This window comes from Lycium barbarum, chromosome 9, assembly GCF_019175385.1.
Source record: "Lycium barbarum isolate Lr01 chromosome 9, ASM1917538v2, whole genome shotgun sequence".
Taxonomy (NCBI): domain Eukaryota; kingdom Viridiplantae; phylum Streptophyta; class Magnoliopsida; order Solanales; family Solanaceae; genus Lycium; species Lycium barbarum.
The window spans coordinates 12164640-12308818 of NC_083345.1; the positions used below are offsets into that span (position 1 = coordinate 12164640).

At 34.3% G+C, this 144179-nt stretch overlaps 6 protein-coding genes and 1 long non-coding RNA gene across 7 annotated transcripts; 3 read left to right on the top strand and 4 right to left on the bottom strand.

Annotated features, from left to right (window-relative positions):
* Window positions 1–36815: 36815 nt before the first annotated feature.
* Window positions 36816–41479, bottom strand: LOC132610100 (uncharacterized). The gene is made up of 2 exons (XM_060324359.1): window positions 40113–41479; window positions 36816–37188 (listed from the first exon to the last, which is right to left on the bottom strand). The coding sequence occupies exons 1-2, from the start codon at window positions 41461–41463 to the stop codon at window positions 37154–37156; spliced, it is 1386 nt and encodes a 461-aa protein (XP_060180342.1). The 5' UTR covers window positions 41464–41479; the 3' UTR covers window positions 36816–37153.
* An 11277-nt stretch (window positions 41480–52756) lies between these two features.
* Window positions 52757–53932, top strand: LOC132611647 (F-box/kelch-repeat protein At3g23880-like). The gene has a single exon (XM_060326046.1). It carries the CDS (start codon window positions 52757–52759, stop codon window positions 53930–53932), a length of 1176 nt encoding a protein of 391 aa, XP_060182029.1.
* Window positions 53933–59119: 5187 nt separating this feature from the next.
* LOC132611649 (uncharacterized) lies at window positions 59120–60099 on the top strand. The gene is made up of 2 exons (XM_060326047.1): window positions 59120–59246; window positions 59348–60099. The coding sequence occupies exons 1-2, from the start codon at window positions 59120–59122 to the stop codon at window positions 60097–60099; spliced, it is 879 nt and encodes a 292-aa protein (XP_060182030.1).
* Window positions 60100–61343: 1244 nt separating this feature from the next.
* On the bottom strand, window positions 61344–65051 carry LOC132610438 (F-box protein PP2-B10-like). Its single transcript, XM_060324731.1, has 3 exons — window positions 64695–65051; window positions 63111–63229; window positions 61344–61897 (listed from the first exon to the last, which is right to left on the bottom strand). Exons 1-3 carry the CDS (start codon window positions 64953–64955, stop codon window positions 61480–61482), a joined length of 798 nt encoding a protein of 265 aa, XP_060180714.1. The 5' UTR covers window positions 64956–65051; the 3' UTR covers window positions 61344–61479.
* Window positions 65052–67190: 2139 nt separating this feature from the next.
* Window positions 67191–75877, bottom strand: LOC132611329 (pleiotropic drug resistance protein 1). Its single transcript, XM_060325758.1, has 20 exons — window positions 75370–75877; window positions 74260–74380; window positions 73205–73378; window positions 72944–73103; window positions 72748–72824; window positions 72563–72616; window positions 72066–72458; window positions 71695–71976; window positions 71286–71602; window positions 71033–71193; window positions 70842–70945; window positions 70601–70757; window positions 70324–70520; window positions 69902–70234; window positions 69496–69786; window positions 69332–69415; window positions 68888–69249; window positions 68617–68788; window positions 68268–68522; window positions 67191–67616 (listed from the first exon to the last, which is right to left on the bottom strand). Exons 1-20 carry the CDS (start codon window positions 75717–75719, stop codon window positions 67362–67364), a joined length of 4299 nt encoding a protein of 1432 aa, XP_060181741.1. The 5' UTR covers window positions 75720–75877; the 3' UTR covers window positions 67191–67361.
* An 8107-nt stretch (window positions 75878–83984) lies between these two features.
* Window positions 83985–90909, top strand: LOC132610650 (uncharacterized). The gene is made up of 2 exons (XR_009571207.1): window positions 83985–84192; window positions 85124–90909. It is a non-coding gene; the product is annotated as an uncharacterized LOC132610650 (long non-coding RNA).
* LOC132610649 (pleiotropic drug resistance protein 1) lies at window positions 90676–100309 on the bottom strand. The gene is made up of 20 exons (XM_060324973.1): window positions 99575–100309; window positions 98836–98956; window positions 98567–98740; window positions 97783–97942; window positions 97611–97687; window positions 95610–95663; window positions 95124–95516; window positions 94763–95044; window positions 94346–94662; window positions 94086–94246; window positions 93883–93986; window positions 93645–93801; window positions 93364–93560; window positions 92837–93169; window positions 92451–92741; window positions 92281–92364; window positions 91834–92195; window positions 91568–91739; window positions 91220–91474; window positions 90676–91127 (listed from the first exon to the last, which is right to left on the bottom strand). The coding sequence occupies exons 1-20, from the start codon at window positions 99940–99942 to the stop codon at window positions 90867–90869; spliced, it is 4323 nt and encodes a 1440-aa protein (XP_060180956.1). The 5' UTR covers window positions 99943–100309; the 3' UTR covers window positions 90676–90866.
* Window positions 100310–144179: the final 43870 nt, after the last annotated feature.

A 144179-nucleotide genomic window follows, 5' to 3' on the forward strand; every position in this document is an offset into this window, starting at 1 on the left:
AGTGACTTATGCACAGTGAGATATCATGTAATTCCTTTCTTCATCTCTGTTTATCCAGGCTTAACAAATTAGTCCTGAAATCCTTTGAATTGTCTCACACTTCGATGTTGGTCTGATTAGCAGTTAGCTTTGATTCGGCTCCCTTTCATTCAGTCATCATGTTTTCTTCAATAACCATCCCCTCTGCGTTCAGTTTTAATCACAGTTTCAAAATTGTGAAATTAGTTTTTTGAGAGTGAAGCAATGGGGTCTTATGAGTTGGTTTATTATTTGTTCTGATATAGCCTTTTAACGTATATCCAGATTTCAAGTTATAATACGAGTGGAACTTTGTTAAGTCTATCTCAACAGGGTATAGGCCTGTTTTGGCCTCAATGGTTCTGAAGCATCCTTTTAAAATACAAATGGATGTCCAACAGTCCTAATATGCATATGTTTGTTCTGAGGAAATACATGTTGATTGTGTTTGACATATTATTGTGGGATTGCTGGTTTTCAGTAGCTAATTTGGTTCTGCTGAATTAAAATTCTGCCTAAGCAATATTATAAAAGATCTATGTGTGTTGTTGGAATACGAAATAGTGTTTTTCATTCTACATATGTTTTGAGCTGTGTCGCGATAGTAGGAGCTGTCTGTGATTTTGTTGTTTTGATTGTTACAGTTTATCTTGGACCTTAAGATCATATTATACTCTCAAACTTTTTTGCCAATTTACATGTTATAATGGCTACTTGTGCCTTGCCTTGCTAACAGCCCAAATAGATCAATCTCCTGTACTCATTCTGCCACTACTGTTTGTTGCCTCTTTCTTCGCCTGCTTTCATATGAATTCTGCATATTTCCACATACTGTTATCACTTCATTAATTTTAACTGAAAGAACCATTTCTCGCGCCATCTTTATGCATCCAATAGTTTTGCATTGTCGTCTCCTCCTGCGTCTCTCTCTTGTACACTTAGGACTGCTCGCACTCTGCTATTAAACGTCTGAGTTTTATGTGCTAGTGAGCTCATTTGCAATATATAATGGTCTATAGTGCATTGGTACTGACCACAGTTATGCAGTTTATATATGTATTTGTCCCCAGCTTCCTTGCTGTTCTTAAATGCCTAAATGTATATGTTAGCAACTTATGATTTTTTCAGTAGCATCCATAGACCAGGTATGCTCTGAATATTATGTGCTGTTGCATCTGTCCAAGCTTTATGTACGTCTATGTATGACAAACATTACACTGTTGGTTCTGCCTACATTCGAATATCGCCCTGTTTTGCTATGTCTTAAGTGTTCGTGGCCAATTGGGTGAAGTTCAATATCGATGTTAGTAGCTGCTATCCTCTAAGCCTGTTTTGTAGTTAATATTGCTCACTGCCCCCGCTATGCAGATGACGTTTGCCTTAGATCTTATGTAATTTCTCTTGCAATGTCACTACCACTGCTGGGCAGATTTGTGTGCCTTAATGTTATAAATGCTTCAATATTGTTAAGATAGTGGGGCTGTATACCAATGCATATACGAGATATACTTCAAATATACATAAAATATATACGGTCGGTGGATTTTATTTGAATTTATATCTTATATGTTTGACGTCATTCATCGATCGTATACTAATCCTTCTTTTCATTTTATGCATGATCATCTCGCATATAAGTCCGAGGGACTCGCCACTTTCCATATTCGGTGTTGGGCTAAAGCCCAACGTATTTCTCGAGTCATCCAATCCGCAACTGTGCAAGAAATGATATTGGGTCGAGGCCCATATGCCATACAGTATCAGGCAGTCCGCAACAACACATATAAATTGTTACTGGGCCAAAGCCCAGTTGCAAACAGATTGCAACAGTCTAAATGGGACGAGCCCATTCTCATTATATCTACTCCTCTATTTTTATTTTGTATGTATTTAACATGTATTGTATGACTAACATTCGTGCTTGTTAATTAAACTTTAGTAACATTAAGGGTTTTAGTTTAGTTGTGGGTAGTTAATTTCATAAAAATCACATTCACTTCTAGTTATGTTTTAAATTACTTACATAGTATCTATAACATTTACTTGGAGTAATTTTTAAATAGCATGACTTGAGTTAAAAGAATCAATATTTATTCCTTTATCTTTAGAACATTTGAAATACATATTTGTTAAAAACATTAATATAAATCTTGCAATAACTTTACAAATACATTTTAATTTGCTAGTTGGCACAATTCGTATTCAGAATACGTATGAACATTCCATTTCTTTTGGGTTCATTTATAATTAAACTCTTTTCATTAAATCATTACTTTTCTATAAGTTTTTTTTTTTTTTACTTTTAAAATAACATTTTACTTCCATCTAAAACTTTAGCAATACGTTAAAGATATTTTCTTGAATGTTTTATAATACTATCATTTGCACTTAGCTTAATTAAATAACATAAGTCCGGTCGGTTAACCATTGTTAATGGGTCTTAAAGGATGCCTAATACCTTCCCTTTAGACTAATTGAACCCTTACCTAGAATCTTTTGGTTTCGTAGACTTTACAATAATATCAACTTTAGATAACTACTTTAATAAACTTTAGGTGCCCTAATTCACCGTAAATAATTAGGTGGCGACTCCTTAAACAAACAACAAAACAGGAATCTCCAATACGTCATACTTCTAAATTTTGACCTCCCGGGTTAAAATGGGGTGTGACAGCTTGGCGACTCCACTGGGGATGTAGACCTAGGTTCTAACCATAACGGACTTGTATTTAATTAGGATTGTGTGCTAACTTTATTTGCTTAAACTATTTTTACATGCTTAACTGTCTTTTCATGCTATTAATTGTTTGTTTGATATAAACTGTTTGTTCGATATAAACTGTTTATGTGTTACTGCTTTGATAAATTGTCATTCCGTTCATATTTCTTCCACTTCTGGAAAACTCACACTATCACACGTACACGCGAGGTGTGTTTTGCGCACCCGCAAATTTCTTTCGTAGAATCCAAATTTTAGGAGAGTTGGCGTTAAGCCCACCTCTGACACAAAGAGGTCACATGCATATTAGGACGCGTTATTTGTTTTGATATAATCGTTTACATTTGTTTGACAACTTGTTTGACTCTATTTGATGAATTATTTGCTACATGCCTTGCTCGACTTTACGCGACCATGAGTTTACCTATATAAAATTAACATCGTTTATATTGTATGTTTATTTTATATTATTCCCAAACAGAGAGTTGATTCGTGTTGACACTCAATGGCCGACCATCCTTACGTCACGAGATCAAAGACATCATCGTTACCTGAACGTAGTTGGGTTGTCCAAGGAAATGAAATTACTATGTCTGATCCGGCCACATCTATTCCAACTGGTGTAGAAAACATCGTGATCTCAAGCGATCCGCCCGAGACTTCCGAACACGGAACTACTATTCAACGGGATGAACATATCGCCCGCCTGACTCAAGAAATTGAGAATCTACGTGGAGAACTAAATCGGGTTAGGGACTTGACCAATTTATCCATCACACTCCAAAATTCACCTGTTGAACCTAGCAATACTGCACCAGAACCACCTCGTTTCCCATCACTCGAATCCCCAGTTCCTGAGCATTTTCCTCCCCAAAACAATGCACCTACCAACAACAACTTACCTCCAATCACCCCCGCAAATCCACCAAATCCATCATCCGCCTATACTCCCCCGCAAAGTCAACCGCCCACTTACACTAACTATACTCTCCCACAAAGTCAACCACCCACTTACACTAGCTATACTCCTCCACAAAATCAACCACCCACCTACACTACCTATGCTACTCATAATCCACCACCCGTCAACCCACCAAGTCAATCGCCAGTTCGCACTCCCTATGCTCCTTTACCCACCAACACCAATCCACTACCCACAACCATTCATCTAAACCCACCAAATCAACCACCTATAAACACTACTTATAACACACCACCTCCGGTCCAGAACACCCCCATCGCCCAAACTTATCCAACCCGGCATATACACGAGGCACACTTTGTCACCCCTAATGCACAATATGTTCCTCCAGTATACGCCGCAGAAACACAAGCCTTTACCAATCCAGTAACGGTCAGGTTCCAACCCGAAGTAGATCAGTACGAAGAAATGGAAAAGGATGCAAAGGCAGGGGCAAATAACATGTTGCTAAAAGAGATCCACAGTCTCAAAGAAGCAATGAGAAACCTTCAAGTTGCTAGGGGAACTAAGAGTGTAGAGTATGAAGATCTCTGTGTTCAACCTGACGTCGATTTACCCGTAGGCTACAAACCGCCAAAATTTGATACATTCAATGGAACAGGCGACCCTCATACACACTTAAGGGCTTATTGTGACAAACTGGTTGGAGTGGGCAGAGACCAGAGCATAAGGATGAAACTCTTCATAAGAAGCTTATCTGGCGAAGCACTTACTTGGTATACACAACAGGATGTCCGTAAATGGCGTGGTTGGAGTGACATGGCACAAGATTTTATGGACAGGTTCAGTTTTAACACTGATATCACGCCAGATAGAGTTTACATGACTAAGTTAACCAGGAAGTCAACTGAGACATTCCGCGAATATGCGTTACGTTGGAGGTCAGAGGCGGCCAGGGTTCAACCTCCGATGAATGATAGGGAAATGACTGCTACCTTCATTGAATGCCAGGCTGGCATATTTTACGAGAAAATGATAGGTATGATGGGACAAAAATTCACAGAAGTTGTTCGAATGGGAGAAGCCTTGGAAGAAGGAATCAAATCGGGGAAAATTCAGGATCTTATTGCTTTACAAGCAATGAACAGAGCTATACAATCTGGTTCTATCAATGGGATTAAAAAGAAGAAGGAAGATGTTGCTGCAGTCATGAACGCCCAAAGACATGAGCCGAGCCAAGCCATTCCATACTTTAACCACCCACAACAACCTTTCTACCCTTACCTCTACCCTGAACCCTACCAAGCTCCACTATCTCCTCACCCTGTCTACAATACCCAAGCTAACTACTACCAACCCCGAGCACCTCCACATCAAAACTCACGTCCATATCAACCCGTCCAAGCTCCAACTTACCAAAGTCGACCACATGCTGCACCTAGAGCTCGTCCAAACCTTGATACCAAAAACACCCGTAACTACACTCCGATCGCTGAACCCTTGGCTCAATTGTTTGAAAGAATGAAAGCAGCGGGCATAATACAACCGATTGAAGGAAAAATTCCCGATCCTATCCCAAAATGGTTTGATGGCTCCAAGCGCTGTGCATACCATTCTGGAGTTGCTGGGCACGCCATTGAAGATTGTTATGGGTTTAAAAACAAAATCGAAGCCCTGATTAAAGAAGGAGTAATCCAGCTCGCTGAAGCTAAGCCCAATGTGGTCAACAATCCTTTGCCTACTCACGAAGATACCAAGATTTAAATGAATCCAGTATGTCGATTGGAGGGTGGAAAAGAGACATGACATCAATTTTTGTCGTTCCCATAAACAATCCAAAGACAAACACACATGAAGATTCCTGCTACAGCTACTCACAACGCCGAGACACCTATCGCATGAAGTGCCAAACCAGGGAAATTCTGAAGAATTGGATTTGTACTCCGTCCTCGATTCGCCGGGAGTCTTGGTAGCATGAACATATAGTGAACTTGTTTTCTTTTATTGATGTTTGAACCGTACCAAAAGTTTGTTTGTTTTGCTTCATCTTGTGGAAGCTTGAATTGCAAAAACCATGAATGCATTTCTGATTTTCCTTAATCATCTATTTTCTACTTTATTTATCAAGACTGTCAACTCTACAATTGTGACATAAAATGTACGAATAAGACGACATACAAAGAAACTAGGGAACAAGACAAGATTTCACTCAAAAGAACTCGAATAGCCAATAGGTGATGACATAAGCCTGAGAGCTAGCAATCCAAGAAGAAATCAAAAGACGACATTAGGTAAGACAACCTAATTTGCAACCTTTCCTTTAACAACTGTACGAACTACGTTCTGACCTGATTCTCATGGTGAGATACGTAGGCAGCCCACATAGGGTTCGGTTGCATTTAGAACAAAAAAAATCCAAAATATCTTATGTACGAACTACGTTCTGACCTGACTCTCATGGTGAGATACGTAGGCAGCCCACATAGGGTTCGGTTGCATTTAGAACAAAAACAAAATCCAAAATATCTTATGTACGAACTACGTTCTGACCTGATTCTCATGGTGAGATACGTAGGCAGCCCACATAGGGTTCGGTTGCATTTAGAACAAAAACAAAATCCAAAATATCTTATGTACGAACTACGTTCTGACCTGATTCTCATGGTGAGATACGTAGGCAGCCCACATAGGGTTCGGTTGCATTTAGAACAAAAAAAAAATCCAAAATATCTTATGTACGAACTACGTTCTGACCTGATTCTCATGGTGAGATACGTAGGCAGCCCACATAGGGTTCGGTTGCGCTATAACAGAAAATCCAAAAAAATCCTTACACAAAAAAAACCACACAGGGCCTGATTTCCCCGGAGGAATTCGTAGACTGTTAACATACAGATCCGTCACACCTAGATAAAATCCAGCAAACCTTTTACCATTTATATAGCAGAACTACGCCAACCTGATTCCCTCGGTGGGATACGTAGGCAATCTACATCGGGTTCGGTCCCTTTACTAGAAAACTTCAGACCATTCACCCTTACGAACTACGTTCTGACCTGATTCTTTGGTGGGGTACGTAGGCAACCTATACAAGGTTCGGTCACACCACAACATAAATTTAACATACCCTTCTGAACCCAAAACTGGGGCATATTTTGAAAATATATAGACAAAAGAACAGTTGAACATCGACAAGATTAAGGCTACCAGACAGGAAGTATTATAGACCAATGACTTTGGAAGTGTCAAAATCTAAAGTTGGCAGAATATTTTACAACTTACATATATATATATATATATATATATATATATATATCTTTCCTTATACACATATACTTACGTATATATCTTTCCTTATACATATACTTACATACCTACCTTTCAAATGAAATACTTTCTTTCAATTATTTCACTACTGTTCATCTACTGAGGCTTGAACGGAGATCACAAGATCCAAACAAACAAGACAAATGGAACGCCAACAACGTCAAGCTTCGAGTCAACACGAATCAACTTCCCCCTCCCAAACTAAAATTTTTTCTTTGAGTGCAGGAACTTAAAATCGCGAGATCAACAGTCAAGTCTATCAATCATGGCAGAAAAGCATCATCTGGCTCAATATGGCCTCGCCTAAAAAGCCAAACGGCTTTATTTCTAACTCTATCTTTAAATTTATTTTATCATAACAACTTTATGACTACATTAACAAATATACCTGTTTTGTAGGTTAAAGACGAATCAAATCAGGATCGCACGTCATTAGTTCGGCCTGTCACGATACCATCAACATCATAAGACAAACGGCTATTCTACCGCCTCGCTCCATGCTTTACCAATTACTTTATCATACACTTTACCAGCTTTAACCATTTTTACTCTGAACTTTGTAGGAATCATTGTTAAGTTTCCAAAAGACAGCTGAAGGCATCTCCCAAGACCGCTGGAGGCATCAATATCACACCACGAGGATAACTATACATTTTAGGCTCGTCCGCCTTTAATAGGACACTTTAGGCTCGTCCGCCTTTAATAGGACACTTTAGGATTGTCCGCCTTTAATAGGACATTTTAGGCTCGTCCGCCTTTATTAGGACACTTTAGGCTCGTCCGCCTTTAATAGGACACTCTAGGATTGTCCGCCTTTAATAGGACACTTTAGGCTCGTCCGCCTTTAATAGGACACTTTAGGCTCGTCCGCCTTTAATAGGACACTTTAGGCTCGTCCGCCTTTAATAGGACACTTTAGGCTCGTCCGCCTTTAATAGGATATCATTTCTTTAAATGCCTCACACGGCATATGCATCATGTCCTCGAAAACAACCGGAGACATGCTTGGGTTCGTCCACCCTAAAATAAGACATTTTAGGCTCGTCCGCCTTTAATAGGATATCATTTCTTTAAATGCTTCACACGGCATAGCATCAAGTCCCCGAAGACAACCGGAGACACATCATCAAGTCCCCGAAAACAACCGGAGACCTAGCATTAAGTCCCCGAAAACAACCGGAGACATAACATCAAGTCTCCGAAGACAACCGGAGACATCATTCGGCTATACAGCCTCACATGCATGAGCCGGACGGCTACACTACGACTTTACCTCATACTTCATCATTTACTTTACTGATTTTAACAACTTTACCCTGAACTTTACAGGAATTATCATTGAGCCTCCGAAAACAACCGGAGACATCATCCACTTTACAACTTTATCCTGGACTTTACGGGAATCATCATCAAATCTCCGAAAACAACCGGAGACATAGCATCAAGTCCCCGAAAACAACCGGAGACATAGCATCAAGTCCCGAAAACAACCGGAGACATAGCATCAAGTCCTCGAAGACAACCGGAGACATCGCATGGCTACATGGCCTCACCTGCATAAAGCCAAACGGCTATACACTTATTTTTACTCCCTACTTCATTCCTTTATTTCATCATCTACCTTACCACTTTAATAAATTTACCTTAAAATTCGCAGATATCATTTATCATCGAGTCCCGGAAGACAGCCGGAGACCTTATCACTATCATCTTCCAATGCAACGGGAGATATTATTACATCCCTAGCATGCGCATCACACATTCATTCAAGTCCCTAAAGACAACCAGAGAGAACATTGGCCACACGGCTTCATTTTTCATTCCCCCAATCATATTTACGATCATTTACACTCTTTATAGTTTTACATTTTTAACTTTATTACTAATTTTGACATGAATTTCAGTTTTGGCAGAAAATACAACCTGCAGCGACACATCACAACGTGGAACTTTATCTTACGCAGTGAACTGGGGCAAATTTGCTAAAGAGGAATACCAAACTCACAAGCAAAGGTCACGAATCTACTCTCGAACTCAATTCCGCCTATGTCCACAAACACGTGATACGTAGGTTAATTTCTCTTTCACATCCTCCGCTAAAACTCTACTAAATCTACTCTTCTCACCATCTCATATTCCTTTCTACATCCCCAGTGTTTCCATAACTCAACACTGGGGCATCTTTGAAGAATTTACACCGTGTCTAGTAGAGTCCTACTTATGGGTGTGTTGTGCATCACATTTATAATTAGGAGGCTATAAACACGTGTTCCATTCTTGAACGTCTCGTCACTTGTCTACAACCCCCTGCAAGATTGTGAATCCACAAAAACTTTCGAACTACACATGGACTGATTCTCGTGCAACCCGAGATATGTAGGCAACTCGAAACTGAGATTCGGCCATAATTTTCCATAATTCCTTCGGCCCTCATAATATTTTCAATCAATTTTTCCTAAATCATACTTTCTTACAAACTCATACTCGTCGGTCCAAACAAAATTGGCTACTACGTCAACTTCCTCGCCCGAAGATTCTTACATCACCTCCGGTCGAAGAGGGGCATCTGTTGACACCCAATTTTGTCCCGCATCTCCTCCGAAATACCTATTTATACTTCTGGTATTTCGAGAAATTAAAAAATATGCATTTTTAGTTTTACTATAATTATTAATCTTTTATTAACACCCACATTTTATTTATTCTTCTGCAGTTTATTATTATCATTATTATTATTATTATTGTTATTATTATTGTTATTATTATTCTTAAATTATCATTTTTTTTATTATTAATTGTCCTTTATTATTATCATTCTTGTTATTTCCATTATTATTATTATTAATTACTAGTCATTATTATCAGCGTTATTTTATTCGCTACTATTATTTAGTATTATTGAAATTTGCAACTTCCGCACACACATCGCATTTATTTAGCACATTTAAATGATAACGTTTGTTATTAAATATTATTGCACGGTCATTTGCGACATCATATAATTTTTACCCGGATCTTTTTATAATTACATATTTCCGTATTAGGTGATATTCTGGCACTCTTAGTACATCGTTAATCAAAAACGTGTCTCTTATTCAAATTTAGAAGCCAAACTATTTCTTGCACTCAGTCCGTATTTTGACTTACCGGACCCCAAATCAAAGTCCGATTAATTCCTAATATTTTTGGACTAGACCATATTTTTTATCTCAATTTTTTAGATCAGTCCATGTCTAATTTACTAGTCCATTCTTTTAAATACCCAGTCTAAAATTTGACCCGGTCCACAAATAGACCGGGTCCAATTCATTTTTTCAGCGAATTAAGGGAAACCCTTTTAGGGTTTCCCCTTCATCTCTCTCTCTCTTTCCTTTTTCCTTTTCTTCCGCTCCTCCACTCACCCACTCCGCCGCTCACCGCCGCACACCACTTCCCCCTTTCCCTCCTTCTTCTCCGATCCCCACTCACCCCTGTCCCCCACTTGTCTCTCTCTCCCGCTCCTCTTTTTTTCAATACAAAAAGAAACGAAAACAAAACCTATAAAGGGAGAGGAACGACAACAGAAATGGAAAAAAAAGAACAGCAACAAAAGAGGAAAACAACAAAGGGGAAGAAAGAAGAAAGGAAAATCAACTCAAACAAACAAGAACAGATCGAAAAAAAGGGTCTCGTTGTTTTTTTTTTTTTTGGGGTTTTGATTTTAAAAAACGGAGAGATCGACAAAGATCTGGAGTCAAAATCTCTACACATATAAGTTTTAAAACCATCGAAAGGGGGATTTTTTTTGGTTTTTGAATGTTTTATTTTTAGGAACACGAAACCCGAATCAACAGAAAAGATTTAGAGCCAAAATTCCCTACAAAACATAAACTTTAATCAACAAAGACAGCAAACAATTGCTCCATTTTCCTTTCGTTTTCTGTTCAAAACGTTAGTTACTTTAATCGATTTCGAGCTCGTCGTGTTCGAGTGGATTCGTGACCGTCGACGCCCACTTCACTGCACCACAAACAGGTGAAATTCGACTCTATTTCGACTTATTGTTTCGTTAGAATTCCGTTAGTATAGAAAATCATGTTATGATGCCTTGTTGTTACCATTTTCTTCAAATCTGTGCTCATTGTTGCTGTTAGATTGGTTTAGATACATGTTATGATTTTTATTGTTGTGATCTTGTTCTAACATGTGTTTTCATATTTTTGATGTTTAGATTAAATTCTAAGTATGGAATCGCATGTTTGTCATTCTTGTTTCGTCTAATTAGTTTAGCATATATCTATAAATTTGTTTGGTTTCAGTTTTCCGTGAATCTGCATGTACTATGTGTTTATTAAAATGGGATTTGCAAGTGACTTATGCACAGTGAGATATCATGTAATTCCTTTCTTCATCTCTGTTTATCCAGGCTTAACAAATTAGTCCTGAAATCCTTTGAATTGTCTCACACTTCGATGTTGGTCTGATTAGCAGTTAGCTTTGATTCGGCTCCCTTTCATTCAGTCATCATGTTTTCTTCAATAACCATCCCCTCTGCATTCAGTTTTAATCACAGTTTCAAAATTGTGAAATTAGTTTTTTGAGAGTGAAGCAATGGGGTCTTATGAGTTGGTTTATTATTTGTTCTGATATAGCTGTTGACACCCAATTTTGTCCCGCCTCTCCCCGAAATACCTATTTATACTTCTGATATTTTGAGAAATTAAAAAAAAACATGCATTTAAATTTTACTATAATTATTAGTCTTTTATTAACACCCACGTTTTATTATTCCGCTGCAGTTATTATTATTATTATTATTATTATTATTATTATTGTTATAATTATTCTTAAATTATCATTTTATTACTAATTGTCATTAATTATTATTTCTTGTTATTTCCATTATTATTATAATTATTATTATTAATTACTAATCATTATTATCAGCGTTATTTTGTTATCAATTATTAATCATCATTATCATCGTTATTTTATTATTAATTATTATCATTGTTTTATCAACAACTGTTATTTATTACTATTATCATCATTATTATTTCTTATTATTATTATCATTATTATCTTATTATTACCACTATTATTGTTATTATTATTAATTTATTAACATTTTGTCACTATCAATAATTGTTATTTATTATTATTAATTATTATCATCTTTATTGTTATTATTAATTATTATCATTTTTAATTATCAATATTTGTTACTTACTATTATTATTATATCTATTATTATTTTTTATCACCATTATCATTTACCATTATCATTGTTATTAGCAGTATTACTACCGCTATCTATTTGCTACTATTATTTAGTATTATTGAAACTTGCATTTCTCGACGTTTCTACCAACTTCCGCACACACATCGCATTTATTTCGCACATTTAAATGGTAGCGTTTGTTTATTAAATATTATAGCACGGTCATTTGCGACATCATATAATTTTTACCCGGATCTTTTTATAATTACATATTTCCGTATTAGGTGATATTCTGGCACCCTTAGTACATCGTCAATCAAAATGTATCTCTTATTCAAATTTAGAAGCCAAACTATTTCTTGCACTCAGTCCGTATTTTGACTTACCGGACCCCAAATCAAAGTCCGATTAATTCCTAATATTTTTGGACTAGACCATATTTTTTATCTCAACTTTTAGATCAGTCCATGTTTAATTTAATAGCTCATTCTTTCAAATACCCAGTCTAAAATTTGACCCGATCCACAAATGGACCGGGTCCAATTCATTTCAGCAAAATAAGGGAAACCCTAGGGTTTCCCTTCATTTCTTTTCCCTCATTTTTCCGCCGCTCTCACCTTTCCTCTCCCCTTCTCCTTCGTCTCCTCTCTTCTCCCTTTCCCGCCTCTCGCCGCCGCTCCCACTCTCCCTTGTTCCCTCCTTCTTCTCCGTTTCCCACTCACCCTTGTCCCCCACTTTCCTCTCTCTCCCGCTCCTCCTTCCCCTTTTTTTCAGTACAAGACGACGAAAACAAAAACCTATAAAGGACGAAAACAACAACAAGGAGAAGGGGAAAAAAAGGAGATAGAAGAAGTTTCAAACATCGAACCTCCAAAACTAAGAAGTTTTCAGCCATAGAATTTCTATCGAGTCCATCTTTTTTTTTATCTTAATTTCTCTGTTTCCGTTTTCGTTCCGTTTAAGTGAGTCGAAACCTTAGAAACGAAGGTTCGACTTCATTATAGACGAAAATCGCACTTAAAAGGGATCCTGGTATCTTGAGAATTCGAGCGTAGATCGAAGATTCAAAATCCCAATTCGCTGCATCCGAAGCAGGTGATTCTTCTTCCCCTTTCTTGTCTTCATTTTATTTTTCGATTTAGTGGTTCGGTGCTAGTCCAAATATTGCTTTTTATTGGATTTGCGTACATAGTCTGAATATCCGCGCATGTGTTAGAATGTTTGGTTTCCTGTTTTGTTAAGTTTATTAGGCACCATTTGTGTTAATTAGTCCCCTGTTTGGTTCAGTTTATTTTCTGGCAGTTACTTTCTCGTTTGGGTTTAGTTTCATACGCTTTATGATTGGTTGCATTTGTTGTTCAGTGGACTTAAGAGATTTAGTCTGTTTAGCATAACCTGGTCCATTTTAAGTAGGTCTTTGGGCATTATATGAATATGATTCGTCTAGTTTAAATGCGTGTCCTGTGTCAACATGCTATTATGGTAAGAATAGTTGGTCGATTATTACGTAATAAGGCCTAGGCATGATCGAATTCAGTTGGTTAGGCATAACAGTGTAATCAACCTGTCTTTAGCTTGTTGCTTATTTGAGTAAAATGGACTAAAGGACATAAGACATAAACCTGTTATTGAGGAGTGCTGAAATTTGAAACTATAATGCTTTATAATCTTGAACCTGTTGAGATATAATTTGGGATGTTGGCCATAACACACTATCACATTTTTTCTTCCTTAATCTAAACAGGCATAGTGACCTAATTTGTCTAACTAACTATGTTTATGGGATTAGCTTTTAACTTGCTTACCTTGGGAGGGTATTTATATGCAGTTTGACTGAGTTGCTATATTATGGGATGGCAACTTGTATTAAGCACTGTAAATCTGTTTGAAATTGTCTTTGTTAGTTGAATTTATACTTTGCAAGTCTTTGCTCACCATTCAGTGTGTCTAACCAATGGAAAAAGGTCTTACAAACTTGGCTAAGTGTGAAATGACATCAAAATGGGCTTGAAGCTGCTAACACTAGTTGTCCAGATTGTCCTGATTCTCACTATTAATCTTGATAAGTCTAGAAGTAGGCTGAACTGCCCTGGATTTGTTCACTATCTTTAGAAAGAGCTTTGCCTTTTCTTTTCCCCTCTTCTATGTGGAGTCTGGCTTATATGTTGTCTAGATGTATTTGAACCTGGCATCCCATCCCTGTGTCTGTAAATCTGTCCATTCGCAAATATGAGTATTTTTGCCAAATACCACTGTTATGGGTGAATCAGTGTTGACGTCAGTTGGTATAATCAAGCATGTTTATATTTTTATTCAGTCTTTTGGGTTAATTTAAAATTGCTTTGCATAAGGTTTGGGCAGTTGAGTTGAAATAATGACATGGTCAAGATATTGTTTGTTGTTTTAAGCCCAGTTTCTCTACTTCCTTTTTCATCTGGGCATGTCATTTAAGTTGTATTGCGTTAGATATAGTTCCTAGTTAGTTTGAGCAAAACAGTGACCTTAAATGGTTTGAATGTAGTGTTGTAAAATCTGAACCTGTTGAAACCTCTTTTAGCTCAAGTTGGAGATTTGAAGACATAAAGATCATCTTTTTTTATTTTTATTTCTAAAACAGCTATTTTTCTCTATACGATTCCCCATATGCAAGCATTCCTCTAAAACATGATCAACCCTTCTTAAATGGTACCAGTCAGTCAGGTTTGTGGAATTAGAGGCTGTCTAGGCTTTAATGAATGCTGAAATAACTTTTTCTGGAATTACAAGCCACTGGCAATGATGATACGGGGCTATAAATACTAATATGTTGCCTTGTTAATGTGGAAATGGAACTGGACAGTGCGAATGGTCACTATAAATGCCCTTCCTAGATTCAGTAGGTATTTTGCAATATGCCACGCTTAGATTTGGTACGCGGTGTATGTTGCCAATATATTTAATCTATATATTGTGTATCTCCGTTTCAGTGAAAGCAGGTCTGATTTTTACTGCCTTTGCTGTAGCAAGCCTAATGTTTTTTTTTTAGCTTCCCTGTTTTCGTGAAATAATAGTTTTATCACGTTCAGTCCGTAGTTGTCAAGTCCTTATTTTTAGTTTAGTCTATTCCATCTTGTTCAGTTATAAGGAACCAGCTGCCCTTTTGTACTAAGCTTAAGTTCACCATGTTTAGTATATATGTATAAATACCTTCGGGAGTGTTGAATTACTGCCTTCTTCCTCAAACCGCCCCGTGAAAGATTTAGGAGTACATGATTAAATCTGTAAGGCCTGCTGTATTGCTATTTGCTCAATCTTTAGATTCTTATAGTGCAAGCATGTTGTATTTAATAGCATATGTGTATACAAGAGGTATACTCGATTATACACAGCATATACATGGTCTGCTTCGAGTGTGTATTTTACATATTGATCCTATTCATCTAATGGTATCCTAATCCGTTTTCTTTTCGTTTCTTTTTTTTTATGCATGACCATCGCATACGAGTCCCCTCGGACTCGTCTTCTTCCGCATTCGATGTTGGGCTAAAGCCCAACGAAACATTACTCTTTTCTCGAGTCCAATCCACACAGCAGCAACAGGCCGTGGCCTCCCCCCTACAATAAATTGGAACAGTAGCAGCAACTGCAACAGTAAAACTGGGGCAAAAGCCCAATAGCAGCAGATCAGCGGCCCAAATGGGCTGCCCATTTGATTTTTATACCTCTGCCTTATCTTATGCCTTAATTTGTATATTATTTGACAAACACTTGTTCTCATTTCGTTTTTTTCTCCCTTAGCTTTTCGGTGAATTATTGGAAATTAGTAGGGATAGTTTAGTAAGGGGTAGTTAGATAAAAGACTAATCAATCCCATAAATCTATTCTTCTCTTTTATGTCAAAATTATTTATAAGCATCTAATATTTATCTTATTTAAAATAACTGATTTGCAAACAGCCTAATTTCATATCTTGAGGCAAAGGATTCATATTTTATTGGAATTTTTGAAATATCACTAACATGTAAATAGGAATTAAAGAATATTTTGTACTTCTAAAACGCAAAGTCAATCAATATATCATCGTTTCAGTTTGTTTCAAATGTTTGTTAAAGCATTACGCAAACCCGCACTTTCTTTTGCCTATACATTTCATGCGAATTTTATTTTTAATAGCATCATCATTTAAAAATCTTTGCAACATTTATAAGTTTATTTTCAAATGGCATTTGCAGTTTCTTCTTTTTTTTATGCGAATTATTATATTTTTTTACAAATTTCATTCTAAATAGCACTTCTATTTAAAGCCTTAATAATATTTATAAATTTTATGGCACTTGAAGTCTCCTTTTATACAAATTATTATATTCTTTCCCATAGGTTTTATTAGCATTTTATTTCAAGAACCTTAGCAACATTCATAAACTTTTTTTCAAATAGCATTCTAAAATCTCCTCTTACGCGAATTACTAATCCCATTTTTAACAACATTATTATTTGAAGTCCTTTTCTTTATAAAATGACATTTAAAATCTTCTTTTGCACCAATTGTTATATTTTTACAAGTCTTGTTTGCACAAGCTATTCTCTTAAAATTTAAATATCATACCCAACATTGATTAATTAACCTAAGTTTGGTCGGATAACCGTAAGTTAACGGATTCTAAAGGATGCCTAACCCCTTCCCTTTAGGATAATATAGAACCCTTACCTAGAATCACACTGGTTAAGTAGACCATTAACAAAGGTTTAGTTTTAACTTTACCTTAGTTAATATCTAGGTGTCCTAATTCACCGTTAAAATTAATTAGGTGGCGACTCCTTAAAATAAACAAAACAGAATAGGAATCACCAAGACAAAAATAAGGGAAACCCTAGGGTTTCCCTTCATTTCTTTTCCCTCATTTTTCCGCCGCTCTCACCTTTCCTCTCCCCTTCTCCTTCGTCTCCTCTCTTCTCCCTTTCCCGCCTCTCGCCGCCGCTCCCACTCTCCCTTGTTCCCTCCGTCTTCTCCGTTTCCCACTCACCCTTGTCCCCCACTTTCCTCTCTCTCCCGCTCCTCCTTCCCCTTTTTTTCAGTACAAGACGACGAAAACAAAAACCTATAAAGGACGAAAACAACAACAAGGAGAAGGGGAAAAAAAGGAGATAGAAGAAGTTTCAAACATCGAACCTCCAAAACTAAGAAGTTTTCAGCCATAGAATTTCTATCGAGTCCATCTTTTTTTTATCTTAATTTCTCTGTTTCCGTTTTCGTTCCGTTTAAGTGAGTCGAAACCTTAGAAACGAAGGTTCGACTTCATTATAGACGAAAATCGCACTTAAAAGGGATCCTGGTATCTTGAGAATTCGAGCGTAGATCGAAGATTCAAAATCTCAATTCGCTGCATCCGAAGCAGGTGATTCTTCTTCCCCTTTCTTGTCTTCATTTTATTTTTCGATTTAGTGGTTCGGTGCTAGTCCAAATATTGCTTTTTATTGGATTTGCGTACATAGTCTGAATATCCGCGCATGTGTTAGAATGTTTGGTTTCCTGTTTTGTTAAGTTTATTAGGCACCATTTGTGTTAATTAGTCCCCTGTTTGGTTCAGTTTATTTTCTGGCAGTTACTTTCTCGTTTGGGTTTAGTTTCATACGCTTTATGATTGGTTGCATTTGTTGTTCAGTGGACTTAAGAGATTTAGTCTGTTTAGCATAACCTGGTCCATTTTAAGTAGGTCTTTGGGCATTATATGAATATGATTCGTCTAGTTTAAATGTGTGTCCTGTGCCAACATGCTATTATGGTAAGAATAGTTGGTCGATTATTACGTAATAAGGCCTAGGCATGATCGAATTCAGTTGGTTAGGCATAACAGTGTAATCAACCTGTCTTTAGCTTGTTGCTTATTTGAGTAAAATGGACTAAAGGACATAAGACATAAACCTGTTATTGAGGAGTGCTGAAATTTGAAACTATAATGCTTTATAATCTTGAACCTGTTGAGATATAATTTGGGATGTTGGCCATAACACACTATCACATTTTTTCTTCCTTAATCTAAACAGGCATAGTGACCTAATTTGTCTAACTAACTATGTTTATGGGATTAGCTTTTAACTTGCTTACCTTGGGAGGGTATTTATATGCAGTTTGACTGAGTTGCTATATTATGGGATGGCAACTTGTATTAAGCACTGTAAATCTGTTTGAAATTGTCTTTGTTAGTTGAATTTATACTTTGCAAGTCTTTGCTCACCATTCAGTGTGTCTAACCAATGGAAAAAGGTCTTACAAACTTGGCTAAGTGTGAAATGACATCAAAATGGGCTTGAAGCTGCTAACACTAGTTGTCCAGATTGTCCTGATTCTCACTATTAATCTTGATAAGTCTAGAAGTAGGCTGAACTGCCCTGGATTTGTTCACTATCTTTAGAAAGAGCTTTGCCTTTTCTTTTCCCCTCTTCTATGTGGAGTCTGGCTTATATGTTGTCTAGATGTATTTGAACCTGGCATCCCATCCCTGTGTCTGTAAATCTGTCCATTCGCAAATATGAGTATTTTTGCCAAATACCACTGTTATGGGTGAATCAGTGTTGACGTCAGTTGGTATAATCAAGCATGTTTATATTTTTATTCAGTCTTTTGGGTTAATTTAAAATTGCTTTGCATAAGGTTTGGGCAGTTGAGTTGAAATAATGACATGGTCAAGATATTGTTTGTTGTTTTAAGCCCAGTTTCTCTACTTCCTTTTTCATCTGGGCATGTCATTTAAGTTGTATTGCGTTAGATATAGTTCCTAGTTAGTTTGAGCAAAACAGTGACCTTAAATGGTTTGAATGTAGTGTTGTAAAATCTGAACCTGTTGAAACCTCTTTTAGCTCAAGTTGGAGATTTGAAGACATAAAGATCATCTTTTTTTATTTTTATTTCTAAAACAGCTATTTTTCTCTATACGATTCCCCATATGCAAGCATTCCTCTAAAACATGATCAACCCTTCTTAAATGGTACCAGTCAGTCAGGTTTGTGGAATTAGAGGCTGTCTAGGCTTTAATGAATGCTGAAATAACTTTTTCTGGAATTACAAGCCACTGGCAATGATGATACGGGGCTATAAATACTAATATGTTGCCTTGTTAATGTGGAAATGGAACTGGACAGTGCGAATGGTCACTATAAATGCCCTTCCTAGATTCAGTAGGTATTTTGCAATATGCCACGCTTAGATTTGGTACGCGGTGTATGTTGCCAATATATTTAATCTATATATTGTGTATCTCCGTTTCAGTGAAAGCAGGTCTGATTTTTACTGCCTTTGCTGTAGCAAGCCTAATGTTTTTTTTTTAGCTTCCCTGTTTTCGTGAAATAATAGTTTTATCACGTTCAGTCCGTAGTTGTCAAGTCCTTATTTTTAGTTTAGTCTATTCCATCTTGTTCAGTTATAAGGAACCAGCTGCCCTTTTGTACTAAGCTTAAGTTCACCATGTTTAGTATATATGTATAAATACCTTCGGGAGTGTTGAATTACTGCCTTCTTCCTCAAACCGCCCCGTGAAAGATTTAGGAGTACATGATTAAATCTGTAAGGCCTGCTGTATTGCTATTTGCTCAATCTTTAGATTCTTATAGTGCAAGCATGTTGTATTTAATAGCATATGTGTATACAAGAGGTATACTCGATTATACACAGCATATACATGGTCTGCTTCGAGTGTGTATTTTACATATTGATCCTATTCATCTAATGGTATCCTAATCCGTTTTCTTTTCGTTTCTTTTTTTTTATGCATGACCATCGCATACGAGTCCCCTCGGACTCGTCTTCTTCCGCATTCGATGTTGGGCTAAAGCCCAACGAAACATTACTCTTTTCTCGAGTCCAATCCACACAGCAGCAACAGGCCGTGGCCTCCCCCCTACAATAAATTGGAACAGTAGCAGCAACTGCAACAGTAAAACTGGGGCAAAAGCCCAATAGCAGCAGATCAGCGGCCCAAATGGGCTGCCCATTTGATTTTTATACCTCTGCCTTATCTTATGCCTTAATTTGTATATTATTTGACAAACACTTGTTCTCATTTCGTTTTTTTCTCCCTTAGCTTTTCGGTGAATTATTGGAAATTAGTAGGGATAGTTTAGTAAGGGGTAGTTAGATAAAAGACTAATCAATCCCATAAATCTATTCTTCTCTTTTATGTCAAAATTATTTATAAGCATCTAATATTTATCTTATTTAAAATAACTGATTTGCAAACAGCCTAATTTCATATCTTGAGGCAAAGGATTCATATTTTATTGGAATTTTTGAAATATCACTAACATGTAAATAGGAATTAAAGAATATTTTGTACTTCTAAAACGCAAAGTCAATCAATATATCATCGTTTCAGTTTGTTTCAAATGTTTGTTAAAGCATTACGCAAACCCGCACTTTCTTTTGCCTATACATTTCATGCGAATTTTATTTTTAATAGCATCATCATTTAAAAATCTTTGCAACATTTATAAGTTTATTTTCAAATGGCATTTGCAGTTTCTTCTTTTTTTTATGCGAATTATTATATTTTTTACAAATTTCATTCTAAATAGCACTTCTATTTAAAGCCTTAATAATATTTATAAATTTTATGGCACTTGAAGTCTCCTTTTATACAAATTATTATATTCTTTCCCATAGGTTTTATTAGCATTTTATTTCAAGAACCTTAGCAACATTCATAAACTTTTTTTCAAATAGCATTCTAAAATCTCCTCTTACGCGAATTACTAATCCCATTTTTAACAACATTATTATTTGAAGTCCTTTTCTTTATAAAATGACATTTAAAATCTTCTTTTGCACCAATTGTTATATTTTTACAAGTCTTGTTTGCACAAGCTATTCTCTTAAAATTTAAATATCATACCCAACATTGATTAATTAACCTAAGTTTGGTCGGATAACCGTAAGTTAACGGATTCTAAAGGATGCCTAACCCCTTCCCTTTAGGATAATATAGAACCCTTACCTAGAATCACACTGGTTAAGTAGACCATTAACAAAGGTTTAGTTTTAAGTTTACCTTAGTTAATATCTAGGTGTCCTAATTCACCGTTAAAATTAATTAGGTGGCGACTCCTTAAAATAAACAAAACAGAATAGGAATCACCAATATGTTGTACTCCGCTTCTAACCCGGTTAAAATGGGGTATAACAATAGCCTTTTAACGTATATCCAGATTTCAAGTTATAATACGAGTGGAACTTTGTTAAATCTATCTCAACAGGGTACAGGCCTGTTTTGGCCTCAATGGTTCTGAAGCATCCTTTTAAAATACAAATGGATGTCCAACAGTCCTAATATGCATATGTTTGTTCTGAGGAAATACATGTTGATTGTGTTTGACATATTATTGTGGGATTGCTGGTTTTCAGTAGCTAATTTGGTTCTGCTGAATTAAAATTCTGCCTAAGCAATATTATAAAAGATCTATGTGTGTTGTTGGAATACAAAATAGTGTTTTTCATTCTACATATGTTTTGAGCTGTGTCGCGATAGTAGGAGCTGTCTGTGATTTTGTTGTTTTGATTGTTACAGTTTATCTTGGACCTTAAGATCATATTATACTCTCAAACTTTTTTGCCAATTTACATGTTATAATGGCTACTTGTGCCTTGCCTTGCTAACAGCCCAAATAGATCAATCTCCTGTACTCATTCTGCCACTACTGTTTGTTGCCTCTTTCTTCGCCTGCTTTCATATGAATTCTGCATATTTCCACATACTGTTATCACTTCATTAATTTTAACTGAAAGAACCATTTCTCGCGCCATCTTTATGCATCCAATAGTTTTGCATTGTCGTCTCCTCCTGCATCTCTCTCTTGTACACTTAGGACTGCTCGCACTCTGCTATTAAACGTCTGAGTTTTATGTGCTAGTGAGCTCATTTGCAATATATAATGGTCTATAGTGCATTGGTACTGACCACAGTTATGCAGTTTATATATGTATTTGTCCCCAGCTTCCTTGCTGTTCTTAAATGCCTAAATGTATATGTTAGCAACTTATGATTTTTTCAGTAGCATCCATAGACCAGGTATGCTCTGAATATTATGTGTTGTTGCATCTGTCCAAGCTTTATGTACGTCTATGTATGACAAACATTACACTGTTGGTTCTGCCTACATTCGAATATCGCCCTGTTTTGCTATGTCTTAAGTGTTCGTGGCCAATTGGGTGAAGTTCAATATCGATGTTAGTAGCTGCTATCCTCTAAGCCTGTTTTGTAGTTAATATTGCTCACTGCCCCCGCTATGCAGATGCCGTTTGCCTTAGATCTTATGTAATTTCTCTTGCAATGTCACTACCACTGCTGGGCAGATTTGTGTGCCTTAATGTTATAAATGCTTCAATATTGTTAAGATAGTGGGGCTGTATACCAATGCATATACGAGATATACTTCAAATATACATAAAATATATACGGTCGGTGGATTTTATTTGAATTTATATCTTATATGTTTGACGTCATTCATCGATCGTATACTAATCCTTCTTTTCATTTTATGCATGATCATCTCGCATATAAGTCCGAGGGACTCGCCACTTTCCATATTCGGTGTTGGGCTAAAGCCCAACGTATTTCTCGAGTCATCCAATCCGCAACTGTGCAAGAAATGATATTGGGTCGAGGCCCATATGCCATACAGTATCAGGCAGTCCGCAACAACACATATAAATTGTTACTGGGCCAAAGCCCAGTTGCAAACAGATTGCAACAGTCTAAATGGGACGAGCCCATTCTCATTATATCTACTCCTCTATTTTTATTTTGTATGTATTTAACATGTATTGTATGACTAACATTCGTGCTTGTTAATTAAACTTTAGTAACATTAAGGGTTTTAGTTTAGTTGTGGGTAGTTAATTTCACAAAAATCACATTCACTTCTAGTTATGTTTTAAATTACTTACATAGTATCTATAACATTTACTTGGAGTAATTTTTAAATAGCATGACTTGAGTTAAAAGAATCAATATTTATTCCTTTATCTTTAGAACATTTGAAATACATATTTGTTAAAAAACATTAATATAAATCTTGCAATAACTTTACAAATACATTTTAATTTGCTAGTTGGCACAATTCGTATTCAGAATACGTATGAACATTCCATTTCTTTTGGGTTCATTTATAATTAAACTCTTTTCATTAAATCATTACTTTTCTATAATTTTTTTTTTTTTTTTACTTTTAAAATAACATTTTACTTCCATCTAAAACTTTAGCAATACGTTAAAGATATTTTCTTGAATGTTTTATAATACTATCATTTGCACTTAGCTTAATTAAATAGCATAAGTCCGGTCGGTTAACCATTGTTAATGGGTCTTAAAGGATGCCTAATACCTTCCCTTTAGACTAATTGAACCCTTACCTAGAATCTTTTGGTTTCGTAGACTTTACAATAATATCAACTTTAGATAACTACTTTAATAAACTTTAGGTGCCCTAATTCACCGTAAATAATTAGGTGGCGACTCCTTAAATAAACAACAAAACAGGAATCTCCAATACGTCATACTTCTAAATTTTGACCTCCCGGGTTAAAATGGGGTGTGACATATCCTTCCAAGCTCGTAAATATACATGCAAACCATTCATACTATTGTTAGGCTCATTGTCACATGCTTATCTTAAGCCTTCAACTTAAATCCATTTAGAATCTGCCGAAATTCAGGCAGCATCTCCCCTGTTTATATGCCTAGCCCGAAATCAAAATCCAATGACCAACAATAATACCAATATCAAAACAACATTATCAACACCAATAGGCTCCATAAAACATCCCACATGATGTTTTCCAAGTTTCTCAACTATCCAACTTATTATACGACTATTTAATAACTTTATCTCCGTAAATAAACTGAAATTAATATTAACAAGGAGAGATTCATACCTTATTCTTGCTAGAGCAACAATATATTTAATATTTACTTTGAATTCAAGTGAATTCCAACGCAAGACAAAACTATAATCGCGACTACACGTTACCTGGACCTCGATTAATACTCTGTCAGTTGAAATTACTCAAAATCCTCACTTTTATGTTGTGTGCATGCTCTCATATGGTGGATGATCTCTAGAACATTTGGGAGAATTATTATGGAGAAAAATTGGGGTTTTAACCCTTATATAGTATACCCCGTATTTTTATACGTCGAATTATTCGCAAGCTAATCGACATAAGTTAAGGACGAGATTATTTTTGGATATGAGATAGGAACTTCTAATTCTCAAATTTTAATTAGTACACGAATTGCTTATAAATTTCAATTAGTATAGAAATATTATTGGAGATTAGGGACTAATTAACTATGATTAGATTATTAAGTAGGTATTATTGATTAATTAAAATTAATTAGGTTAGCTAAATATTATTGAAGTGGGCCCCACCTGATTCTTTAATAAAAAAAAATCAAATGTATCAAAGTGATGATTCACCATGGGGGGGGGGGGGGGGGGCACGTGTAAGGCCACTAGAATTCATATTAATAGTCAAGTTGGTGACCAAAGTTAGCATTCACTTTCATTATTGCAAATTGAAGCTTAAGAGAAAACAAAAAAAAAAAAACATAGCCATGGCTGCTGCTCTCGGCCAGCCATGGTTGAAAAAAAAAAGATTTTGTTTTGTTATTTTGATTAAGTTCCAAGGTGAATTGCGAGTCCAAGAAGGTGAGAGCAACATTGGGTATTGAGTTGAGGAAGAAGAAATAGTGAAATTGGTGCAAGTGAGTGTAGAATTTGCTCCGATTAAATTAAGGTAAGACTTTCTCATTTTATCGTATAATTTGATTAATGGTGTTGTAATGGAAGGATTAAAATTGGATTAGATGAAATTGGAAGTAAGAAATTGCATGAATTCGTTGACATTAGGAGTTGTAGTTGTTATATGGAATTGTTGAGTTGAGAAGATTAAAAGTGTGGTTTATGTCATATGTTGTTGTTTGTGTTGTTGTCATTGATATGGCTTCTGAATTTGGAAGGAAGAAGTGTATAACGTATCGTATATAAAGTGTATGTTGGTCTGTTTGGCGTATGATCTTAAATGTTAATGATTTGGATTGGAAAAGGATTAAGAAAGGTTATTGAGTTGTTTATGGGCTGGATTGTAAGGATTTATATGAATATCTCTATTACTGTCGTTGTTGGTATTGCTGTGATAACAGGAGATTAATTGGAAGTTCGAGTTAGGCGAGTCATATAGGGGAAATGCTGCCCGATTTCCGTTAAGTTCTTAGCTAATAAAAATCCTAATCAAGAAAGTATGAATTAAAGAATGATTCTTATAAGGGATTGGTTACAGATTTATAAGCTAGAAAGTATAGTTTACTAACAATAGCGTTACTTTCATATTAAAATAGGCTAAAGGGGCGACGAAGCGAACTTGGTTACGATTAACCTTTAACAGGTATGTAAAGCTATCCCTTCTTTCTTTTGGTATGTCTTAGATATAAGTGACGTATGATATGAGCTTTGGGGTGATTCTATTCACAAGTTTCGAGTGTGATTCATGATTCTTATTCACTTCTTGATGTTAGAACTCTTAAGGTAATTGAGTTATTGCCTCTCAAGTCTTCTATACATTGGATAGTAGTCGGTATGTATAAGCTCCTATTCTTAGAGACTCTACGATGACTAATGTCCTTGACTTCCATAAGCTATTTCATATTATCTTGGTACATGTCTATGATTCCTGAGGCTCTATTTGATATAGTCCATAGTGACATTTAAAGGGTACTAAACATGACTATCGCCTTTGATACTCGAGTGTTAGTTATTCTACTTATTCTATTGAGTCTCAGATGATAATTTAGTTGCATATGGTTGCTCATGATATTCTACTCGTGCATGTTGTTAATATATCATTCACCAAGTCCTGGGCTGGGTATGTATTCGTGCACAGTTTCACTCATTGTTCACCGAGTCCCTCACTAGAGAGCCGGGTACGGTATATGTATATGATGATATGATGATATGATTATGGCACCGAGTCCCATGATGGGCCGGGTATGGTATACGTGTACACGACTTTATTCACCGAGTCCCATAATGGGCCGGGTATGGTAAATGATAATGATATGCACGATTTTGTTTCGTAAGGCACAGGTACAGTGATTTCTCGATTATCATACTTGTCTCCTGGAATCTCTACTTCAGTTATGATCTTCCTTAATGCATTTCATGCTTTATATACTCAGTACATATCTCGTACTGACCCCCTTTTTTCGGGGAGCTGCGTTTCATGCCCGCAGGTGCAGATACTCGCTTTGGTGATCCTCCAGCTTAGGACTTCTACTCAGCTGTCTTGGAGTGCTCCATTGTTCCGGAGCCTCGACTTTTGGTACAGATCCTTTTGATGTATATATATGTTTATCCAGGGGTACGGCGGGGCCCTGTCCCGTCATATGTCACTGTTGATGTTCTTAGAGGTCTGTAGACATATGTGTGGGTTGTGTACGAATGTTGTTCGGCTGTGTTAGCATGACTTATATTTGGGACGTTCCCATACGTAGTGACAGCCTTGTCGGCTTGCATATATATATATATATATATATATATATATATATATTGGGATGTTGTACGTAGTAGCAGCCTTGTCGGCTTGCCTATATATTTTGGGATGTTCCTGTATGTAGTGGCAGCCTTGCCGGCTTGCGTATTATGTCATGCTTGATTGATTGTGACTCCTCAGGAGACAGGTTACCTTGATGTATATACATGTGACAGTTCTGAGATGACGTTTTGTTTTACAAGTTTCCATATTATGTTTAGTTTCGGGTTGTTTATAGCTAACAGGTACGTATACGAGTGTCCAGCTCGGACACTAGTCACGGCCTACGGGGTTGGGTCGTGACAAAAACTTCATAGGACGTCTCCGATACTCCATTACTACGGTGAAGTACATGGCATGCTCATGCTCTGAAAGTGCGGGGTGTAACGGTGTAAATGATTTTCATGCTATATTATATTTTTTTCGAAATTATGTAATTAGTTTTGTTTATAATAATAATAATAATAATAATAATAATAATAATAATAATAATAATAATATTAGTTAATTGCACAATTCTATAATTTTGAAGTTATATTATTTCATAGACCCAATTTAGATCGGATCAAGCCCAACTACATTGGAGTTGTATTAGTGTCACCATTTAAGTTTTGATCTAACACGATAGTAATTTTGCAAAAATAGATTCTCGACAAGCAAATATCCTGACAAATAGCCATATTTTCAAATCTATCAATAAAACTTGCCTTGTTCACAAATTCTAACAGATTCACCATCCAAATCGTGATGAATTGTCAGAATGTGGCCACAAATCCTCACAGTTTTTTTTTTCGTTTTCATATTGAAAAAGTAAAAAGAATGAGAGATGTTAAGCTTTTTGCCATCCTGGCGTCGAGCTATTTTTTCGCAGGACCTCCCCTACAATATCGTCACTGCAATAGAGTTCAACGACCAAGTTTGGGATGGATTGGTGTGGTTCCTCTATGCCTAGGACACCAGAATTAATTTATGGGAAAAGCTTGGTCTTGTCACTAATCATGACGGATCACTAGGATTTTTGGCTTCTCACAGATCGCTAGAATTTGGCCAAAAATCAGAACAAATTCGCCACCAGAATCTGATGGAACACCAGAGTCTGCCACAAAATCGAACGGATTTCAAATTATAGGCAAAACTTGTCGCAAATCATGACGAACCACCAGAATTTGTAGCCAAATTATGACCAATTGCTAGAATTTAGCCACAAATCCCGACGCATTTCCATTTTCACCGACACGTTTTGCTTCAAAATTGATCCAAATCAAATTCAAATGACTTCAAATTTGATACGGAAAAGGCTTAAATATGTCATCGAACTATCGGAAATGGCTCATTTATGCCACTCATCAATAGTTTGGCTTGTTTATGCCATCGTCGTTATCAAAATGATTCGTTCATGCAATTTTTCATTAACACCAATTTTACAATACCAGATGTGACATGTGGCCTCCAATTACAGGTCCACGTTGTTTAATTCAACCAGCCCAATTTTAAATCCCAAGTTAATAAAAAAATCTGACCCATACACCTGACCTACCCAAATTTCTTTTAACCCGCAACCATAATCGTATTTTCCTCTCCCTCATTCATTATATGATTAAAAAAAAACTCTAAGAGGAGTCTATTTTTTTAATCGTATAATGAATTAGGGAGAGGGAAATAAGATTATTGTTGCGGGTCAAAAGAAATTTGGGTGGGTTGGGTGTACGGGTTTAACTTTTTATTCATTTCGAATTTATAATTGGGTTGGTTTAATTAAACAACGTGAACATCTAATTGGAGACCACATGTCATATCTGATATTGTAAGCCGACGTTGATGAAAAATGGCATGGATGAGCATTTTGGTAACGACGATGGCATAAATGAGCCAAACTATTGATAAGTGACATAAATGAGTCATTTTCGATAGTTTGATGACATGTTTTGAGCCTTTTCCGAATTTGATATCCAAGCTTCTAATACCTATCCCAACAATTTTCAAAAGTAAGATTCATCATTCAAGCCCAACATTCAAAAATTAATAAACCCACTTCTTCAACAAATTTTTTCAAGTTCAACAAAACCCAACAATGGTCGTTTTCAATTTTCTTCAACAAATTAATCTGAATCATTAATTAGGAATAGACAACTTAAATTCATTTGAACCCACTCATGTCCAACCACAAAATCACAAATAAGCAATAAGTCTTCAATTTTCTACATCACATATCTCATTCTTTTTCAATTTTAGTTCTGTGTTTTTTAAATTATTGGAAAAAGAAGAATGAGGAAAAGGTGGAGAAGTCCTGATGGAAATTTATATATGCACAATTTTTCTTAGCAAGAGTTAAAAGTTAAACAACAGTACTTAAGAAAGCTATCCGGAAAAAAACTTTGAAATAATCATATTGCACTGAAACGAAAAAAAAATGAAATGAACTGAATTTTTTTTATTGAGTTTCAATTTTCAACTTTAATAAATATGGAAATAGATCGAGCCAAAATTTGGTTAAATCTTTTTTTTTAATTATTGCATGGGGGTAGGGGAGAATGGGGGAGGGGATTGGAACCTGATTAGTTGTGTTACATTCTATGTTTTGATGATTTTGTCAAACAGTTGGATAACCCGAGAGGGACCTGGTCTACTATGTGTTCTCTCTGTACATTGTACGGTCAACAGTAATAGCTGTAAAGCTGCACTGGTCACAGCACACAAGTACAGCAAAGCTGCTGTGGTCGTGCTTTAAGTCAAATGTGGGATGAGTGGTCTCTATCTCATCCCACATGCTCCCAAATATATATATATATATATATATATATATATATATATATATATATACAGCCTGTTACAACGCATTAAGTATCACTTGGAAAACCTCGAATCATTTTAAAGTGCAGCCGTCACGAGATTCTCTAAGTGTTCAAAACAAAGCTGACCACAAATTGAAGGACCAGATCCCAACAACTAAAGATATCAACGTCTCTTAGTTTGTTTTAAGATTTGTTTATGTTCTTTAACTTGTAAACCAACTCTTCTCTAAAGAAGTTGTTGTAGGTAGCTTAATATCTCAGTAGTTTTTTGTAGACAGTTCCTATTCAATCTATTGAGTAGTACCCTTGGCTAGAGTTAGTCAAGGTGTTGGTTTGGCCAGAGGTAGTCAAACTTAGTTGAGTGCGTGGCAAAAGTTAGTCATAGTGTGTAGCTTACAATAGGGTTATTGTAAGGGTAAGAGATTAAGGGTTTAATTCCTAGGTTAGAATAAGTTGTAATATGAAGTTGCTCAATGTAGTGGAGTTGAAATCCTACGTGATAGGTCATGATTTTTAATCCCTTGAGCCAGGATTTTTCCACGTGAATATCTATGTTATTTACTTACTGCATTGTCTGAGGGAACCGATAGACAACCAGGTACCTTCATATATTGTTTGCAGACGCATAGGTTTTATCAATTGGAATCAGAGCAGGTGCCTTGTAAAAGGTTAACACCTAGAAAGAGGTGTTCAAATGATTGCTCCACCAAGCTTAGAGGAAGGACAATCGATTACAAGACCACCAGAGGCTAGTGGAAAGTATTGCAGATGGTGTGCATCAGGCGATGATGAACTAAACATAGAATATCTCACTCCCAGATTCCAAAGGATGGTTAAAAGAATTGGAAACACCAGCAAGAAGTCCGGTCGCTCTAGCAAAGAGGGTCCTAGATCACTTTGAATATGAGTCAATCCTTGCACTCATGGCCAAGTCAGATGCAGATAGTAACGATGAACAAAATAAGGCTGAGGTGAACGGAGGCGGTCAAAGATGATACATGGATCGTGGCTGCTTAAAGCACATGACCGGTAAAAAAGATGATTTTCTTTCACTCAAAGCCTTTCAAGGTGAGAGTGTGCCCTTTGGAAATGGCAAAAAGGGGTACATTCTTAGAGTGGGTAAAGTTGGAAAGACACTTTCTCATGCTATTGAAAATGTGTACTATGTAAATGTTCTAAAATATAGCTTGTTAAGTATGTCCCAAATCTGTGACAAAGGGAATGAAGTAAAGTTCCTATCATGCTCTTGCACAGTCATAAATTCATAACTGGTGAAGTGGTGCTGATGGATAAACGATTCAAGAATGTATATGTTATAGACTTTAGCTCTCAAAATGAAAATGACCTGTCCTGTCTAAGTGCAATGGAGGATGACTCTGAGCTTTGGCACAAACAATTGAGGCATGCAAGTTTTTCATTACTAAACAAACTTGTTGTGAATGACCTGGTACGTGGACTACCAAAAGCAAAATTTAAAGATCACAAGACTTGTGACTCTTGCATAAAAGGGAAACAAGTGAGATCTTCCTTCAAACCAAAGAAAGAAGTAAGTACCTTAAGGCCACTCGAACTTCTTCACAGGTATATGTGTGGACCGATGAGAATACCGAGCAGAGGAGGAAAGAAATACATTTTTCTGATTGTGGATGACCATTTCAAAATTTACATGGATTTTGTTCTTGAAAAGCAAGGATGAAACATTCCATGTGTTTTATGCCTTAGTAAAACAGATCCAAGTAAAACTTGGTATTCACATTGCGAGTATTAGATCTGATCAAGGTACTGAATTTGAAAATACTAACTTTGAAGAGCTTTGTACTGAAAATGGTATCATTCACAACTTTTCTGCCCCTAGAACACCTTAACAAAATAGCTTTGTGGAGCGGAAAAATAGAACTCTTGAAGATATGGCCTGAACAATGTTAATAGCGTGGTGTGTCGTCAACACAGCCTGTCATGTACTAAACAAATGCATGATCAGGTCTCTGCTTGAAAAGACTCCTTATGATCTGTTAAATGGAAGAAAGTCCAAGCTGACATACTTACGAGCATTTGGCTGCAAATATTTTGTCCTAAACAACGGCAGGGAAGACCTGGAAAAGTTTGATGCTAAAAGTTATGAAGATATCTTCCTTGGTTACTCATCCCAAAACAAAGCATACAAAGTCTACAACAAAAGGACCCAATGTGTAGAGGAAAATGTGCACGTGATCTTCGATGAGTCAAATTCCTAAGGAAATGACAGGGCTCCAAATGATGAAGATAAAGATAGAGTCTTTCCAAAAGTATCAAATGAAGCCATTGAGATCTCAAATGGAAAGAAGGAGTTGATGAATCAAATAAAACAAGTTGATGAAGAAGAAGATGCTGATAGTCCCCTAAAGGTGCAGAGAAACCAGATTCTCAGATTACTACACTTGAAGCAGAACATAGAGTGGCAGATATTGTCTCAGGTACTCCTGAAGCTGATCAAAGAGGTGGAAGCCATGGATCAGTCAATGCTAATGATGTATGCAACACTAAGGAAACTGGTGTTGACACCCAATTTTGTCCCTCTCCTATTTAATTTACCCGGGTTTCTAAATTTACTGACGAGCTAAATACTTTATTTTCACTACTATTATTTTCGCTACTTTTATTTTTTAACATTATAAGTATTACTTTATCACAGATTTTAAACGGTTAGTCATCGTTTCATTTTTCGGGTTTCGAATCGTTAAATTAATTACAAGACAACACTTTGCAAAATATTTATTTTTCTACATATTAATTATTTATTATATTTACATAATATATATTATACCAGTTATTAAACTAGATGCCCAAAAATAATTCAAATAGCGGAGGAAGGATCAACAATTTTCAGCCAAATTAATGGCCCAAAATACAAATTTAATATTATTTCCCTACCCAAATAAACAACCCACATTTCAATACCCAACCCACATTTTCAACCCATATTTTCAGCCCACATTACATCTACCCGGCCCAATACCCTTTTAACCCTAATCCCTAACCCTTTTCTTTTCTTTTTCATCTTCACCCGCCTCCTCTCCTTCCCTTTCTCTTTCTCCTTCCTTTCCTCTCGCCTCCATCCTCACGTTCCCCTCCACCTTTATACCAGCCCACGTTCCCTTGTCCCCTACACGCTGCTCCCCACTCCGTCTCTCTCTTACGCTCCTCCATTTTTTTTTACCAAACAAAGTCCTATAAAGCGGGGGATTTGATTCAATGTGGGGGGGGAGCATTTTTTTAGAAAGGGGTACAGAGAGGAGAGTAACCGAGCATTTATCTCGTTACAAAATCTTTCCTATTTAATCGGGTCGAACATCCAGATCTTACGATTTCGCAAGACTTTATTTACCACCACTACTTTAATCTTGGTTTGCCCAAATTCTACTCGGCTTCGGGTTTAGTGGATTATTCGAAAAAAAAAAATCAAAACCAAACTTTTTAGATCATTCAGTACTATAGGGATTTCGATTCGAAAGATTGTTCGAGTTTTTGAGTTCGTCTTGTTCGAAACGTAGATTCGACGCCGTCGACACCCCGTTCACTGCACACGACAAAGGTCAGTGCAATCCCTTCCCTCTATATTTGATTCGCTTTAATTTTTTGATGTGTGTTGGGATTCCCCGTTTGCGTGTTTAAGATGATGTTAGTTTCAAGTTTAGTGCTGTGATGGAGTTTGTATGTCCAATGTCGCAAAATAGGAAATTATGTCCGAGGTCGTAAAATAGGAAGCTACATTTGATAATGGTTGCTGCTTATTTAGCATATTCGGTGTTTCACTTGAAAATATGGTTTAAGATCTCTATTTGATGATCATATGGGATGTTCTCACGTGAACACCCTAATAAGCTAACTATGGTATAAGGGCATGATACAAAATCCTAGATTTATATGTTTTGAAATCCTATAAAACCAGTCTAAATGATATCATAAATGGTGATGGAGTCTCTGCAACTTGAATTATATTTGGGGAGTAGGTTTTTGTAGACTATGTCCAAATATCTGATAATAGTCAGACCTTATTTGGTTTCTTATTTTCATTCCTCAGCCCACCTATGCGTTCATATGGGTTTATATATGTTAATTTCTGATTTTAGTTCTCGTCTAATTCCGGTCTGTTGTTTAGTCAGTAATTTAGCCTTCATTACGTTATTAGATTAGCCTTTCATGTTTTAGCTTGCTCTAGTTCTTATTAAGAGGTTGCTTATTCTATTAGGTTTAGTTCATTCTCTTAATTGTTTCTTTGACTTCTTCTATGCTTCAACCGTAAAAAGAGTTTTGTTTGCAGTTGAGTTAATTTGGTTACCAATGTGAGCATATTTTCCACCATGTGTGTTAAGTTAAGCAATCAGTTCTTTCCTCTGTTTAAGTATGGATCAATACCAAAGTTTCTGGTTTTATTTCAGTTTTCACAGAATTAGAACTGAATTATCTCGTGTTGGGCTGTTCTGCTATTTTAATTTCCTGCCCTATATCTGTCCGAGATTATGAAATTCTGGTTTATTTAATCATACATTGATACTCTGTTGTTCACATGATTCAAGATTGCTCAGCATGTTAACATGGTCAGTTTCCCTTTGATCGACTGTTTGTTGCTGGTTTATGCCTATTTCTAGTTGACGTGCATCGTGATTGTTCAGCCGAATGTAGGCAGGCTATGTATAAGCTTACCCCTTTCTGTGGTTTCATCTTGCTGAATTTCTGGGTTTTAAATTCTTGATTATATATACGAAATATACAAGATATACATGGTTGGTATACGCTTGGTTATGCATGGGAAGGTACACTACATATATAACTAAAAGTTCACATTACGTGTCTTGTAACCCTTATCTCGGATTGTTATGCGTTGAAGGGATTTTGCTGCGTTATGTTGATTATACGAACGAGTATACTCAAATATATACATTACATATATTCAACTTGCTGATTTTTGGGTCTATATCTTATGTGTTAGCCTTGGTTATCGATCCCATACTAATCCTTTTTCTTTGTTACTTATGCATGAACATCGCGTATGAGTCCGGGGACTTGTCTCTTCCCGCATTCGATGTTGGGCCGAAGCCCAACGAAATATTTACCTCGAGTCAGCCTCTGTCACATCAGTCCGCAGCAACTAAAAGGATTTTCTGGGCCAAAGCCCAATAATAAAATAGACTGCAGCGGCAGTCCTAAAAATGGACTGATCCATTTGCTCTTCTTCCCTTTTATTTCGTTTTGTTGTATATTCTTATTTGTATGACATGACTAACATTTTTATCTCTTAGCCTTAGAGGAATCATAGGAATTTAGTAGGGAATTTAGTTTAGTAGCTAATTTAAGGAAGACCAATTAACTCTGTAAGCTCCATTTTTTCTTCTTTTTTTATGTCAAAACTATTTATAGCCTCTAATATCTATGTTACTTATTTGGAATAACTAATTTGCAAATAGCGTAACTATATGTTTCTGAGTTAAGAGAATCATATTATATCTTAAATATTTAAAACTTTATTAATACATAAATACGGATTCAAGGACTTTTATAAACCATCTCTTCCAAGGTTTATCAAATTAAGCATATTTGTAAACCAAACATAGTTAAATAAAGGTAAAGAAATTCACATCTTTATAAAAGCAAAATTAGATTTAGTTTGCGTTTATATTATTACTATTTTAGTCAAAGTTTAAATTTGTTAAAATTTATTACTTATATGCAAATCATTACATTTTAAAAAAAAAAATATTACTTTCAATGGTATTTAAAGTTCTCTTTTATGCAAATCGCTATACTTATTACCAATCTTATTCCGAATAACATTATTGTATTTTCATTTGAGCATTAAAAATATTTACAAGTATTTTCAAATAGCATCATTATATTTTTCTTCAAAACTTTAACAACCTTTATAAGTCATATTTTAAAATAGCCGGTAAGTTCTCCTTTTACACATACTATTATATTTTTCACATGTCTTATTTTAAATAACATTATTATGTTTATAACTTTAACAACATTTGTAAAGTTATTTTTTCTACAATATTATACTTATACTTAGCCTAATTAAATTTTAGTCCGGTCGGTTAACCATTATTAATGGAACTTAGAGGATGCCTAATACCTTCCCTGTAGGTTAGTTGAACCCTTACCTAGAATTTTGGTTTCGTAGACTTTAAAACAGAGTTTAACTTTAGATAATAACTTTAATAAACTTAGGTGTCCTAATTCACCGTAAACCAATTAGGTGGCGACTCCTTAACAAACCAACAAAAAACAGGAATCTCCAATACGTCATACTTCTAATTTAACCCGGGTAAAAAAGGGGTGTGACAACTGGACCGTCCACTTCTGCGATTCAAGCCTCTAACTGGAAGCACAGAGGATCTCATCCTCTTCACAATGTGATTACTTCCTTGGACTCAGGTATTCAAACCAGATCTAAGGCGAGAAATATGTTTACACTTTTTGCCTTCCTATCCCAAATTGAGCCAAAAAACATCAAAAAAGCCTTGAAGGATGCTGACTGGATAACTGATAAGCAAGAAGAGCTTCACTAATTTGAAAGAAACAAGGTGTGGCACCTGGTCCCCAGAGCTTCAGATAGAACAGTAATAGGGACTAGATGGGTTTTTCGTAACAAACTTGATGAGCTGGGCAACACCATCAGAAACAAGGCTAGGTTGGTAGTTTAAGGGTACAATCAAGAAGAATGGATATATTATGATGAAACGTTTTCTCTTGTGGCTAGAAAGGAGGCAATCAAGATTCTTATAGCCTTTGCATCTTATATGGAATTCAAATTGTTCCAAATGGACATCAAAAGTGCTTTTCATGAATGAGTATCTCAAGGAGGAAGTCTTTGTTAAGAAAACCCTAGCTTTGAGAATCATGAACATCCTGAGCATGTGTTCAAGCTTGACCAAGCCTTATATGATCTAAAATAAGCTCCTCGAGCATGATAAGAAAGATTGTCAAAAAGAATTCTTGAAAATGGCTTTACCAGAGGAAAGATCGACAACACCTTATTTCTGAAGAAAAGAGGAAGAAATTTGTTGATTTTCTAAGTCTATGTTGATGATATCTGTCACGACCCAACCCCGTGGGCCGTGACAAGTGCCCGAATTGGGCACCCAAACACAATCACAAATCCGGGCGGCAAACAGATGACTTATACTGACACAAATATCAAACGCTGCCTTAGATTATATCAAACACATCCAGGTATATAACAGAAGCCGACAAGGCGGTGTTTCAAATTTATAAGATTTTCAAAGAAAATTTCGGCAGAATTTCCTTTGTTTTTCGGACTATCCAAAATAACCCTGTACACAGCAAATTCCAACAAAGGCCACACAGGGCCAACAGAACAACATATACATGTGCGAGCCGACAAGGCTGCCATTACGAATGGGTACGCCCCAAACATAAGTCATAGACATAAAACGCATCAACAACTACAAACAGACCCACACCGATGTCCACAGACCTCTAAGAGTAATGACCGTATTATGTGGCAGGACAGGGCCCCGCCATACCCAAATAAACACCTACGAATACAACATAAGGGAGTTATACCACAAGCTAGCTCCGGAACAAAGGAGCAGTCCAAAATAGCTGAAATAGTGTCCTAAGCTGGCGGATCTCCGAAACGAGCGTCTGTACCTGCGGGCATGAACGCAGCCCCCCGAAGAAAGGGGGTCAGTACGGAATATGTACTGAGCATGTAAAGCATGAAATGTAGTAATAGACTCATAAGGAGACAAAGTATGTAGGACCCAATGCAGCAATCAGAAATTCATAAAACTTGCCTTTGGACATATTTCATCTGTATCATTCTCATATCAATATCGTTATAGAGTTTTGTAATCAAAGTTGCAAAATCATTCTGTATATAACATATATAACGTGTCCCGGCCCTTTAATGAGGGACTCGGTAATTAAAATCATAGCATCATAAACATAAACATAGACGTGTCCCGGCCCTTTAATAAGGGACTCGGTAATAGGGAATATGCCCTCCTGGCCACCATCTCCATATCATCATGTCATCATATCATCATATACATAGATATATAACGTGTCCCGGCCCTCTAGTGAGGGACTCGGTGATTAATATAGTAAATATGCGCACGAGAACGTGTCCTGGCCCGGGACTCAGTGAAGGATATAGCGGTAAGCACGAGCAGAATAAATAGCAACCACATATATGCAATTCATCTTTTTGAGACTCAGTGGATAAGCAACTAACCAGCTCTAAAGTGTAAAAATAATATTCATATTCAGTTCATCTTAAGTCTCATACAAACTATTACAAGAAACGTTTCAGATTTCATGTACGTATATCGCTTCAACATGGTATAGCTTTTGAAAGTCAAGTATGTCTCTAGTTGTGAAATTCTTTAAGTATAGGAACTTTCATGCATTATTCATTAGTCAATCATATTGTAGGCACATGACAATAACCTTAATGAAATATAGAATCATAAGTCATACATGAAACTAGAGAATAGAATCTACCCCAAGGTTCATATCGTTTCACACTTACGTCTAGGACATGCCAAAAGAAGAAGGAATAGGCTTTACATACCTTTTGCGTTTAGTTGTATTCTAACTTGTACTTGCTGCCCAAAAAAACTTATCCTATATCAAGATGTGAAGAACTACAATTAGTCTACAAGGGCATTCAATACGTATTGTGACACTCATAATTCCTTTCTAACAATTAAACGACGTTTCGTTCGCATTCAAACCAACTAGCGTTACAAGCTAACATTGCTAATCGTTCTTTCATATATTAATCAAGACTTGTTTAAACATGACTTAGGGAACTTGGGCAGTCCATACACCATTCAAAACTGTTTCATACACATGGCTAAACAACACACATAGCATTTCCATTCTCACTTAGCAATTTTCCAGTTTTTAACTTGCAACAACAACAACACGTTTAATGACATTACTTTCATGATTTTTGGAACTGTTTTAGCATCATTTCCATTCTTATAACAGCCCACCATCATTTCAGTTTCAGCTTGAATCAATGCACTTTACTTTCACTAAACGTTTGCAACAAGAATCAACATTCAACACACACAAATTCACTTCTAACATCAAAACTGTCCACAGTTTTGGACTGCCTATACACTTCATCATAATTCATTTCTTTAACACCTCAATTCACATATTCAACATGCATACAATGCACCACAATGTCCATAACAACAACAATCCAAATGTGACACAAAACAGTCCCTAAATCTCCCCTAAAACAGTCCCTTTTTACACGGCTACAACACCCTTCCCACAATTTCGTGATTTTCATCCGTTTATCCAACTACAATACATTCAATCCATTTCCAATACATGTTCAAGAAGATAAAGCATGACTTCATTAGAACCTTCAACTCACGGCTCATTTTCATTTCAAGAAAAAAAAACAGTCCCATATCCAACATACAACATCACAACCAAACTTCTACAAATCTTTGTTCATTTGCCTATGTTGATACATATTCAATTCATCAACAATACATGCAAAATGAAATCAATCATGACTTCACCTCACTCACGGCTAACTCTTTACTTCAACTACAACAACAATCCAACAACAACATGCATGAACTATACATTCAAATCGTCATACAACACATGAAAAAAATTATCAACTCTTACCTTGTAACTACACTTCAATCGGCTAGCCTTCACTTTCACTTCTTGGATTTTTTTTTTAACACTTGTTCTTGCTATATCAATGGATTCTACACGTTAATATACCTTCAATGGAGTTAAATTGCTTGAGAAACTGAAATTTTTGGATCAATTTTTCTTCACCATTTTCGGCTAGCTCTAGCCGTGAGTCTCTCTTTCTCTCTCTAAGTGTTCTACACTTTGGAATGTTGTAATGAGTTGTGAAAGTGTGGAGTGGACAGATTTTTTTGTCTCTTTGTCCCCTCCATGCCTTGGACATGTGGATCACACTAATTTTGGGTCAAGATTCCTTGACCAAGGCATTGAAATGCACGGCCAAGCATGGCCTAAAAGTGGGCTGTTTTTTTTTTGTTTTGTCTTCCCAATCCCACTTATTAATCCAAGTGTGATTAGTTTAATCCCAATTTTCCATTAACACTTCCATGCCAAACGAAAATTGTAGACAAATTGTGATTCGAAACGAAACCGGAAGTTAAAATTTCTACTTCGTATCTTAAGATAGTCTTGTCTTTAACTTGTCACTTTTAGTTTAAAACGTCCCAATGTATGAAAATATAGGATGTAACATTCTTCCCCCCTTTAGAACATTCGTCCTCGAATGTTACATTAGTGTTGCCTAAGCATACTTAACCTTTCACCCTTCCTAGTCAATCTTATCCTTCACAACCTCACAGCCTGTCTTACCAATACATTTGCATCCGTCACAATTCATTTTCCTCTGTATTCTCATCTTAATCATACTACTACTCCTTTTTACTATAAACTCGACATAATTTATCCCTATTTTTTTTTTTTAACAACAAAGGGAAAAATATATGACAGTGTGGAGCCTGGATCTATCAATGCATATACATCTTGGGAGGAAATCGATAATATACCTGTAACAACATTCGGCGACGCTTCCTGATCCTGTCTGCTAGCTAAAGCATATAAGCGGTTTGAAGGACCGCCAGAACTAGAAGCCCCTCCACGGCCTCTGCCACGGCCTGCTGGTGTCGGAATACCTTGTCCCATAGGACGCATGGCAACTGAAGAAGAAGAACCAGCAACTGACCCCGTAGGCTGAGCTGCACCATCTGCACCACCCCCAAATCGACACTCCCTCATGGTATGGCCTTGACGGCCGCAAGAGAAACAAGCACCAGTAATGCGGCGGCATTCCCCCAGATGGCGCCTGCCACATCGAGGGCACTGTGGTATAGATGGCCTCGTCTGGCCTGAATCCTTGTGCATCTGGAAACCTGAAGTCATGGAGCTTTGACCAGCTTCTGAATACCCTGTGCTATCAAACCTCCTACCAGTGAATCGTGGAGGTTCACTCCGTGCCGGCTGAGAAGGGTAGCTATTATGCTGTTGTTGGGGCTGCCCGCCCCGAAACTCACCAGAATACCCAGCTGACCTGGCCCGCTTGGGCGGTCTCCTATCACGATCTCTACCCGATTGATCCCTACCAGCATAATCGGCCCTGTATCGGTCCTCCATACCCTGGGCATGGGCTTGTAACCGGGCGATATCCATATCTGTCTGTGACGCCATCGCCATGCAACCGTCAATCAAGTAGCGGTCCAATCCTATCACATACCGGTGCATACGGTCAGCCATATCCGCTACTATAGCAGGGGCATATCGAGCCAAAGAATCAAACTCCAGGTTATACTCGCGAACACTCCGGCCGTTCTGCCGCAACTGTAAAAATTTATCAACCCGTGCCCGCCGTAACTCCGGGGGCAGAAAGTGGCGGAGAAAAGCAGTCACAAACTCATCCCAAGTAGCTGGGGAAGCCCCCTCACCTCTGGACAGCTCCCAAGACTCATACCAATTGGCAGCAACATCTCGTAATCTGTGTGAGGCTAACTCAACGGACTCGGTCTCTGAAGCCCTGACCAAATCCAATGAGCGCCGCACTCCCCGAATGAAGTCGTGGGGGTCCTCCTCGGGCTTAGATCCGTAAAACTCTGGGGGACGGCATGTCAAAAAGTCACGAACCCTCAGGCTATCACGCCTGTCATCATCATCATCATCTCTCTGTCCGCGTCTGCGAACCTGTCCCGCTACCAAAGTAGTCAACAACTGTACGGCCTCCCTCAATGTCCTATCCTCCGCCCCTGGCTGAGGAGCTGGAGGCGCGGGAGCTGGAGCCTCTGGAGCTAATGGTGATGCTGCTCCAGACTCCTCTGATGATGAAGACATAGCAGAGTCTGCTGGCCGGGACGCAATATCACGCATCATCTGAGCAAGGGTCCGAGTACCCTTCTGATCCCGACTGGTCTCTCCTACCACGCCCTTTTTCTTCTGGGCAGCCGTTGCCTTTTTTGGAGGCATCACTGAAAGAAAAACACAACAACTGATCAGAACAGAGTCATCCTAATAGCACAGCTCTATCGCACGATCTAAGATTTCAAGAAAGGAAACGCCCTAAATGTCCTGTAGCTTCCTGATTATAGATGTGGTGCACAACACACCGATAAACAAGACTCTACTAGACACAGTCTGTAGACACTCCGAGGAAGAACCTGGCTCTGATACCACTTCTGTCACGACCCAACCCCGTGGGCCGTGACAAGTGCCCGAATTGGGCACCCAAACACAATCACAAATCCGGGCGGCAAACAGATGACTTATACTGACACAAATATCAAACGCTGCCTTAGATTATATCAAACACATCCAGGTATATAACAGAAGCCGACAAGGCGGTGTTTCAAATTTATAAGATTTTCAAAGAAAATTTCGGCAGAATTTCCTTTGTTTTTCGGACTATCCAAAATAACCCTGTACACAGCAAATTCCAACAAAGGCCACACAGGGCCAACAGAACAACATATACATGTGCGAGCCGACAAGGCTGCCATTACGAATGGGTACGCCCCAAACATAAGTCATAGACATAAAACGCATCAACAACTACAAACAGACCCACACCGATGTCCACAGACCTCTAAGAGTAATGACCGTATTATGTGGCAGGACAGGGCCCCGCCATACCCAAATAAACACCTACGAATACAACATAAGGGAGTTATACCACAAGCTAGCTCCGGAACAAAGGAGCAGTCCAAAATAGCTGAAATAGTGTCCTAAGCTGGCGGATCTCCGAAACGAGCGTCTGTACCTGCGGGCATGAACGCAGCCCCCCGAAGAAAGGGGGTCAGTACGGAATATGTACTGAGCATGTAAAGCATGAAATGTAGTAATAGACTCATAAGGAGACAAAGTATGTAGGACCCAATGCAGCAATCAGAAATTCATAAAACTTGCCTTTGGACATATTTCATCTGTATCATTCTCATATCAATATCGTTATAGAGTTTTGTAATCAAAGTTGCAAAATCATTCTGTATATAACATATATAACGTGTCCCGGCCCTTTAATGAGGGACTCGGTAATTAAAATCATAGCATCATAAACATAAACATAGACGTGTCCCGGCCCTTTAATAAGGGACTCGGTAATAGGGAATATGCCCTCCTGGCCACCATCTCCATATCATCATGTCATCATATCATCATATACATAGATATATAACGTGTCCCGGCCCTCTAGTGAGGGACTCGGTGATTAATATAGTAAATATGCGCACGAGAACGTGTCCTGGCCCGGGACTCAGTGAAGGATATAGCGGTAAGCACGAGCAGAATAAATAGCAACCACATATATGCAATTCATCTTTTTGAGACTCAGTGGATAAGCAACTAACCAGCTCTAAAGTGTAAAAATAATATTCATATTCAGTTCATCTTAAGTCTCATACAAACTATTACAAGAAACGTTTCAGATTTCATGTACGTATATCGCTTCAACATGGTATAGCTTTTGAAAGTCAAGTATGTCTCTAGTTGTGCAATTCTTTAAGTATAGGAACTTTCATGCATTATTCATTAGTCAATCATATTGTAGGCACATGACAATAACCTTAATGAAATATAGAATCATAAGTCATACATGAAACTAGAGAATAGAATCTACCCCAAGGTTCATATCGTTTCACACTTACGTCTAGGACATGCCAAAAGAAGAAGGAATAGGCTTTACATACCTTTTGCGTTTAGTTGTATTCTAACTTGTACTTGCTGCCCAAAAACACTTATCCTATATCAAGATGTGAAGAACTACAATTAGTCTACAAGGGCATTCAATACGTATTGTGACACTCATAATTCCTTTCTAACAATTAAACGACGTTTCGTTCGCATTCAAACCAACTAGCGTTACAAGCTAACATTGCTAATCGTTCTTTCATATATTAATCAAGACTTGTTTAAACATGACTTAGGGAACTTGGGCAGTCCATACACCATTCAAAACTGTTTCATACACATGGCTAAACAACACACATAGCATTTCCATTCTCACTTAGCAATTTTCCAGTTTTTAACTTGCAACAACAACAACACGTTTAATGACATTACTTTCATGATTTTTGGAACTGTTTTAGCATCATTTCCATTCTTATAACAGCCCACCATCATTTCAGTTTCAGCTTGAATCAATGCACTTTACTTTCACTAAACGTTTGCAACAAGAATCAACATTCAACACACACAAATTCACTTCTAACATCAAAACTGTCCACAGTTTTGGACTGCCTATACACTTCATCATAATTCATTTCTTTAACACCTCAATTCACATATTCAACATGCATACAATGCACCACAATGTCCATAACAACAACAATCCAAATGTGACACAAAACAGTCCCTAAATCTCCCCTAAAACAGTCCCTTTTTACACGGCTACAACACCCTTCCCACAATTTCGTGATTTTCATCCGTTTATCCAACTACAATACATTCAATCCATTTCCAATACATGTTCAAGAAGATAAAGCATGACTTCATTAGAACCTTCAACTCACGGCTCATTTTCATTTCAAGAAAAAAAAACAGTCCCATATCCAACATACAACATCACAACCAAACTTCTACAAATATTTGTTCATTTGCCTATGTTGATACATATTCAATTCATCAACAATACATGCAAAATGAAATCAATCATGACTTCACCTCACTCACGGCTAACTCTTTACTTCAACTACAACAACAATCCAACAACAACATGCATGAACTATACATTCAAATCGTCATACAACACATGAAAAAAATTATCAACTCTTACCTTGTAACTACACTTCAATCGGCTAGCCTTCACTTTCACTTCTTGGATTTTTTTTTAACACTTGTTCTTGCTATATCAATGGATGCTACACGTTAATATACCTTCAATGGAGTTAAATTGCTTGAGAAACTGAAATTTTTGGATCAATTTTTCTTCACCATTTTCGGCTAGCTCTAGCCGTGAGTCTCTCTTTCTCTCTCTAAGTGTTCTACACTTTGGAATGTTGTAATGAGTTGTGAAAGTGTGGAGTGGACAGATTTTTTTTGTCTCTTTGTCCCCTCCATGCCTTGGACATGTGGATCACACTAATTTTGGGTCAAGATTCCTTGACCAAGGCATTGAAATGCACGGCCAAGCATGGCCTAAAAGTGGGCTGTTTTTTTTTGTTTTGTCTTCCCAATCCCACTTATTAATCCAAGTGTGATTAGTTTAATCCCAATTTTCCATTAACACTTCCATGCCAAACGAAAATTGTAGACAAATTGTGATTCGAAACGAAACCGGAAGTTAAAATTTCTACTTCGTATCTTAAGATAGTCTTGTCTTTAACTTGTCACTTTTAGTTTAAAACGTCCCAATGTATGAAAATATAGGATGTAACAATATCATCTTTAGTGCCATGAATGATTCACTGTGTGAAGAATTTGCAAAGCTCATAGGGACTGAATTCGAGATGAGCATGATGAGTGAGCTAAACTTCTTCCTTGGTTTGCAAGTAAAACGATCCTCAAAGGGCACTATGATCAGTCAACAGATGTACAGCAAGAAGCTACTCAAGAGATTCGAAATGGAAAATTCTAAGCCTATTGATATTCCTATAGCTACTGCCACTCGACTTGACATGGACGAACATGGTGCTCTAGTAAATGAAAGCATGTATAGGGGCATCATAGGACCTCTATTGTACTTAATGGCTGGAAATATTGATATATTTTTTAGTGTCGGGTTGTGTGCGAGATTTCAATCATGTCCCAAAGAATCTCACTTGAAGGCTGCAAAAAGAATCTTGAGATATCTCAAGGGGACTCCAGACTTAGTCCTTTATTATCTATCAGGAGACAATTTTGATTTGGTTAGATATGCAGATGCTGACTATGCTGGTTATTTGTTTGATAGAAAGAGCACATCTAGAGTGACACATTTTTTGGGATCATGCCTGATATCTTGGGGTACGAAGAAACAAAACTCAGTGGCTCTCTCCACTGCCGAAGCTGAATATGTTGCTACTGCTTCTTGTGGTGCTTAATTTCTATGGATCAAGCAACAACTTGAAGATTTTGGTGTTCTCACTGATTGTATACCCTTGCTATGTGACAATAAAAGTGCACTCAACATGGCAAAAGAATCCAATGCATCACAAAAGAACCAAGCACATTGATGCCAGACACCATTTCCTAAGGGATAACATTGAAAAAGATCTAGTATGCATGAATTTATGCAAGACAAAAGGCCAAGTTGCTGACATCTTCACAAAGGCTTTGATCAGGGAGATTTTGAAAGAAATCGTCTGGAGTTGGGCTTGATCAAGCCTAGCTGATTTTCCTTCATAAATTGGCTATGTTAAGAGAAAAGTTACAATGTAATAAAGTGATTTTCGATGGCATCTAACTCACTCTTATACTGTTACAGGTATACCCACAAGACAGTCTCAAAAAACAACACAAACATATGTGACAGTGCAGATCCCAGAGTCTCTGCCGAAACCTTCCATAAAAAAGTCAAGGGGCCTGCTCCCTGTGACTCAGCTTAGTATTCTTTTCAATGCATGTATAAATTTGAAATTGTTATAGTGCCATGTCATCTCTGAATCGACTCACTCAACTGCCTAAATCTTCCTATAAATTTATGTTCTTCATTTCTCTCTCCTCGCTCAAGTCTACAAACCAACTTTACTTCCCCTCTCTCTTTCTCCATCACTCTAGATTCGTCTTTAACAGCTCTCTCTCTCTCCATCACTCTAGATTCGTCTTCAACACGGAATTCTCCATAACTAATCCAGAATCAAGTATGTCCACCATGGCTAAAACTGTCTACACTTCAACACCATCATATCCACATCTTCTACCTCTGTGACCAAATATCCAAGCTCTACAGACAACTATCTACTTGTTTTCTTCCCAAGATCCTAAATCTCTGGACCTCTATAATTCACAAGAATCAAACTCCAAGAAAAATTGTAGCCTTCCTGCCTATTTCTGACCAAATTGAACAGCTAGACACTATTAGTAGTGAGCATACTATGTCAGTCTTAAAGTTTTTCAAAAACACAGATAAATTGGAGGAAAGAGATAGTGAACTCGAGGTTGCGAGTCACCCTGCCCAAAGAGACTGAAGTACAAGGTCAAGAAGTCGCAAATAGAGTTGCTATCAATATGAAAAAAGGTGAGTCTAACAGAGTTGAAATGGACAAACTTGTTTCCACAGCATCTCGAGGTAATTCACTTTTCTTTGGAAGTAACAAGGGAATAGATGACTCATCCATAAAGTTAGATGGGTGTATTTCTATGAAGAAAAAGGGTGGATCAAATATCCTACTCAGCGAAGCTGAGATTTTGGCTGATTTTGCACAAACCTTGCAAGCCATGAAAAACGTGAGAGTGTTATCGGTAATTTGAAGTTTGGGTCTGTGAAGTTAACAAAGGACTCGAAAGAGGGACCAGACCCCTCAGCCCAAGAGGAATCTGAGTCTCCTGTACTCAGTATGCTTTCCATCTGGGATGCAACACTTGGTTCCTCAAAGGTAGATTTCGAATTCGTGGTCAACCCTGAACCTATATCCATGATTGTTGTACCTTTGAGTGACATGTCTCCTGAGAAAGAACTTGGGTCCTTTAGTCACACTATTGAGTCTGAGGGAGATGACATACGTATAATCTTTCGGAGAAAAAGAACTCATACGCATGAGATGCCTAAGGACAGAGCTTGCCACCATTGTAAAGAGCATCCCTACCAAAGCATCGAGAACCAGGCAAAGCAGACTGGCAGTCGAACTTTCCTTGGACAATGCTCTAAAGGCCAATAAATCTAAGGGTACTAGGCATACTAAATGACAAATTGTGTCTCATAGGGTGGATGATGGAGACATCGTGCTGGATGAAGATGTTGAGATTTCTGACAGTGATGATATTGTTGAAGGTGTGCTTCTAAGAAGGAAGTCATAGAAAACAAAAAGTACGGGGAGACCTACTGAAAATGACAACCACTCACTCATCACCGAGCCACGAGTTACTAGACCTCATTCCTCACTGAAGAGAACAAGTAGCAGTTAAAGGGAATCAGGTCTCTCTAAGCGCTAACGGAGTGGCAAAAGTGCTACTCAACTTGAAAGGGAACGAAAAGAAAATTTAAGGGGTCAAAAGGTATTGTTAGGAAGTGTATTTGATCCTGCTATTGCTGATCAATATGGTATGAAGGAGTTGCTTGAGGTAGTTGACTTCCAGATACGGAGTCACCTGTTTGTTCCACTTGTACCTGCTGTATCCGAGGCTGATGTGGCTGAGTTTTATGCAAATCTGTGCTACACTGATGATCGCACACTAATTGCATCAGTAAATGATTCTGCTTTCGAGCTTGATGAGGAGACACTTGGCAAAATACTGGGGGTTCCTACCGAAGGGATTAAGTTCATAGCTGGAGAAGAGGCATTAGATAGCTTCAAAGGTATAATCACCAAACGAGCAGACGGTATGCCAATGGCGAGATTTCACAAGAAAGAGCTAAAACCTGAGTATCAGCTTGGGTTTGAATTAGTCAACAAAGTGCTTCTACCACGGTCTGAAGGTCGCACTATTGCATCAGTAATAGATCTGGTTCTTCTTGAAGCTCTGTTCACCTTTCAGCTCATCTATTTTCCAGCGATCATGATCGAGCATATTATCAAGCTGTTAAATGCACGGGAAGGGCGACATGGGCTCCCTTATAGTTTTCTCTTGACCAAAAACATAGCGCATTTCCACATTTAGCATGGCAAGGTCACCAAGGGGTCTAAAAAGCACATGTTCACAGCAACAACCTAGGAGGAATGCGAATATGTGCCGAAGAAAGAGGGTGTTGGCGACATCTCCACCATCTCTGCGCTTCTTGAAGCTCAAAAGGTTGCAAATGCAGGAATTCTTAGGGTTACTACTGAAAACGATCATCTCAAAGCCGAGCTATCTGAAATGCCATAGGAGTCTAGCTCTTCTAGTGTTTTGGAGGCTACTAACGCTGAAATTGTGCGACTGAAGGTCGTAAATTAACGGCTTAAGCAAAAGTTTGATGCCATTCGTGACCAAATGCTACAAGATCAGTGCACCAATAATAAGCGTATTGATAAACTCCTAAAGGCTTTATCCCTCCATTCTTATCACCCTCTCCTTCCTGATTTTAAAAAAACGATTCTCTTTCTTCCTTAAGCCAGCCTTTATGCTATTTGTCTCCTTTTCTCTTCTGTATGATTTGGCACTGTACAATTTAATTTTTATGCACTATATTGATCTGATTGCTATCTCTTGTTTACCATCTCTGTTTTTTTGGGAGTTACTCTATCTTATGAAGTGTTACTTGCTTGCTTGCTTGTTCATAAATTGTTCGTGTCGTGTTGCCCAAATGGCTTCGAGTTAATGCTATTGAACTTCTTTTTACTTGTCAACTTTATTTCTTTTCGATGATACGAAAAGAGGGAAAATGGGGATGGTAGGAGGAGGTAGATGATGTGTAAAGAAAAGGGAAGATGATAAGTGTAAGGGGGAAGATGATATGTGTCATATGTAAGGGGAAGATGAAATAAATGTGTTGTTTGATAACATGTTGCTTGCTTTAAAATGGTCTGTTTTGCAAGGGGAATTGGTTCTCAGGGGGGACATCAATTTTGCGTTTGTCATCATCAAAAAAGGGAAATTGATAAGTTGTATTACATTCTATGTTTTGATGATTTGTCAAACAGCTGGAGAACCAAGAGGGACCTGGTCTACTATGTGTTCTCTTTGTACATCGTACAGTCAATAACAACAGTTGTAAAACTGCACTGCTCACTGCACACAACTACAATAGAGCTTCTGCGGCCGTGCTTTAAGTCAAACGTGGGATGAGTGGTCTCTATCTCATCCCACATGCTCCCCGATATATATACAACATGTTACAACACATTAAGTATCAATTGGAAAACCGAGAATCACTTTATAGTGCAGCTGTCACGTGATTCTTCAAGTGTTCAAAGTAAAGCTGACCACAAACTGAAGGACCAGATCCTAACAACTGAAGATGTCAATGTCTCTTAGTTTGTTTTGAGCTTTGTTTATGTTCTTTAACTTGTAAACCTACTCTTCTTTAAAGAGCTATTGTAGCCAGCTTAAATTCTCAGTAGTTATTTGTAGGCAGTTTACCTATTCAATCTATTGAGTGGTACCCTTGGCTATAGTTAGTCTAGGTGTACTAGTTGGTTTGGCTAGAGGTGGTTAAACTTAATTGAGTGTGTGGCTAGAGTTAGTCGTAGCGTGTAGCTTACAATAGGGTTATTGTAAGGGTGTGGGATTAAGGGTTTAATTCCTAGAATGCAACAGGTTGTAATCTGAAGTTACTTAGTGTAGTGGAGTTGAAATCCTACGTGGTAGGTCGTGGTTTCTAATCCCTTGAGCAAGAAGTTTTCCACGTGAATATCCGTGTTATTTACTTACTGCACTGTCTGAGGGAACTGGTAGACAACCAGGTCCCTTCATATATTGTTTGGCGGACGCATAGGTTTTATCAGAACCCTCACCAACTAGGTGGAAGTCCACAACCAACCAACTGAGCTACTAAGATCCCTACTTTTGGTAAAATGTTATCATATTTTGCATTGTTGGAATTTTCCATCTCTTTTACTGAATATGTTTCTTATTTATAAATTAACAACAATAAGTTTTTAATTGTATAATTTAATTGAGTAGATGCTGATTCTGTTCACAGTTAGATAAAATTAACCAAAAGTACCGTAAAGGTCCATTAGTATTTCAAGAATTATTTGTGTTCCTTTCATTTAGTTTAGAGTTAATTGACATGAGAAACCTTAAAAACCTAAGTTGCATAGACCACCCTTGTTATTCAATGGAACTCTGCTGAAAAATCCCTAGTTTGCCTCAAGACATCCTTAACTCCATCCTGTTAGAGCTGCCTATAAGTCTCTTTTACGGTTCAAAAGTAGCTGCAAATCATGGTGTCATTCCATCGATGATCCTGAGTTTATAAAGGCGCATCTACATAAATCACATGCCAATATTAGTCTTCAAAAATTTCTCTCTCACTTATGAAGAAACACCAACAGTTGGACATGACTTGCTTCCGTCTAATATCCTATCAACAGAAGCATCAATTAACATCGATTCCAAAGTTACGTTGCTCGACCCGCCGATCCCAATCCCATGATTCCTCGAAGGCGCTGCGTCCTCCTTTTTTGAAAATGTGTTCTTGCATGGCTTGGTCTTTATGAAAAATCATATCTGCATGATCTTATGGAATCCTGCTATCGCAAAATACAAACAGATCCCTTGGTTTAATTTTAATAGGGAAAAAGCTCAAATACGCCATTGAACTTTTCAAAATGACTCATTTATGTCACTCGTTAATAGTTGAGCTCATTTATGTCATCGCCGTGTTCGAAATGACTCATCCATGCCACTTGCCGATAAAAACTCAAATGGCTGATTTTCATAAAATCATATTTGACATGTGGCCTCCAATTAGAGGTCCATGTCGCCAAATAAAACCAGCCCAAATAAAATTAAAACCCATTCCAAATAAAATTGAAACCCATTAAAATCATAATCACTGTATAGCCGCCCATTAAAATAAGGGATTTTTACACTCTATAACAATTAGGGTAAAACAATTACCCGTTTTAACCAAAACAATTTACCCGTTGTAGCCGGTAGAGAGGTCATTGGAGGGTCGTCACCTTCATCCTCTTCGTTGTACCACCGGATCTCCACCGGCGAGGTCGTCTCCTTCATCCTCTCTCATGTACCACCGGAGAGGTCGTCTCCTTCATCCTCTACCATGTACCACCAGATCTCCACATGATCTCCATTATTATACAATTTTATACAACATAAAAGTGTGAATAAACACCTCTTGTATTTGTTTGTATAATATTGTATACCAGTGTAAAAGTGCGTATAAACACCTCTTATACATTATTATACACTTTTATACAAGGTTGAGACATTGTCTACAGTAGGTCTATAAAGTTGTATATTTCTGTATATTATTGTATACCGTGAAAAAGTGGCTATGGGAATGTAAATTAAAAATAGGAAAAAAGGCTCAAATATGACATCGAACTATCAGAAAAGGCTCATTCATGTCCCTCGTTAATAGTTGGGCTCAGAAATGCCACCACCATTAATTACCATTTTGGGTCGTATATGTCATTACTCACTAACAGTGCCATGTGGCATTATCTAAACCCTTCATTTTACGAGTGGCATATATGAGTCATTTTGTAGTTCAATGACATATTTGAGCCTTTTTCCAATTCCTATATCTCCATCTTTTCTAATTTTTATGTAACAAATTTATCTCTTATACTACTAATATTATTATTTTACAATGAAAAACTATATACGCTCTTGTTTAGTTATATTATGAATATAATCTTATTCTATATCATTCACACTTTTCATGTACTTTATGATTCTTTAAAAAGATCTTAAAAAACATAAATTCATTTAAGAAAAAGCAAAGACGGGTTAAAAGAGAGTACACTAATGAGGTAAGATGGGTATGAAAAATACATATGAGTGTGACAAGTTTGAGTCTTCTCCCAACCACTATTGACACTCCAAATTTCGCTCATAATACAACTCTCCATACTCATCTTATTAGTGTACTCTCTTTTAAACCCGTCTCTGTTTTTTCCTCAACGAATTAATATTTTTTTTTAGATCTTTTTAAATAGTCATAAAGTACGTGAAAAGTGTGAATGATGTAGGATAAGATTAGATTCATAAATGACTCATATATGTCACTCGTAAAATGAAGGGTTTAGATAATGCCACGTTGCAAAATCTGGTAGTACAGTAGTAGAGTACCCAAAATGGTAATGCGTGACATTTTTTAGCCCAACTATTAACGAGTGGCATTAATGAGCTTTTTCGCATAGTTCGATTGCAAATTTTAGCATTTTCCCTTAAAAATATGGCTACGTGAATATATTTTCTTATGCTGGATTGTACATAATTGAAATTCCCCCTTAAAATAATAGGCAGAAAAATGTATATCTTCGATAATACGTATTTTATACATAATTAATGTATATTTTTATATATTGACCAGCGTTGTAATTATTTTTTTGGCCGAATGGTCAAATATGTAAAAAAAAAAAAAAAAAAAAAAAAAAAAAAAAAAAAAAAAAAAAAACACTAAAGTGGCAGACACTAATCTCCAATGGGTAGCCGCACAAAAAATCCCAATTTGCCTGAAGATATTGTTAACTCCGTCCTCTTAAAGCTTCCTGTGAAATACCTTTTACGGTTTAAAAGTTGCTGCAAATCATGGTGTTGTTCCATCGCTGACACCGAGTTTATGAGGTTGCATCTACATAAGTCATCTACTGATATTAGTCGTCAAAAATTTCTCTTTTTTATTGTTGTTGAAGGAAAGATACGTCACAATTTTTCGTTTAAAGTCCTATCAACGGAAGCATCAATTAGTGCTGATTCCAAAGTTGTATCGCTGGATCAGCCCAATATCCCAGGACTCTATAGTAAAGTTCATTATTTACAAGTGTGTTCGTGCAGTGGCTTGGTCTTTATTTACCATCTTGGCGACAGTATGATATTATGGAATCCTGCAATTCGAAAATACAAAATGATTCCAAAGCCTCATCTGTCACAACAGCAACCTGGTTTGGTTATGCATTCAACTTTTGGTCTTGCTTATGATTTTTTGGCCGAGGATTACAAGATCTTGTGTATACATGATCTCAGTAAGACGTATCCACGTTACTTTGTTGAAATATACTCGGTTAAAAATCAATCTTGGAGGACAATTGACAATATTTTTCCCGTTCCCACTGATTTTCCATTGAGCTTGCTCAACGATCCAATTTCATTAAACGGTGCCATTTACATAATGGCAATTTCAGGTAAAGGCAACGGAGCGGAATTTGAACACTCGGTTATATCCTTCGACCTATCAGATGAAAAATCTATTGTAACGCCAGTCCCAAGTGAATGTGGGAAACATTTGAAATTACATGCTTTTGGTGATCGCATCTGTTTAATGGGGACTGTTGGCAAGGAAATTTCGATTTGGTCACTCGAGAAAGACGGGAAAACCTGGAATAACATAACGAAGTTTCCTGTTTTAGGCACAGTGATCGCAAAGCGTCTGTACTCAGGTGACGCCATATTTGTTAAGGGGTACAGAAACATAGGTGACATCATGTGTATTAAGAAGAACGGAAATGTATTATGGAGAAAGCATGGTGATCGATTTATTGAGTACAATGCACTGAAAAATGAATACACTGAATTTAACCTGAAAGAAATTCCTCAAAATTCGGGCAACAATACTTTGTATGTGGAAAGTTTAGTCTCCTTGAAGATTCCGTGGGATTAAGAAATTCCAATATTATGGTATTCAGATTTGCAGGTTTACCTTTCTTAGTTTCCCTAATGTTTGTGTGACTGATCATAGACGAGCTTCTTCGGCCTTATACTTAAGGTAGCACTTTCGGGTATAAATTGAAGTATATTGCCTTCCAATTTTCATCTAGTATATGTAAATATGTAATACTAGTTATTTGCTTCCCATCTTATATGCTTCTCTGGATTTTGCAGAACACACCGTTCAAGCATTTAGTAATCTATGCAACGTAGAAGATAGCTGGGTGAATAAGACCTTGTTGATGCGTTACTGTTTACTAGAAGTAAGACAAAAACATAATATATTCTTCCAATGTATGGGGTAATGTGAAATATTTCGAGGAACGATGGTAAATAATACAAAAAAATAAATTCAGGGGGTCAGATGACCCAAATAGTTTAGGTGTGTAGTTGGCCGGCGATTTCACCATAGTTTAGGTGTGTTTCAATGCCTTATTCCTAAAAAAAAAGTTATTTTATATTATTAATACTGGCTGTTAAATTTAATGGTTTGCTTGTTTCTTTGATATTCTGACAGATGAAGAAAATAAATAAATATTACGGAGTATTTGGTTAATTGGGGTTTCCGTTATCAAAACTTTGTTAATGCAATTTACTTGATGGAGGAGATCCATAATTAACTTTGTTTGGTTTTAAGATTGCACGATCTCTTGATGGCTAAGGTATTTCCAATATATGTGAGGCTCGCTGACCCCTATTTCCTCTGGTCTTTACAAAAGATTTATTCAAGAGCTCTAGTGGTACCTAAGATTCTAAGTATTGTAGGGATTTAGTAGCTCATTTGGTTGATTATCTGTATTTTCACCTTGTTAGTGAGAGTTCGAATTCCCACATTGTAATCTCCTCCCCATTTCCCCTTCCCCTATCCCCCATGTAATAAAAAATAATTTTAAAAAAAAAAATCTCAGTCTCAGATCCACAGAAAAATCTTGAAAAGTGTCTCTCAATGAGCTTGAAAATCCCTTTTGGAGGACACATGACATCAAGGGTATAGGTGGGTATGGCCTGCAGTACATGCTTGATAAGAGTAATTTTGCCCGCGATTTAATAAGGTTGAGCTATTATTTTTGGATCTAATTTAAGAACGAAACCTTTGAGCACGGCCCAAGTAAGTCCGCCGACCTATGAGGCTTAATCGAGACTGGGCTTGGTTGACTCGTGGGCCAAATAAAAAGAGAAAAATTAAGCTGGGTGTCCAATTGGGCATCTAGTTTGTCAAAATTAGCCTAAATATCCACTTCTTACCCCAATTAACTATTCGGCAATCTAATTTACATAAAAGTCTCGCTCAATCCTTTCCCCAATCCCCACTACATCGGTTGGTGTTGGACTTTGTCGACGCCACTTGGGATTTCAACCAAAGGCTGTAAAGACCAAATGGTTGGGCTAACAATAAATTATCAAATTGGTATTCTGCTGTTGCTCCCTCGGGTGGTTTGGTCTCAACACTTGCTTTTCATTCAAAGATGGAAAAAGCTCAAATATGTCATCGAGTTTTTCTGAATGGCTCATTCATAACACTCGTTAATAGCTGGACTTATTTATGTCATCGCCGTGACCAAAATGGTTCATCCATGCCACTTGCCGTTAACAACTCAAATGGATGGTTTTCAAAAAAAACTTATTTAACATGTGGCCTTCAATTAGAGGTTCACGTCGCCAAATTAAACCACCCTAAATAAAATATAAAATCCATCCCAAAAAAATTGACCGACCCATGATCCCCGTCCTTTTAGTATAATTAACTAGACTAGCAGACCAAATAAGCCCAAAACTTAAAATAACCCTATTTTTTTAAAACTAACTCGCTTTAAACATTTAACACACGTACTTTACTAATTTTAGCCGTAAACCAAAATACACCATATTTGAGCCTGGAGAGCATATACATTCTTCTCTTTCCCTTATTTCTCTTATTCTCCTTATCCCAAATCAACGTGGTGTCAATTATTTTCCTCTCACTCTTCTTAGATTATTAGACCAGGTGTAGCGAAATCAAATTGATTGGTGTTGTCCTCACTGGAGTACTAGGTAGTTGCTTCGATTTAGTCGTTTCTTAGAAGTTTTAGTTGATTTTCTAGAAAATTCTTGCTTGATATTTCAGTGATTCTTCGTCTTACGGGCGGTGTCTATGGCGGTTCTTGAGATTTCCTCTATGCAGATTTTTTTCTGATTTTGAATAAAGCTGGGAACACTAATTTCAGATTGGTTTTCATTGATTTGCTCAAAATCTATCATCTATTTCTTTTTTAAATTCTTTCCATTTAACTGTTAATTTAAATTGGTTTCGGGAGAAGTATATGGATGTGAGTATCGATTCTTATATATTGAAATGGAGAAAATTATGGTGATTCATTAAGGAAAAGGATGGTGGACGACGGTGACCATGGGGTTGGATGGTGTATTCTCAAAGTGTATAATCGATGTATAATTAACGTTTAATCAGTGCATAATCGGTGTATAATATTTATATACGAATTATACGTCGGATGGTGTATTCTCAAAGTGTATAATTGATGTATAATTGAATTATATTCGATATATAATATTATACACGAATTATACATCCCTTATAGAAGAGTATACATTGAGTTGTACCTCTGGAAATTTAATGTATAATCAGTGTTATACACGAATAAACCTGAATAACACTGAATTCTTCATCTACTCGATTTTGTTTACTGCAACAATGACCCCACTTACACCTCAGGGCTTGGCAAAAGAATTTACCTGGTGCACTTTGCTCTTTCGGCTCTATTTGATTGATAAAAAGTCATCTATCTAATTTTACTTTTGAAGTAAGGATAATAATAGTATAATAAGAGTGTTGTAGGTACTACTATGGAATGTGTGAATTGGGGTGTGTTGCTAGAATCGATGAAAAATGGGCACCACACGAAGCTTTAAAGATGATATCTTAAAAGTATGGTATCTTGGATGACGTGGAGTGATAATACTAACTAATCTGATTGGCATAAAATTTATGGCTATTTAGAGTTTAAAGTTAGACTCGCCGTCATTTGTAAATTTATGGCTATTTATAGTTTAAAGTTATATTGAGGGGTTATTTGTGTTTTTTCCCATCCTTTTAATCCAAACCCCTATTCTCATTTCCCTCATCACATTATACGATCAAAACAGAAACTCATTAGTAAGAAATGCTTATCTTAGATTAAGAATTAGCTGCTGCTCTAAAAGGATATGAATACCATCCATTAGCTACTTGTCAGACCATCCATTAGCTAGAAAAACTTATACAATCTTGATACCATCCTTAGTAGTGTATATGAAATTAATTGTCAAACCATCCAATAGCTGCTGCTCTAAAATGATTCATCTAGTATGTGAAGTTTATAATTCTCACTTTGTACAGGATCATGCTTCTTTACTTCGCGTTAGGTTCAATCCAACATAGATAATGAGTTTTTGTTTTAATCGTATAATTTGATGAGGGAAATAAGAATAGGGATTTGGGTTACAAGGGTTCTGGGTGGGTCGGGTTTCAATTTTATTTGGGACGGATTTTAATTTTATTTGGGCTGATTTAATTTGGCGGCGTGGACCTCTAATTGGAGGCCATGTGTCAAATCTGATTTTTGGAAAACCAGCCATTTGAGTTGTTAATGGCAAGTGGCATGAATGAGCCATTTCGGTCACGACGATGGCATAAATGAACCCAACTATTAACAGGTGACATAAATGAACTCTTTCAAAAAGTTTGATGGCATATTTGCGCTTTTCTCATATAAAGATTTATAAATAAGAGTTATGACGTATGACGCCTGGCCAAAGAAATTACATCAAGTATTTGCCGTCAAGTTCACTACTAGTACATTTCTTCTTGTTTTCGGGGGAGGGAAAATAGATAGGCGAATCTAGAATTTTTAGTCATTGGTTTCGTGTGTTAATACATGATTATACAAAACATATATATTAGATATACAGAACATATGTAATGTTTATATATAGCTATATAGAAAAGATACATTATCTATACATTGATGATATTCAAGTGCAATTTGAGTTGGTTTCATGCGTCTATACATGATTATACAAAGCATATTCATTATATATACAACGTATATGTAATGTTTATATATAGCTAGACAGAACAGATACATTATTTATACACCGATGATACAGTAGGCTACTTGGGCTGCAAACTAGATGTGCGGGCCGTATATATGAGTTATTCCCCAATAAAAGAAGGAATAATTACGGCCCAATACCGATAAGTGATCTAGTTTGCCAAAACTAGCTCAATTATCACCTTCTTACCAAATGTGTCCGTTCGGCACTTTACTTTGCCCAGAACATACCAACCATGCCTTTCTTCGCCCACTTTGACATTATAAGCCCAATAGACTAGTAGTCTTCCTTATTAACAAATTAATGCTCTGTTTCGCCCACCTTCAAATTTCAAGCCTCTGACCAGGTTCCTATCCTACGAGGCTGATGTTTTCTTTTTCTTCTTAATTATCATTTCAGTAAATTTACAAAAACCGGGGACAAACAGTCATTATATGGATTGAGTGAATTCTACCAGATTAAACTTATTTTAGAATATCTGGAATGTTGTTAAGCATCTCTTTTAGAAGATGATATGAACATGTGCTGCATTTGACATTTGAATAGATCATATTATCTTGTAAGATATACAATGAAGCTTCAGATTTTAATCATTTTTTTATTCCCCAAGGAAATACTTTGTTTATACATAGTTATACAATGTTTATACATAGTTATACAAAGAATATACATTATATATAGTGCATAAGAATGTATATGTAATATATATGAAATGTATAATAGTGTATAAGGATGTATATGTAAAGTTGCAAAAAAAAAGTTGATCAATTTATACATTACATATGCATTATTTATACAGTGACGATACAATGTCTACATGACTGCAAACTAGATATGTGGGTTGTATATATGGGTTAGTTCCCCATTAAAAAAATCCTTAATTACAGAATATAAATACTAAAAGGAAATAGTAATTACAGTAGTAATTAATAAGTTACAGTTTTTGGTTAAAGACTTATTATTGAAAGTTTGAAACAAAGTATTTTTTTTTTCCTTCAAGTAAAGTCGACTTGAGGCATGTATAAATAGGAAGAAACCCTGAACCCCAAGTATGGTACTGCGTTATCCGATGGGTAGCCGCTCTAAGATCCTCAATTTGCCTGACGATATTGTCAACTCCATCCTCTTAGAGTACCAGTCAAATCTCTTTTACGGTTCAAAAGTAGTTGCAAATCATGGTATTGTTCCATTGATGACCCCGAGTTTATGAAGTCGCATCTACATAAATCATCTACCGATATTCATCGTCAAAAGTTTCTCCTTTTTAACGTTGTTGAAGGAAAAATACTCCATGATTATTCGATGAAAGTCCTATCAATGGAAGCATCAATTAGTGCTGATTCCAAAGTTGTGTCGTTGGACCAGCCCAATATTCCAGGATTCAGTGATAGTCAATATTATTTTCTCCAAGTGCATTCGTGTGATGGCTTGGTATTTATTTACCATCCTGGCAATATGATGTTATGGAATCCTGCTATTCGGAAATACAAACTGATCCCCGTCCCTGCTACGTTGCAAAGGTTTTGGTGGTATATTGACCGAATTGGTTTTGTATATGATTTTGTGGCTGAGGATTATAAGGTATTATGTGTATACGAGGTAAGCTATACAGCACATCCGCGTCACGTTGTTGAAATCTATTCTGTTAAAAATCAATCTTGGAGAACCATTAGCAATTTCCCCATTCCCCCTGATTTTGGCTTGATCTACCACTATCCAATTTCGTTAAATAGTGTTGTTCACATAATGGCCACTTCAGATGATGGAGGCACAATTTGGGAACGTGAACGCTTGGTTATATCTTTTTACCCGGCAGATGAAACATTTATTGTGACGCCAGTACCAAGTAACATTAGGAATATTTTGTCCAAATTTTGTGCTTTTGCTATTCGTGTTTGCGTTTTTGGGATTGACCTTTGTCAAGAAATGTGGATTTGGTCACAGGAGAAAGATGGGAAAACAGGCTTGTTGACTTGGAACCACATCATGAATATTACTTTAGGCTCAGTGACTCCGTACTACTTTGGGTAGGCAGGTCACCTCGTATGCGTTAAGGAGAACGGAAACATAGTATGGAGAAATGATGATGGTGCATTTATAGAGTACGATGGGCGGAAAAATAAATTCACTGAAGAATTTAAACCAAAAGAAAATTCACTATATATAGGGTCATCACATTTGTATGTGGAAAGTTTAGTTTACTTTAAGATCCTGTGGGATTAATAAGTACCTGTGATGAGCTTCTTCAACTTTAAAAGGTAACAATTTCTGGTACTAAGTGAAGTATATTGCTTTTTATTTATAATACAGCTTTATGATAATTAAACTTTCCAATTATAGACGGAAAGAGAATAACTTGGCATATATGGAACAAGTAGAGATGTCTTTCCAAGTTCATGATATTTTATCTGTACGGCACAAACAGCCACTTTCAGAAAATCGCTAATTTTCAATGGATCAGTTGAACTTGGTTCATCGTTCTGTCTGAAATCCCTTACCAAGAATCAAATTGTTGGAAATTAGCGATTTTCTGGTAATGGATCAGTTTGTCTGATTCTTGTGTGAAGTTTTAAGTTTTGAATTATGTAAACCATCAGATTAACCATTCTAATGTATATTTCTTCTCAGGTCAACATAATCAAGAAGACTAGAAATAATGGATTTGGCACAAAGAAAAAGAAGTGGGTAAGTTTAGGAAAATATACAATGCAATTTTTACTTTTGCACTTCATTATATACTTTTATAGTAATATTTTTGGTGTGGACTTTTTCTACACCGTGGCATTTCATATTTTGAAATAATTTAACTTACACTTCTTGGTTTAAATTAATGACAAGCGTTTATAATTGCACAAATGCTATGAGAAGTTTAAAATCATAAGTTTCAAAAATCTTCATTTGTTTCTTAAAATCCGTTCTCGTCAAACATATTGAAACTGAGAGTGTATTAATTTTGTAGGAAATTTGGTAGATAGACTAGTTTAAATGCAGGGTATTTTAATGTGATATTTCACGATACTAAAGTTCAATATTTAATCCAAATCTAAATTAAATATTGGTCTATAAGTAAATTGCGACATTTAAGTTGCATAATAGAACGATTATATAATGTCGTCGTATGTTGGTAAGTGATTCCATGTGCATAAGCATCACATAAAAGAGGGCAAGTAACACGATTAGAACTCAAACCAAAAAAGAAAAGAGAGTGAGAGAATAGCAAAGTCATGAATTTGCACTATCCTAACATGTACGTGAGTAGAGGCGGGTCTAGCATGTAATATATGAGTTTATCTGAACCATTATCTTTTGCCCAAACTCTGCATGTCTATTACAACTTTACTAAATGTATCAATAAATATTTGATTATGAACTCAATTATCAAACTTGTGAGGTCATTGTAGAACTGACAAATCATATTGGACGAAACTCAACACCTTCGATTATGAGACCACACTTAGCATGAAAAGGCCTAGAATCCAACAACCTTGCTTCTACATCACCATTATCATCTCTTAATGCACCATTGTAAAAGTTTCCAATTCCTACTTCCAGCCATCCATCAATTCTTTTTTCTGGTAAACTAGCTTTTAAATGCCTCGGCGCTCTTGCTGCTAGTATAACAGTAGTAGCTCGTTCTTCAGCCTGGTCTTCACTCTCTTGATTAACAAATCTAACCATTGCATTTGTTGATTCAAGGCCATGGTACCTCTCGGATATTTTGAACACTAAATAAGCTGCATAACTTGTTCTTGAGGATAATGCTCGAGTTCCAATCTTGCCTCGGATATCTAGTAAATCGACGCTATTGAGGAACGCCACCTCTGGGAATCTGTAGAAAAAGAAAATTTAACCCCAACGAAAACTCTGGAATTTTTGTATACAGCTCTCTTCATTTCAACCTATGTAGCTGTATTTTGATAACATAAATGCGTAACCTATCCAACGTATGAGGGAAAGGAGTTAGGCTATGTGTCACTAGTCAATCCACCTTAATCCAACTCTTTTTGACCCAAGCAAATTTCCAACAGACTTGATCATAATTCATGTGTTGAATCAACTCATTTTGATCCACCCAAACTTGATATCCCGTCCGTTTGACACTTATATAGCTACTTAGAAAAAAAAATGACATTTTTTATTACGGTTAAAAAACATTTCTTGTTACCTTCATCTGATAGAAAATTAGTCTATAGCATCTACTAGAGTATCAATGGTAAATTTCACAGATGGTCACTTAACTATCACTTTTTTCCACAGAAGTCATTTAATTATTCCGTTGTTTCTAACACAAAAGTGACTTGACTATGAGTATACTAACATAAAAGTTACTAAATCACTTTCCGGTAAATAACTTATCTTTTAATCTATTTTTTTTAAATATCTAATAAATAACAAATTAATTTAAAAGGTTCAACCGGACCCGACCCAAAATTAATTATTACTTCCTCTGTCCCAATTTATGTGACGTGGTTCAGATTTTGAGAGTCAAAACAGTTTAATTTTGACCATGAATTTGATCATGTAATCTTTAAATTTTTTGAAATAAAATTTACATATTTGAAAATTACGTAAAACATACTATAAGTCACGATAATAGAAAATCCAAAATATTTAAAAGATATATGAAAAAATTACGGTCAAAGAAACATTTGTTTGAATCTCGAAATCTTAAAGGTGCCACATAAATTAGGACGGAGGCAGTATATTTTTTTGAGTCGGTTGAACCCTTTTAATTAATTGTTAGATTTTTTTATAATTATTTAAAAAAAGAAGTGAAAAATGAGTTATTCACCGTGAAGTAGTTTAGTGACACCGGAAATGGTTTAGTAACTTTTGTGTTAGTATACTCAAAGTTAAGTGACTTTTTTGTTAGAAACAATAGTTAAATGACTTTTATGAAAAAGTTGATAGTTAAGTGACCATCCGTGAAGCTTACCTAGAGTATCAATGAACATGTAAAGGTGTAATTATGTAGAACATGTTTGGAAGGGAAAAAACACACATGCCGTAACCAATTTAATCTAACAAAACAGAGTAAGTACCTTGATTCTGCATCAGATGTATGTTCCCAGAATAATTGGGTGTCTGAAAAAGAAATTGTCAATTGCCTTGCAGATAGTAGATAACATTTCTTCCCATTTGTTTTGTAAAGCCAAAAACTCTGCTAGAAACAGTAGAAGTTAAATGCGAATATGTTATCATCATTATATATCTAGTAAATTTTCACACGTTATACTCTAGTTAATTTAACAAACTGTTAGAATAAATAAAATATAACGTGACCCTTCTGTTGACGATTGACTCGTAAATGTTTATATGAAACATTACCGAGTCATAAACTCATAAACATCCAAAATTACTAGCTCTAAATTATAAAATAGAAGAGAATAGAGTAGGCAACACAATGTATAAAATTTATATCAGGACTAATCTCAAAAGATTAAAGCAATATTATCAGTAAATGTGTTTGGTATGATGGAAAATACTTTTTCAAAATGTTTTCCGAAAAATAAGTATAAATTTTCTGGTCATTTAGTTATCAGTAAATATTTTACAGAATTTTTTCTTTTTCTACTGTTTTGAATTGTTTTTTCTTGAGCCGAAGGTCTATCGGAAAAAACCGCTCTACCTTACAATGTAGGGTAAGGTCTGCATACACTGCACTCCTCAGATTCCACTTTGTGAGATTACGCTGGGTATGTTGTTGTTTTAAATAGTAGTTTACAAAAAAATCCACCAAGAAGAACGATTTTCTCAAGCCATTTTTTGCACAACTACCTCATCCTTGACTTCATATCATTATTCCAACTTCCAAGCTCCAACCAAAACTTGGCTAAATATTGTCATCAAAATTGGTAAGAAAATGAAATTTGAGTCTAATTGTCCAAGACCATATATAGAGACAAGAAATTTCATCAACAGCCAAATGTGGGAGACTCAACAGACCCGCATGCCCAGAGCATATCTAGAGCCTGTTTGGATGGATTTATGTCTATAAGCTGCAAACAGCTTATAAGCTAAAAAAAAAATAAGTTAGGGGTAGTCTAACTTATTTTTTTTGGCTTATAAGCTGTTTTCAGATAAGCTGCTTTAAATAAGCTAAGTCAAATGGGCCCAATTATTTTTTTGAGCTTATTTTAAGCACAAAATGACTTTAAGCTGGTCAGCCAAACACTCAAAAAACTAAAAACAGCTTATAAGCAACTTATAAGCCAATCCAAACGGGCTCCTAGTGAGTGGACAATATAAGATGAGGCCAACATTGGATAAAAAAAATGTTAGAATGGATCTAGCTTTGATACCATGATAAGAAAATAGACCTTTAAGCCCAACTCAACTCCAAAAGTTAGCTCAAAGGTGAAAATTGTTCAAGATCGAGACAATTAATCCCATCACTAACCGATGTGAGAGAGAACCAACATACACCATTTGATTTGCTAACATTATTATCAATCTTCAATTAAAATAAAAAAGTTTCAAATATAATTCACTCTTCAGCTAAACATTGAAAAATATTTTCCAGATGAGTCATTTTCCTTCATACCACATGTTATAATGGATAACTAATTCAAATATAAAAATGAGAAAAACAAAGACAAAGAAAGAAAATGCAACTAGAAGATTACCAGTCTGCCTTCATCAAGAAGGATAGGAGACTCACAGAGTCTAAAGTAAAGGTCCTTTTTGCTGTCAAAAACAACCACAGAAACTGATCTTGAAACAATATCTTGATGATCAGATGGCAGAAATTTGTTCCATACAATATCAGACTCAGCCGCAGACTTGAATCCTGTTGAGATAACCGATGATCTAACGGCGTCTGCTGGAGTTGTGAACGATATGATCTCCGATATGCAGCCCTCGGGCAAGATTGTAAAAGGATTCATTCTCTAGTTTTTGAATTTTCTCTATATTGTGTTAAGGAAGAACAAGAAGAAGAATGTGAAACAGAGATGTAAATGACCAATAAGAGTCTGTTTGGATGGGCTTAAAAAAACAGCTGGAAATAACTTATAAGCCAAAAAAAAAAAATTGATATAATCTAATTTATTTTTTTTGACTTATAAGTTTGTTTTCAGCTTATAAGCTGCTTTAGATAAGTTAAACCAAATAAATCTAATTAATTTTTTGGACTTATTTTAAACATAAAATGACTTTAAGCTGATCAGTCAAACACTAAAAAAATTAAAAATAGCTTATAAACAACTTATAAGCCAATCCAAACGGGCTCTAAGACTTGTCGAAAAGAAGAAAATTTGAGGTTGATAAGTGATGAATTCTGGTCAGGAAAAGTGAGCTGATAAGTCCCACTATGCCAGTGGTCCACTTAGTCAACAACATTATTTGAGATATTTTTTTGGTTTCTCACCCGATTTTGTGGTCATTGTTTAAGTTGTATACTCAAGTTTATAAACTTTTTGTAAGTTTATTCACTTCCAAACAATTTCAGACATGATGAAGTTCAATCATTTTTATCGAAACTTAAGCCATACATAACTAAAGTTTAGGTATTTACGTCTGAACTTTAGGTAAATAAATTTTTGCCCAGAAACAATAACTTGTCATTCGAATTTCAATAATTTGAACACAGGCTTCAACGCCAAAGCTACACTAAATGAGCCAAATATCATAAAGAACAAACTTCAATCATCAATTGTCAAAATAACAGCAAATCTAGCAAACTCCAAATTAAACCATTTTTGTTCAACTCAAGTAGGGGTGGCAAAATGGGTAAAAGAGGAAAAAAATTACACATGCCCCCTCAAATGAAAATAATTACCCGCCCATACCCCCATTACATTCGTATCCCCAGAAAAAATCAAAAGTATTTACCCGAGATACGGCAGCTCGTGTAAATACTTTTGATTTTTTCTAGGGGTACGAATGTAATGGGGGTATGGGCGGGTAATTATTTTCATTTGAGGGGGCATGCGTGATCTTTCCCCTAAAATTTATGATTATCCACCCAACCCAACCCATTTAAAATGGGTTGGATACCCAACCATAAAATGAGTCCAATTTGAGTCAAACTCATATTATCCACTTAAAATATGGGTTATCCACCATCTACGCTCCCCTCAAGCTAATAATATATTAGTAGTACTTAGTACACCATAGAAAGTTCTGGGAGTCTTTTTTTGTTTAATTTTTAAATTTTTATTTTTAAAATATTTGAATTTTTATTTTTTTTATATTTTGTCGTAGAATCTGAGCTTATTTTGATTTTTAGCTTATCTTCTCATCTAACTATTCTTGAAGTCATGAATAATATGGTTATCCATATTATCCGTGGGTTAACTCATTTTTTATCCGTGTAAATTATGGGTGGGTCGAATAATTGATCCATTTTGATTTAATCCATTTTCAACCGACCCATATCTGACTCCACCCGCCCATTTGCCACCCCTAAACTCAAGTAATAAAGCCCTTTCAAAATATAGTGTGAGGAGGCAGAGCTTCCATTTCCAGGTACATTACTCTGCTCAGGGAATATTTTTTTTAACTATGTAGGTTGTGGTGTAAAGATATAATAACAAGTACAAATTTGTTTTTAGTACTTTAATAGAACTGATAACTAAATGACAAAGAAAAAGTGAAAAACAAAGAAAAAACCACCCTAAAATTTAGATGTTTCTTTAAAGGCTAAGAATAATGTAGTTCCAGAAGCAGCGTAAGATGCCTGTTTATAAGAAGTTTAATTATTATTTTTTTGAGCATTACTACATAAACTAATAGGCTAATCCAATCTATGTTGAAATATTATATCAGAAAATTTTGAGTCAATAAAAGTTTACATAAAAGAAAACAAGTGCCCCCAACAATCACCCTTCTGTCGAATGATCAGACATGAACAATAATTTTAACAGACATAATGCGGGGGTAACAGGGGCCGATGCACCAAGAGCCGAGGGTGTTCACCCGAACACCCTCAGCAAAAAATTACAATGTATATATAGGGTAAATTTTCTGTATTTATGTGCATATATTAGCTTTTGAACACCCTCAGCAAAAAATTACAGTGTATATTTAGCTTCTTCTTTCTTTCGAACACCCTGAATGAAAATCCTGGATCCGCCACTGGGGGTAAAGGATGGTAATCAATTAGAGAATGAAGACAACCATTAAATAAAATTGTATATATATTCCATAAAAAATTATGAATAACAATTACTACACGTTATACAACAAAACTAGGAATTCAGAAAGATTAATAAGACATAACATATTCAGCAATCTAAAAGTTCATAAGCTTATTCAAGTAAAAACAACTGGAATACAAATAAACACTCTTTTTATCTTCTCTGGAAATTGAATGCCTTGATACCCAAAGCAAATGTGAAGGCGAAAACAACTGCAAACGCAACGATCACAGCTGCAACAACTCCGAGAAAATCATGCTTAAATCCATAGGTACTTCTCAAGTATTCTTCCACAGTTTGATTATTAATTTCACCTTGGAGGTCTCCAAATTGAGATGCAACCAAACCATACAAGGTCCATGCAACAGGGCAAGCCCAGTAGTACCATTTCCACCATATCGGAATACGCTGTTTTTAGTCGAAAAGAAGAAGAAAAAAAAAGGTCAATTTTTTCAATCTTCATAACTGTTGTGGGATTAATTTCACAGATGATCATTCTACTTTCAGTTTATTATAACCCAGAGTGACAAAACTAATTTTTGCACCAGAATAATAACTCAGTTATGCCTTTATTATATCATAGAAAATGCTAGATCCGGTTCCAGAATCACAAGTAGGCTGTCACTTTAGCAACTCGCCTAGCTTGCATAACATCTAAGTGACACCAATTTAAAAAAATCCATTTTCCGACTCACTTAAAAAGAATCCCATCATGTGCCACATGTTGAAAACATTTGGTATTAGGCTGGGTCTGAAAATGTGTGTGTGTGTGTGTCTTTTTAAGCGGTCTCGCATGGTTATTATGTAAGTTGGGCTGTAGATGTCTAGTATTTACATGAATATTTTTACATGTGGCAGTCTACATGTGTTTTCTGGTATCATATTACACTTTTCGGCATTTCTTATTTTGTTGTTATATATAAAGATGGTTGAGTTATTTTATGCTACAAAAAATTAGTTTTAATACAATAAACAGAAAGTTGGATGATCATCCGTGAAATTAGTCTCAGTGTGCGTTTATGTACTAGAAGAAAAGTGACAATAGATTTAGGAACTTACAGGTCGTGGAACGATGAATCCCGAGAAGAGATTCCATACTGTATAGAAGAATCCAGCAATAATTGAAGCAACATTTTGATTCGGGGTGACAGCCACAGTCATCATGCCAAAGAAGGTGAAGTAGAGGAAGGTGAAGAACATGAAGAAGAAGTACCAAAAGAATTTTGCAGCAGTCCATTCGAATCCAATCATAGAATAGACAATGAGACCATAGACAACAGCTTGTACAAATACATAAGGAATTTCAATGAAAACCTGCAAGGAAAAAATTTAGTGTTCATTATTTGAACTATTTTAACTTTAAGCTGAAAATTTATTAGTTTTTTAGGAAATTCAACTGTCTACCCACTTGTGCAAAGGCATACGGTATGGCAGAGTACATCCCGGCAGCTTTTTCTCTGTAAAATACAGTACGTTCAACGGATACGACGGGCTGAACTGATGATGAATTTTGGACACCAAGGAAGAGAACGGCAGCATACATAGATCCCATAGCGTTAGTTAGATCTCGGGGCTTACTCCTGTAATTGAAACAAAAAACAAAGATAGACATTTTAGCATTAAGAATTATAAGTTGCCAGTTTTTCTTCTTATTTCTATTTTTGTGTTATATTACTTACACTTTGGTACCAAGATCCCAAAACATTGACCCGAATATGAGTGCTATGAAGGTCGTGAAGAGAAATCTGACTGCAGTGTAAGTCGGATTACGCCAATATGACCAGTGTTGCTTCCATAAACAAGCCATACATTGGACCCAGAATGGCTGTGAGAATTCAGTTTCAAAATGAAGGTCACTTGTACCAGCGCGTGGCACGCTTAGTTCTTCGATCAAGGCTTTGTTCCTCCTGCAGAGGTCTGAGTTCTTGTACAATTCGGTAAAATCAACCCCTAATGTCATTTCTTGAGAGGAAGATGTGACTTCTAACATCCAAGTTGCTGGATTGTAACCCTCCTCTATTTTGCTTACACCGGGTATTGACTGAATCCATGGTGAAAATAAGCTCAGTACTCGATTATATATACATAATAAAAGGGACTTACTTTTCCAAAGACAAACTTACCTCGAAGTATTTTATCAAATGACTTGACTCGCGACCTAATGGACCAACGTATATCTCTTGTCCTCCTCGTTTCATAAGAAATAACTGTAAACACGTGGTCATATTAATATCCGATATCTAAAAGGCAAAAGGCGAATTAGAAATAGATGATGTGTTCACTTTACCTCATCAAAAGCCTCAAAAATGTCAATGCTGGGCTGATGAATGGTACAAACAACGGTTCTTCCTGTATCAACAGTGTTCCTTACAGCTCTCATCACAATTGCAGCAGCTCTTGCATCCAACCCTGAAGTTGGTTCATCCATAAAAATGATAGAGGGGTTTGCTACTAGTTCAACTGCTATGGTCAACCTTTTACGTTGCTCAGTTGACAGACCGTTGACTCCTGGCAACCCGACTAAGGCTGATCTTAGTGATGTAAGCTCCACAAGATCCATAACTTGCTCAACAAACATCTGAAATGAGATAATTTATTGAAAATTCTATTAGCTGCCTCTTTATTTGGGTATAAGATGATCACTAGGACAAACTCTTATTATGGGAAGAAAGGGAATAATTTAAAGGACTTACCATTCTTTTTGGCTCATCGACGTCTTGAGGTAAACGCAGCCAAGCCGAGTAAACCAGGGACTCATGAACTGTAACAAAAGGTGAATGGATGTCATTTTGTTCACAGTATCCAGAAATACGTGCAAACGTTTCTTGTTTCTTGGGATATCCAGAAATTTTGATGCTCCCGTCAATGTAACCTCCGGTTTTCCTTCCGGCCAAGACATCCATCAATGTTGTTTTACCAGCCCCACTGACTCCCATCAAAGCTGTGAGAACACCTGGCCTGAAAGCTCCACTCACACTCTTCAAAAGTACCAATCTATTGTCACCCGTACCCTGCTCTCTCATTTCCTGCAAGTCGTCAAAATAATGAGTCACATTTTGATTTAAGGAAAGTTGAAGCACTGGTTCTTGATGACTAGCAATTTTTCGTTACTTACCGGAGGCATGTCAACAGAGTATACAACTTCATCAAAGGTGATGGAATGGGGTTCAAATGGAAGGACCATTCCCTTCTTCTTATTCTGATTCTCACCGACAGAATCTCCTTCCGTTGTGCTAGTTATCCGAGTTGATGATTCACTATTTTCATTGTTCTCACTCTCTTCTGAAATCGTAGCTTGTGGCTTTCCAAATGCTGCAGATACTCACTCCATGTTAGTACGTGTCATCTTTTTATTTAGGGATATATCGATGAAGAAACTCAAGGATACTCACGGTTAAGATAAGCGAGAGCAAGACTGTAGGCGATGTTAAACAGAACTGTGAATCCAACAAGTGCTCCTATACCGAGCCAGTACCAATAAGCATCGGGAAAGAAACCTTGGGATCTTACAACTGAAACTCCAAGTGGCTCGGTTCCATTGGGTGCAATCTGTTTTAGTGAGAGTTGATTTCAGCATTCATTGATGAAAAAAAAAGTACACCATTGTAAGAGGAGTTATGCATACAAACTTACATGTTTCCACTTTTTCCCGTCAAATTCATTCACAAGGATTGCATTCACTGAGTACATAAGTGGAGAGGTCCAGTAACCCCAAATCCACCAGTCCTTCACGTAAGCTACACCATTCAGAGAAAAGAGAAAGTAAGCATTAGTAGGATTGGACAAGACAAGAGCTATTGCAAACACCTAAATCACAAACTTACTTCGTGCGAGGATAAAACCGCCCAATGCAAATTGTAAAAGCAGAGCAAATGCTCCAAATGTGCTAGCAACTCCCATGGTCCTTCCAACTGCTGCAATAAATCTGAACAATCCTGATGCCATCTGGTTTACTACTAAGAGTAGCAAAAATTGTTTAAAAAATCTGCACAAACAATAGCAGATGAATAACCACGGGAGAAATAATATTTGTGACGATAAGCGAATGATTATACCATATAGTCTTTCTTCCCATACCTTCCAACATTAGGATCAAATCCGATGACATAATAAGTGAGGAACACCCACATCCCAACTTCAAGAAAGGTTATAGGGATTTTTAGGATCCATGAAGGAATTGCATAAGCCCATGAAGGATAGAAGAGAAAGTCCCTTTGCTTGTAGAAGACCGGAAGCTTGTAGAGTGTCAAAGGGAGCTCAGACAAACCATTAAACATAAGCATGACAACTGTAAAAAAGAGAGCACCAGAATATATTCCTCCATCTGTCTCATTATCCCGAGGCATCTTAGTTCGAAAAAATATGGTCATTGTCATAAGTGCAATGACCATGAGCTGGAAAAAACAAAGAGTGGATTAGTAACTTTCAAATGGATATGAAAATACTACAGCATAAATCGATATACCAAATAGACCAAGTAGTTCACCTGAAAGAATTTGAAGATGTAAACAAATGAGTTTCTCCGCATTAGCAAGAACTCTCTTTCCGCACAAACCTTCAAGAGCTGTCTCTTTCCAATACCGTACTTTTCAGTAGTCAAAGCAGCAGGGTGGCTTTTGCTCTTGTCAAATGCGGTTGTAAGCTCATCGCTTACTTTTCTTCCAACATGGAAAGATTGATAAGCCTCAGCAAATTCTTTCGATGTGATAAACCTGTAAGGCTCGTCCCTGCTTACCCAATATTGCTGCTGATCCTTCTTAGATGTCACCTGCAAGAAATTCCAAACATTACACGTTAGAACCGGAACCGCATCAACGCTTCTAAAAATTTATCATCCTTGTTTCCTATAAAACATACTTCTTGCAAGAAATCGGCCACGCCTTTTCTGTCAGGGCATTTGAATCCCATGGATTCAAAGAAGTCAAGCACTTCCTCTCGTGGACCCTGATAAACAATGTAGCCATCTGATAGCAGAACGATATCATCAAACAAGTTGTAAGTCTCGGGGGCAGGCTGCAAGAGAGAAATCAGAGCTGTTCCTTTCAAGATTTTAACAGATTGCTTTAGGGAATTCACAATGGAGTAAGTTGTGGAACTGTCAAGTCCAGTTGAAATTTCATCCATGAAAAGGGCTTTAGACGGTCCGACAATCATTTCACCAGTAGTGACACGCTTCTTCTGTCCTCCGGAAATACCCCTTATCATTTGATCTCCCACCATAGTATCCGCGCAAATATCCAGTCCCAGAATCTGAAAAATGGAATTTACAAGCGAATGAACAACTGATTTATCAAACTTCTCTGACCTTTCAATAGCAAGAGCGTATGAAAAAATGATTGGAAAATAAAAATTACCTTAAGAACATAATCTGTAATCACTTTGGCTTCTTGTCCTTCTGTTGATGCAGCCTACATTTCCAGTCAATAATAGTAACATCAATTATTCACTATTTTTCTAAAGAAAATAAGAAAAACATGCTACCAGAAGTGGCTGAAACATATACACTCTACAAGTGAAGAGAAATTGTCTCCAGTCTTACCTTCATGAACATGTCAATATCAGCATCTGGTTTGATATTAGCTGCTTTCTCTCTTCTTGATAGTTCAGCCAACATTTCTTGAAAATAATTCAAGTACGGCAGTCAATAATTGATAAATCGTGATTCATTTGATTTTACTATAAATATCGAAAACCAAGTGCTAAGAATTAGATAGAACTAAGAAAAATAATCTAACCATAACGAGAACCAACTCCTTGGCATCTTGCAGAGAACTCCAAAGTTTCTCTCACAGTCATTTCTCCAATATGCAAATCATGCTGGCTAATATAGGCAGCAGTTTTTTCTGGTACAAACTCATGTAGCTCATGTCCATTATATGTCACCTTTCCCGTAACCTGATTTTATTGTAACATGTTAGGTCTTATTTTCATATTTAAAAACACAATACACTTTTTATAAGTAGTTTTATATATTTGACGAACTGGTAAAAACTTACCCTTAGGGCAGAGTCAAGTTTTCCAGCCAAAGCTAGTAACAAAGTTGTTTTCCCAGAACCTGGAGGTCCTAAAAGCAGAGTCATTCGACAAGGCTTGACGATGCCACTAACATCCTTAAGAATTGTAACTGAACGTTTTTTCGATGGAAGGATGTGAAGTGAATCCAATAGGGACTGTAAAACCAACAAAAGAATAAGAAAAAAGTTAGTTTCAGAAACACCTTTAAAATCACACTGCAAAAGAAGAACTAAATATTGTTAAGGGCGGGATAAGATGTTGGATTAGTAACTTAATATCTTCAAGATTGGTCATTATCGTTGTTATTGTTATTGTTCTTGTTATTTACGTAATGATAAGGGTTCAAATTTACTCCTGCAGTATGCTGAAATTGTCTACTTTTTCCCTTCATTAATAGTTGGGCCCAGAACTCCCCCGTCGTTACCAATCTGGCCTACATTTGCCATTTTCCACTAACAGAAATGATTAGCACCACAAATCGCCTGATTTTAATCGAAGAAGGATATAAATGACAATTTCACATTGTTCCGAGGTATATTTGAACTTTTTCCCAAGAAAAAAAATACATTCATTTGGACCTATCTTTCTCCTTCATCAATAATTTTACCAGATTAAGAAATCACCGGGCAGAAGTAGACAACTATTAAGGTTTTCATAATTATCATTAATTCAAGTCATACGGTTCTTGAGTCATAATTAATTTATCTTTTTTCATTTGAGGTAAACAATAAAACATCAGTACTTCTATAGGTGATAATAGTAGTAGTTGTACACATAACTTCTTTTTTTTTTTATGACAAGGAACCGCAGCCGCTACAACCCCGCTCATGTGCAATAGCACGCGAACCACATAGCAGAGGTAACCCGCACCAAGCTTGCCCGCACCAAGCTTGCTCGACCCAGAAGGCAAATCCCCTGAGGATACCCCATTATGAAAGCCCCATGCTCAACCAACTGAGCCACCCTTGCAAGTTGTACACATACTTTTTTGTTCATACATACTCAATACAAATCATATGTTTTTTGGGCTTCTTACCTCAATGAAGTTAGTAATGAAGTTGATAAATGTAGGCAAAGCTCTGCTTCCAACATATGCATCTGCCTCAATATTCAGATGCTCAAATCTCACTTCTATTGATGGAAAATCAATCCCAACCCTGTTTTTTTCAGGAAAAGAAAAAAAAAAAGAATTAGTACCTAGCACCAAACTAGATAAGCAAGGAAACCCAACTCAATTATAGAACAATTTTTTTACTCAAAAGTATAAAGAACCTTTGCACTATTGGTATTATTTTAGAGTTTTATGTACCATACACAATCACTGTAAAGTATTTTTCACAGTATCAAGTCATTTTCACCTGTTATAGCAGATAACAGAGCTTATTTTCAGAGTTTCAAATCTCACATTTTAAAATGGTTTACTTGTAGGTATCGTTTGAATAACCTGATAATGTTAAAAATATTTACACAGACGATGTACAAAATTTAGAGCCTGTTTGGATGGGCTTAAAAAAGCAGAAACAGCTTATAAGCCAAAAACACTAACTTATTTTTTTTGGGCTTTAGATAAGTTAAGTCAAACAAATCTAATTAATTTTTTGGGCTTATTTTAAGCACAAAATGACTTTAAACTAGTCAACCAAACACTAAAAAAAGCTGAAAACAGCTTATAGGCAACTTATAAGCTAATCCAAACGGGCTCTTAAACTTCTTATTTAAACATATATTATAGTAGTAACTTGCCATGTTTTCGAGGTAACTAATACTCCCGCTGCTTCAATTTACGTCAACTTATCTGACTAGGCGCAGAGTTTAAGAAAAAAAATAAGACTTTTTTAACTTATGATCTCAAACACGCCGTAACATTTGTGTAACATTTAAAACTTGTATGTATATTCTAGTCATAATATTATTGTATAAAATGAGAAGTTTAAAATAAATGGTTTCCAAATATAGGATGGGGTTCATTCTTTTTATAACGGAGTAAAAAACAATAAGTTCACGTAAATTGAAATATATGACGAAGTACTACTACACCTATAGTTGTTTTTTTAGCTAATCTGTGTACAAAAATTCTTTTGTACTGTTAGTGTATAGAAGTAAAGTTCAAATTGAAAAAAAAAAAAATAGAGGAATTATCACTTGCCTGTCAATTCTGTTCTTGAGTTTCAACAAGAACTTCTCATTATCTTCATCAGCAACTTTAACAAGCCTTTCAAGCAAACTCTGTCTTTGTTGAAAACCAAGATCATGTACATCAACTTCACCAGCTCCTTGTGATCCAAACAATATACCTTTCCTTAATCTATCATAAGTAGGTAATTTTTCAAGTGCAGCCCATTTTAATGCTTCTTCATCATCTTCATCTCTAGCTGATCTTGAAAATACTTCAACTCCATTATTTCTCCATATTGAATTACTATTTTCCCTTATACTTCCTCTCAAACTTCCCCTTATACTTCGACCTCGCAAATTACCTAAATCTGCTGGCTCCATCTTGGAAAAAATTAAATTAAAATGCACCAATTGATATAGTTGTACTCTTATAACAACACCTTCAAATTTGATAAAATGGATTTATTTATTTATTTGATTAAAAAAAAAGGAATTAGAAGGAAAAAAGAATAGAAGGCGAAGCAAGTTAAGAGTTTGATGTTAAATGCAAAGGGGTTATATAGAAGCAAGAAAATGAAGAGGCGGCTTATAACTTTGATTTTCCTTTGTTTTTTTGGTCGTGGACATGCATAGTACTTTCTTCTTTGGATTTATTGACCAAACATTTTGACGTGTACAGTAATTCTAGAGGAATTTTCAAGATTCACTGTTTATTTGCAGCCTTAGACACGTTCATAGATTTTTGGAGGAATTTTATTTTCTTGCTAGGCTATCGTACGTAACAAATGAGAAAAGATTAGCAGGAGGGGTGCATAAAGTAAACAGATAAATCGCATAAAAAATAAATTGAATTAAATTGAGAAAAAAATCAGATTAGTTGTTTGGTTTGACATGGTTTGGTGTTAAAAAAAAACCCCGATCATAATTGGTTTGGTTTGGTTTTAGCTAAAAAAAGTCAAATCGAACCAAACCAACCCGACATTACATGTATTCAATTTTTAAAATATTTTATACATAAAAATATTTATTTGTAATGTAATTTATAAATATTTCTTAAATTTTTTTTTGTAGCTTTTTATCTATTATCATATTATTCAAGCTTGAAATTAGAATTTTGAATGTGAATAGGTTTTATATCCTATGGATGTTATTAACTCATATAAAGTCCAAACTAAAAACCAACTCAACACTAATACTAACAAAACAAATTCAATTTATCACTAGAAATGACAATAATGTAGGATATATCTCCTTTAATTTTGCATAATTGATTTAGAGAGTGAAAATACATTACTTAAGTTTTTTTTTTCTTGTCATGTAATTAATACTTATTAACTGTACTTATTTTAGGATGACTTAGTATTTTTAGATTATGGTCATTTTCTTTATGGCTTATTAATTAGCAATATTTATTTTAATCAATTTTATTATCTTTTATTGAATATTTTAATACAATGTCATCATTCTTCTCACATTTTGTTTTATTTTCTTATGAAACACTTTAATTATATAGTTGTATCTTACTATGACTAAAAAAATATTTGAAGTAAAAGTTATATATTTTGTATCAAGACTATTCCGAAAACAACCCGAATAACCCGAGAAAACCGAATAACCCGAGAAAATCCGAGATTGAAAAATCCGAATTTTATTGGTTTGATTTAGTATATAAATTTAAAAATCTGACGCAATTAATTTAATTTAATATTTAAGAAATTCGAACTAACTCGATTCATGTACACCCTAATTAGCAGTAAAGCTTAACTTATAATTAACGTGGGAATAATAAACATTGGAGCTTATAATTCGAATTTTGAGTCAAAGCAGCCAAAAAAGGCCGCCAGCGTCTAGAAGCACACGAGAGTCAACATATGTATATATATAGTTCCTTCCTCAGCTTATCATGGATGGACATCTTCATAAAGTTACAGATACTCGTTAGGTTAAAAAAAAATTATATTGTTAGCGCAGGTTAATCTATAATTGCATATAAGTGATCATTTTGACTAGGTTACCAATCAGTATTTATTATAGAGATTTAATTCCCGGTAATAATTAATAAAAAAAGTTATATATTTTTTCTTTACTAACAATTGTATTTGGGTCATCTCGATCGGGTGAATGAGACATACTTTTTTCTTGGTCTATTTCGGAAAGAATGTCATCTTTATATATTTACAAATTAATTAATATTAAATTCTCATTTTTATTCTTAATGAGATGATTTATAGTCACACAAATGTCTAAAAATTATTCTAGACCACAAAATTTTAGAAATTTTATTTTCTTTCTTAAACTTCGTACTCAGTCAAATAACGTCACGTAAATTGGGATGATAAGGGAGTTCCTTTTATTACAATGTCACATAAATTGAGACGATAAGAGAGTACCTTTTACTAGCAGAATAAGTAGAAAGTCAAAAATAATATCATTGCATAGTTCGATGTTACCTTCTTTTTTTTTATTAAGTAAAAATGATTATTAAGCAGAAGAAGTAATCAACTTTTTAAAAATTCACCAGACTTTATTCTTCCATTATTAACACCGCTATCAAAAGGCTCCTTTCTACAAACAGCGAACATGGATTTTACGAAATTCAGTTCCACTTATCCGAACAATATTAGCCAGATTCAAAAAGTATATAAATTTAAAATATTTTATGTCATTCCAGTTACTTCGGAAAAAAGTTCACTATTGTTTTAAGAGGCCTTAAAACTTTTTTCTTATTTTGGTGAAATTCTTTCAGAACTAATTTTGTTTTCTTTAGGAAATTTTCATTCTTGGAGTTAATTAAATTAGGAAATTTTAACTTTTTCTCATTTTTTTTTTTTTTTTTTTGTGTGTGTGTGTGTAATATAACCCACCAAACCTGCGAGATCGACATCCTAATATTTGCTAGTAGCTGCATTAATCGTACGCTAGCAAGTTTAAGGCTTTTTTTCTCACTATAAAATCTTTGTCAGGCTATAATTGAAAGTGTACATGTAAAATATACTACGCATTAATTTCTTGAAGCCATATGGAGAACTATTTTACTTTACTTTTTGTGGCATGTGGAGACAGGAGAATGATGATGAAAATTGAAAGTGTATATGTAGTATAATATCAATTTCTCTAGGCCATGTAGAGAATATTTTTCTGTTTTTTCATGGCATGTGATGAAAATTCAGAATTACCAAATGCATCTCTTGCTTGACTCTTCAAATATTTAGAAGTTCAGATTTTCCTTCTTGCTTAGAACTTGCCAAATATCAATTGGCATTCGGTTGGTAACTCAATTTGCCAACGATGGAATTTTTTGTTAGTAATTGGGGTTTCTTTTGTAGTGATACTAATCAAACTGCAATCACTTAGCTGTCTTAATTGGCATTATACCAATTCTACTGTGTAAGAATTGACAAACACCACAACTAAAGTAAATACATTAAACACCCCCGTAATTTGAATCAACATTATATACAAATCCTGTTTTGAAAATTAAACATTTACCTCCTCCTCCTCCTCAAACCAACCCCCCCCCCCCCCCCCCCCCCTTCCATTCTAAGTAATACTACACAAATATAATGACCCAGTAACAAATACACAACATAAAATCTTAAAATCAAATACTTATCCCTCTATACTATATGGAAATCATAACCAAATATTAACTTGAATGATTAGGGTATGTTTGTAACTAAATCATATTACAAGGATATCTAATGTAATTTACCTTAATATAAAGCTTTTCTGACGCAAAGTTCTGTTTATGACAATTAATATTCAACTTCTAGTAACTTTCCTTTTTGACAAAACCTTCCGGTCTTTCCACGTAAATATGCAAAGAATTAAGGAAGAAACAATTATGAAGAAAAGTAGTTGAAAGTAGAAACACAGAAAAAATGCAGCCTTGGAGGTAGATATCGTTGTAGTTGTGGAATAAGTAGAGGTTTTTTAATTTTCATTTACCACGCTATCTTATATCACAAACAAACAAAAAAAATTAAAGGAAAATGGTTAATTTATTTCATACTATCTGAAATTGAATAATCCTGTTACTCCCACCATGCTTTAGGATAATCTTACTTTTTTGCCCTTGAACCTAATAAATAAATTTTGAAAAGTAGGTTTTTCATCGTGCTCCGTTTTTACATTTACATTTACACTATATAGAAGCACGGGTTTGGAGGACAGGATCGTTGTCCGTCCTGCTCCAGCTTGTGGTTTCCCATTGGTTGAACATATAATTTATTCTGGCTGCTCTATTTACTTTTCATTTGTGTTGTCCATTTTGAGTTTTTGTAGTAGCACATAACAATTTGTTATACTGAAATACTTCCACGTGTAGAGTAGTAATGATACATATAGTTTCCTTTTTTATTTTACTGTTAATTTGATGTTTATTTATAGAATAAAATGACTGAGCTAATCTGAATTACTACAACTTTTCGTTTGTCCTTAAGAAACTCATTTGTAAATTAATGTTCCGGTTTAACTAAGAATATTGAAAAAAAAAAATGTCGTCCGTCCATCATTTAAAAAAAAAATGTGGGCCCCATACTAAATACCAACCAAGATTTTAAAAAAAAAAAGTTTGGGCCTCATACTAAATACCAACCAATATTTAAAAAAAAAAAAAAAGAGTGTGGGCCCCATACTAAACACCAACCAATATTTAAAAAAAAAAAAGTGGAACCCACCATCTCCAAACTCACGAAAAAAAAAAAAGTAAACCCCATATTAACAAAATCAAGCAATATAAAAAAAAAGTGAATCTCATATTAAAAAAACAAACAATGTAAAAAAAAAAACGCATCCCATATTAAAAAATCAAACAATATTCATGTAATTTTCAAAGTATCTCATTAAATCAATAATGATGGATTCATTGCCACATGCGTATCGACTCATTAGTGGAGCAAATGAAATTATTGTACAGCAAAAAACATGGACCTCATATTATTGCTTTTCTTCAAAAGGTTAAGTAGTCAAACCATACAATTTTCTTTCTTTTTTTAATATTAGCCTAAGATGTAATCGAGATATTGAACTGTTGTATTTGCTATTCCGCCATGTTATTTATTTGTTATGTTTACTAAAATAAATATACTTAAAATACTCATATTTTAAAATAAGATAGAATTTAATTACGTTTTCATTTTTTTCCTTACTCTAAAAAATGTGAAAAGAGATTAATGTCATAAAAGAAAAAATAATATTAAATGGGGATCAAATAATTAATAAGGTAAATTAGTGAAATTATAATTATAATTGACGTTTCCTTAAAAAAACCGTGCAAAAGACAACATGACAAGTAAAATGAGCTAAACCAAAAATATTTACCAAATATTAAAAAATAGTAGTTCTTCATTTAAATGGAAAATCAAATTTCTACTTTGTTTCATTTTAAATATGTAAAATTAATATAATAATTAGAATTAGAATTATCCAAATCAAAATTTGATAAAAAAATAATAGGTATTATTTAGGCCCAATCTACATACATTAACAATAGAATATTTTACACCTTTAAATTAATTGAATTAAAATTCAAAGCATCAACTGATGCTTAAATATTACTATTGTTTTATCTCAAAAAGAGGAAAATAGTTTCCTTTTAAATAAGTCTTCTCTTTTAAAAAGTATTAATAAATTTTTACTAACTTTGTATTTGTAGCAAACACTAATATAATAAAGTTTTGGATACGGAGCACAAACTACAATTTTATATTAATCGTGTTTTGGACATAATATATATATTACTTTACTACTATAGAAAAGCCCGTTTATAAGCAAGATCGTCGTCCGTCCTTTGGTCCCACTTTTTTATTTAAGGGCAAAAAAATGACATTTTATACTTTATATTACCAACTCTTCTAAAAAGTAGATAGAAATACTTTATTATATTTCTATTTTTCTACTATATAAAAGCATCGGTTTACCCATTCTTTTTTCGTGAGTTACTCTTAAAAAAAAAAAAATAAGGTGGACCTCATACTAAAAACGCCAAGCAATATTTAAAAAAAAAAAAAGGAAAAAAAGTGGACCCCACCCTCTCCAAATTCATGAAAACAAAGTGGACCCCATATTAAAAAAAAAAAAAAGCAATGTCAAAAAAAAAAAAACATGCATCCTATTTATTAAAAAATCAAACAATATTCATGTAATTCTCAAAGTATCCCCATCAAGTCAATAATAGTGGATTCATTACCACATGCGTATCAACCTATTAGTGGGAGCAAATGAAATTATTGCACAGTAAAAAATATGGACCCCATATTATTGCTTTTCTTCAAAAGGTTAAGTAGGCAAATACATACAATTTCCTTTCTTTTCTTATATTAGCCTTAGATCTAATTTAGATATTTAATTGCTGTATTTGTTATTCCGCGATGTCATTTATTTGTTATGTTTACTAAAATAAATATACTTAAAATATTTATATTTTAAAATAACATAGAATTTAATTACTTTTTCATTTTTATTCTTACTATATTAAATGTGAAAAGAAATTAATATCAAATGAAGATCAAATAATGAATAAGGTAAATTAGTCAAATTCTAATTCACGTCTCCTTAAAAAACTATGCAAAAGACAACATGACAAGTAAAATGAGCTAAACCGAGAATGTTTACCAAAAATTTAAAAATAGTATTTCTTCGTTTAAATAGAAAATCAATTTCTACTTTGTTTCGTTTTAAACATGTAAAATTAATTTAATAATTAGAATTAGAATTATCCAAAACAAAATTTGATAAAAATAATAATTATTTTACACTTTTAAATTAATCGAATTAAAATTGAAAGTATCAACTGATGCTTAAATATTGTTATTGTTTTATCTCAAAGAGAGGAAAATAGTTTCCTTTTAAACAAATCTTCTCTTTTAAAAAGTATTAATAAAATTTTGCCGACTTTGTATTCTTAGCAAACACGAATATACTAAATTTTTAGATATGAAGCACAAACTACAATGTTATATTAATCGTACTTTGAACATAGTGTGTGTATATATATATATATATATATCCATAAAAACAGTACAAACTTATGTATGTTTATTATCAATATACTATATATATATATTATCACTATCCAAAACACAACTACATACACATAGATACACTATAATCCAAAGTGTTGGGCCCGTGCGCAGCACGGGCATAAGCCATCTAGTTTAAGTTATAGGGCGGAAGGAGCTAGGAGGCAGCTGAAACATGTATAGTCGAGCTTATGCTTTCCCCTTCTTTTGATAATAAGTTTCTCATAATCGTAGTCGTAGCGGTACTCAGTAGCGGAGCCAAAATTTACGATAAAGAGGTTTAAAATATAAAAAAGTAAACACACGAAGAAGTCCAAGCGGTTCTACATCTATTATATATACATGAAAAATAATTTTAACCATATATAAATAATGTAATTTTTCTCCGAAAGAGGTTCGGATGAACCCCTTAGCCGTATGTGGCTCCGCCTTGGCCGTACTGAAGTATCTAAAAACTCAAAAATTCACGGTTTCTCAGTCGAACCGGAGCAACGGAAGGTAAATTTTAAATATATATATATATATATAGTAAAAAAAAGTAGTAACGTACATTATATTTTTCCTTTGAAATAATTTGACACGTGGAGTAACGTACATTATATTTTTCCTTTGAAATAATTTGACACGTGGAGTTACCGATTTCACGTTGGACTTCCTTTAATGGCAATGATAAATACGAAAAAATTAACTAATGACAAGGAGTATGAACAATTTTGGATGGCGTACAGGTAAATTCGGACCTTTTCCATTTGATGCCAAAAAAGTCATTTACACATCGGGAAAAGCAAAAAAAGACTTTGATTGACAATTAAGAGACCTTCTCGAATGGCCTACAAATCGCAGAGCTAGTTGTCTATATTGGAATAGCTATTGCACAACATTTTCCATTGGCTAGAAAAGTTTGACTAACTCTTAGGAAACAGCTCTCAAATCTTGAATTTCAGCAAATACAATTTGGGATATATCATGGCACAAAAATCAATCTTGTAACACTTAACTGCCCATGAGTTTAAGCCTATCAAGATTTTAAGTCGTTTCCTAAAAAGTTTAGCCATTAAAAAAAGCCACCTGAGTTGCATTTGTGCAATATACTTAGCAAATGAAAAAAAAAATCTAATCCGTATACAATATTATATGCATTAAATCAAACAATTTAATCATGGGAGCCACAAATTAAAGTTAGAATACAAATTCAATCATGGCTAATTCAATGATAAAAATATAAATCCAATATATGCATGTCTTGCATGCATTCATTCATTTGATGTAAACTCCTGATACAGATAGATATATTTTTCATTTACATGTTCAAATCGACTTAAGTTCTTAGTATTTTAGTCGACATGATGTGAAAATGACTCTAAGTTGAATTCTCAAACTATTGAACAACATTCATGCATGTGTCTACCCTTAAATTGATACAGATTTATTTTTGATATCCTACACGTTTCTTTTCTAGATCTAGTAGTATGTTATATTTCATTTTCTTATCCAAATTTAATTTGGTATTCTTTTACATGCCCTTAACTAGTCTTACAAACTCTATTTGTCAAAAGGTTACAACTATAAGATATTACCATTTTTTCCATGTCTCGTTATATATTTCTCATTATGGGACAGAAGCTTCTCATCTTCCTAAAGCATCCACCACAAACTATATGTGGAGATTGATCGACTTATTTTTTCTCCTATTTTTTATGTATGTAATACGGATGTCAGTTTGATACATGACACTATGAAGATTTTTGAGGGCTTACAAAGCTGTGTCACAAAAGAAGCTTCACCAATTTCTATCAAAGAAGAAATTAAACTGCATAATCAAGGTGCAAAAGGTGAACATCTTCTTTACTATCTCAAAATTTCTATGCTTCGGTGAAGATATAATGTCGTTTAAGTTTTTAATAGCTGAGTGATGTTCAGATTTGAGTTCAAAATTTTGAGTTATCTATCTATATCTATATCTATATCTATCTACAACTATTAAAAACACGAACAATTTTAGCTAAATGTTGAATGACCAAAATATCCCTGTAATATTGATTGACTTTTATATGGTTTGAAATCTAAACTATATCTTCAAAAGAAAAATTCCACATAGGATAAAATAGTAATCTTTTGTACTTTATCTAATCCTAATTAGGATTTCACATCAAAACTTAGAATTTTGGTCTAATTAGGTTTCCTCATCAACGAAAATTTTCTTATGCCACAAACATACACAGTACAAGTTCGTAAAGGACTCTTATGCCACTTAAGGTCCATGTCATACCACCCTATGTATCTATTGATTTCAAGAACCTTTCTGAAGTATTTAACATATTATACATGTTCAGTTTTTCTATTATTTATTTTTGTTTGATAATTTTAAACTATATGCAACGATTTTTAATTTTGAATGATACAAATTATTGTGGCTATTCATTCTGATTCTTATCATGTAACAATGTTTTTTGGCGAATATGTATGATGTAGAGATGAAAAAATTGTTGTGATCAATATAAGGCTATACAGTGATTTATTGGACACTATATGGAGCACAACACAAATCTCAACTAGTATTAACGTTTGAGTTCATAAGTCAACAAAAAATCAGATTCTCCTACCTAATTACAAAACTAAAACTTCGGGTAACTAAGATATAGAGTTTTGATAATTAGTAGATGAATATATATTGTGGGGTTATTGCATGTTAAATTCCTCCTTTTGTCATGCTAACCTTTTATGTATACTTACAAAAGCCTCTTCATATGTTTTCTTTTTTAGGCATCTCCTTTAGGTATGGACACTATTATTGGGGCTTCCACTTTTGAGCTAATTATAATTAAGGTATTTGATGACAACATTGCAAAGGGTCGAACAAGTTTTGACTTTTGATCATTGGAGAGGCAGAATTAGTTCTTGAGGTCAGGTAAGTTTTGTTAGTTTGCTCATCTCAATTTCAATAATCTTTCAACTGTTTATATTTACAAATCAAGACCTGATAGCATACAAAGAGTAATCTTCAACTCTTACGTTGCAATCAAGCGCGGATCCACCTTGAAAAGTGGGGGACACGTGCCCTGTAACTTCGGAAAAAACTCTATATACATATATTTATATACCTTGAAAGACTATCATATATTTTAAAAGGAAAAAGGACCCTTCAAACATAATTGTTAAAGTAGTTCAATTGGTAGGAGTACTCTTGCGTTGATGCTCACTGGTCGTGACCTAAGTTCGAATCTTGGTTCCTACAATTATTTTATTTATTTAAATTTGTGCAGTAAATTGCTATACAAACCTGCATTTAATGCAGATTTTTTAGTTTTTTTAATCTTTTTATTATTAGTCCCCCTGTCATTTGCTTTTTCATTAAATACTTCCCCCCAAAAGCCCTAAATTTCAAAAGATCTTTTCCCACTTCCCACTTCCCACTCATCTGTTCCCAACGTCATATAAGCAAACAAAACTCCTTTGGCTCTCTCCATTCTCAAACCCTTCTTCCATTATCAAGTTTTGTCACAAATCACTAAGTTAGGAACATCACCCATAGTCGAATATATTATCGATATTCATTAATTTCTCCGGCAATCGAATTCAAGCCAACGATCGGACTTCTCTTACGGTAAAGCTTTCCTTTCTTTTTTAGTAATTAATATAGATTACTTATTATATAAGTATATAATAGTATTTAATTACTACGGATTGAGGAATACATAACTTCTTAGATTTAATTTAATTAAAAATTGTATTATCTTATACTAAGCCCTAAAATCTTATCATATTTTTAAATTTGGGATTTTGTACAATCAACTTAAGGTCTTGAAAAGTCATGTTTATTTTTACTTTTCAAATGAAAACGCGTCGAATTCAAGAATGATTTGATGATGTACTTTTGTTATATTAGTACCCAATTAATTATATTTGATAATATTGAAGTTTGTACTTTGCTATTATAATCAATAAGTTTTTTAAGAATCGCACGCCTAACTTTATTGCTAGCAATTAGCGTACTAAAGATAATGGTGCTTCCATTGCGCTCAAATCCTAGATCTGCCTCTGGTTGCAATATGACTCTGACCGAATATTTTGACCGTAAACTACATATGACATGCTAATTAAAGTTTTTTTTTTTTTTTAATCTTTAGATGCTATCTTGGTTCTAATTATTTTGACTTTTGAGGATACTTTTACGACGGATTAAACTAATTCAACTAATAGTCAATTTAGTTTCAAAGTTTATTTTAATTTGACATATGTTTACTTATTATATTTTTCCATTTATCTATATCATATCAATACTATCAAAGAAACATAAATTCTAATACAAAAATGTTGATTGATTATGTCGAGAAAATATTGTACTCAGAGTTCCTGCGTATTTCTTTTTTATTTACGTCGAGAATTGTTAGAGATTCTTTTTTATTTTAGTTAGAAACTATCGAAAAGTTTACATTCTTATGTTCCTAATCATGTACTAATAAAAATCATATTTGTGTTTAAAAGGCATATCTTAAAAGAATTTAAAGTTCGATGAAGAAGAAACGAGAATTGATCAAGAATAATTACAGGAATTCTTATGTTAGAAATTACTCTCCTATTCCTAATCATACAGTTCCTTATACACTTATTTGAGGCTGATCGAAAGGTATAAATATCCCTTAACCGTGGTTGTGTGGTTCTATGATGGTCAAATGATGAATATAAGTGTTGATTTATCCTTCAAATATTGAACGATTTTTATACTTTAAAAACTTAATTATCACTTAAAATAAACAATATTATATCGGATAAAATCCTAGTTTCTATTTAATTGGAAGTCTAATTGTACTTAATCTCTGAGTTCCAAGAAAATTAGGATATTCCAGCCATGGGTTTTGCTTATGCGAAACAACCGTCCTCGAACGTTATATTTAGGAACACAAACAATTTGATTCGACCACCATATTTTTAAACGAGTTGGAGACTAAACTTAATTATCACTTAAAATAAACAATATTATATCGGATAAAATCCTAATTTCTATTTAATTGGAAGTCTAATTGTACTTAATCTCTCAGTTCCAAGAAAATTAGGATATTCCAGCCATGGGTTTTGCTTATGCGAAACAACCGTCCTCGAACGTTATATTTAGGAACACAAACAATTTGATTCGACCACCATATTTTTAAACGAGTTGGAGACTATCTAATAAATATATAATTATTAGTACTTTCTCCCCTTTCTCATATATTATAATTAAAAATATTCTGTTATAAGTGAAGACATTGTAGTCTTCTTTAGGTAGGCCTTGGGAACGATACAATGCATGTCATCATTTATTTTAAAGTTGAGGGTACAACTATTAGGGAACGATACAAAATGAGGTCGTAGCATGAGATTTTATATTTATGAGTTGTTTGGTAAAGTGGGATTGGAAAACTATGAGTTCTCACCTATGATGATTGAAACATTTTGTCCCTATAATTCGCGTGATTTATTTATGGATGAACATGCCTACCGCGTATATTTTTTTTATCCGAATATATTTGACTACTTCTTCGGCAAACAAATTATCATTATTCTTTTAATTTCGTGTAATAACAATTTTCGGTTTAATGAAAATAAATAGAATATACTCAATTCCTAATGTAGGGTTATTTTAGTCATTACATGTTTTTCCACATAGCTAAAAACATAGAGGATATATACCAAAAATAATACGATCAAACACTATTTGTACCTTATAAAATAAATACCGTAATATGTAAGTTCAAATAATAAATAACATCAGAGATTGATAAGAGATAACGTGGCGAGGAACGTTCATATAAACTAGTTATATTAAAAGCATGAATATAAATGTTGATTGATCAAAATATCCTTCAAATACTGAATGACTTTTGTACCCTTTATTATTTTACTTTGAATAGGAATATACAAGGAAAGGGCACAATTAGAATTGTGCATATTAGGATATGCAATTGTAGTAGACTAGGAATGAGATAATAACGGATACGCGGAAATAATAAAATGGCAACGAAAAGAAAAGATAGATGGATTGACTAAAAAATAGGCACAATTAGGCAACCAATGTTTTTCAATAACTAAGACATCCTAATTACACTCTAGATAGCACCAACTTCTTAGGATGACCTCAAGGGAATTGAATTCCCAAGCAACCAATCCTTTCACAAACAATAATCAACAAGAGCCTACCAAAGGCCTCTCACAAGTTTCTCTCTCTAGAGATAACCCTAAAACACTCAAAATATTTTTAAAAATTATCAAAAGCTACTAAATGAAATGTTTGAGCTACTATTTATACTAAGCCAACAAAGAAGACAATTACATTATTACATAAATGTCCTTAATGAGACAAGGGCCTTGTTTGGCTAGCCCTGTGGAGATGAAAGTCTTGAATTTAGGAAGTGACCTCTTTTGCAATCATAACCTTCCTTTATTCATTTAGCCACTTTGATGTTCTTCCATTGCCAATCCGTTCTCCCATGCTATCATTCACACTTAGAATCCTCGGGACGGTTCTCTACATGTCCTTGAGGCAACTCGGCTTGCATCAAGGAAACTAATTACTCCTTTCTAGCAAGGGGGTATGCTAAATAGCAAAAAATCAACTCCTTTACTTAAGCAACCCGTTTTCTTAACATTGGTAGGACGGAGTTACATAATACAACTATTCAATTACCAAAACAGGTAGTGTATTAATCAATAATTAAACACAGTTTTGATACATACATTCATAAAGTCGCATAAATCTACTATGATTGTGCCGCTTTATATGACATATGAGTAGTTTGATTGGAAACATGGATTAAGAAATAAATTTAAATTGCATATGGTAATAGAAGAAAAATATTAAACTTGGACTTCACTGTTGAAAACTTTATTTAACGGGAAAGAATCCTTCATGGTAAGAACTCTGAATTACTTGAATGTAACTTTGTATAGTAATATTAATTATTTTAGAAATACATATAATTTTCTGAGACATTTTAAAATAAAATATGTCATATGGATTGAAATGAGGAGACTTTTATTTCTGGCTTGGTTACTTCAAAATAATTAGAAATGGAGAGGATGAAGGAAACAGGTTAAAAACGGATTAGTGGGTTTGGATTTAAAAGTGTGTTGCTTTAATTTTTAAATTAAATAATATATGTGGTCAATCATAATAAGTTACGTGACTCTTTTTAAATAGGAAAAAATTATCATGTTTAGGGTGTTAGTCTAAGGGGTATTCTTGAGCAAAAGAATAAATAGCTTAGGGGAATTTTGGACCAATAGGTGGATGAAGGGTATTTGTGAGCCATTTTTCATACGTTATGGGTATTTTGTCCCTTCAATTAGTTATAAATATACTTTATAGATGGTGTAAGTGTAGGATTTCTATGTTATATTGATATACATGTTTGATTTTAAAATACATGAGGTATATCTAAAATTAATTCATATCATAGGAATTTTTATTTTCTTGCGTATGCCTTCGCCATGAAGCAATAACCTGTCGCTTTGATTTTAATATCGCGTGTTTTTTCTTTCCAATTCCAGCTATAGTATATGCTTCAATCCTGGTTTATATATAATGAGATGGTTTGCATTCTGCTCTCTCTTCCTTACTGATGTGTTATATGGTTGTTCCCCCAATAATTCCTTTTCATCTCTTTATGGTTATGGTCACTCTCTCAAATAAGTCTTTGTTGCCTTCATCTTGATACTCAATGTGTATACACTTGTTCTATCCAGCATATTGAGTCCTGTTATATCAATATTCTCAATTCGAATTTCCACATGTTGTTTCTCTCTGTGGTACTCAGGATCTTACTTTAACAAGGCCTGATATTGCATATGCATGCTATCAATATAGCTAGTATTCATTGTGAATCCTCCAAAAATGCATTGCTATTGGAGGATCCGACACAAACTCGGCGGTATTTTTGAAGACCCGAGCAATATAGTTGTTAACCTGACTTGATGCCTATCATTTTATTGATTGATTGATGTATACCATTATCTTGTAGTAAGTTGTATATATCTATATACTTACCTATCCCTTTCTATAAGGGGAAGATAATTACTACATAGAACAGAGGAGGAATGTCTCTACTTGACAAATATGTTCTGCTTTCTACCCTTTTTCCTTTTTGGCTCTCACAGAATACATGGAGAACAAAACAAGGAGCGGAAAATTACAACCTTGTTACTCTTTGAAGGTATGTCCTTACTATCTGTACTCATTCTTTAGTTTCTTGTATTATATCAAATCAACCATCTATACTAGTGTACTTAAAATTAAAATTAGCTGGGAGGGGATGCTAAAACTAAAATGAAACCAAACCTTGGAATAAAACTGTTGCTATATATTTTTATTGCACATCGACAAATAAACATGTGATTTCCAATGAATATTAGAAGAACCTACACTTAGTAATCAAAAAGTTGAAAAGAACCACACTTTGTCGAGTAGTAACCCCTACACTAATTTTGTAACCACTTCTTACTCGTCGTTCTTCAGTTGGTTAGATTTCACTTACCTTCTTTGGAAATTGAATGCCTTGATAGCAAAAGCAAATGTGAAGGCAAAAACAACTACGTATGCAACGAGCACACCTGCAACAACTCCAAGAAAATCATGCTTGAACCCAAAGTAACGTCTCAAGTATTGTTCCACGGTTTCATCACCACCACTTAGTTTTGATTGGATGTCTCCAAATTGCGATGCAACCAAACCATACAAGGTCCAAGCAACAGGGCAAGCCCAGTAGTACCATCTCCACCATATAGGCATACGCTGTAGAAGACAACAATACATGTCATTTTCCGAGCTCTAGATCAATTTAAAATGTGTATTGGAACAAGAATATAAAAGTGATAAGATCTTACAGGTCGTGGAATGATGAATCCTGAGAAGAGATTCCAGATAGCATAGAAGAAGGCAGCAACGATGGAAGCGACGTTTTGATTTGGTGTCACAGCCACAGTCATCATACCATAGAATGTGAAGTACAAGAGGGTGGTATACATGATGAACATGTACCAAAAGAACTTGCCAGCATCCCATTCGAATCCAATCATAGCATAGACGATGATACCATAAAAGATAGCTTGTACGAATACATAAGGGATTTCAATGAAAACCTGCAATATAGGAAAGTTTCCATAAATATGATGAACGTCTTTTCTCAACCCTGAACTTGATATAGCTACCAGTAATTGAACTTGTCTATTCACCTGTCCAAAGGCATAGGGTATGGCAGAGTACATTCCAGCAGCCCTTTCTCTGTAAAACACTGTACGCTCAACCGCTACAACTGGTTGTACTGATGATGCATTTTGTACACCAAGGAACAGAACAGCAGCATACATTGATCCCATAGCGTTTAAAAGATCTTGGCTCTTGCTCCTATAGAAAATAAAGCTCAAATTTAGTACAAAGGATTTTAAGTAATACTCTACTTACTATACTTGTAAGTTTTCATGCTCCTGTAAATACTTACACTTTGGTACCGAGATCCCAGAACATTGTCCCGAAGACAAGCGCTATGAACGTTGTGAAGACAAATCTGACTGCAGTATAAGCAGGATTACGCCAGTACGACCAGTGTTGCTTCCAAAGGCAAGCCATACACTGTGTCCAGAATGACTGAGAGTATTGAGTTTCGAAATGTAGGTCTTTTGAACCAGGGCGAGGGACGCCTAATTCACTAATCAAGGCTTTGTTCCTCCTATAAAGGTCTGAATTCTTGTAAAAGTCGGTGAAATCAACCCCTAACATCATTTCTTGAGCTGAGGATGTGACTTCCAACATCCAAGTAGCTGGATTGTAACCCTCCTTGATTTTAGCTACCCCATGAATTGACTGCATTCAAGGCAAAACCGGAGGTCAGTATGTGATCATATAATATTGAAAATAGAAAAGTCATTTTCTCTTTAGCACAATGTACCTCAAAGTATTTGATCAAATGACAAGAATGGCGACCCAATGGACCAACGTATATCTCTTGTCCTCCTCGTTTCATTAGAAATAGCTGCAAAGCCATTTTGATTTTAGTAAATGTTATAAAAAGATAAAATAAAGATTAGCTGGAGTTTGCTTAAAAGATAATAAATCTACCTCATCAAAGGCTTCAAAAATGTCAATGCTTGGCTGATGGATAGTACAAACAACAGTTCTTCCTGTATCAACAGTGTTCCGAACAGTTCTCATAACAATTGCAGCAGCTCTTGCATCCAGCCCAGAAGTTGGTTCATCCATGAAAATAATAGAGGGGTTTGCTACCAGTTCAACCGCTATGGTCAACCTCTTGCGCTGCTCAGTTGAGAGACCATTGACTCCTGGCAACCCGACTAAGGCTGATCTTAAGGGTCCAAGCTCAACAAGTTCCATAACTTCATCGACAAACATCTGTAAAAGAAATAAGCAATAGAAAATGTTATGAGGCTGCTACTTTCTCTAAAAGGTTTGTCTTTAATGGATGACAAAAATTCAGAGGAACGGACCATTCTAGCTTTTTCGTCAACATCCTGGGACAAACGCAGCCATGCTGAGTATACGAGGGACTCATAAACTGTAACATAAGGTGAATGGATGTCATTCTGCTCGCAGTATCCAGAAATACGAGCAAAGGTTTCTTGCTTCTTGGGATAGCCAGAAATCTTGATGTCGCCATCGATATATCCTCCTGTTTTTCTTCCAGCTAAAACATCCATTAATGTAGTTTTACCAGCACCACTAACACCCATCAAAGCTGTGAGAACACCTGGCCTGAAAGCTCCACTCACACTCTTTAGAAGTACCAATCTATCTTCACCAGCACCTTGCTCTTTCATTTCCTGCAGTCATCAGAAATTAGTTGAGAGATAATTAGAGTCCAATGCCTCTCGGTAATCTAATTTAAAAATAGCTAGCAAACGTATAGGTTTTGTCAATTAAGTATAAATATACATACAGTATACCTGTCATATACATAATCAGTGTATATGACAGCTCCAATATTTCATTTTACTAAAAACATTTGGCATGTTACCTGAGGCATGTCAACAGAGTATATAACATCGTCGAAAGTGATAGAATGGGGTTCAAATGGAAGAACCATTCCCTTCTTTTTATTCTGACCCGCACTGACAATATCTCCTCCCTCTGTGCTAGTTATTTGGGATGCAACTTGACCATTTTCAGCATCCTCACTGTCTTCTGATATCACTGCTTGTGACTTATCAAATGCTGCAGACAATTGTGCTATGTTAGTAATTTACTTTTTGTTTCTCCTGGTGAAACATAAAATGGAAATAATTCAGGGAAACTCACGGTTGAGATAAGCCAGTGCAAGACTGTAGCAGAAGTTAAAGACAATTGTAAATCCAAGAAGTGCCCCGACACCAATCCAGTACCAGGATGCATCTGGGAAGTACCCTCGAGATCTCACCACTGCAGCTCCAAGGGACTCGGTTCCATTTGGCGCAATCTGTTTTAGTGAGAGTTGATTTCAGCATTCATAGATGAAAAAAAATAAACAATGCAGGCAGCTTTATGTATACAAACTTACATGTTTCCATTTTTTCCCGTCAAATTCATTCACAAGGATTGAGTTCACACCATACATCATAGGTGAGGCCCAGTAACCCCAAATCCACCAGCTCTTCACATCATCTACAGCATTAGGCGAAATTAAAAAATATTAGTATGTTTGAACAAGAAAGAGTTTCTGCAAACATCTAAATAACAAAACACCTAAATCACAAAACATACTCCGTGCAAGGACAAAACCACCCAATGCAAACTGTAAAAGAAGAGCAAATGCTCCAAATGTGTTTGCAATTCCCATGGTCCTTCCTAATGCGCCGGTCAATCTAAACAATCCGGATGCCATCTGGTTTACTAATACGAGCAGCAAGAATTGCTTCAGAAATCTGCAAAACACTAGTGATTAACAATCATGGAAGAAAAATAATAACTTGATAAGATAGCTTCATTTGTAGAGCTTCATCTGTAGCCTATTCTTTCCATACCTTGTAATATTAGGATCAAATCCAATGACGTAGTATGTGAGTATCACCCAAATACCGACTTCAACAAATGTTACAGGGATTTTGAGGATCCATGACGGAACTGCATAAGTCCATGAAGGGAAAAAGAGAAGGTCTCTTTGCTTGTAGAAGACCGGTAGCTTGAAAATTGTCATGGCCATCTCAGACATCCCGTTGAACATAATCATAACCACCACGAAAAAGAGAGCACCAGCGTATATTCCTCCATCATCTATTGTATCTCGTGGCATCTTAGTTCGGAAAAAGAGGGTCATTGTCATAAGAGCCATTATCGTAAGCTGAGAAAACAAATGAAAACAAGGCAAGCATTAGAACGTGCACACGGATATGACAAGATCAAGACGTAAATCAACATTTCTAAAAGATCGAGTAAGTCACCTGAAAGAGCTTGAAGATGTAAACAAATGAGTTCCTCTTCATTAGCAGAAGTTCTCTTTCAGTGCAAACCTTCAAGAGCTCTTTCTTTCCTATACCATACTGTTCATTAGTCAAAGCAGCAGGATGACATTTGGTCTTGTCAAATGGGATTGCGAGATCGTCCCCTACTTTCCTTCCAACATGGAAAGACTGATATGCCTCGGCAAATTCTTTCGATGTGATAAACCTATAAGGCTCATTCCTCCTTGACCAATATTGTTGTTGATCCTTCTTTGACGTCACCTGCAAATATTTCACATTAGAACCAAAATTGCATCAACACTTTAAGTACCCTTCTTGTTTCTTATAAATTGAAACATACTTCTTGCAAGAAATCGGCCACGCCTTTCCTCTCCGGGCATTTGAAACCCATAGATTCAAAGAACTCGAGCACGTCATCACGGGGACCTTGATAGACAATGTACCCGTCCGATATCAGAATAATATCATCGAACAAGTTGTAGGTCTCAGGGGCAGGCTGCAAAAGAGAAATGACAGCAGTTCCCTTCAAGATTTGAACGGATTGCCTTAGGGAATTCACAATGGAATATGTTGTGGAACTGTCCAATCCAGTTGATATTTCATCCATGAAAAGTGCTTTTGATGGTCCAACAAGCATCTCACCAGTCGTCACACGCTTTTTTTGTCCACCTGAAATACCCCTTATCATATCATCTCCCACCATAGTATCTGCACAAATATCCAGTCCCAAAATCTGCAATAGCATATTCAGTATTAGAATTCAATTTCATAAACCCCTTTTTCTCATAATTCAAATATAAGACTGAGTGGATATTGTAAATGTTACCTTAAGAACATAATCTGTAACGACATTGGCTTCTTGTCCTTCTGTTGCTGAAGCCTAAATTCCACAAAAAGTAAAAGGCATGATTACTTTCCATAAATGAACAATTTATTTTCTTTTACTTTGCTCAATTATCCCTGGAAATGGATTGACAAACATGTACCTTTTTCAGCTTTCTATTACCAAAGGTTATTGATTATATTATAAAAAACCAGAAGCCTATTTCTGGCCTGGTGCCAAACTTCAACTATAGAATGTATCTTAAAATAAAAACATCAAACTATAAATTGTTTGAACAATACCAAAGGATTTAAGCTATATGCAGAGTGTAAATTTTTTTATAAATTGTCAGTGTAGTTTAACCTCTTATAGTATGTTAGTTACCATTTTTATCAAATATTTACCTGCAATTCCCTTTTTTAGTGGGTAAAATATTTTATAGTGAGTAGAACTTACACTCAATGTCAAAACACTTTCTATCAGCGTGAATTCAAATTAATTGGATATCGAACATCAGGTGGAAATTAAAAAACTATTGTTTCAAAATCAGCTGCGGAAGTAATATAAAGTTAATGTTACATATATTATACTCCCTCTGTTTTAATTTATGTGAACCTATGAAATGATTTACAACCACATAAATATTCAAGACTTATTTTGAACCACAAATTTCAAAAGTCTTCACTCTTTCTTAAATGTCGCGCTCAGTCAAATGAGTTCACATAAACGGAAGGAATACATAAAAGCAATTAAAAAAGAGTCGACTATAAGTGTCAAGTTCGAATTTTCTAATGGTTGTTGCTTCAGCTTTTGCGTCACTTTTCAATATCTTTTTGTTTTTGCTAGATTTCTTTGTTTCCTAGCTAGGGTCAAAAATATCAGTCTTTATTTATTAGCCACTTTTTTGGACCCAAGGAATACTTTTAAATATCTTTGCTAAACATCTGTCCAATAATTTCTAATAAAAAACTCCTTACTACTTTTCTGTGGGATTCTGTGAATAGATTATACTCCCTCCTAGGGCTGTTCACAGTTTTGGTTAAAATCAAAACCAAACCGAAAATTTAATCAAACCGAATAAAATAACCGATATTTGGTTTGGTTTGATTTTAAATTTGAAAAACCGATAATATTTGGTTTGGTTATGGTTATAGTAAAAAATAACCGAATAAATAACCGAACCAAACCGATAATTATATACATAAAATTTATAATTATTTATATGTATAATATTAGCTTTTCATAAATAATTAAAGATATTTTATACCTTTTAATTATTAATTTAATTTTGGTCTACTTATTTTTAAGGCCCATGTCTTAAAAGAATATGTCCAACAATCCAAGCCCAACTCTAATAAGTCGTAAGCATAAGAGATGTTTGTATTTTGAAACCTCTGTTTGACTTGTTCTTTTGAATCTAAACTGCGTTGCAAGTTTGGTCCACCTGATTTGCCAACAGCGTGTCTTTCCCTCAATATGCAGTAAAGTTCACCCTTGTGGGCCGTGAGGAAAAAAGAGCTTCATAAGAAATTTGAAGAACATAGAGAGAGAATATTTGAATTGTCACGGCTAGCCATAAACCGAAAAACTGAACCAAACCGAACCAAACCGACAATAACCAAACCGGTGGTTATTATTTTACTTGGTTTGGTTATGGTTTTAGACATCTAAAAACCGATTAAATTGGTTTGGTTATGGTTTTAACCAATAACCGACCCAAACCGAACCATGAACACCCCTACTCCCTCCTTCCTAATTTAGGCGAACATATTTGACTGGTACGGAATTTAAAAAAAAAAAAAAGACTTTTAGATTTGCGATGTAAAATAAGACGCATATATTTTGTGTAGTTCTAAATCATTGCATATAGGTAAATTATTTTCAAATATGGAAAGGGATCATTCTTTTTGCCACAATAATATTCTTCAAGGTTTTTTTTGGTTTGGAAGATATTTCAAATATAATATTTTCACACATGTAAACATGGTATAGCTCCAGTGTTACCTTCATGTAAATGTCAATATCAGGATCTGGTTTTATATTAGCTGCTTTCTCTCTTCTTGACAGTTCAGCTAACATCTCTGCATAAAATTCCAAGAAAAAAAAGAATATATCAGAATTTATCTAACTTCACCACATAATTAATTTAAATCAAGAAAAAAATATTGATACTAACCATAACGAGAGCCAACTCCTTGGCATCTTGCAGAGAACTCTAAAGTTTCTCTTACGGTCATTTCTCCAATATGCAAATCATGTTGGCTAATATAAGCTGCTGTTCTTTGTGGCACAAATTCATGTAATTCATGTCCATTATATGTCACCTTTCCAGTTACCTGATTTTACAAGAAAAGGACACATATTAATTTTTCTTTTAACTTTTTTTAGGATATTGGTGTTATTACTCCATCAAATATCGAAAAAGAGTACAGCAATTTTGATCCTTGTGAGTTAAAGCACATATAACCTTTAATTATTTAATATGTGCACTTTTGACCCCACATAGTGAGATTCTACTGGGCTTGTTGTTGTTGTTGTGCACTTTTGATCCCTCAAATTGTGGGTCTTCATAAATTTAACGAATTTTTTTGAGTGGTAAACCATTGAATTATTGGGGTATTATGTTCAACTTGTATTGTTACCCCATCTTTGAGGGTGATATAGTTCTAAAAATACTCTATATATCACATGTTTCCTACTATAAGTAGACCAAAAACACATATTTAGTTAATTGAAAGTTAAATATACTTAGTCAAATATTACAAAGAACAAAATTAAAATTTGTCAATAACTGAGGGAACCCAAAATGCAATGATCACTTTTTCTTAAAAAAGAAAACACTTTTTGTATTAGATATCTTTATGTTTGGCAGGGACCGATCAACTTTTAGTCGCCGTAAGAATCGTGAATTCAATTAGTCGAGACAATAAATTTAGAATATCGGACCGAAAAAATATTACCTTTAGTTCAGGATCAAGCTTTCCAGCCAAAGCTAACAACAATGTTGTTTTTCCAGAACCAGGAGGTCCCAAAAGCAGAGTCAATCTGCAAGGCTTAATGATACCACTAATATCCCTAAGAATAGTGATTTGCCTCTTTCTGCTTGGGAGGATATGCAGAGTGTTCAATAACGTCTTTGAACCAAAACCAAAAACAAAAAAATTGTTAGATTCAACAACCCTTTTAGTCAAAACAGTAATATAATAAGGAAAATATTATTTTTTTATACCTCAAGAAAATTAGTCATGAAGTTCATAAATGTGGGCAATCCTCTGCTTCCCACATATGCTTCTGCCTCAATATTCAAATGTTCATATCTCACTTCTATTGTTGGCAATTCAATCCCAACTCTGCAAATTTCCCATTTTCCAACAAAACAAGAATCAATAATCATTTGTAACCACTTAAATTGACAAATAAAGAAACCCCATTTCACCACACAGGAATTTTAGTTTGTAGGTTCTAAATCACAAGACTAGATTCTGAATAGATTATTTGTACATATTAAATAAATTTTTAACATAATAAAGTGTTTGAGCCAAAAATACTGGTACTGCCGAACCAGTAGCCTGCACTGTAGCTCTAGCCTGCCATTAACTACAGGTTTCATGTTCGAGTTCTGACACTATTAGAAAAAGAGATTTTTTGTACCGACATTCAGCGAAAAATTTATACTATAAAATATGATTTTTCCACTTTATTTTCACAGAACAATCTCGCTGGAAAAATGTACGGTGAGAAATAGGTTCTCGTTGAAATACTGAGAAACTTCATAATTTTTTTATGTAAAAATTCTACTATATTTTTCAGTGGGAAAATAGTAATTTTTTTAGTAGTATTTGTATGCAAAAAATCTCGACAGAGTGTTTTTTACACGACGTGAATCCGGATAAGTCGAGCTCAAATACCGAATATTGGGTGGAACCATAAAAAAGAACTCATCTCATATATTCAAAAAATGAACATACCTGTCAATTCTGTTCCTGAGTTGCAACAAGAACTTCTCATTATCTTCATCAGCAACTTTAACAAGTCTCTCAAGCAAATTCTTTCTTTCTTGAAAACCAAGATCATCTATATCAACTTCAGCAGCAGCACCTTGTGATCCAAATAATAAACCTTTTCTTAATCTATCAAAAGTTGGTAATTTTTCAAGTGCAGCCCATTTAAGTGCCTCTTCATCATCTTCATCTCTACCTGATCTTGAAAATACTTCAACTCCATTATTCCTCCATATTGAATTACTATTTGCCCTTATACTTGAGCCTCTCCTACTTCCACTTATACTTGCTCTTAAACTACTCCCTCTCAAATTACCTAAATTTGCTGGCTCCATATTGAACAAAACACTAATCAAGATTCTTTTATTTTCACAAACTTAGGTTGAAAAACTTGAACTCATCACAAAATAGAAAATGGGGTTTCAAGAAACTTTAGTTTCTCTTTGCTCTCTTTTTCTCTCTCTCTATTTTTTGAGTTTGGAGTTTTTTTTTTTTTTTTTGTTCTCTTTCTCAAAATGGCAAATTTGAACAGAAGAATGAAGTTGAGGAGATGAAAATAGTTGCTGCTAAAGTCTTAAGACAAGATGGATATATAGAGTTAGCTATTTCAGAAAAGGTAGCTGTTTTTTTTTTTTTTTTGTTCTCTTTCTCAAAATGGTCAAATATGAACAGAAGAATGAAGGTGAGGAGAGGAAAATAGTTGCTGCTAAAGTCTTAAGACAAGAAGGGATATATAGAGTTAGCTATTTCAGAAAAGGCGGCTGTAGAAATTCATGTACTATACAAAAGGCCAACAAATAAATAAGGGAAAAGGGTCAAAAATACCCCTCTACATTGGAAAAAGGGCTAAAAATATCCTCCGAACTTATTTTGGGTCAAAAATATCCCTCTACTTTGGAAAAAAGGCTAAAAATATCCTCTGAACTTATTTTGGGTCAAAAATACCCCCAATATGTAGGTTTGAAGTTTGAGGGAATTGGGGGAATAAAGGGATCTTATGGGTAATTATTTAGTTGTGTCAGGTTTAAATGATGAAGCGGGTTTAAAAAAAAATTGGGTTATTTTGGGGGATAATTTCAGTCAAGACAGGGGTAGATTTGAAAACTTTAAGGATGAGAGGGGTATTTTTTACCCAAAATAAGTTCGGAGGATATTTTTAGCCCTTTTTTCAAAGTAGAGGGGTATTTTTGACCCTTTTCCCAATAAAAAAATGGAGGAAATTTGTGCTTTTAGTCCCTTGATATTGACGAATTCCAATTTTGATCCTTGTAGTTTTTTGTTAAGTACATTTAACTTTTAACTAATTCATACTTGCAATTTGATATCCCTTGGACTGGAATCTTCATAAATTTCAACGAATTATTAAGTGTTAAATTATTGAAGTATCGATGTGTAGTGTTAAATTGTATTGTTTACTTCATATTTGATGTGTAATTCATTTCTAGAAACAATTTAATTATCAATATTTATTATATAAAATAATAGAAAGGAACCAAAAGTTCACATTTTAGGTTAATTCAAAACAAAATGTACTCAGCTAAATATTACGAGGATTAACATCAGAATTGATTTATAATTAATGGACCAAAAGTGCAATTATCCCAAATAATTGTGTGTATATATTCAATATTCATTGGAAAAAGGTACTTGTAGTTAAAATAGTCATTTCTATAGGCATGAGGAGAATACTGACATAATTTCAGAAAAACCCAAATGCCACTTTCTTTGAATCCTCAAAAAAGGTATTCCATTTACTGCTTGCTTAGAAATTGCCTAAAAATAAAGAGGAATATAATGAAGCTAATAAGTGGGTAGTAGAAATGGAAATGGAAATGAATATTTGGTATGGGGCACATGGGGTCACTGCTGACCACATGGACGGTCACAACTTCTAACTATAAATGAACTTAATTTTGTCTTTACATTTACCAAACTTTCCTGGGAAAAAACTCTACTTTGCCTTTTCTTGATTGCATTTGCCTATCATTCTCGAATCTTGCTCGACTTATTTCCATATTCATATGAATGTATTAAAGCTTTGCTAAAAGAAATATTACAGACTCTATCACATATAACCTTCACACTTCAAACTTTCTTTTTATGTTTCCTTAACGTGTTTGCTTTAACGTCCCGCTTATTCTACCTAAGGTCTTAAATTTTTGTCGTTTGGCAAACTCATTTTTTCTAGAATAGTAATACTTGACGTTTAAAAACAAAAGAAGTCGTTTATTACTTTTTCTTGAATCTACCCTTCCTATTTCCATGATTGGAGTATTAATTAAGATATTTAAGGAGAGATAATGGGTAATTTAAATAAATGTTTCTATAATTAAGTCTATTAATTAAATATCTTTTTTACGGGTGTGAAAAAATCATGAAACATAATATGGACCAGCCGTAGTATCTAAAGTGTAACAATATAAGGAACATTCTGCTTTTTATGATAGTAGGTCTGCGGAGAGCATAGTTCTAGTTTAGAGCACATTTTTTTCATTTTTATAATTATTGTAGCATTATCTTACTTTTCAACTGTATTACTATGTTGTTTCTTTTTATTTTCGTTGTCAATAGTTTTCCTTTCAATATTTTTGAAACAATCAATTTCGGAAATCCCCTGCCGAAAAAATAAATACATTATCCATGTGCTTAATCCACGTGCGGCTGCGGCTCTTCTAATTTTTTGTACAATGGCTTACTAAGAAACAAATGGTCCCCAAGTTTAAATACATGCCACACAATTAATATTTTAGTAGCATAATACGGATTATAAGATTCAGTCAATAATTCCAACTAAAGTTCTAGGCAAAAACGTAATACTACTATTTTAATTATCTCATCTTATTTGACCTAATATTTCTCCTAGTTTAAAATTCAAGCACATTAGAATTCCTATCCCCCTTCGTCTTAAAGAAAAATAAAGAAGAAAAACGGAAAGTATTTTATATAAACGTAATTTATTTCAATTATATTATATATTCTAATCCATTGTCTAAATGATTAAAAGAAGAGAAGAATTAGTGCTAGTGGATGTAGTTTTGTAATTTTCAATAGATCACGTTTTACAATTTATATTAAAATCCATTATGACCAAACAAAAAAAAAAAAAAAGAGCAAGAAAATGTAGTGCGGGTGGTGGATATATATATATATATATATATATATATATATATATATATATATATATATATTTGCTGCTCGACTATGACTTATTGAATTTCTGTTTTCACGTGCAATTTTATTTGAATTTCTTGTTTTAAAGGGTGAGATATGACAGCATGAAGTATTCATGTGTCAAAGCTGAATAAACTAAAGTTAACTAATCTTGATTAACTAATCTAGGATACAAATTTTGATTAATTCAGTAACTAGATATATAATCGCATTAAATATTGTGTTATGGATGCCTTCAGAAAATAAAATCAAACTCTGTTCTCAAATTAAAATCTAATTGTTTCGATATTAGCCAGACGTAAAATAAAAAATCCATGTCTGTAGCTCTTACGAGAAATAAAAATCGTAAAGAAACAATAAAACATAGGTAAATTTAAATGTCAATCTGATGAACCCTAAATAATATCATTGTAGAAAGTAGAAAGAAATAAAATTATTTTCATGAACAAATTGCAAGCACTTAATAAAATATTATAGTGAACTAACCTGACGCGGCATTCAGGATAAGGAACGAGAAGAACTTATATTCTAATTTGAAAAGTAGGCACCCAACAATTATATTCTAATTAATAAAAGAACTTTTAAGGCTATGGCTTATGAGTTTTTGTACGGTTTTAACTTTTAAGGCCAAAAGCTTTCTAATAAATTATGCTCGCTAGTCATAGTCATTTATATAAGTTGTTATGGGTGCAGTTGTGTTTGCCGTTTATTTAAGTTGTTGCGGGTGCAGTTGTGTTTTGTCGTTTATTTAAGCTATGCGTTCAGTTGTGTTTTACTGGTTAATTTAGGATTTAAATTAAAGTTTTCTTTTAGGATTTAATTAAAGTGTAAGAAAACAATCGATGAAGCAGTGTCACGTGACACCCCTCGGGCCAACGTAAATCCGCTCCTGTTCAGAGGGGCAATTTGCAAGAATCCCTTCGCTGGGGGTGGTCTTTAATGTTTGCCCCTCAAATTGGGGGTCTTTAACTTTTACCCTTCGCTTAATATCCCGAGGTCCTGGGTTCGAACTCAAGCTCAGTAAAATATATATATATATATATTGCAAGGCATAACTTGAACCCCAAGTTATGCCTTAAGGCAGAGGTTTACTTTAAGACAAACTTTTATCCAAAATTAGGCCTTAAGGCAAACCTCTACCCAAACTTATGTCTTGCGAATTTTTTAAAATTTTTGATTGAGCGGAGATTCGAACCCGAAATCAAGGAGCTTTTAGCGAAAGACAAAAATTAAAGATCGGTCATTTTAAAGGGCATTTCGCAAAAAAAAAAAAAAAGTGTTCCAGAGGTGCCGCTCAACAATAGAAACCTTATTTTATAATTGTTTGACCAAAAATAAGAAATGAAACTAAAGTAAGGCACCAAAATTTAGCTGCATAAAAAACCACACTTGTAATGGTTTCAAAATTTGATATAATTATATATGTGCTTAAAAAAAATGAGTATCCTCACAATTGGACCAAAATGTTTCTTATATTATTATCGCATATAATTAAAGCATATTTTATAAGTTTCTACCGTACTAGCATGAGGAGATTTAAACAAGATGGAATACTACTGTTAAACTGACCAATAATGAGTAGAAGACTCAAATCATGTCTTCGAATTTTACAATCCTTTTCATTTTCACCATCAATTGACATTTACTTTTTTGGGGGTCTTTTTCTCTTCCATGCGCATCTATTTCACTTCACTTTACTACTTCATATACAACTACAGGGGGAGTATATAAAAGGTCCATAGTGTTGAACTTCCCTAGGCATATTCGGAAACTAGTCAATTTGACTGCGTTTCGCTCAGTGATAAAAGTATTAATAAATATAGAAATAACTTTATTGTGAATATAATCAGAGACAAAGAGTAAGTGAAAAAAATACGCCTATACATATAAATATTAACAGCTAACTATATATATTGATGAAATCGTAAAAATATGTATAATTTTTCGAAATAGAGAATTTGAACTTAGATGATTGTATTTTCAAATTTATATTTTAAATACTAAGGGGGTAAAAATAAGGAAATTTCACTTTGAAATTTATGTATGTAGTTAATACATGATTCTCTCAGCCTAATATACATTAGATGTTTGTTTCTATGATTAGATGGTAAAATTTTGATTTTTCTAAATTTTCTTTCCTAATTAAATAATTAGGTCCTACTTAGAAATTAAAAGTCACTGCTTCCCTTGATTCTCCATTATTTCTTCTACTTTCTTTTTTCGCCCTTTTTTAGGTTTTTGATTTCGGAACTGTTGTTCCGTAGTCGTCGAATTTGCATGGAGAAAGCTAAGTACTCCTCATCACCAAAGGGGACTTCATTTTTAATGCTAAAACTTGAGACCTTTGATTAAGGAGAAGGAATACTTACCAGTCTACCACAACCTTTGATGATCCTTTTTCTCCTGATTTTTATTGCTAGTCCAAGAAATCTAAAACTCAGCTCCGATCCCCTTTTCATACCTACAAACCTCAAGTTTTTCTCCTAATTATCTTTAAAATTAGAAAAAGAAAAATTGTTTCTTTCTACCTCAATATTACCAACTTACCATCACCGATCTTATAAATTGAGAAAAGTTACGAAAGAAAAGGAAAAGAGATCCAAATAGAAAGCCTAAAAAGAAAAGAATCTTAAAAAAAATAAAATAGAGAAGGTTTCTTTTGTTCTTTTTCTTTGAGCAAAAATTTACACGAAAATATATCCGCGCTTTGTGCAATCGTGTAGAACGTCATTAACTTTACAAGCTAATTTTTTCCTAATATTCGGATATCATTAAATTTCTAACCATACAAAAATTTATATGTACTACTATAAAATGAAAATAAGAGAGCGTGCGACTAAATTATTGTCTTATTCATAAAAGAATTAATGAAACATTAGTAAAAAAATGAGGCTACAACTAAGGTGCCGTTTGGCCATAAAAATTATTCACTTTTTCAGGAATTTTTTTTTCACTTTTTTCGCTTTTGGGTGTTTGGCCATAAATATTCAGAATATAACTTCAAGTTGTATTCCGGAATACCAAAAATTCAAAAAACTTGCCGTTTGGCCATAAATACCAAAAATAAATTCACTTTTTTTGGAATTTTTGAAGTTGGAGTTGGAGTTGTGTTTGGCCATAGTTTTTAAAATTGTAGTTTTTGGTGAAATGTAGTGTAAAAAAGTGAATTTTTTTTTGAAAAACAAGTTTTTCTTATTTTTGGTATTCTGGAATACAACTCCGGAGTTGTATTCCGAATATTTATGGCCAAACGCCTAAAAGTAAAAAAATGAAAAAAAAATCGGAAAAAAGTGAATAATTTTTATGGCCAAACGGCTACTTATTTCTTAAAAAAAAATCACGTTTTTCACTTTTTTACAATTACATTTCACCAAAAACTACAATTTCAAAAACTATGGTCAAACACAACTCCAACTCCAACTCCAACATCAAAAATTTTAAAAAAAGTGAATTTGTTTTTGGTATCTATGGCCAAACGCCTACTAAGATTCTGAGGCAGAGTGTATAAAATGTATCTAACTCTAAATACTTCTGATTTGTTCCTTGTTTTTTCTTACTTAGTGTGGAGTAAATTATGTTTAACCAAAAAACTTCAAACTTATGATGTTATAATTCAATTAAATTGTAAGTGGGGACAACTCCAATTTACTTAACATTTGTTTGCTCAGTTATAGAGAACAATATTTAAGTGACAGTAATAAAATAAGAGAAAACTTATGAGACAAGTTCACCATATATATTTCTTTTATGTTATTATTATAGTACCGAAAAATTCTAGGCAATAAATTTTGTTCTTTAGCATGGAGAAATTTTAAAAAGTTCGTAGTGGTATCTCTCTTATCGAAACCATATCGTGTACTTTGTTTGATAGCACCCTAGCATTGATAAGTAGTAGATTTTAGGCTTTGTACATTCACTACTTACGTCTTTTTGAGAGTCTTTACAAGTATTTTTTTTTTTGTATTTCTACTAAGTTGTCGTGTGTTTTCAGGATTTCTGAGTTCAGAGCACAAAAAGGACAAAAATGTTGTAAAAAGAAGGAAAAGAGCTGAATATGCCTTCAGTATGCAGTACCGCAAACTTTGGTATGCGGTCGCATACTTAGCCTCAGAATGACCAGTGAGTGAAGCTAAATGCACAAGGACGTGAAGACTCTGCGGCTCCGAAAACCCATTTTGCGGTCGCATATCGACTGTCAAGAAGATTGGAGAATGTTTCACGTGTTCACTTTTTGTCTTCCTTCTATAAATACTAGTCCTTGGTTTTTGTGAAACATTATTGAATATTCCTTATACTGCACTTTATTGTGTCTTTTAGCGGATAGAGAGCATTGAATATTGGTTGTTGGTGCCTTTAAGAAGATTCTCTTCCTTTTGTCATCTTCTTCCATTTAATCATTGTAAGCTTTATGAATATTCATTTTTCTCTTGCTTTGCTTTTAATGAAGATGAGTAGCTAAATCATTTAGCTAAGGTTGGGGGACCAAATGTGTTAGTTATGTGATTGGGTTTCATATTCATACTTTACTTTATAAGTCAAGAATGTTTTCTATTAATTCTTCAAGCTTTAATGTCTTTTAATGGTTGCAAACATTATTTGTGCCTATTCACCTACATTTTGCTTGGAAAAGAAAGTATAAGTTAGGAAAAGAGTTAATAGCAATAATTTAAGGTTTTACACCCATCTAATAGCTTGAGTTAGGAATAGGAAAGCTATTTGAGATTAAATGGGTGTTCTCATGTGCAACATTTTAAGGCTTGGAAAAGCTGATGAAATATGTTAATTTGGTTGGAAGACTTTTAGCAAGACTTAGTGACCCATGGTCTATTACATCTACATATAAATAAGTTGAGTTGATACTCAATCGCATTACTTTCCATTGGAACCACAACCTTAGTCCTTTTACTAATAGTTTACATTTAATTTTATAACAACTCTTATACATTAATGATCCAACTTCAAACCAAACATTATTCTATTCCCCTCTCCCTCGAAATATAGACTAATAGTCAAGCGTTACACTTAGTAAGTATATTTCTTCATGTATTCTCCGTGGGATTCGACCTCAACCTTGTTGAGTTCTATATTTGACAACGACCGCTTACTCCTAATATTAAAGGTGTAATTTGGGCGTATCAAAATTTACGCATCAAAATATCTCCAATCTTCGTGCGTAGTGGAGAAATTTCTTGATTCTTGTAAACTAATTATTCATGCGATAAGATGACTCAAAAGAGAAACTACTCTAATGTTTTCATTAGTTCTTCATTTACAAAGGCAACACATCAGGAAAACAGAAGAAGGGATCGCATATATTTTTACTATCACGACATTGTTGTGAAAAAAGGTTATAACTGTAAAGGACATAATAACAGACACAGACGATTAAGCACTATATTTACAAATGAAACAAAAGTAAGGATTTGGAAAAGAAAAGAAGAACAGAACTAAGGGGGGATAACAAAATAAAAAAAGTTTAAAGAGGAAAAAGAAAAAGAGGAACATACGTGTACTGTTCATGGACGTTGAGGTTGAGAGAGAGCATATATTGATGCCAAAACATACGTTACCCCAAGAGACACAAATGAGAAGTCACGACTCTTAATGTGGGAAGAAGAGGAACAGATGAGGCATAATTAAGAGGTGAGATTAAGAGGATTAATAATGAAATGATATTTGGGATTTTTAATAAAACACAAGTGATGAAAAATTAAGAAAAATGTCAAAAATTTGAAAAAACAGATAAATGTCATTCTTGGTTTTAGAGGCATGCCACATCACCTCTCCTAAGCCTAACTTTATTATATAGTTAGATTAATCTTTGTTGTCTTGAGGTATGTTACACATGATTTATACTATGTAAATCTAAAAAATTAATTGGATGATGAGTCAATTAATTCGTAAACTCTTATGTGGAGCCGAACTAAAACTTTGTTTCGTTGTTCTCATTTAAATATGAGGATATACCTGTTATTCTGCATTATCTCTTTTCTCTCTCATGTCAATGCAATAGACTTAATGTAAGAATCACCCTTTCTTTTTGTTCTCTCTCAAGATTTAGCCATATGACTCGTGGTTACTTCTAATTGGTGACACCTATTTTTCTTATTCGTAGAAAAATTCAATCGTCACGTAAAGCAAAAATAAAACAATGAACTCATTATAGTTTGTTCAAGTTACATAGGTGTCACTTGAATGAGCGTCAAGAGATTAATAGGATCAGACTTGAGCAATGAGACTTTGAAATTTCGACCACTTCACAAGTGTACCATCTAATGGTACTGATAACGTGTCACGTTATGGTTAACAGTTATCAGTTGCTTCCAATATTGATTGCTATGTTTCACCAACAAGCGCTAGCTAATTCGTTTATTAATTAGTATGAATTCTGGAAAAAAAAAGGTAGGAATTAATAATGGATACTTTCTATTGCTAAACAGTAAAAAGAAAACGTTAATTTTATTTAACATTGAATTATCAATAAATTATTAGAAAATTAGATTACTTATGAGTTATTTAGCGATAAATGAACGATGAATTTCATAACTCATTTCTATTTATTATTTCTTGTAGTGAATTAATGTTTGCTCTAGGATCCTTCTCGCCTCCAATTAGAAACAATCATTTCTTTTGGTTATATGATACTAGTAAATTTGACCGCGCTTCGTGCGGCAATAGAAAATCGAAATAATTATGTATTAATATTCAAATATTAAAAAGAAATAATCTTCAAATACAAATATATAAATATTATTTTTTAGGTTCTAATCGGTTTTATTATTAACACATCATTTTATATTTCGATCTTCTTTTATATTTCATGATTTTGTTTGCTTTTTAGTGATGCTTGAACCATTTTGCAGTGAAAGTACATGCCTTTTCCTCTTGTGCTTCCTATTTTAATTTTTTCTTTCTTACTTGCCTACCGATTCTTTATGTTCCAAAATGCGAAATCTTCCTTTTGTTTCTTACTACATTCTCTGACTTCCAGATAATTTAAGTAGGTAACTAAAGAAATTCAAAGGCATAGTCAAGATAGGTAAGAAAAGAAAGGTAAGAAAAAAGATTTAGACATGGTATTGATTTTTTTTTTTCCTTTAATGAATCAGTTACGAATGATAGGCATTAAAAATGTACCGGAGAAGTCTTTGATAGCTGCCAAAATTAACAACTACACACAAATATAACAATTAGCTTTATCTTTTTGTTTTGAATTAATAATTCTGAAGTGTTAGAAAGGCACCCACCTTATTTGAATAGTACTCTAACCAATTATCCAGAAAATCCTTATTGACTCATTATTGAAGCAAAACTCTTAGAATTACAAGTTACTTTCTTCTCGTCGTGGTTCATACTATAAGCAATAAGCAAAAAGCATAAAAGCTGAAAGGAAAACTAAAAGAACATTTATTGGGTGATCAAGATTTGTTTGCTTCACAAGCATTTAAAACTCAAAAATTAAATTCAAATATAATTCTCACAAAGTAATCCAAAAAAAGTTGGTGACGCTGTCGAATACTAATGCTTAATTTCACAGGAAAACATGAAAAATTCTTATTTTTTTAATTTGCCTGACATATATAAATGTATATCACTTAGATACTACTTTTTGTGTGAACATATAATACTTCCTCCGTTTCATAAAAAGCAGTGTTTTTAGCTTATGCACACCTTTTAAGAAATTGCTCACTCCTAGAAAATTATAAGTGTTTTTACTAACTTACCCCTCAAATTTTACCTCTTTCCTAGAAACTACTTAATGATTCTTGATTATGTAAATAAAGGTAATTTTGGAAGGATAAGATCAATTCTTCTTGAAATCCGAAAACACCAGTTATTTTGAATCAAAATGAAAAACCTAAAACACTATTTATTTAGAAATGAAGGAAATATATAATATTAAACTGTAAAAGGATACAAAACTAAAGAAGATTAACAATTATTTAAACCACATGATAGCCAAAAAGTTAAAGATTCAAATGAAACATATACTTACACAACTGAAAAGCCAAAAGAAATGGGGATATGAAAGGCATTTGCAAGCCAAAAAACTGCATTGGGCCTGAAATATAAAGAAGAAAAAAAATTAAAACAAAGAGAACGAAATGAGGCACAAAGTTGCGAGCAAGAGTATATGCCAAACATATATACGGTGACATCAATATGCATTTATTATGCAGTAATGATTATGTTTAATTAGATAATAGAAACAATTTTTAGTCTCTTCAAATTCCACCGGTTTTATTATCCTAAAAGATTATTGGTTTTAAATGCTTTTGCCTTTTAATTGAGTAATGAATGTGAATAATTATAGATTTATTGATAGAGTGATATTAATTTTCAGCAAATATTTTGAGAAAAATATAAAATAAATGTCAAAAATTTGAGAAAAAAGATAAATACCAATGTAGGTCATAGAGAGGTATCACATCACCTTGTCTATGCCTACTTTATATTCACGAACTTAGTAAATTTAAGTTGAACAAATAGGAGTTAAAAAGAGTTTTTGAATTTAGAGAGTGAATATAACTACCCTAGAAGAAATACATCTAATGTTGAGGTAGATATCACCGAGTGTAACATACTGCTCGAGAAAATAGCATAGCATGAATTACCAAAATCTAATAATACTGGGTAAGAGACGATCATAAGACTCGAGAGTGTAATGTTTTCATTGAAAAATTGTTGGCCTCGATAAAGAAATGGATCCCTGACAAAATGCATGAGATTTAGGTTTTTGCCCTTTTATCTCCTCCCTTTGAGACATTAATTACACATTAATAAAATTTAATTACTCTCCCACGTAGCTGCAATAAAAGACTATCTTTACTCTCCCATCTTTACTGATACAAAAATAATTCTGTTTGGAGTATTTAATAAAGATTATTAGGCTTTTTAATAAACTAAACTAATAGAATGAAGGAGGAAAAAAAAATCAAAAAAAAGGAGAAAAGAGATAAATAGGAATGGAGGCAATAGAGAGGTACCATATCACATTGTCTATATGCCTAGCTTTATATTATGTATAGATTTTTCACCAAAAATAATAATATACTCCCTCCGTCTCAAATTAAGTGTCTTACTTTTTTTTTTTATCAGTCTTAAAAAGAATGCCTCTTTCTATATTTAGTAAGTTAACAATTTTAACATCCTACCCCTCCGTTCACTTTTACTTGTCCAGTATTCTAAAAATATATTTTCACTTTTACTTGTCACTTTTAGCATATCAAGAGAAGACAATTTTTTTTTTCTTGTTTTACCCATAATATTAATTATTCACTTCAAATTATTTTTCAAATCCAATAAAAATATGCATCAAGTAATATGGATACATTGGAAAATTATGTACTCCATTTATTATTTCTTAAATAGCGTGAAAAGTCAAAAGTGAACGGAGGGAATACGTGACAAGTTTATAACTACAAGATTCAAGTAACTTTTTGCTACTTTACACATCTTTAATTTAAGGTCATAAGATTTAAAAGTCTCTCTTTATTTTTTAAATTTTGTGTCAAGTCAAACTAAGACATTTAAATTGAAACGGAAAAGTATTACTAAAGATTCATAAATAAAACATACATATTTTTTAATCATTTGCTTTTATTGGAGTTGTAATCGATCACAGGAGATAGGATGTTCACAACGCAGTTGACTACCCATAATAAAATACCATCTCTTTCATTGCCTTTCTGAAGACTTTAGACTTTTTATTCCAACATTACTATTTGGAATCTAGTTATAGCCTTTAATTTTTTTATTTTTTATTTTACTGATCTCTTTGGATATATATAGAAGCTTCTACTAATCAATTTGACTAACATAACCTGGCAAAAGTCGTGCTCAGAATTTGTGAGAACGTAACATTTTTCCAGTCCGAAAGAATAGGCAAAGTTTGTCAAAAGGTGGTTGTCTTTTTTCCAATAACCAAGACAATGTTCGGCCATGGATTATCAAATTAAAGAACTTGATTCGGGTGAAGATCTTCAAAGTTTGAAAATATACTTGATGATAGCTTTCAAAACATATTTCATTTTTTATTTGAAAAATATGAAATATAACTTATACTCGTAAGTCTTAAAAATTATCAGGAATACTTAATGGTATCAAACAAACAAGCTTTCCAATCTCAAACTATGTAGAACCCTCATTTATTGATGACGTTGATTATCATTATCACAAACCATAATCTAATATACATATAAGTTTGGCACAAAATTAATTTTCTTACAATGAACTAGATAATACATTATCCTAAAATCATAACACGATATTTTAATAACAACTCTTAATAACACAGTTACTAGCTACGACAATTCGTCAAATTATAACTATTGACGAAGACTCATCAGTCAACAAAAAAACACCGTTTGTAACTAGATGAGAGACCTTTTTTTTTTTTTTTTTTTTGTAAAATACATTAGTTCAGGGTAAGTTTTAAAGTATTGCCAAAAGTCAAAAGGTTATATCTTGAGCCAAAACTAGGTTTGAAGCATATTTTAGAATTTGAAGATTTAGTTTTCAAAATCTCCCAAAACTCTATAGCAAAACAAATATTTAAAAACATATTTTGAAAAACTGCTTTCAAATTAAATTTATGGCCAAACGGAAGCTTAATTACCTGGCTTGAAAAGTTAAGCCTTCTGCATTGTATTCCACTCTTGGGTGGATTACTTTTGATTCCGTTATGAAGCAAACAATAATAAATATGCTAAAAGATTCCCAGGTCGAGAAATCAATAAATGGTTGAGTCTTGCGATTTTTGTAGCACAAAAAAAAAAAAAGTTGAACCAAACTAGCACAAAACAAAAACAGTAATAGATTTCACGCACTAAATTAGTGCGTGAAAGGACCAAACTGCAAAAATGCAACTTGGGCCTTTCACGCACGAATTTCGTGCGTGAAGGAGGCAACATAAAATCGCCCCCTCCTTCCCCACCACAGATCCGACCAGTTCACCCCACCAAAGCCGCCATTGACGCGGTCCCCAACCCCCCAAAACGCTATTTTCGTGTTGTTTTTCAACCCAAAACTCAATATTCTTGGTATATTGAAGTGTAGAAACAAGTTTCTAAGGTTAGATTTTAGAATAGAGCGGCGCGGAGTTCATTTTGAAAACTCAAAAACACCTTCATCCTAGGTATTTTACTACGAATTTTTTATTACATTGCTAAATATATTATTACCTTAGGTATGATGGGAGGGATCTGTGGTGGATTGCGCATTTATTTTGTGCGTTTTTTGGGCAGTCCGCAGTGGTGACTGCCCCCTTTAATTTTTTTTTTAATTTGTTTATCTATTGTTAATTAGTTAATTATTTATTGCTTGTTTATTTAGTATTTGTTAATTGTTTGATTAGCGACTTAAGTATTTATTAATTGTTAGACTAGCTATTTCAATTGTTAGACTGGCTAATTATTTATTTAATTTTTGTTAAGCCAATTGTTTATTTGTTAATAATTTCTTAATTCTTTCATTAGTTAATTAATTGTTTATTTGCTAAATATACGATAATAATTTATTAATTTTTTGATTAGTTACTTAATTGTTTATTTATTAAATATATGATAAAAACTTGTTAATTATTTGATTAGTTAGTTAATTGTTTATTTATTAATCATTTATACTAATTGTATGCTAACTAATTGTTAATTATTTGACTTATTAATTTTTAATCTTTATATTTTAGGATTGAAAACCCTTAGTTTAGGATTCATAACCTGTAGCTTAGGATTGAAAACCCTTAATATAATTTTCGATAAAAGATTACATAACTAATATTACTTGTTAATGATTGATTTAAAATACGTAAAACAGATGGGTCATCACAATCCTTAATAAATTTTTTGATAAAAGATTACATAACTAATACTACTTGTTAAGGATTGATTTAAAATGCGTAAAACAGATGGATCACCACCCTCTTGATCCGGGGCTCTTCGATTGAGAGTTACTGTATCTTCAGCCCGAGCATAGGTCGCAACATATATGGACATCCGACCTGCAGCCTGAGTCTCAGGTCCGTACCCGGTTAGGAGACTCAACATGGGAGATCTTAGCTGTTCGCCCCCCACATCCTCGTGTCCTGGATATACTACGTTGGGGCGGTATCTACTGGTGCGTTGAAGTTGGTCGGGTACAGCACAATAGGTCGCTAGTGACTAGGCTCACCGGTTTCGCGGCTCTGGATGGTCATATTTCCGGCCAGAGTCGGCTTTTGTTGTCGGCCCTTTACGCTCACTTGCGCCTCAAAGACATACAACATCCGATTGGAGAGGACACGCCTCAGGCTGATGTTGACCGACGTGCGCGTCTATACCTACTCATCATATTCGGGGCCATCCTGTTCCCGAACACTTCGGGTTCGCATATAAGCTTGAGGTATCTTCGGTATATCGACGATCTCGCCGAGATAGGATGTTATAGTTGGGGCGCTGCTGTGCTAGGCTACATGTATCGAGGATTTTGCCGATGTTCTATAGGCACGAAGGTAGAGGTCCCTGTATTTTGATCGCTCCTTCAAATAATATATTTAAGTGTGTGTAATTAAACACAATTTTTTTTTTTTAAAATGACGACTGATAAAATATTTTTTAAATGACTATATCAGATATGGGTGTGGACTAGGTTGAGACCTTTTCAGCCCGTACCAGCTCACCCTCCCGCTGACTATCTTACTGTGCCGATGCCATACGCGCGGAGATGGTCGCGAGGCGTACGCCGACGTGTGGAGACGCAGCACAACCTTCTCCCGTTTAGGGATCAGCTAGACTGCATGACGACGCAGACGATATGTTCATATTTTGGATCCACACGCTAGACCACATAACTAATATTTTAGTCTTTTATTGTTAACTAGTTCAATTCTTTTTACAAGCTTTTATATGGAAGCCGTATGATTATATTTTGGATGAGCTGCCGGCGTTTTGTAGGGCTGGTCAGCACATGTGGATGCCACGGTGTCCATTGATACATATGGATATCGTTGAGTATCACACGCCCGACCGTGTGTTACGGAAGTTTGGGTATGTACAGAATATACCCACGGCTACGGTTTGGGAGCATGACCACTATGCGAGGGACGAGCGTGCGGGCGTCGATGATGCATGGCGACTCCATATGCAACAGCAGGTCCAGAGTTGGGATATGAGGATGACGAGCCTAGCGGTGGTTGGACATGACACTTCGATCCATGTGTACCTGGAGTGGTACATGCGGATCACTCGCATCATTATTGGCAACCCCTCTAGGTGTCGTCCAGATGGCCTGGGATATGTAGCTCTCGTAGGAGCGTACGAGGCGCTGGTAAGTTTTATTAGTCTTAAACTTAAACCATCATCTTATGTACTACTTTACAAATTTATTCAATTGTTAATATTTGCAAACATATGTAGGTACGGACCGTTCAGACGATGTGCTATGAGAGCACTGCCCGTACGGAGGCCCTCGAGACGGCGAAGTATGGAGCACGAATGATTGAGCTTGCCGAGACTGGTATGAGACAGAAACATGACTTTGAGCGTCTCCATGAGCGTGTTCCCGGTGCCCCACCTGGGGCAGCAGGTGGTCGTGGTCGCCGAGGAGCTGGTGGTCGTCGTAGAGATGGTAGGGCTGGTAGAGGTGGTGAGGCTCCATCCGCTTTAATACGACTTGTATTGCGCACTATTTTAATGCGCAATGTAAGTGTTGATTTGACAACACACCATGCTTGCCAATTTCAGGAATCCATGACACATAAAGGCTTGATTTGACAATACATTGCTTCATTATTTGACCGCTTTAATACGACTTGTATTGCGCACTATTTTAATGCGCAATGTAAGTGTTGATTTGACAACACACCACACATGCCAATTTCAGGAATCTATGACACATAAAGGCTTGATTTGACACTACATTGCTGCATAATTTGACCGCTTTAATACGACTTGTATAGCGCACCATTTTAATGCGCAATATAAGTGTTGATTTGACAACACACCACGCATGCCAATTTCAGGAATCTATGACACATAAAAGCTTGATTTGACAATACATTGCTGCATTATTTGACCACTTTAATACGACTTGTATTGCGCACCATTTTAATGCGCAATGTAAGTGTTGATTTGATAACACACCACGCATGACAATTTCAGGAATCTATTTAACTTGAAGGCTTGACGAGTGAAAAACTCATCAACTTCATAAGTCTAAGTCTTACAAGTCATTAAAAAAAATCAAACTTCATAGAAAAAATGTCTCAAAATGCTTCAACTGTTAAGGTTTCACTATTTTGGGATAGAGATATCATCGAGGACAATTACTCCATTCGCTATAGTATCAAACCAAAAGCCCATGTTAAATTTCCAACAACTTTAAATTATGAAACACCAGTCAGTTACATGCACAAAAGAATGAAAACTACACCCACTGAATTTGGAATCTCACTAACTGGCAGATATCCACAAACAATATCAAACGGTGTAGTGCGTTATGACATGCACAATATCAACGATGATGAATCTTTGAGTGATTATTTGGGATCGCCGGAAGAATATCGTAATTTAGTATTCGTTAATGTTCTTGAGATGTATGTTGAAAATATACCTCGAGAAGAAGTCCCTCAAGTCCAGCCTATTCATGGTAACACTTGAGTGGTCAAGTGCCGCTGGAAAATCTAAGCCAGTAATTTAATCAAGCTTACAATGAAAAATGGTAAATATGGATTTTTCATATTATTATGTGTAGTAGCACGTGTTTGTTGTATGAATTGGTCAATAACCAGTTTTCAAATCTTTATAGGAACTATTCTCAAAACTCGCTAGTGGTACCAAATATGGATGTTGGTCAATCCTCTCAGTTCGGTGGAGTTGATCATTTTCCACACCATGACAGTGTTTATGAACAACAATAAGTTCATCACCTTGATATTAAATTATCTGTATATATATATGATGTTGGTATTTAAAATATGTTACTTTTCGTGTAGGAGGATGAATGCACTTGATAATGAAGATTTTCCTAATTATTATGAGTCATCATCAAGTGATGACGATGAAATAGCTAATAATGCAGAGGTAACCGATGATGAAGATGATGATGATGTTCAAGTTGGTATGACCAACAATATTCCTCAAAGCCAAAACCAACAAGAACCAATGCACCATCACGTACCACCACCGATGGCTGAAAACCCAACTTCTGAAAGCCCAATTCAGTGGCATTCTAACAATATCCCTTATCTTGACAGCCTGCAGGGTCGTGATGATGCATTTGTCTTCACAAGAGAAGATGATGATAGTCGCCTAAAAACCTGGATTGAACCTGATAAGTTGGTATTTTACCAACTTATTTCTTCTTTAATCTTAGATTGTTGCTATGTTTTGATTAAAAAAATAGTGCATTTAATGTCTTTTACTTCCATTTTATAGGTTTATGTGATTTAGAAGTGATCGGAAGAAACCAAGCGAAAATAAAGTCAAAAAGAGGCCAAATTGGACAAAAACTGCACAGTTTGCAAAACTGTCAAAAGTGGACAGTTTTGCAAAAACGGGACAGAACTGCAAAAAACGGGCAGAACTGCAAAAACTGAAATCTGGGGCATATTTTGTCATTTATTGAACTTGGAAAAATTAGGGCAGCCACAAAAGAGAGACTTGGGGCATATCATTAACATCTTTGGCAGTTTTTTACAAGTTTTGGGGACTAGGTTTCTGCACCACACTTTGGGGTTGAAGATTTGGTTGAGCATTTCTTAAACCTTTAATTCATTTCTTCAATTCTTTGCTTTGTATTGATTATCTAAGTGTGTAGCTTTCTATTCCATGACTTGAATCTTGTTTATGAAAATATTCTTGATTAAAGTTTGGTTTGAAACTCTTGTTATGCTTATGTATTGAATGATTTTTATTGCTATTGAAGTGGGTCTTTGTTGATTTAATTAATCTCGTTCTTGAATGTTTCCAAAGGGATTAGCTAACCTTAGGACTCACTCATTTACTTAGATTGAGCTCGGAAGAGGAAATCTAGGTTGGGAAAGATTAATTAACAAGAATTTGGGTCATTAAACCCATCTAATAACTTGAGCTCGGAAGAGGATAGTTACTTGAGGTTAAATTGATTGTGCCTAGTATCACACTCTAAGGCTTGGAAAAGCTTAGAGTGAAATTCATTGATTTGGTTGGAAGACTTTCAATGAGATTTTAGAAATCATTATCTATTAACATAAACCCGCTCTTAGTTGTAAAATCGTAAAATACGTTGGATCGTTACTTGAGTGTAATCTCCTATTATCCATGCTTGTGGCCATTGATCATTTTACTTGCTTTCTAGGTTAGTTTACATTTCCGCATTAGTTATAATTTTCTCCAAAAACCCAAAATATTATCCATCGTTTGGCTTTAGCTTAGTTGGTGAAAGTTCATTACTTTCTTAATCGCCTAGCATATTGTTCCCTGTGGGATCGACCCCGACTCATAGTTGGGTAAATATATTGCATACGACCGTGTACACTTTCTCTTTGAGGAGTGTATTTGGACGTTATCAGAACCAAAGGATCTCAACAAAGATCGATGCTACCTTGCAAAGGGAATGTTGTTCGCATCCAAAAAGAAGTTGCAACGGGCTGTCAAAATTTATTGTTTTAAGGAGAGGGAGTTTAAGGTTGATCAGTCACACATAAAGATATGGAGGCTAGTTTGTAGACGACGATATCAAGGCTGTGAGTGGTTTCTTCGGGGAATTGTTAAGCCTGATGGTATGTGGGCTATCACAAAATTCCGCGAAAGACACACTTGTGATATGGAAGAAAATCGAGCAGATCATTATAATTTAGATACAAACATGATTGCTCAAGTGTTACTTAAAGACATTGCTGAAACGCCAAGGTAACTTATCCTACCTAGTACATTATATGTCTTATATCAATTGAAAGATCACTACTAAATGTTGTTTGTTTAAACTTGTGCAGGTTCCCCATCAAAGATTGTATTAGAAACGTTCAAACCGTATATAGTAAAACTATAAGCAACAGAAAGGGATTTCTCGGGCGTAGACGTGCTTTTGAGATGGTCTTTGGAAATTGGCATACTTCTTTTCAATCAATGCCAAGGTATATGGCAGCTCTACAACATTTTAATAATGGTACTGTTGTAGAGTGGCGGCTTTTAGAGGGTAAAATCTTCAACTTCGTATTTTGGACATTTAAACCATGCATTGATGGTTTTCCTCACTGCCGACCAGTGATATCCATAGATGGTACGCATGTATATGGTGCCTACGACATCAAGCTCCTAATTGCAATAGGAATGGATGCCAATGGGTCAATATTTCCTCTTGCTTTCGCAATTGCCACCATCGAGAGCAACGACACATGGGGGATCTTTTTGACCCATTTGAAAACTCATGTTATTAAGGATCGTATCGGCATATGCGCGTTGTATGATCGTCATAAAGGCATATTGCACAATATGGATAATTTACCGGGGTGACAGCCTCCCTTTGTTTACCATCGCTATTGTTTAAGACACTTAAAGGCAAATTTGCAATCAAAGCTTCACAATGGCACTCTAAACAAATTGATGTGGGGGGCTGCGATGGAGCATCAACAACGAAAATGGGCTGCAAAAATGGATCTGATCAGGGCAGTGAGTGAACTCGTATACGTTTGGTTGATGAAGCTCGAAGTTGAAAAATGGACGCTTCATGCTGATGGAGGCAAAAGATGGGGCATGCTCACAAAAAACAACTCAGAGTCTTTCAATGGCTTGCTGAAATCTGCTCAAGGACTACCTGTCACCGCAATGGTGAGATGACTTTTGAGGAGGTTGTGGAGCAATTTGTTGTTAGGACAAGGCAGGCCAGAGCGATATTAGCCAACGGCGGGACATGGTTGCCAAAGCCCTTCAAAAATATGGAGCATTATAGAAAAAAATGTGAGCATCACCAAATGACCGAGTATGACCCAATTCAACATGTGTATGAAGTTAGGACGGGTTATTACAACGGTAAGGGTGGAAACGTGCATACCGTTTATGAGGCAACAAGAACATGCACTTGTGGTAAGTGGCAAACGTACCACATGCCGTGTTCTCATGCTATCAAGTGCTTCGAGAGAATGAGAAAAACGGTAACAAGTTATGTGGCGGGGGAATACAAGGTCCACAGTTACCTTAGAGCATATTCCGGCCAATTCCACCCACTTGGTAATGAAGCTTATTGGCCAAACGAACCGTTTTCGATGGTTGCTAACAAGGATTACATCAGGAAATTGGGCATTAACTCACGGAGTCGTAGACCCAATCAAATGGATGTTAGTGAAAGAACTTACTCTCGCAAGTGCTCTACATGTAAGCAATATGGTCATGACAAGCGTTCGTGTGGGCAACAAGGTCGTGGTAGTACAAGCACGTCTCAAAGTAATAGAGCCTCTAGAACTTGAAGATTGTATTATTATTGTAATTTATTATTGTATTGCTTTGAATTAGTATTGTAATTAAATGGAATGAATTATTTTTTAATTAGTATAAACCTCTCGTATTGGATGAATTATTATTAATTCAAATATTTATATTTGTACATTCAAATATAATAAAACACTTAAATCAAAACCCTATAAATATGACAAGTTTCAAAACTTACTTCGGGGCACTTTAGAACCCCTAAAACGACGATCCAAACGTTTAGGTGGACTTGATGTTATGAGCCGACATTATTATACGCAAAAAAAGATATTAAGTTTTATATAAAATATTGATATTTTGGGGTTTTGAAACATGACTAATCTTTGCCCAAATTATGAAAAAAAACGTGATTTGAAAGGTAACACCAAAAAAAAAAAAGACCTCTTTCACGCACGAAATTTGTGTGTGAAACCTACTAATGTTTTTTTTTTTTATGCTAGTTTGATTCAACATTTTTTTTTTATGCTACAAAAATGGCGGATTCATAAATGGTTAGTAAAGCTAGAAAAGAAAACGTCAGACAATGACCTAACTTAATTTATACAATGAAGGGTGTGGCACTCATTCAGAGTGATAGGTGGCTATGGGTAATTTTGATTAAAAAATATTTTTCCAAAGTACTTACTGATATCTACGTTTGTTGTCTTCATTAAAGGGCCCCATGAAGAATTTTCAAGCTTAGTGTGCTGTTATTTTTTCTTCAAAATAATGCGCATGGGCATAATCAAGAAGACTATTCTCAAGTCTCAACAAAGAGATTTTGGACCTGAAAGGGACGTACTTGTGAGGTGTGACTCAACTATCCCAATTGAAAATAAACTAAGCTACCACATGAAATTACCATCCTTTAGTAATTAGTTACACTAAATTAATGATCATATATTACATACTTTTAAGTCTAAAAAAGGACTACCTAATCGCGTGACACATTATTCTACTTGTTCATAATTACTACTCCAAGACTTATTTTGAATCATATATTTCCAAAGTCTTCCTTTATTTCTTAAACTCCGTATCACTATTTCAAAAATAAATTTTCACTTTTACTTGTCACTTTTTAGCATATCAAGAAAAGATAATTTTTTTTTTCTGTTTTACCCATAATATTAATTACTCGCTTCAAATCATTTTTCAAATCGAATAAAATTATGTACCAATTAATATGGGTACATTGGTAAATTATGCACTTCATTTATTATTTCTTAAATAGCGTGAAAAGTCTAAAGCGGACAAGTAAAAGTGAACGGGGGAAGTATTTAAAACTTGGGAGGGAAAAAAGATGATTCATTAACTTTGTCAATTACTGCACGAGGGGAAATCTTAGCAGGTCAGTTGATTGGTTACTTAAATGTTTATCTGGTCGATGAAAGTTTGTTTTTCCACCCTCTATCGTCTTTCTGTTTTCCCTTAAAAGAAATTACGGCATGAGTAGTACTCCCTCTAGTTGTCATGGTTAAAATAATTGATCCAAAATACTTGTCATTTTAAAAAATCAAGAATTAATTACTCATTCATCTCTGCCTTTACTCTTACAAAAATATATAGAGAGATTAATGTGGTAAAAGAAAGGGTAATATTAAATTGAAATCAAATAATAAATAATGATAATTTAATCAAATTACTTTTAAAATTAATAATATTATAAGTGGTGTGTAACAGACAAACATGACAACTAAAATGCACAGGAGAGAGTGAATATATCTTATAAGTCGCTAAGGAATATTTACCTTATATACCCAATATAATTTATCGATAAAGATATAGACAACCCTATCACTCAGTAGATTTGTCTTTGTTACCGTCTAGTAGTTTGGACTTTGGAGGAGTGTGCGTGTCTAGAGTGAGATGATCAATTCTATAATAGTATCAAATAAAATAACATAGGCTAGATCACACTTTTCCCCTCTCTATAATTAGCTATGATTTTTAAGTGAGTGGATACGGACTAGTACTGTATATACCTTAGGCTAGATCACACTTTTCCCCTCTCTATAATTAGCTATGATTTTTAAGTGAGTGGATACGGACTAGTACTGTATATACCTAGTAGCTAATATGTAGTAGTATTAATTTTGGATGCTTGAAGGATAATTAATTAGATAAAATTTTAGCAGATTCATCTTATCGCAATTGATAAAAATAGTTTAATTAGAATAATTTATGGTTGGCTTGATTAATTGACTCTCATAATAATAACATATGATGAGATTTTCCATCACTTCGATCAAAATTTCAAAAAACAAAATGAATTTCAATATTTAGAATATTATAATAACAACATACCCGGTGAAATCTTTATATCGGGGTTCGGGGAAGGTGGAGTAGCCGTCCTTAGCTTTAGATTTAATTCTTCTCGTGTCACACTTTTGAGCTTCATAGACATTCTTTTTACATTCAACTTTAATTTTGTTCAATAATAATAAAAGATAACTAACAAATTATACATAAATCCAACATAATTATGGAAAGGAAGAACATCATTTTTTCAAAATAAAAAAAATTATGGAAGAAAATTTGGGAAAAGGTCTAGTCATTCAACTTTCACAAATAGGAACTCATTATGCTACTTTTGCAAAACTATTCTCTTGTCGTAATCAACTTTAATCGATAAAGAATCGACATTCATTTTTTCAACAGCCCTCAAAAAAGTGACATCTCTTTTTCGTCTTTTCTCTTTTCTTAAATGAATGATTGAAAAGCCTCTTAGTTATGTCAAAAGGTGCATAAAATGGAGATTTATCAAATATGGAGTGCTCCAATTTTATGATCCATATCCAATATTAAAATTTGTCGTTTCTGTGTGTGTTATATTTTTTTCACAAAACGTCCCTGTCAAACTTTAGAGTGTGTAGCATTCATGTAACTCAGGCGACTCAAATTTAAGGATAACCGGTAAAATTTCTACATAAACTACGCGAAAAGATTCAAATTTGTTATTCGGGATTAAATGTGTTCTAGTCGTTACAATAGTATGTTAGAACACCTTTATTTTAAACGGCGGAGATTAGGATCCAGTGATACCACATGTCCCTCACATATAAGTCATATTTTCTCAAACGAAGAGCAAATCTGCACTTTTCACTTTTAGTTTAGAAGCAGATTTAACCGTTCACTCTTATTACTTTTTTATTTCTTTTTTCTCTTCTCCCTTTCTTCCGCATCCTCCTCCTCCGCCACAAGTCCACAACCATCTTCCTTTTTCCTTTTCCTTTCTTGTTCCAAATGATAGTCATTTTGAAAAATTAAATTTGTTTTCAAATGTGAAGTTTCAGAAAAGTAAAAAGTTATTGTTTTTTATATCTCCCTTAATGTTCAAAGTAGTGGTGTTAATTAAGTGAGACGTTTACGGAAAAATATATAATAATTTTGATAAATACTGCTATGATTAATGGATTATTAAGTGCGGGGTATCTTTTTCAAGACAAATTAATATGGAATGGAGAAAGTATTTAATTAGTACTAGCAATTAATTAATTAACGTGTTCGTGTACTTGACCAATTTCAAGCAAAGTGAATCAACTTACACTCCTGACCACACAACCATACATATGCATTACTTTCCAGCTCTAAATGTCTTAAGTTGTTATGTGATACATTTTAATTAGCTTGCTGTTATTTCAGCGAATTTAAATGACAATAGAATACAACATGTATCAAAGAAGATCCCAAAGGAAAGGGTTGAGTTACGCAGATGTTCCTTGGCTTATCACTTAAATTTTGCTCTTATGTAAAAAGTTATTAGTTATTCTAAAATTAAACTTTAGGATATGTTAGATTTGGGTTTTATGATCGCTCAATATCTTGTAAAATAGACATTGGTCTAACATTTTTTCATAAGTTTTTTAGTTTGCTCATGTACATTGAAGTCCGAAAAATTCATAAGTTATAAGAGAAATAAAAAGAAGATCATTTATTAAAAACTAGTGAATTTGCTCGCGCTTCGAGTGATCTAAAAATAATAATTGTGATCGAATAGTTATATTATAATAAAATTCAATAGTTATTCTTCAGTCGATTTTATCTTTTTCTATATCGTCCAATCATAACACTAATAATATTTTCTTGGTATAACTGAATTCTCAATATTAATTGTTTTCTTTTAAATTAATAAAGCTTCGCTTTTCTATGTTTTAAATATGGAGGCATAGACCTTCAACTTCACAACATATATTATACTAGTCAACTTATTCGCGCTTCACGCAGTTAGAGATTAAAAAAATCACAAAATAATTTTCTTTTAAATTAGTCTAGATATAAAAGAAATTTTCTTAATACTCTCAAAAATTGACACACACACCCACATATATGAAAAAGCTCCACAAATAAATATATAAAAACCAGAAAAATATATCTAAATAAAAGCCTCCCACTTTTGGTAGTTTAAATTTGATTGCGACATCAATTTATGTGTAACTTATATTAGAAATTCGAAAAGTCTCTAAATACATAACCACAAATAAACAGTGCAATAATTAATATTTGCACAATATGTTTTGCATTACCTTATTTTAAATAACTCAAAGCCTTTAAATATACCTACTTAACTTTTCCTCTTGCACTATTGTTATTCTAGTACACCTACTTACTTTTCCTATTCCACCATAAAAGTTACGGTATTTATTATTATATAGGAGTATTATTTGCCGTAATTAATTATAAATATCATTTACTATAAGTAATTAATAATCCTATTTTTTATGAACATTATTTTTTGTATGTGCCTTATTTTAAAGAACTCAAAAGTCTTTAAACATAGCTACCAGATTCTCCTTTTCTGCTATAATATTATTATTAGATGCTTCAAAATCATTTTTGATCTTTTATGGCATCAAATGTTTTTCATTCTCCCATAATTGCTTATTGATTATGTATTTTAAACTTTCTAAGCGCAAACAAAAATGTTTCTTATTTCTTTGCAACGAAGGAGAACAATTCTGCTTCACTTGTTTTTTTTTTTTTTTTTTAAATAAATGCAACATATAGAGAAGCACCTCTAAGTCTTAACATTCAACTGGGAAGCAACTTTTAAGTCTTAACCAATATATAGTTTAGCTACTTCAAAACATATTCATATATCTAAATGGTGAATTGGTATTTATCTAATAATTATTTTTACTATAAAATCTTCATTGCATTCGATATCTGAGAAACTAAATTGGTGCATGAACTTATAGCTTCAAATCGAACAATCTTGATTAATGAAATGGAATATAGTTTAAATAGCATATATCTTGTTTCTATCTTGGATAATTTTTTGTCTTCCATCAGATATGCTTCTTCAACATTTACCCAAAAAAAATTAAAGTATAATCAATTTTTTTTAAAAAAAAAAAAACATTAAATCAGCAACTTCACGTAAGATCTGACATTTGTTAGGTCGGAGTTCATGTGAGAAAAAAGTGTTTTACTCAAGAATAAGTGATTTTAGACTGAATCAAATTGAATCATTTTCTGGGATGATCTTTTCTCTCAAGATTAATCATAAATTTATACATTAATTTCTCGGAGGTTATGGACATGAAATTAAAGGAATTGAGAGTTATGAATATCATTTTGGAGATAAAGGTGTGAGTTATGAACTCTATAAGATAAAATAAACGGAAAGATTAGGATGACAATATAAAAAATAAGAAAAAAGATAAATAAATTTTCTACTCTATCAGACATGTCACATCACTTTTTTTATGACCACATCACATGAGTTGCAAACTTCAAAATTGAAAAGATATCAGCGCGAATATATTAATACTTTCACCTAAAATAAAAAGTATGAAATCTACTTACACAGTGAGTAGTCACAAATTACTAACATTTCTGATGATTTTTTTTCATTACTAATATAATTTAAATGACCTAATTCACCGAACTTTTTTTTTCCACATTATACCAACTCTAAATAGCTCTTTGTGTTATTCACCCATTCAATTTGCCATTCTCATCAAAGAGATTAATTTCTAGTTTTTCATATGGAAAGAAGAAATGAAGTTAAAAGTACAACTTAGAAAAAAAAATTGTGTAAATTCTGCATTTTTTCCTTCCTATGATTTCCGTTGGTCAACAACCAAATAAAGTGCTTTATACTTCTTTACTACTCCTATAGGAAAGGTGGAAAAAAGATGAAAACGTAAAAAAAAAAAAAAAAAAAAAAAAAAAAAAAAAAAAAAACTCAATCCATTAATTTCGTAGGTAAATGATGCATGAATTTTTCATCCTTCTACCTTCTTGCCTTCATATTTTCGTTTCCTTGAATCTGTAGTAAGTTTTTCAATACTATTTAACATCCGGCAGTCACAACTTAAACCATATCACCCGATGCTAATATTATTAGTGCTATCGCTCCTTCTTTCTTTTTTCTTTCCTCCCTATCTTCTTTCTCACACCACCATAAGCAATTAAGCATTATATAGAAGAGATCAATAGTTCTGAATATTTGGGCGTGGTGCCATTTTTTTTAGAGGAATTTGTTTGATTGGCTTAATCCTTGTTGAATGACTTATATAGTAGCCGATGACATTTCATTTTTTCCCAATTAAATTATGGATCATTTACATTCTAATGAATATCACATTTATTATATATTGAATTCAATCAAATAAGTATCACATTCATCCACGTTCTTTATCCATTTAATTCATTTAGCAGGTCCAAAAAAAAAAAAAATAGTAAGTTGACTAATGACTTTTGCGCTTACTAAGGGAACACAAATGGGTTGTTCTTATTTTTTCCATTGGTTAACGAAGTTAAAAGAAAAGACTTTTCAGTTTTTTTTAAAAAATAGCACGTTTATTATAATTAAATGAGAAGGTCATAAAGATCATCATTGGTTATTGCTACGTGGGCTAATTAAGTGATTTATTTATTTTGTGAGGATTTTTTTAATCTATTTAGTTAGTAGATTATGTACAAAAATGAATTAAAAAAGTCAAAAAAAATGAGAAAAAAGATAAATATGAATGTTGGTCATAGGGAGGTGTCACATCACCTTATCTATGCTTAGATTTATATATATATATATATATATATATATATATATTGTTTACAATAGAATAGGAAAAGATGGAGGAATAGTTAATGGAGGCTATATATTTAGGTTGTGCTGCTACGTGGGCTGCTCAGACAAACATTAATTTGGATGTTATTGCAAATTGTTATGTGGCCAAATTAGTATTACTAATGGAGCAATTAAGAGGTATAAGTTATGGAGATGATTTGTTAAAATAAAATAAGTAAAAGAAATGAGTGAAAAAGTCAAAAAAAAGAGAAAAAAGATAAATATCAATGGAGGCCATAGAGAGGTGTCACATAGAATTGTATATTTCTAGCTTTATATTATATATAGATTCCTTTCAAGAATTTTAATGTAGAAGTTCGGATCACAGTGCAAATTCTTCTCGATCTATGGAAATAAATTTAGATAATTAATTAATTAATTAATTAGAAAATACATTTCAACGAACAATAAAATATTATCCATTGATATTGTACCTTGTTATGCCATTTACGATAATTGGATTGAGTCGAGGGTCTCTCGGAAACAGCCATCCTACCTTGGTAGGAGTAAGGTCTGCGTACACTCTACCCTCCCCAGACCCCACGTTGTGGGATTTCACTGGGTTGTTGTTGTTGTTGTTGTTGTTGGATGATATCTTGTAGCATATGAATTTTGCTAAAAATAACAAAATGGTTTTAAGATTCTAAAAAAATTACAAGTACATCAAGATAAATAAAAATTTATTCCTATGTAACCAAATTACCTATACATTCTCCATTAAATTTCCTTTGTGAGTATAATTTATGAGAAAAAACGACATAATTAATATAATAGATACCTGCAATTTTATATCTTTGTGGGTCTTGCAACCACTCTCTCCCCTTCTCCATAAACATAATTTGCTCAAAATTAATCCTGCAGTATCATCTTCTGACCAAATCTATATATAATATAAAGCTAAGCATAGCCAAGGTGATGTGACACCTCTCTATGACCTAGAAAATTATTTATCTTTTTTCTCCTTTTTTTGACTTTTTTTTTAATTATAAAATGTAAAACTCTAATTATCTCTTAATTATTGTGCTCAATAATAGACAATTGATTGCCACTCTTGTAGTTTAATGCACTTTACTGCATGAAAAGAGAGTAATGGCCAAAAAGCTGAAAGTATTCAAATGTATTACACGATTACTCGATTAATGACGAACTTTAATACATCCGTTAAAAGCCCTTCAATTTCTAAAACGGCTAACTTTTAACATATAAAACAAAAAGGCTCCAGTATTCTCCGTATTCTTTTCTTGTCATTTGATTAACATTGCCCCAGTCCTAATGTTTATTCAGCTCTAGAGGTAATGTTTTCTCCTTTGTTATATTTGTTTCTTAGTGATTAAATTAATATTTTCCTTTGTTATGCTTTTTCGTTATTGTGAGAATCAGGCTCTACGATGAATCTTTTTGTTGCATCAGTAAAAGTATAAATCATTATACCATCAGTAAGAAAGCACATTTGATAGATGTGGCTGCAATTGCTTTCTTTTACTAGACTGGTGCAACAAAAAGATTCATCATAGAGCCTGATTCTCACAAAAAGATGGTATAATGATTTATACTTTTGAAAATGTCGATTAAAAGTGGACAAAGTTAGAAGTGGCTGCAATTGCTTTCTTTTACTGGTGCAACACATTTATTTGGACTAACTTTGTCCGCTTTTAATTGGCATTTTCAATTTGACTAGCATTTATTGAATTCGATTGATTAAGCTAATCAAAATATGCTTGAAACTTAACTTTTAAAAACTATATATTTTGTGCTTTGTTAGATTTTGCTTACACTTTATAATTCTTCTTGGCATCTCTCACGTGATATCGTTTATTTTGCAAATATGATGAACAGGTGCAACTAGCTTACTGCTATTTAAATTAGTGTTTGAAGTCGGCAATAAAACGTATAATTTATATTTGTAGGTGAATTATAATTATGTCCTACTAATAGATAATATGAGATTACAATCTGTTTTTCCTATAAGATCTTTCGTTTTGTTTTTGGCCTTTTTCTCTCATTTTGCACAGCAAGTCTCGACAATTTTGATAAAGATAAAGAATAGGATCAAAAGGGCATAACGGAAATGTAATTTAATCATCCAATTGATAGAATCCACAACTTGTGTTGCAAAAGAAAACTTTTTTTCTCTTTTTCCCTGCTTTTACTTTCTTTACTTCGTTTTACTTTTTCTTGTATTTGAGTAGAAGATAATTCTAAAAAATAAAACTTTTACCATCTAATGAAAGAAAAATATCTAACATTTATATATTTATATATTAATATATAGCATACTAAGAGAATCATGAATTAAAACCCCCAACACAAACTTCTATAAATATATATAAGTGAAATGATTTTCTTATAATTTTTTTCTTTCTTGGATGAAATATGATAATGAAAAATTCATCTCATTTGAGCTCTAATTTTAAAATAAAGTATTGACTAAATTTATATTATAAAAAAAAATTATGATCCTTTACACCGCGCGTAACGCGGGCCAATACACTAGTATACAAATAAACTTAAACATTTCTCACAGAAAGAAGAAATCAATTTCGACTTTGGCAGGAAAAGTTACTATTAATATTTCATTTTAAAAATAAATAAGACACTACCATTTTCACATTATATCGTCCAAGTATGCACTCAAAATTGTTAAGTGTTCCGGGTGAAATAGAAATAAACATTAGAAAATCAACCCCAACCTAATTTAAGTATGCAAGGAAAATATAAGCAGCAAAAACACTCTATTTTGATGAATTCATTCTGCAGCCTCAAATTCAAAGAATAAATACAGCCAAAAATCATTTGATTTGCTTGTTCTTGAAAATATTTTATGGTCTAGACGTTGTAGAGAATTGAGAATTCGATTTTTTTTTATTCTTTGAATTGAAATGACGTCGATAGAAATTCAGTAATTTCAACGAAACCAATATAAAAAACTAGAGTCAATCTTTGGATGAAAGGAAACCTCTTATTAAAGAGAAAAATGAATTAATTAAATTTAAGTTCTTTCTTTGGCCTAATTATCAATTAGAAGATTTAGCATGAATCGTTATTGATTTGATACTAATAATGGTAGCCGTTGAGATAAATAGTCTAGATCCTCCATTTTCTTTTCTTTTTTTTTCTTTATATTTTTTTTAAAATTATTACATAGGGGATAGAGGAAGGAGAAATGGGGAGGGGGATGATAACGTGAGGATTCGAACCCTCACCAACAAGATAAAAGTTCAGGTAGCCAACCAACTGAGCTACTAAATCCCTATCGCTTTTCTTCTTGAAAAATAACTGAAATGACAGAATTTTTTACCATTAAAAGAATTTCCCCTTTCTTTGTTTTACTGATATGAATTTTATCATAACGTCAACAAAAGAATCACATGTCTTCCATATTTACAAACTACATAATTATCACAACCTATATTTCAATTATTTGTTTAATATATAAGAGTAGGACAATAAAAAGAACAAATAATCTCAACGTCAATTGTCAAATCACCTTCCTCATTCCAAATTCTAAATGTTCATATTTACAATATCTTAAATTCAAAAATGAAATAATTTAGATCCAACAACACACACCTACCAACCTGTAAAACACAACAAACCTAAAGTCAATAAAATTGAAAATATAACAAAAAAGAGGGAAAAGGAAAACACCAAAACTAACACTCTAAGTAGATTTATTATTCCATTTCAGTAATTCAATTAGAAAAGCCTCAAACAATGATCAACAGCACAACATTTTCAACTAAAATTAATAAAAATAGGAACATACATAAAAAAATTATTAACGATATTCAAATTGTAAGTATTTCTAAATGAAAAAGTCTCAAATACATACCTGAAACTAAAGATCTATCTAAAAAGAAGAAAGTGGAAAGGAAAGAAAAGAACACCAAAACTAAAAAGGTTGGAGCTCCAAAAGAAAACGGAAGAAATAGGAGAAAGGGATTTGAAGAAAAGAATTAAGTTCTTCCATTGAAAGATGAATTCATCGCATACTCTTTATTACTACATTTCTTTATTGTCTTCAACGGGGGCGGTCCTACGTGGTTTCAAGTGGGTTCATATGAACTCACTTCGTTGAAAATAACACTGTATATACATGTATATTTAATCTATTTTTTTAAAATATATATATATATATATATATATATATATATATATAATGTTATTTATATATTTCTTATATATTGAACCCACTTGGTAAAAATTCTAAGTCTGTCACTGGTCTTCAAGGCTCTCCATTTCGTTGTAACGCTCATGCTACTGCTCTTTATTATTTAATAGTTAATACAATTGTTATTGCCTTCACTTAAGCTTTTAAATATATATAGACAATGAGAAGAATGACGAAAAAAATGTCAAAAAAAAAGAGATAAAAGATACATAGAAATGGTGGTCATAGAGAGGTGTCACATCACTTTATTTATTCCTGACTTTATATTAGGGCAAAGGTGCAAATATATCCCTCAACTTTGCGATTTAGAGCAGATATACCCCCGTTAAAAAAGTGATATATATATACCCTTACCGTTACAAAATGGTGCAAATATGCCTATGCGCTACACAAATAGTGCAAATATATCCTTTTCTCTAATGGGATTTTTATTAAAAATCATTTGTCTTATTTTTTAATTAAAAAAATATCATGTGGCCTTTAAAAAAGTCTACTCATTTTTTTAGTAGACATATTTTTCTAACGCCACATGGTAAAAAAAATTGTGGTGGGCTGGGTCTAGTTCGTTTAAAAAAATATCTCTGCGGCTTTAAAAAAAATAAGTCTACCCATTTTTTTAAACGAACCAGACCTGATCTCACCGGAAAAAAATAATTATCATGTGTCTTTCGAAAAATATGTCTACTAAAAAAAATTGGGTAGACTTTTTTTTAAAGCCACGTGGTGTTTTTTTTAATTAAAAAATAAACTAAATGATTTAAAAAAAAATCCGTCAGCAAAAAGGGTATATTTGCATCATTTTGTAACGATAGGGTATATTTACACCACTTTTATAACGAGGAGTATATCTGTTCTAAATTGTAAAGTTGAGGGATATATTTACACCGTTTCCTATTATATATATATATATATATATATATATATATATATATATATATATATATATATATATATATATATATATATTATCGAAAAAAAAAATAACGGACGAGAATTTCTCAAACGAAGGTGCCCACCTGTCTCCCATTGTTAGAAGTTGGGACGTGGAAGCTTAATTCTATGGACAACTATTGCATTTAATGTTGTCGTATAGAAGCTTCTATTGCATTAATTACTATGACTATATGGACATTATTCACACATAAATATTTTTCACATAATAAATATACATACTTTGTTCATTCTTGTCGTCAATAATGCAACATTAAGAATTATACTTACTCAGCATTTCTTATTTGTACATAATCTATGCATGACATGTGTTGTTATATACATTTTATTTTATTAATTAACTGCCATTAGTTAACCATGAATCTTTCCAATCCCTTTTTTCCTTGCACTTGCCCCCTGTAGTAAAAATTAAAGAAAATAAAATAGTAACCTATATATAAATTTTATTTATTATATTTACTAAACCTAGTATTTAGAACTTTGAAAATGACTAAATTGCATTAATGATGAATTTATAAAAGAAATATGATATTTTATAGAGTACCAGAATCTGAATGACTATAAGTTTTGTAAAGTCTACGATGGAACATAGTATTAATTATAGTGTCCCAATGTGGCCATCCTTACGTATTAATTAGGATTTGAAATGTGAGAAAACTAATAATTCCATATCGATTTTGATTTGATTGTTGAGTTAATGTTTGTGGTTTCATTACAACTCTAGTAAGCTCATAGTTTGGCAGTCTTAATTAGAGCTAATTATTTTCTCAAGTATCACTAAATAAATATAGTTAAATTTCGATAAGCTCTTATTTCATTTCAAAGAGCATGTCAAGATTCGAGGCTATTTTAAATTACATGAAGATTCGAAGGCTAACTACTACTCTTTTTTTTTTTTTAATTTGAGATATCATTTATATAACTAGAAATTACGTTGTATTCTATAAAATCGCAATTATTATAGTTAAAATATTTTAAATATTATTAAAATGCCGCATTCAATAAAATTGTTACATTTTCCAAATAATAATAGTGTAGTGTAAAACAAGGAATACAAAGTATGTATCCTCTCATACGTTTTCACTGTAAAATCAGTTGAAGACTTCAAAATTAATATTTGTGTTTTTTCTTTCTTTACATTTTATTTTTATTTTTCGCTTCGATAAAAACTCAACTATTTTGTTGAAAGATTTCCTTGGTTTTGTTCTCAAAATCTACTTAAATTATTTGGGCCCTGATTTCACATGTTTTCCATTCGTCACTTTGCCGCTTAAGTCACGGATAAATTTCACGCTCTTCATATTTTTGACTGGTTTTCATAGAGGGGTTTAATAGGTACATTTTGAACATATTTTAAGTGTTTATAGCAAAATATGCTTAGTTAAAATGTCAAATGAAAATTCGTGACAACTTTCAGGAACAGCATGTTTGAAGTTCAAATAGATTCTAGATTTGAGGACATGTAGGAAGAAATAAGGTAGGAAGTCCTGGTATATTTTGAGTTCTAATGGGCCTACTCTTGAATTGTTGTATGATGAGTCTTATGGGCTATGCTAGGTGAAGAGTCTTATACCCAATTAAATCCACATTGTTCTGCCAAATTTCAGCAATTATTTCTTTTTGGATAAATTGTTTAGTAAAAGAAATTTTGTTTTTTATTTTGTTGCCACTTATTAACTTTTTAGACCACAAGCTAAAAAAAATTATTTTGAGCAAACTGAAATTTCTTATAAGAAAGCGTTAGATGATGGTCTAAAATTTTGTAATTTATTGCTAAGCATTAAATGAAAGTCTAATATTTCGCCTGTAAGTGACAACGTCCAAATCCACTCCTCAAAGAGAAAGTGTACACGGTCGTCGCAATATAATTTACCCCACTATGAGTCGGGGTTAAATCCACAGGAAACAATATAAAAGCGATTTAAACAAGTAAGGAATTATCACCACTAAACTAAGCCAAACACTTTTTCAATATTTGAATTTTTGATTTAAAATCTAACAAAGACAAAACTAACCTAGAAAGCAAGTAAAATGATCAATGGCCTCACAAGTAAAGGAAAACAGGAGAAATTACTCTCAAGTAATGATCCAATGTATTTTACAATTTTACAACTATGAGCGGGTTTATGTTAATAGATAATGATTTCTAAAATCTCATTGAAAGTCTCTCAACCAAATCAATGAATTTCACTTTAAGCTTTCTCAAGCCTTAGAGTGTGATGTTAAACACAATCAATTCAACCTCAAGTTAACTATCCTATCTCTAACTCAAGTTATTAGATGGATTTAATGACTCAAATCCTTGCTTTCTAACTCTTTTCCTAACTTTCACTTTCTTTCTCAAGCAAAGTAAAAGTACTTAGGCACAAATAATGTTTGCAACCATTACGAGACATTAAAGCATGAAGAGTTGATAGAAAAACATTAACCCACTTCATTAGAAATAAAACAAGATGCAAGTGAGAGAATGGATATTCTCATAAACAAGATGCAAGTGAGAGAATAAAATACAACACACTTAAATATTCAATACATGACAAGGAATTGAAGAAAGAGATAAGAGTTTGCTCATTAAAGTGCTCCAATCTTCTTTTCCAAAGTGTTGGTTGAAGAACCCTAGCTTCCAAAAGTCTTGTGAAAATGGCCAAAGATGAAAATGTTTTTCCCCAAGTCTTCCTTTTATATTTGGGAAAAGAACATAAAGGGCCATCCGGCCCAAACTATTCCCACCGGATGGCTCATGTTTCTCCAAACCCAAAGTGTAGCCAGCGCGACCTTTTGTGGCGACTAAGGTCACCATCGCCACTAAAAGTCCACTGCAAAAAAAAATAAAAAAATAGGACTATTTGAAAAGATCATTTTTTTTCCCGGAAATGCCACTAAAGATCAACTATGTATAGAAAATGTATCAAAAATGGATCATACGTATAAAAAAGTATCATTGTTGTATAGAATATGTATCCCTACCATATATCTATAGAAAATGTATCATAGATTTGTATCATTGTTGTGTAATTTGTGTATAATAAATGTATCATCAACGTATACTCACTAATCATACATATATTATACATTAGTTATACATTGATTATACATTAATGATATACATATTCCATACATAAGTATAGAAATGTATCATTGTTGTATAATTTATGTATAAACTGTATCATTCTTGTATAGAAAGTGTATCATACGTCTAGATAATGTATCATACATATACAATATATAAATTGTATTATTCTTGTATATAAACTGTATCATTCTTGTATAGAAAGTATATATATAATTTCAGCATATGTATATAAACTATATCATTCTTGTATAAAAAGGTATATAAACTCTATCATTCTTGTATAGAAAGTGTATATATAATTCCAGCATATGTACATAAACTGTATCATTCTTGTATATAAAGTGTATATAAACTATATCATTCTTATATAGAAAGTGTATATATAATTCCAGCATATGTATATAAACAGTATCATTCTTGTATAGAAAGTGTATCATACGTATAAAAAATATATCATACATATACGTATAGAAACCGTATCTTTATTGTACAGAATATGTCTCACTACTGTATATGTATAGAAAATGTATCATACGTATAGAAACTGTATCCTTATTGTATAATATGTGTATAATAAATGTATAATTAACATATAATAAATGTATAATTAACGTAGAATTTATGTTTAATAAATGTATAATTAATGTATACTTACTAATTTTATTAGTTTGTAGTTGATATATTTTAGTTTGTTTAGTTTTTCGATGATGGTTACTTTAGTATATAAAATGTATCATAAGTATTATTATACATGTTTTGAGATATTTCTTGAAGGCTCAATCAACGTATAAATATACACATATTATACATGTTTTGGAATTTTTTTGAAAGTTTAATCACTGTATAAGTATATACATATTATACATGTTTTGAAACATTTGTTGAAGGCTCAATATGAATTTTAACCTTTAATGGAGACTTTTTTAATTGCCACTAAAAAAAAAAAAAGGAAGTTGATCTTTAGTGGCGACTAAAGTCGCCATAGAAAGTCTGTTTTTTTTTTAAGGCGTTTGGGCTGCTGGGCAGGCCAGCGCTTGGGTTAGTTTGGGCCGGCCGGCTATCTCACGGTATTAGGTCCAAATGTGGGATTACTTTGGCCTGTTGGCCATTGTATGTCTTTTTCATTTTCCCTTTATATTTCCCCCTTCTCAAATAAAAAAAATGACCAATACAACCCATAGTTTTCAGCATTTTGCATAACTGTCCCGTTTTTGCAAAACTGTTCAATGACGTTTTTTGCAAAACTGTCCAGTTTTTGCCAAACTGTCCAGTTTTTGCCTCTTTTTGACTTTATTTTCACTTGTTTTCTTCCGATCACTTCTAAATCACATAAAACCTGTAAATGGATGTAAACGATATTAAATGCACTATTTTCTCAATCAAACATAGCAAAAATATAAGATTAAAAAAGAGATAAATTGGTAAAGAAGAGATAAGTTGGTAAAAATACCAACTTATCAGTAAGATTGAGAAATATACGAACAAACACTTCACCTGAGTATACCGCTGTTTCGAAGGATAATTTCTTAAGGATTATATTTGGACAAATTTTAAAATAGAGATAAAATCTAAATGGTGGCTTACAAAGTTTTACTTTATCAATTAATATAACTTATTATAACAAGTCAGTTAGTATTACTACTATTTATATCGAGTTACTAATTTATTATTGAGATTTACCTATGTTGCGTTATAAGTCAGTGGCGGATTCAGTATTTTCATTCAGGGGATTCAAAAAAAAAAAAAACAAAAGCTAAGTATTAAAAATAATATTGTCAGTGGGGATGGAACCTAGAACACTAAAGACAATTTTGAACACCCTGGACCACTTAAGCTAACCTTTTTGCATTTGTTTAGGGTGTTCAAAAGCTAATATATGTACATAAACACAGAAAATCTACCTTATATATACACTGTAATTTTTTGCCGAGGGTGTTCGGGTGAACACCCTGCCACCTATGTAGATCCGCCCCTGTTATGAGTGATGTCATTATGTAATGTAGAGTTCTGACCCAAAATGGGACTAAATTACATAAATGGACTTAACTTGCTATTTTTCACAAAAATGGACAGTTAGGACCCATTTGGCCAAGAAATTTTCACTTTTTTCCGAAAAACTTTTTTACTTTATTTGAAAATCAATGTTTAATCATGAAAATTCAAAATATAACTTGAAGTTGTATTTAGAATTGGCTGAAGTGATTAAAACGCCCCTGAACTTGGCACGTTTTATAATTTTAGTCCCCAAATTATTGACGGACTTCAAGACACCCCTAAACTCGGCTAAATGGATTTTATTACACCCCCGTGTTAGGACAACTCAGCAACGTGAATCCACGCGCTGTCCACTTGGCATTTTCTTGTTGTGCCATGTGGCAACACGGGGTGAATTTAAATTCAGTTGGCTAAGTTTAGGGGTGTCTTGAAGTCGATCAATAATTTGGGGACTGAAGTTGTAAACGTGCCAAGTTCAGGAGTGTTTTAATCACTTTAGCCTTTAGAATTTGAAAAACACCTCAAAACATGTTTTCACTTTCATTAAATTTAGACCCGTCAACCGGTTCCGTTTAACCGGTTCAAACCGGTAACCGGAACCGGAACCGGAACCGGAACCGGTAGAACCGGTTAACCGTCTAATATTACCGGTTCCGGTTCCTATTTTTTTGAAACCGGAACCGGTTAAACCGGTGAAATAATTTTTTTTTTAAATTATAGCCGTTGCTGGCTGGGCTTTGTCCGTTAATGGACCGTTGGCAACGGTCCATTTGCAAAAATGGCCGTTGCCAAACGGTCATAAACTTAATTTTTGGCCCCCCAACCCCCCAAACTTTTTTTTAACACTTTAACCCATTCCCCCACCCCGATATAATCCCTTCTTCATTTTCATTTTAATCCACACCAATTCTGTCACGACCCAGCCCCGTGGGCCGCGACTGGTGCCCTACTTGGACACCCAAACAGACATACAAACCAAATCGTCATTTTATCGCTTAACTCAGACTTCATATTCATCATTTTAAACAGAGCTAGAAACAAATATTATCTTACGCGATTTCACGTACAAAATATCATATCAAAACCAAAAGAGGCGGCGGAATATACATCGCCGAATATATGCACATATACGAATATACAGGCCCTTCTGGCCGAATCCAAATCTGATAGGTTGGCGGAATATACATCGCCACCTCAAATTGTATCAAACTATCTCAGACACATTTCAGCACAACCAGATGCGTATACATATATCAAAAGCCGACAAGGCTGTCAAATGGCGCAACGGCCCAAAACATATACAAATGCACGCCGACGAGGCTGCCATGGCAAATGGGATCATACAAACACACCTGTACAGAAGTAGGCACAACCCACATGTACGTCTACAGACCTCTAAACAGACCAACCGAATCATATGGCGGGACAGGACCCCGCCGTACCCTTGAACAAATATATACATATGCAAAGAACGAACATATACCAAAATGTAGGCTCCGGAATAAGAGGAGCACTCCAAACAGCAGAAGAGGGTATCCTAAAATGGTGGATCACCAAACTGTGCGTCTGTACCTGCGGGCATGAAACGCAGCCTCTCGAAGAAAGGGGGTCAGTACGAAATATGTACTGAGTATACAAAGCAGAAAATACAGAAACAAATCTGAGGCAAAAACGAAATAGTAGTAAAGAACATAAGTATAAATTCAACATATCAAAATGTTTACTTTAAAACATAAGTCATGCGTAGGGTACAGAAGAATATGGTCGCCCGCCCGTCAATGGCGCCATAACACAGCATAACACCAGAAAGTTTCAAATCTCTGTACCTCCGTCACATATCACAACACAGCATAACGCCATACACAGCATAACACCAAATATAAGTGGAACCCGACCCTCTTGGCGAGTAGCTCGGTGAACCATAAACACAGCATAACTCCGGAGTATATCAAAGTGCGCACGACAACAGAACCGGCCCGGGAACCGGCGAAAGATATAACAGAACGCACGAGTAGAGTCGTGAGTAGTCATATGCATAAAATCATTATCATGAACTCAAACATAAGTAGAATGATCATACTTGAAAATCGAAATAATAGTCATAACGAATTCTTTCAAAAGTTCCCGAATTACATAAAGGAAAGTCGCGGGACCCACGGACGGGGTATTGACCCGAGTCGGGCCCGCCTATGGAAAACATACTCATTATACATCATGCAAACTCCTATAAAAATATTGGAGCAATCCGAGCCTTTATGCAAAAGATATGACATTCAAAAATTACGAAATTCTTTAAAGTGAAACCTTTCTATGCAAAGTTCGGAAAGCGATTATTTCAAAGACATAATGGTTCATATTTCATCAAATCATACATAAGAGTGCCAAGGAATATATATAAGAATCATAACATGCTCGGATTTCGAATCTTAGGATTTTCCTCAAGGCTTATAATCTAGCCTATTGAAAACTAAGGCATGCCAAAAGAAAGAAGGATTAGGCTTTACATACCTCGAACGCACTCCAAGCTAGCCGATCTAAAGTTATTCCCAATCTACGCCTCGGGCTCCCCAAGGTCTACAAATATGCCAACGAAGATCCCATATTAACCATAGACACTTAAGCAATTATTTATTCCAAACTAACTCTAAATTCTACAGAAAATTCGGCAGCATTTCCCCTGTAAATAGGCCAACCCGAGAATTTAACTCGCTCAAAATCAACAACAACAACCACAATAACCAACCTAGCAACATCGATAATCAATTCGAAAGGCAAAATAACATTAATAGCTCTCTTTTACACCATTCGACAACTTTTCAAATATTTAATTCAACGGCTTACCTTCAAGCCAACATCAACGCTTATACATTCAAATAATAACCCAAACCCATACTAACAACATTCAAGAACATTCTAAACAATTCACATAATATTTCCAACAATCCAATAATTTTCCCAAGTTGGCCGAAAACAGTCCCCAACCGAGAACAGCCCTTTTTAACACATTCCTCATTTTCAAATCATTATCAATATTTCCATATTCATATACTAATTTAAGATCATTCAAACACAGGCCAAGAATATTCCAAGCCATATATCCAATACTCAACAATTCCATATTCCATCCAAAATTTCTACATATTCAACAAGACCATCACAACACATTTTTTTACTTACAAATTCATAATCAACAACACCAATCCATACTTTGACAACTTCATTTCCTCAATATCACAAAATCATTCTAAAGTGACATAATCTTCTACATTCCATTTCCAATATAAATTCCACCATAACCACAACTAGAATACAACATAAAATTCAACTCATTTTGTCTATACATCAACACACCCACTTTGCAAACTTCCATATTTCCATAAATTCTACTCATTTCCACATACTACAACACAAACAAACCTTCATAACATAAGAAAAAGGAATTGATTCTTACCTTTTTTTTTACAATCTTCTTCACTTGACCAAGTTGTCAACTTGAAGAAACAAGTGCTCTTTCTTCCAAAACAACTACACCAAGTTGTAAAGGACCCTTGAATTAGTGGAAATACCACAAGAAAATAATTTTTGGAGAAAGATTTCAAAGGGGCAAAAATTCAAGAGCTTGGCCGTATGGCCCTTTTATTTTGCTCTTCTTTGTTCTTGTTCTTGCTTTCTAATTTTTCTTGAATGTTCTATGAGTTTATGACTCATATATGACCCTTATATTAATTAGCACATGGAAATTAATAAAGTCCATGGGCTTGGGCCATTGTTGGCCGGCCACCCTTCTCTCTTTGGGCCTAAATTTTTCTTTTCATTTTTTTTTGGGCCAACCCGGTTGGTCCCGAGTTGGGCCTAGCCCACTGACCTTTCGACCTTAGAACGTTCATATCTCCTTGCACCGACGTCACCTGAGAACCCACGACCTATGGTTGGAAAGATAATTCAATTATCTACAACTTCTATTTCTTGGTATTTTTCCAAATTCCAAACTTATAATACCGTGTTTGCCCCTCAAAGTCAGGTCACCCGAAAACGTTTTCTTAAAAATATTCGTTTGGAGGGCTTCCACTTTGATTTGGCCCAAGGGCCCTTCACGAGTTGTGTTTAAATTTACATATGCGATTCATATAACTTGTCACATGTTCCAAAAAAAAATCTTGACGTGTGGACCCCACCTCAGCTTACAAATAATCCGACGTTCGAAAATACGGGATATAACAAATTCACTCTTCTCTTTCTCTCAAATCTCAATCTCTCAATTATAGTTACTTTGCAATAATTAGCCACTTTATATTTCTCTCAAATAAATATTACAAAGTCTTATTATAGTTTCAATTATTAATTTTGCAATTATAATATTATTGGTGGAGTTGGTGATTTTGCAACAATCCGAAGTAGCTTTGGTGGATTTGCAATTCTAGCCGTCTTCACTTTGTTGGAAATTAATCCGGCAATTTGGTACCTTCCTTCCAACTCTATCTTTATTTTTCGCAATTTAATTTACGCAATTTATTTTTCGCAATTTAATTTACGCAATTTAATTTACGCAATTTAATTTGTTGTAATTTATTTTTTTGTGATTTATTTGATTGTGATTTAAATTAATTCTATTTAATAATGTCAAAGAGATTAAGACGTGGTGCCGGTAGTAGTAGTGGTATTGTTAGGGGTGGGCTTAATGAGGAAACATTTGTGGAAGAAACACCTAATTTAGGTATTGATGTTGGTGGAAATAATCCACTTTTAGGTCATGAGGCAATGCAACAACATTTTACCGACACTTTTAATGAAATTAATGAAGATGATGATGATGATGAAACACAACCCCCGAAAATTCCATAGGAGATACATGTCCTGCACAATCACATACACAAGACAAACCGCCCAGAACTCGTAAGCCAACAGCTAAAGTTTGGAATTTATGACTAAGAATAGGGAAAACCAATCAGCTACATGTACCCTATGTGGACAAGTATTTAGTTTTAAGCAAGGAACTGGTAAGGATGGTGGAACGGGTACACTAAATGGTCATATGAGAAGCAAACATATGGATGTTTGGGGAGAGCAAACGGGTTCAAATGTGGGGGGTATTCAAATGACGATAGACCCACGAACCGGTAGAAATTTTAAGTATGATAAGAAAAAAGAGCGTGTAGAAATAACTAAATGGTAGCTTATGATTGTTTACCATTTTCCTTTCCCTCGGGTTTGGGGTTTGTTACTTACATTCAACATTGTTATAATCCGTTATTTGAGGGTATTCCTAGAAGTACTTGTAGAGCCGATGTTATAGATTTGTTTAAAAAATATAGATTTTATTTGCGCCATGTATTTAATTCTTTAAATTGTAATGTTTGTCTTACCGCTGATTTGGGTCTTAGTCTTAACAAGTTAGATTATTTTGCTATTACATGTCATTGGGTTGATGACAACTGAGTTATGCAAAAAAGAATTATAGCTTTTTTATATGATGAAGGAAAAGGTCGTCACGATGGAAATTTTTTAGCCGATTCAATGTCTACTATTATGAGATTTTTTAACATTTATAGAAAAACACTTTGTATTGCTTTAGATAATGCTTCTAATAATACAAAGGCGATTGGTCTTATAAAAAGAGAACTAAACCCTCCGCTAAGAAATATTTTTCATGTAAGATGTAGTTGTCACATTTTAAACTTAATTGTTAAAGATGGTCTTGTGCATTTTGAAGATTCTGTTCA

Bases quoted from the DNA above. Each gene is read 5' to 3' on its own strand.
- LOC132610100 (XM_060324359.1), bottom strand. From the start codon at position 41,463: ATGATGCGTGATATTGCGTCCCGGCCAGCAGACTCTGCTATGTCTTCA. The intron at 37,189-40,112 runs GTATATTATCGA...TCATGCCCGCAG, and splicing joins GTCGCCGAATGTTGTTACAG to GTACAGACGCTCGTTTCGGA.
- LOC132611647 (XM_060326046.1), top strand. From the start codon at position 52,757: ATGGGTAGCCGCACAAAAAATCCCAATTTGCCTGAAGATATTGTTAAC.
- LOC132611649 (XM_060326047.1), top strand. From the start codon at position 59,120: ATGGTACTGCGTTATCCGATGGGTAGCCGCTCTAAGATCCTCAATTTG. The intron at 59,247-59,347 runs GTATTGTTCCAT...ACGTTGTTGAAG, and splicing joins AAAAGTAGTTGCAAATCATG to GAAAAATACTCCATGATTAT.
- LOC132610438 (XM_060324731.1), bottom strand. From the start codon at position 64,955: ATGAATCCTTTTACAATCTTGCCCGAGGGCTGCATATCGGAGATCATA. The intron at 63,230-64,694 runs GTAATCTTCTAG...TGTTTCTAGCAG, and splicing joins TTCTTGATGAAGGCAGACTG to AGTTTTTGGCTTTACAAAAC. The intron at 61,898-63,110 runs GTACTTACTCTG...CTTTTTCTACAG, and splicing joins ACATCTGATGCAGAATCAAG to ATTCCCAGAGGTGGCGTTCC.
- LOC132611329 (XM_060325758.1), bottom strand. From the start codon at position 75,719: ATGGAGCCAGCAGATTTAGGTAATTTGCGAGGTCGAAGTATAAGGGGA. The intron at 73,379-74,259 runs GTAAGAAGCCCA...TTGGTTTTACAG, and splicing joins TCATTACTAACTTCATTGAG to TCCCTATTGGATTCACTTCA. The intron at 70,758-70,841 runs GTAAGTTTGTAT...TCACTAAAACAG, and splicing joins ACGGGAAAAAGTGGAAACAT to ATTGCACCCAATGGAACCGA.
- LOC132610649 (XM_060324973.1), bottom strand. From the start codon at position 99,942: ATGGAGCCAGCAAATTTAGGTAATTTGAGAGGGAGTAGTTTAAGAGCA. The intron at 95,517-95,609 runs GTAACATTTACA...ATGCTATTGCAG, and splicing joins TTACAGATTATGTTCTTAAG to ATTTTGGGACTGGATATTTG. The intron at 91,740-91,833 runs GTAAGTATTTAC...TATTTTCTATAG, and splicing joins TGGGATCTCGGTACCAAAGT to GAGCAAGAGCCAAGATCTTT.